We start from the raw sequence: 117,924 nt of genomic DNA, 5'->3' as shown, positions 1-117,924 counted from the left end.
GTCAGCATAGAGCCCAACGCAGGGCTTGAACCCACAAACTTCAAGAGCATGACCTGAACCGAAGTTGGACGCCTAACCGATTGAGTCACCCAGGCACCCCTTGTTTTATTTTCACTAAAAATCACAATTAGTGATTAATAAGTGAAATGTGTGTGTGTGTGTGTGTGTGTGTGTGTGTGTGTGTCTGTGTCTGTGTGAGTGAGGGAGGCGGGGAGGGAGGGTCTATTTGTTCCCTATCAGGTGCTAAGACCCAGACTCTTCCATTTTTTAATAGGAGAAACTTCCATATTCTGCCAGTGGTGACTTTGGCCTATAAAGTTTCATCCTGAGTGTTCCCAGGTCTTGATTTATGCACTTACCAGTGGAAGCCTATCTTTAGGACCACATCTCTATCACCCTCATAGCTTTTGGCCCTTGGCCCTTAGAAAACAAAGAGCATTAGAATGTGTACCCATAAGGAGGCAAGTCTTGGTCTGCACACCAATATATTATTTGGCTTTGGCTGGTCTTTTTATCTCTTTGGGTCTCAGAATCCAGGAGTGAGATTCTGAGACTGAGTGTGCTGGCATGTTGAATGACAGCTCATGGAGAGATCTGGATTAGGCAGTGGTTGATCAGATACTTGGAGATGCTAAAAAAAAAAAAATGTTTTAGGACTTACGGCTTTATCTGGCAGGGTTTCTGGCAGAAACCCTTCTGATTTCCACAAATCTGTAATGCAAGTCTGACCACTGTTTATTCTTAACCTGGTATCTTGGGGGAAATGGCTTTTTTTTTTTTTCTTTTTGAATCAGTGAGCTTGATGGTATTTTTGCAAATACTTTTCATTTCAGATCTAGTCATGAGAACAGTCCCAGAAACTGGGAAACACAATTTTAGAGAACATGATGATAATGAAAAGTAGCCTTTTTTACCCAAGTGATTCCAATTAAAAACTGACTTTGGCTATAGAGACCAGAGGTCTAAGGCCTTCCAAGCCATATTAGATCTGAAGGGTAGGAGCATAGCAGCTCTAGCATTTTGAAACCAGGGTGTTTCAAAAATTTTCTCTGAACATCATTTGGTGACTTCAGTTATTGTTTCCAGCCAGTGTTTAATTTTTTTTTTCTTCAACAGAAGAAGGGAGCCATTGCTTTTGGAATGATTATTATATTAATAAATTCTAGTAACACCAGCTTACATTTGAGAATAAATGCAGGTTTTCCTATGTGAAATGGTCACATTACAGACAAATTAAATTAGCAATTTGTGGATTTAACTGGGCAGAAAGATTCAAAGGAGCACCATTATTAACTTTGCCCTTTTATGTTTATTTTCTTCAGACTGATTAGATACTACATACTTGAAGACTGACAATAATGTTTTAGTTTCTCTTATGAGCCATTCTACTCTTAAAATCTCTTCACTGTGATCAAAGTACAGCTCCCTTCTTTTTGGTAACCTAATATTACTAAATAATAGCTGCTATCTATTGAAACCTCACACTGTCCCATGCCTTAAGCTAAGCACATTTAAGTATTTGAGCTAACTTAATCTTCCCAAGGCCCATGAGAAAGGCATTATTTCTCTAGTTTTTCAGATGAGGAAACTAAAGCCCAAAGAGATTAAGCAACTTTCCCAAATTGTCATAAAACGGGTAAATGACAGAAACAGGATTTGAGTCTAACTTTGACTTCAGGACTGTCCCTTTAGCCTGACAGCTAAAGGGTGCTCATCAAGGCCCAGAGTCAGTTTTCTCTGACTTGCCCGGGGCCAGTGGTTTAGATAATTGCAAAACTAAATCACACATATTGGAGACAGAAAAGAGAAAGGAGAAGAAAAAAAAGAGGAGAAAAAATAAATCAAATAGAGAAAATGAAAGAAAGATGAATGGAGAAAGAAAGTAAGAAAATGGACAGAAAGGAAAGAAAACAGATACAGCATGTGGTAGGCTGTTGGCTTCCTGTCTGCGCCATGATCCTCAATGTGGGGGTGGGCTTCATCCCCAGGAGACATTGGGAAACCTAGGGAGATGTTATTTACTTACTTATTCATTTATTTATTTAACTTAAATTCAAGTTAGTTAACATACAGTGTAGAACTGGTTTCCAGAGTAGAACCAAGTGACTCATTACTTACATATAACACATAGTGCTCATCCCAGGAAGTGCCGTCCTTAATGCCTTTCAGCCATTTAACCTGTCCCTCCAACCACCCCCTCCTCCAGCAACCCTCAGTTTGTTCTCAGTGTTTAAGAGTCTCTTATGGTTTGCCTCCCTCTCTTTTCTTTTTTTCTTATTTTTCCTTCTCTTCCCCTATGTTCATCTGTTTCTTAAATTCCACATATGAGTCAAATCATGTGATATTTGTCTTTCTCTGATGGACTTATTCACTTAACATAATACTCTAGTTCCAGGGGCGCCTGGGTGGCTCACTCGGCTGGGCGTCCAACTTCGGCTCAGGTCACGATCTCGCAGTTTGTGGGTTCGAGGCCCGCCTTGGGCTCTGTGCTGACAGCTCAGGGCCTGGAGCCTGTTTCAAATTCTGTGTCTCCCTCTCTCTCTGACCCACCCCGTTCATGCTCTATCTCTCTCTCTCAAAAATAAATAAACATTAAAAAAAAAAAAAGACTGGGATCATAATACTCTAGTTCCATCTGTGTTGTTGCAAATGACAAGATTTCATTCTTTTTAATCACTGACTACTATTCCATTGTATACGTATACCACATCTTCTTCATGCATTCATCAGTCGATGGACATTTGGGTTCTTTCCATAATTTGGCTATTGTTGACAGAGCTGCTATAAACATTGGGGTGTAGGTGCCCTTCGAATCAGCATTTTTGTATCCTTTGGATAAATACCTAGTAGTGCAATTGCTGAGTCATAAGGCAGTTCTATTTTTAATTTTTGAGGAACCTCCGTACTGTTTTAGAGACATTTTTTAATTGTCACAATGCAGGGTATGGGGTGCCGGTGCTCTAGTGGGTAGAGACCAGGAATGCTGCTAAACATTAAACAATGCATAGGACAGCTTCCAGAACAAAGACCTAGCAAAATGCCAATAGTGCTGAGGTTGAGAAACCCTGCCCTAGAGTTTCACGGTCCAATCATTAAGATGGGACATTTTAATTCTCTAAATGATCTTTAATCATAATCTTCAAACAATCCTGGGGTACACAAAAACATGAGAGAAGCCTTAGTATTGTTAATCTTATTTCCCTGGAAAGAAAGAAAATTCTATAATGTAGTTTTAGAGCAATATATTTTATATCTTTATAATGTTATGTAATATAAATTGCAATTCAGCTAAATTCACTCAACTCTAAGGAAGCAGAACTGGATTGAACAGTGTTCTACGTGTTCTTTGTGAGGACTTTAGAAGCCTAGCATTAGAACTGGGAGGAACATAGGAGCATTATGCCTGGCCCATCATTTTACAGAGGAGGAAGTTAGGGCTCAGAAAGGTGAATCACTTGTCTAAGGTCATAAGTGGCTAGGCTGGGACAAAACCCTAGTCCTTCTACCTTCCAATTCTTAGTTCTTCCCCTCCACCGAATTTGCTCCTGCAATTCATTAACACTCACTGTGGAAATGGCTGAAGCATCTTTCCCTTTAGTTCCCCAGGTCTGTTAGTAAGGAGAATGCAAGGACACGAACACATCCCTAACACACACACATTAACATTTACAGACTCTCATGAAATTTTTGTGATGATTGATAAAACATTTGCTCTTTCTTCTGAGGAATATAATAATAATAATAAAGTCCTGTACTGTTTTTGATTGAACCAGATTACAGTTTTGCAGTGATGGTAGTTTGTTAAGTTTTATAACTCACACTAATTGACAAAAACACTACTAATTCACTGCTGTTCTTCATTTAATGCAGTCTTTAAATGCATGTAACTTCCTTACAGTGTAACTTAACAATGGGAGAATGGAGCTCAAAAATTAAAATCTCGGGGTGCCTGGGTGGCTCAGTCAGTTAAGCGTGTGACTTCAGCTCAGGTCATGATCTCGCAGTTCGTGAGTTTGAGCCCTGCATCAGATTCTGTGCTAAAAGCTCGGAGCCTGGAGCCTGCTTCAGATTCTGTGTCTCCCTGTCTCTCTGCCCCTCCCCAACTTGAGCTCTATCCCTCTCTCTCTCTCAAAAATAAACACACACACAAAAATTAGATTTAATACATGAATGAACTGTGCACTGATATACAGATATTTGTTTGTTGCCTGTTACTTGCCTTCACACTTAGGTAGTGATGATGGCTAATACTTATCAGGTGCTTCTCTGTGCCAGGCAAAGTTCTAAGTGTATGTATTATATGTGTTGTCTCACATCTTGCACTAGCCACTATACAATCTGGAGATGAGAAGACATTGCAGTAGGATTCCCCTGTCCTTTGGGAATATGTATTTAATTAGGGAAGCAATACATATGAGGATGAAACCCACTTATATATGCAAGCGCTTGACCCAGTCTAAAAGGAAAATTGATAGGAGAGAAGGCAAATACTAGTCACAATATGATCTTAATCGGAGAGGATTGCTGGGAAAAGGTGGATGCAAAGCTAAAACCTAAGGGAGGCAGCGGAGAAGAAAAAACAAAAATAGGGACACAGGAGGAATGTGTGAAAGCATAAACCCCCTCCAAACTGCAAGCCCGAGAAACCAAGCTAATGATATTAGAATGTGCATTTGATAGATTGATTTTTTTTGTGGTTATATTTGAAGGTGGAGTTCTAAAGCTAATGAAATGACTCAAGGTGACTTGGATTCAAGCTGACCTCCCTGAACGTAAGACCTGAAGCTTTTGTGTGCAAGGCCAGAGGGAAGCTGGCCAGAGCTAGGAGAGGTTCTGAATAGAGAGGCTCCAGATCTTTGGGGATGCAGACATAAATGGAGTTTTCTTAACAGGATTATGCTATGGAGTCAATCCACACCTCCAAAGTGCATCTAATAATTTGTTTCTTCATCTAGCCAACAATCTCACTCAATGGGAATAAAAAAAAAAAAAAGCCACTATTCAATTATCTAGGGCACCAGAAATGTGCATAGGATGATGGTGTAATTGGCTCAGGGATGTAGTTGAATATTTTTGTTCTGCAGAGTAACCCACTCAAATATTATATACAGTGAATTGATTTAAAAAAAGAGCAGTAATAACACTACCTTTGTTTTAATAACACTACTTAATTAGTTTAAAACAACATTCCAGGGAAATTGTAGCAAAATACTAAAGCCTAGGTATGAAATTTCACTATGTGGTTCATTAAAAATATGTTTAAAACACAATAATGGGAGGGAAGGAGACTACCTGAAGTTGACCTAATATGAGAGGGGTCTGGTTATCATCTCGTTCTGTAGGGAAAACAGCAGGAGTGGCAAAGTTAAGGGACAATCCTGAGCCCATGCTGTGAGTGAGAAGCATCATTTGGGTCATTAGGGAGGAGACCATTCTGTTTTGAAAGTAAATCTGGCTCTATTTTTACTTACTGATTTATGTTTGCTTTTACCTCTTTGATTTTTTTTTCCCAGTGGTTCTCATTTGCCCCATTCCCTAGATCATTACTCATGTAATCTTTAAAAGGAAGTTATTAGAAGCTGTTGACATTCTCTGTCCACAGGATTTGAAGTCAGGAAAAAATTATATTAAAAATCATATTTAAAAAGTTCTGTATAAAAGGACTTTATAATTAAAATCAGACATTGCAGATTAACTCCTGATATAAAATGAAAGAAACAAAATGAATGAAATATGGTGAAGGAAGATAAATAACAAATGCTGATAAAGAAAACATGTTTCTTTTCATTTCCATGTAGCTTGGGTTTCAAGAGGCATGAAACTTCATATGTCTCTGAAAATTTGAATTTTGGCACACTTTGCTATTAGACAATGGGAAAAAGATAGCTTTCCTTCTCTATGCAAATAATAGCAATATTATACTTGGGCACTCGTGGGAAAAAGAGACAGAAACTTCATTTTAACAAATACTTTAAGATCTTTTTAAAATATTTTGATCTGAGTAAGAAGCCTAAACCAACTTCAGGAGTTGGTTCAAAAATAACACACTGAGCAATATTCTGTCTTTCTAATTCTGAAACATTGGACGGGAACTAAATTTTCCCTTCAACTTCCCAGATTCTGAATCTACATATTTATATACAAAGAAATAGTGAGGACGTAATTGGTTGGATACAAAGGGTGGAGGACATTTTGGAAGCTCTGAAACCCATATGTGAACATGAGTGAAAAGACATACTTGGCATTCTTTTTGTAGCACTCACCCTTCTTTTGCAAGTGATGTAGATCTTAAAGCAAAGAAGGTAGTTCAACTCAGTATTTGTGACATAATTTCACATGGTTCATCATGCAATTACAACAGAGACAAGGGAAGCATGGAAAAGAAGTCATTTTGCTTCAATGGTTTTGGCATATTACAAGAAATAAAAGAATGACATTAGATTCAGTTAATGCATTTTTCGAAGGAGTAGCACAGAAATTATGTGTTCTCATTGCATCATATCAGAAAGCAAATGATGTCAATCTGTGCTATGACTGGTGATATTAATGTTGATTGTTTGGCTCAAACGGTGTCTGCTGGGTATCTCTGCTGTAAGTCATTCTTTTTCACTTATGAGGGGGGAACACTGGACAAAACTTAGAGCCATACTACAAAACAATTGCTAATATCATAAAAGAAAGACTGAGGACCTATTCCATAGTAAAAGAGATTAAAGAGATATGACCACTGAATGCAATGTGAGATCTGATACTTTTCTTTTAGTATAAAAGACGTTGTCAGTGTAATTGCCAAAATCTAAATAAGGTGTAGAATTTAAATAGTATTCTATCAGCACTAAGTTCCTGATTTTGAGAACTGTGTTGTGGCTATATAAAACAATGTCTTTGAATTTAGGTAATACACACTAGGACAAAGCATTATGTATGCAATTTATTATCAAATGGATATATATAATACATGGATATCTATCTATCTATCTATCTATCTATCTATCTATCTCTCTAGCACATGAAGTACAGTGTTAATATTTGAAAAATATGAGTAAAGTATACACATTAACACACACTTTATCAATCTATAAGGCAGAAGAAAAGGCCCAGTTTTGGTAGGTGGTCCTTGTTTTGAATTCTTATCTAATCATAGGAAAAATACATAGACATCTTGTTCTTTACTTCAATGATCACTCTCACTATTTTTCACTGTGTTCTATTCCCATTGGTAAAGACTTTTTCAGACTTTCAGATGCAGCTACTTTATAGTCTTGGTGAGCTCAGCTTTTCTAGGAATACACCTAACTGAAAGGCTATCTTTCGCAGGCTCAACTGATCATAGAGTCATATGATTAGTGAACCATTAGCACAGTGTGCTGTGACACCTCAGGAAGGGTGCTCAAAGATAGTCGACTTTCAGCCAAGGAGGGCACATTTAGTCTTTTCGCTCTCCCCCATCCCTCTTGCCTGCAGGGTGGGTAGGATGGCAGTCATCTTGGACCATGAATTGAATTGGGGCTCAGATGGTGGAGGAGAAGGATGGGAGGAGCCTGGTCATTGATGATCAGAATTACCACACCAACTCTGAACTGCTTACCTCTGAATTTCTTTTATATGAGAGAAACAAAATTTTATCTAACATAAGCCATTGATATTTTGGGTTTTCTATCAAATCCTTTACCAACTGATGGACCACATTACTCTGAGATTCTCAAGAAGATAATTTCTTCAGGCACGTACTATATTAAGATATCAAACCTATGTTAATATTTTCTGTAGGCTTTCAAATTTGGAATGCCTTATAGAAAGAGTGTATGCTGAAGACTAAGTTATTGTTCTTTAACTTTAGTGGAGGAAGATTGAGTTAAAACTTTTGCTTCACCTTTTGGATCTGCCCATGTAGGCACAGGTAGAGGACCCAGAGGTGTAGTGATGATGGCTTTCTTCTGGTATGTAGGTGGTACATATGTTTCTCCTCTTATCCCAAGGCTTTAGAACCTCATTAGATCTGGAAAATGAAGACTTCTGATCAATGGGAGAGGCCGACAATGTCAGGACAGGCCTGTTCTTTTTTTTTTTTTTTTCCCAATGTTTATTTATTTTTGAGACATGGAGACAGAGTGCGAGTGGGGGTGGGCAGAGAGAGAGGGAGACACAGAATCTGAAGCAGGCTCCAGGCTCCAAGCTGTCAACACAGAGCCTGATGTGGGGCTCAAACTCATGAACGGTGAGATCATGACCTGAGCTGAAGTTGGACGTTTAACCTTCTGAGCCACCCAGGCACCCCAAAGGTATTAAAAAAAAAGCAATCACTTAGTAGGAAGGAAAGCTGGGAGGCTAAAAGAAGTGAAATAATTAATAGAAAATAAATTGGAAAATAGTTATTAGTACTTGTTTTCTGGATCTTCCTCTTCCATTAGGTAACACATGTTCGAATGCTAGCTCCATGAGTGCAGGGAGATTAGTTTGTTTCATTTGCTGATAGATCCCCAGTGCCTACAAGAGTCTCTGGAACACAGTAGGTCCTCAATAAACATTTATTGATTAACTGAGTGGGGGCCTTTGAGCCTAGACAAAAATTTGGCTCATTATTAAAAAGGACCATGGACATATCTACAAGGAGGTGCTAGAAGAAGTTTAGTCTATTTGACAGTGAGAAGCAAATAGAAAAGGAAGGTGTAATTTATAATAAAGAAAACTAGGCATAAGTATCTATTAAGCACCTATGTCTTTCGTGTTCTTAGCTGATTTAATGAGGCCTCAATAAATAGGTTAGCAAAATTGTTATTTTTTTTGTATTTGTGAAACAAAGCATATTTTTGAAACTCTAAAAGAAATCATTTTATAAAAAGGGAAACTAATAATTTATTTTAAGAAGTGAAGAATTCTATATAAATGTGACTTTATCTCTCTATAAATTTGTATAATCACATGACAGGTTTGCTTGAAGTGCTGTGAACTGATAATGCAGGAATGGGGACCAGATGATTTTACTTATTAACCATCCACAAACATCACACCTATATTAATAACATCCTTACTGATAGATGATGGGAATCCTGGAATTATTTACAAAGGTAGGAATTTAGAGTATTTTTACAAATAGAGATATTGGGGTGCTTGGGAGGCTCAGTCAAACGTCTGGTTCTTGATTTTGGCTCAGGTCATGATCTCATGGTTCCTGAAGACGGAGGCCTGCATGGGGCTCTGTGTTCAGTATGGAGCCTGCTTGGGATTCTTCTCTCCTTCTCTCTCTGCCCCTCCCCACTCATGCTGCTCTCTCTCTCTCTCTCTCTCTCTCTCGCTGTCTCTCTCCCTCTCAAAATAAATGGATAAATTTTTAAAAAATAAAAAAAAAAATAGAGATATCACATGCAGCTGGAATGTCTTGATTAGTATCATGGAAATTAACCTGAAGTTAAATGGAAACCCCTCAAATTTTCCCAACTTAGAGTCGTAAAAGCCTATTTCACCAGAGGGTTTATAAATGAACCATATAATATGTGGCTCACAAGTAAGGTATTAGTAACGACACCTTCCTGAGCAGCAGACACATGAGGAAAGATCTGAAGATTAACGTTTTGATCCTTTGGAGGAACCACATCAAATGGCGGAGGCAACCAAGGAGTGCAAATATTCTGTATCGGAGGAGACATTATGGAATGGTTACTGGAGTAACCAGGGCTGGAGACTTGAGGCCAGGAAACAACAGACATGTCTCCTAATACCACAGAAACTGCAGGGAGCACACCTGTGTTGCCCAAGAGTGCTCTGTGAGTCAGGAATGGCAACTAATATATCTGTACTGTGGGCTCTGGATCTTACATGACTTCTAAATAACCACTTGTGAGAATAAATGGATTCTCACTTGTTCAATGCATTTGGGACATGTAGGGGTTTTTTTGTTTTTTTTTTTTGTTTGTTTGTTTTGAGAGAGAGAGGGCACAAGTGAGCAAAGGGGCAGAGAGAGAGAGAAGTGGAGCCCACCCAGGGCTTGTGTTTTACCTGAAACAGGACTTGTGCTCACCCGATGCAGGGTTTGGGTTCACCCAAGGTGGGGCTTGAGCTCACCTGATGTGGGACTTGAACTCTTGACCTGTGAGGTCATGACCTGAGCCAAAGTCAGATGCTTAACAAATGAGCCACCCAGGGGTCTGGGACATGTAGATTCTTACGATAAATAATTAGTTGGATTAGAGTGAACTTTCCCAGTCTAAGAGAATCATTGGATTGCCCTATTAGTTAAGAGGTGAGTGCTGGAAGTAGAAAAGTGTGATCTTCTGGTTGCATACAGAATTTCAGGTAGGGGAAAGAGATACCATCTCCTGTGTTTAACCGTCTTGGTCACAGACAGGTGAGGGGAAAAGTAGAGCCAGGGATGTCATGGCACATGTGAAGTGAAGGGAATTTGTCTCTCCCTTTCCAATGTTCCATGGGGACTCCATCTTCTCTCAGCTTGTCACATTCTCATGGACCTCCACCACCCTCTCAATTAACCCTCCCATTTCTTGCTCCCCATCTTTTTGTTGGGTTGGATTCTCCGGCAGTGCTTGAGCTACTTGAGGGAGATTGGTGTGCTTTTATATGCTTCTTTCTGTCTTCTGATCCATTTTCTCAGCAGACTGCCCAGAGAGGAGTCCTTGAAACCCCCTAACCCTACAAAGTCCTGAGATGGCCTCATTCTTTGTGATTAACTCACCCCAAACTGCCTAGTGGTTTCCATGGAGATTTTACCAGTGTTGGAAATGAATTATGATATTGAATCTAAATACGTTGTAATAAATGAAGAAATGTGATTAAAACCAACAGTCCTTAGCACACACTCATACACATTCATAAATACTGCTCTGAAAGTCATAGGGGTTTTCTAGCTTACACAGTTCTGATTTTTACCAAGGAAAGAAAAGGCAAAAAGGAGAGAAAGAGAGGGTTAAGGAGAGAGATATTATAGTGGATGGGGGTGGAGGGATGGTGGGAGAAGAGAAGAAAATTAGGAAATCAAAACAGACCCAGTCCTGGGGATGCAGGCATCAGAGGTGAACTTTGCTGCCCTCCCTGTTCTAACCTTAGTTCCCTATTCTAAGATAGTAGTTTTCAAACATGACGGTGCTTTAATGGGGAGCGCACTGTTAATACTCAGGTTCACCCCTAAACGTCATGATTATGTAAATCTGGAGTAGCGCCTAGGGATTTTCTTTTTAACAAAGACTTCAGAACATTCAGATTCAGGCTGTCCTTTGAAAGCTATAGGAGGGTCCGTGTGTGTGTGTGTGTGTGTGTGTGAAAGAGGGAGAGAGAAAGAGAGAGAGAGAGGGAGACAGAGAAAGATTATTTTAAATAAATGTGACCATACTGGAAATTCAGGGCTAACTTATTTTGACAAAATAGAAACGATGTCCAAATCAAAGGAGGGAAGATGTACTGTAATTCTTTTTCTTTTTATTTTTTAAGCTTATTTATTTATTTATTTATTTTGAGAGAGAGATAGCAATCGTGAAGTGAGGATGGGCAGAGAGAGAGAGAGAATCTCAAGCAAGCTCCACACTAACAGTACGGAGCCCAATGTGGGGCTTGAACCCACGAATCTCGAGATCATGACCTGAGCTGCAACCAAGAGTCGGATGCTCAATGGACTGAGCCACCCAGACGCCCCGGTAATTATTTTTCTGTTGACATCTGTGATGTGAGTAGATATAGGGTCTGAGGTTACAAAAACCGCAGGCTAGGCTTCCTCATAAAACTTTCAGAAAGTGGGGCCATTCAGACAACAAGCTATATTAGGAGAAAACAGAGTGATAGAAATAACCCGCCAATCTGACAATGAGGAGTTCTCGCTCCAACTTTGGTGCTGCTTGGGGCAAATTTTCTAAGTTCTCTAGATCATTATTCTTACCTCTAAAGTGAGTCTGGGAAAGAGGGTCTTTTGATTCTTTTCTAGCACTGAATTCTTCAGGAAGACTCTGCAGTGTTCTTACTGAGTGATCCATCACTATTAAAAACTGGCTGTCAGGTTAGTCCATAAGCACCAAGTTGTTAAAAGACAAAATACCAGCAACGATTTTACTCAGCATCTACCTGGTACCAGGATCACTGCATCACCCTTAATGTGTATTCTCCTCATTCTTCCCCAAATCCAGCAACCTAGGTTTCTTTACTATCATTTTATAAATGAGGAAAATGTGACTCAGGGAAAAGAGGTGGCATAATGTAGGTCTTGAAAGCAAGAATTCTAGAACCTTGAGCCCTGGTCTTCAATCCTGACTCCACCACCTATTAACTCAGTGATTTAAGTATGTAAAAGTTACTTAACACTCTCTGTGCCTTAGTTTCCTCATTCGTGAATGGGGATTATAATCTCCCTTCCCTCAGGGGGCTCTTATTCATGGTACATACTATGCAAGTATTTGTTTTAACAGTTATTAAATGTTTTGTTAGAGCTGAGATTCAAACCCACACTTGTCTGAATCTGAAACCCATTCTGGTTTCTTGCCTAGGGATTGGAATAACACGGCCATGCCACTGTCCAAGCCCAAACACAGCCCCAGTGAGTCAAGATGCATGATTCAAAAGTGAATGTCAACAGTAGCTCGCAAGGGAGTGTACAACATGACCCCAAACTAGGACTGATTAAAATTTTAAGCCATTATGTTTCAAATAAACCTTTTCACATACACACAAACACACAGTGTTTGTCACCCTTGGTATGCTTGTAATGTTGGAGTAAAAATTTTAGAGGTGGGTGAATGAAGGCACAAAACCATGCAATTATTTACTGAATGTTCTGTTAAGTGCTCTCTAGGACTTTACATTCCAGTAGGGCTCATAATTAAATAAATAAATGTATTAAAAATTATGATGTTTTGATAAGGTCTTTACCCATTCATTTATTTATTACTTGACACCAATTTTCCTGTGTTCTAAACTAGATCTTTTCCCTTTACAGAGAATCTTCAGTTTATCAGTTATCTGGACATTGTTTAGAATCATCTCCTTCTGCATTCCCTACCCATCAAATGCTTATCATTTTAAGTGTTATCCCAGTTTTATTTTGCTGGTTTGTAGAAGTTTAGTCTAGTTCTGTAAAGAGGCCTAATACAGTTGCAGTATATAGATACTCGGGATTGTCTCTCAAAATATTCTATCTATCTTTCTATAATCTATATCATTTGAAACAATGGCTGGCAGGTGATAAATAATTTGTTGTTATATGAAATAAAGAGAGAGCAGCCATTTCTTCCACCCGCTCTAGCAATCTAGTTGATGGGTAATAACTCCCCTCATCTTCCAGCAGAGGGCAGTAGAATACGCTCTCTAGCTTGTCAAGGCCTTGGGAGCTACTGCCGATATTTTAAAAGGAAGCACTGTGTTCAGATAAATTTGAAGAAAGAGTGAGAATTTTTGCTGAAAACAGATTTATAGGAAAAGTGGGGGTTATAAATCTGAATAAAAAATTATTTCTCATTGTAACTTTCTTCTTCTTTAGGGAATTGGTCATTGGTACGTTGTTCAAAAGCATTCAGCACCACAAAATTCTGTACTTTTCAAGTATTTTTGTTAATTATCTTCTATATTCAAATAATATTTTATCTGTATTATATTTCCTTGTGAAATAGATTATAGGGAATATAAATCTGCCCCTAGAGTTACTAGTTTATTTAATAAGGTAAAGCTGCCTTACAGTGACTAAAATATTTAGTCAGATAAGTTCATTCATTCATTTGTTTATTTATCAGTTTACTTATTAGTTATTTAAGAAACTTTTAAAAATATCTTTAAAAATGTTTTCAGGCAGAGGTCATTTTCTAGAGCCCCACTCTATAGATAGTTTTTTTTTTTTTTTTTCCCCAAACTTTGTTTGTTCATGCCAAACCTATAGATGTGTTAAGATCTGGAGAAAGTTTTCTCCATTTTCGCCTTTTGATCTCACTGCCTGTTTGATCATATTTTCATATTCTGCCACTCACATGTACATATCTCTATCATCCACAAATACTCATACCTCCCTTGTCCTTCCTTCCACTGTGGTTATCACTGGCTGTGCAATTTTCAGTTAGGAAGATAAAGAGTAAAAGCAGTAAGACCATCCAAATGTTCCTGCAGACAATAGCTCCTTGAGGTATCCTGGGGTTGGAGACACTTAGCTGCTTCTTGGACATGATGAAGGTGGCACTGGAATTTGGGGAAAGATAGGGGTGGGGAAAGAGTGGGTCATAAAGAAGAGAAGGAAGGATTTGCTGAGCAAAGTCACACACAGCAGCTTGTGTCCTGGATAAGATTTAAAGGCTATTATCTTCTCAAATATTGTATTAATTCTTTTTTTGTAAAGGACTAAGAGACCGGGTTGTATTCCATCGATGCTTCATTCCAGTGTCAAATTCTCTAAATAGCTTCTCTTACCTGAATGTTTGTCTGAGTGGTCTCATGTAACAATCTTCATCAACTTTTTCTTCTGTCCCAGGCACTATAGGAATAAGATACATTAGGTCTCTGCTCTCTCACAGACTTTACAGTCCAGTAGCGATCATAAGTGAATAGAGAACAGATAAAGAATAAAGAATTATGTGATAACAGATGGTAACTTAGACTTATTGTGGTGACCATTTCATAATGTATATGTGTCAAATCACTATGTTGTACATATGAAACGAATGTAATATTGTATATGAACTTTACTTTTACTTAAAAGTAAAATAAACTGCAAATACCCTTTGGTAAAAAAAAAAAAAAAAAAAAAAAAAAAAAAAAAAGAATGATGCTGCCCCTCCATTTAACCTTTATTTATTTGACTAATGTTTATTGATGACATACTCTGTGTCAGTTACCTCACTTCCATGAAGACAGGAAATCAATCAGTAAACAAATAAACAAAACTTCACATAGTGATAAGTGCTATGAAAAAAGTAAATATAATAATATAATATGGATTGGATGGGAGAAGAGTGTGTTTGATTGGATCTAACTTTGATTTAGAGGGTAGTTTTGGTATTAGTGAAGGATATCACAGAATACTTACCAAAGGATATGATGTGTGAACAAAAGTCCAAAGGATTCACTGGTAGGAGAGGCAAAGGGAACCTGAGGGAAAGGGAAAGAGAGCATTCCAGTGTGTACAAGATCTAGGTACACGATTGCTAAAAAATGGTCAGCATCTTCCCATCTCTGAATGAGTGTGGTGGGTGGTGGGGCTCGAGAGGCTGGAAGGGCAAAACCAATGAAGGGTCTCTATGCCTTGTTAAGATATTTGGACTTGTCACAAGAGTAGTGGGAAACTAATATTCATTTAAATAGAATTGCTTCAAGTTTTGAGAAATATTTTCCAAATATGCTTTGGTACAGGGTGCCATTTTCTACCTTGTGAACTCTTACTTTGGGATTGGCAGAAAGTTTGTTTTTTTGTTTTTTGTTTTTTTTTTTGTAAGAACCCTGTATTAATCCTGTATTAAACATGAGTTTTCCAACAAACACTTTTTTTAAAGTAGGGTTTACCCCACCATGGACCCCAGTGCGGGGCTTGAACTCACAACCCCGAGATCAAGACCTGAGCTGAGATTGAGTCAGATGCTTAATTGACTGAGCCACACAGGTACCCCTCAAAAAACACTTTTAATTTCATTCATCTATTCATCAATATTTAAGTGAATACTTCACATAAGGCACTGTTTTGTGTGATGGGGATACATCAGTGAAGAAAACATTAAATTTCCCCCCATCTGGAGCTTCATTTGTAGGTATAAATTGGAAGAGAATTCCTTAGGGAATAGTTTTGTCAAGAACTGTAAATGGTCTGGGGCGCCTGGGTGGCTCAGTCGGTTAAGCGTCCGACTTCAGCTCAGGTCACGATTTCACGGTCTGTGAGTTCGAGCCCCGCATCGGGCTCTGGGCTGATGGCTCAGAGCCTGGAGCCTGCTTCTGATTCTGTGTCTCCCTCTCTCTCTGTTCCTCCCCCGTTCATGCTCTGTCTCTCTCTGTCTCAAAAATAAATAAACAAAAAAAAAAAAATTAAAAAAAAAAAAAAAGAACTGTAAATGGTCTGAAATTTTACTTTACTTGGAAACTAATAATTTAATCTATGACAGTTTCACAGAAGCTGGCAGAAGACATGGGACTCCTAGGTCAGAGACTAAAGACTTTATTATTTATGGTAATAGCAGTAGCCAGAATATAAGCATGTGGGCCAGTTTCTAGTTCCCACAGGACAATGTGAAGAGGGCCAGTTGATAACTACACATGCAGTGAGTTGTGTTATAAGAGAGGAAACCCAAGTTTATGAAACATAAACCTTTTATAAAGGGCAGTTTAAAAAAAAAAAAGTATGACTATCCTGTCCCCTAGCAGGAGATTGTGGGTTCAGCTCTTGCCTTTTCCAGCAAAGCCGAGGATGGCAGAAAGGATTACTCAAGACTCCAAGAGAGGTGAGAGGGAGGCTAAGGGAAGTCTCCTGGAGCTGTTGTCAAGCTTCCATATTTATTAAGCATATATTCAGGGAAACATTGCTCAATAGGTCAGTGGGCTACACCATTAAGAATGTATAGAAAGTGTGCAGAAAAACAAGGTGTTCCCAAGACTACAAAAGAGCAGATGCAGAAAAGCAGGGTGGAGAACAAGATAAGATATTCCATAGATAACATGGTGGAAGGAATTCATGAACACAGGCAGAGACCCAACCCCTACATACGCATTAACTAGATACTGGCCTGCTGTTTTCAGCAAGGCCAGAAAGCAGTGTTCTGCTTTGCAATATGTTCCCTATAATCTCCTAACCCAGGATATAGCTATTTCATTTCCCACGAGAGATATCATCTCTATTTGCCGAGGCTGTCGGCAAACCTGCTTTTGGTTCCAGAGGGAGACACTATCTCTGTTTTCCAGGCCTGTTCACAATATAAACATCCTTGAGGACCTAGTTCAGATGAAAGCAGTTAGTGCAAAAGACGTGTGGAAATTCAAGGGAACTGTGCAGAATTGTCTCCCAACAGGTTTGTCTTTGTTTTAGTCAACTTAAAGCATGGGTCACAAAATTATCATATGGCCAAAATAAAACTGAAAGTTTAACTGCTTCTTTTATTAGAGACAGTATTACTAGATATATCCTTAGTGAGTCTCTATAGGTGAGCTGCAGAGCTGCCTCATTGCATTAGATCTGTACAGTTTAGTCCTGTCTACAGACATGGTCTCAGAGAAGCTGAGAGGTTTGAGGGTTCTATATACTCCTTTTCATGTCTCTTTTTACTCCTTTTAGCATACTTCAAGGGTGCCTTTTATGTTTATGTTGAATTTGTGTGCTTGTGTAAAATGATAAGAACTAGGTGTGATAAAAGGTACTCAGAAATAAATTTCTCCTCAAAAATTAATTTGTAAAATGGTCAAGGTGGTAGCTCTTAAGAAACTGTCATGAAGGATCTTCTGACCAAATTTTTAATAGACATTTAAGATTGGGGATCCTCTTGATGGATCTTGCCAGTGCCTTTAAGTGATTTTCAGTCTTATGTATAATATTTTAATTATGGCTTATTATTTTTAACTCTAGAAGTCTAGTTAATTTGACATTTAATTTTATAATATTTCCATGGAACATATTTAGTTCTTTATGCAACAAGAATTATGAATTTTTAAAATAAGAAATGCTATACTTGTGAAACATACAGAAACGTCTAAATTTTTGGGTTGCCTGAATCAAAGTATGTTTGAAATACTGTAGGAGACAAGACCAATGGCTTATTTAGGTAGTCATAGGATATTTTAGAAAATATATTTTAGAATATTTTAGAAAAGAGAAATCACACTTGAAAGATACATTTTGTTTAAAACCGCTGCTCAATCCAAAACAACATTTAACTCTACATGCTCTCTTTTTTGGAAAAACAATTGCATGGTAAATCTAGAAGACTTTTACCTCAAGGATTAAATGGGCATACCTTTCCATTTTTTTCTCTCAAAGATGATAGGGTTGGCATTTTATGCTGATGTTATGAATGCTTATATTTCTTGGTATCGGAGAAATACTCATAGTTTTAAAAACTAACACATCATAGGTTGGAGTTCCTCAGGCCAGTCTTAGGATTTAACTGCTTATTTTGTGCATCAATTTTGGTAACAATCTCTTACATGTGACACTATTAAACTTGGCATGAGCCCCATGTTCTTAAAAAACAGCAATGGTTAAGAAATCCTCCCACTCTTTTGTGTTTGTGAACATAGCTTAATGGCAAGAAACACCCTTCTCCAAATGACTTAGGTGCCCCCTAGTTGATCTCTGACAATGCCTGACACACACCCTCCAAATACCCATTCTTTGTGTTATTAATGATTCCTTGAACTGCTTATACCACTGACTAATCTGAACAAAGTACCTGCCTTGACCAAGGTAATCTCCTTCCCCAGGCCCCCAATTCCACCCCCCCCCCCCAACAGCCCTTTGAGAATCAGCTGACCCAAAGGAAAGACATTCCTGGAACAACTGTCCTGTGACTCCACCCACTCTCCCACACCAGACTCTCTCTCCAGCCTGGTTACCATTCATATTGAGAACAAGTCCTTATTGGCTTGACCATTGACGCTCTGCAGACTTTGCAGGTGTAATGTTCTCTCTATTGCAACAGGACCCCCTTTCCTTCTTGCAATGATGCCTTTGAATTAAGATTTCCCTAAACCCAGATTAGTTTGTTTTTTTTTTAACACATGTTTAGTCTCCAATACTGTTCTCCTTTTCACTGCTCTGCAAGGAAATTATGGACCTTGTCTATATGGAAAATTAAGTTCAGTTAAAACATATAGCCCATGTATGGTGATAGATATAACTAGGCTTATCATGGTGATCATTTTACAATATATACAAATATGGAATCATGATGCTGTATACCTGAAACTAATATAATGTTATATGTCAATTATATCTCAAATGGAAATAAAACAAAAACAAAACACAGCTATTATTTCTAGAAATATTTGGAATGTGTCTAAAATGTCAAATTCATTTTTAAATAATTTTTTAAAATGTTTATTTATTTTTGAGAGAGAGAGAGAGAGAGCATGAGTGGGGGGAGGGGCAGAGAGAGAGGGAGACACAGAAACTGAAGCAGGCTCCAGACTCTGAGCTGTCAGCACAGAGCCCAACATGGGACTCGACCCATGGATTGGAGGCTCGAACCCACAGATAGGGAGATCATGACCTGAGCCAAAGCTAGACACTTAACAGACTGATCCACTCAGGCGTGCCCTTCAAGTTCACTTTTCAAGGAATCTACACTGAAGATAAAAGATGATGTAGCTTATGTTTGCAAATCAATTGGTTGTCAGAGCCACTATTAACAAGCCTCCTTCCAGGGAGTTAGAAACCTTGGACACCAAAAGGAGTGGTTCTATGATGATCTTTCGTTGGGTGTCTTCACTGAAGTCTTCAGTGACCCTGAGTTTTGAAGATGAGCATCATCTTGCTCACATGTGTATCTCTGTGCCTGAGGGCTAGGGTGGGTGCTGAGGGCTGGGCAAATACTAGAGTGTCCCCTTGGGATCTTGCCAGTGCTCCCTGTCCATCTGGTCCCATGGGCACACACATGCTTTCCTAATAAAATGTTATTTTATTTTTTAACATTAGTTTCAGGTGTATACAATTTCTATTTTGAGTTTTAGAATATTGCAATTTGTTTGGACTCAATGTGAATTACATTTACATCACAACCAATTCAAAATCCATTTCTACTCCACAGATTTTTCAATTTGGTACAAACATTGCTTTTAGTATGATGATATTCTCAGAAAAAATTGTATTTGTGTTATTATTGAAAAAGTATTTAAAAACATTTATTTCCAAGCTCCCCATATCACCCATCTGCTTTGCAACTAGAAGCAAGCTGGAAGAAAAAAAAAACAAAGAGTGGGATAAGATAAAGGTCTAAAGAGTAGATGTTAAGAAGCATCAAGGACTGAAAACCTCAATTGGTTTCACCACTTTCTAGATTTAAAACCGTCCCTATTGTATTTACGATGAAATACAGGATCTTCAGTGGGGCCACCCAGCCCAGAACATTTCTGCAGCCTCATCTTCACCCCCAATCCTGGCTCATCTGCCACTGGCTTGCTGTATGGCAACCTCACTGATCTCTGGCAGTTTCTATAAACTCCAAGCTCTCTCCCCACTCAGGGGTTTACACATACTGTTCCTCTACCAGAATACTCTTCCCTTCCCCCTTTACTACTCATCCATCAGGCCATCTTCCCATCCATTAGAGAGGTTTTCCCTATCTCTCTTTGTCTAAATTAAATCTCTGCCATTCTGTACGTGTTAATTAACTTTAATAAAAATATAGGTAAATGAATATTTACTGTGAGTCAGGCATATGCTAAGTACTTTACATAATTTATCACCTTTAATTCTCCTTCTAATATTTATTCCACCTTATACAAGATTTAGAAAGGTTATGGAACTCCCAGGGCACACAGCTAGGAGTGGTTGAGCCCATATTCCAACTAAAGCAGTCTGACTCTAGCACCCTCCTCACTCCTAACCCTTTGCAAAATTGCCTCCAAAATAACTTTTTCTTTGCTACCTCTCTGGTAAGCAATTTGCATGCATTTGTTCAGTTAAGCCTCACAATAATCTTGGAAGGTAATACTATTAGTATAAACATCCTCATTTCACAGATAAGAAAAACAAGGCATGGAGAGTAATTTGCCTAAGGTTATACGCAATTTGAAATGGCATATTAGCACAAGTAAAGGACCTTCCTGAAAAGTGGCCAAGCCAAGATCACCACCCAGGCAACTTGATTCCAGGCTCTGCTTTAAACCAGTTTTGTATATGGCCCCCAGTGTTGCTCTCCCACTCTGGTTCCATGGGTGTCAATTTTATTTAGCATCACTTACCCAGTACAATGCTAAGGTCAGAGGAGTGAATCAACATATATTTGTCCTCTGAATGAAAAGATGGTGGTTAATCTTTTCAATCATGGCTGGAAATTTGGTTTGCTTAGATCATCATGTATTTTATCATCAGAAATTATTCTCCAAAAACTTACAAATACATTTTTTATATTGAGCTGTGAAACCGTTTCCTCCCATTGACCGTTGGTTCAAACCTGTGGCAATTCTGGAGCATTTCCAACAGACAAATCATTAGCTCACTCAGAGAAAAGGTCATACATCCTTCATTGGTCCCTCAGTTTTTCAAAAACGATGTCAACACATTTCTAGTATAACAGGTTTTAAAAAAAATTTTTTTTAATGTTTTTATTTATTTTTGAGATAGAGAGAGACAGAGCATGAGCAGGGGAGGGGCAGAGAGAAAGGGAGACACAGAATCCAAAGCAGTCTCCAGGCTCTGAGCTGTCAGCACAGAGCCCAATGCGGGGCTCAAACTCATGGACTGTGAGATCATGACCTGAGTTGAAGTCGGATGCTCAACCGACTGAGCCACCCAGGAGTCCCTCTAGTATAACAGTTTTTAATTGGTAACTATATCAGTTACACATTGCTGGGTAACAAACCACCCCAAAACTTAGTGGATGTTAACAGCAACTCTTTATTATTTTTTTTAGTAAGTCTAAGGGTTGCCTGGGCCATCCTGCTGATCTGGGTGCATCTCCACTGTGCTGGTTGGTCTTGCTCATGCATCTGGTTGAGCAAGTTGGCATGAGCAGGTGATCACCTGGTAGGTTGGCTGGTAACTCACCTCTTTTTCCACAAAGCCCCTTCTTTTCCAGTATCTTAGTCTAGATTTGTCCTCTAGACAGAGGCAGAAATTTAAAAATGGTGCGGGGGAGAAAGAGAGAAAGGGAGAAGGAAAGGGAGAAAGAGAACAAGTGCTTTTTCAAGGCTCTATTTGCATCAAGTTTGTTACTTTCACATTAGTTAAACTAAGCCACATGGCTAAGCCCAGAGTTGGTGCGGGAGGGCACCACCAAAGAGTGTGAGTACAGGGAAGGTGGGAAAATTAGACCATCAGTATATCAGTAAGCAAAATGTGAAATACTATTTACCTAGAAGGACAGTTTTGAAGTCACTGCAATCTGATACCCATTAGAACTTCAGCGGAGAGGAACAGTCTTCTTAAAGTCCTGATAGATATCAGTTAGCTGCTCTAATATAACCTGGATTTAAGTCAGGCCAGTACAGGGCTAAGTAACTGGACAACTATTCTGACCAAAAAGGGTCTTGTTTCTACCAAACTATGTTTTGATATAATGCAATTTGTCTAAGGAACAATCTTTCTCTTGTTGGATCTACTAAAATTGTTGTTAATGATCAAAGCATAGGGGAGGGACTTTTAGCAATGTCTGGAGACATTTTGGTTGTCACAGCTAGGGGAACAGTGCTACTGTCATCAAATGGGAAAAGTCCAGGAATTGCTGCTAAATACTCTATAAAGCATGGGTCATAACCCCACAGCAAAGAATTACCCAGTTAATATATCAAAGGCACCAAGGTTGAGAAACTCCAATCTGCTGAAAGAACGCTGTTCATAGATCTTTTTCCACAGATTCTTTTGAAAACATTTTTTTCCCCTCTAAGTGTCAGAAATAGTTGTGTATCTGCAGAGCAATTGTTTTGGCTTAATGTTAAACACAAACACAGTGAATTGAATAAATAATCAACTTTTCCATTTTTCAATGGCTGTTAGAAAGCTCAGGGTTGGGGCACCTGGGAGTCCCAGTTGGCTAAGCTTCCAGCTCTTGACTTTGGCTCAGGTCATGATCTCATGGTTTGTGTGTCGGAACTCTACACTGGGCTCTGCACTGACAGCACAGAGCCTGCTTGGAATTCTCTCGCTCCTTCTCTCTCTGCCCCTCTCTCACTTGTGTGCTCTATCTCTCTCTCTCTCAAAATAAATAAATAAACTTAAAAAATTAAAAAAAAAAAGAAAGCCCAGAGTTAAATTTGTTATACACCTGTATGTAGCAAACACTCATAATTCTAATTTTATTAGTCTCATTTCTGGCTTTATTTTATCACTTTACCATTTATTTGCCTCTTTATTTCTCAGCCATAGTATTTTATCATTTGTATAAGTTCCTGAAAGCTGTATTGAAGCTTATTTTTGAGGCTCTAGAAGCATAAATAAATAAACACATAAAATAAAATAAAATCTTTATAGTCTGTCATCAATGACTTACTCAAAAATAAATACATAATGAGAATTGCTACTTATAGCCAGTAGAAATAAGCATGAGCTCTCAGATCTAGGACTTGAAAGTAATATGAATCTTGAACAAGACCAATGGAAGCAAAGAACTGAAAAAGATTTAAAGATCCAATGCTGAACTTATTGAACATCTATTATATGGTTAGCATAGTGACTGATATATATTAAGTTCTCAAAAAGTATTTGTTGAATGAATGAAAGAGTTTAATTGGTCTCCATTCTGATAAAAACAAAGAAAGGATTTTATTTTAAAAAATTCTGGGTTCTGGGAATGCAAGCTGGTGCAGCCACTCTGGAAAACAGTATGGAGGTTCCTCAAAAAACTAAAAATAGAACTACCCTACAACCCAGCAATTGCACTACTAGGCATTTATCCAAGGGATACAGGTGTGTTGTTTCGAAGGGACACATGCACTCCCATGTTTATAGCAGCACTATCAACAATAGCCAAAGTATGGAAAGAGCCCAAATGTCCACTGATGGATGAATGGATAAAGAAGATGTGGTATATATATACAATTGAGTATTACTTGGCAACCAAAAAGAATGAAATCTTGCCATATGCAACTACATGGATGGAACTGGAGGGTATTAATGCCAAGTGAAATTAGTCAGAGAAAGACAAAAATCATGACTTCACTCATATGAGGACTTTAAGAGACAAAACAGATGAACATGAGGGAAGGGAAACAAAAAAATTATAAACAGGGAGGGGGACAAAACAGAAGAGACTCATAAATATGGAGAACAAACTGAGGGTTACGGGAGGGGTTGTGGGAGGGGGGATGAGCTAAATGGGTAAGGGGCACTAAGGAATCTACTCCTGAAATCATTGTTGCACTATATGCTAACTACTTTGGATGTAAATTTAAAAAAATAAAAAAATAAAACAAGCTAATAAAAAAAATTCTGGGTTCAAGAAAGTCTTTGTTTACTAAATCTGATTTGCCGCTGACGATTAGAATTTTACCTTGACCAATTTGCAAAGAAATCTGGAAGGTCCAAAGTTAACATTATGTGTTCTAGGAATTATATGTCCACATGTCAATTAAATACATGCTTTCATATAAAGTAAGTTTACACAGACAACAGGGGGGAAACATACACTATATGCTCTGAGTATAGGAGTGCTTTTTCCTCCATCTTCTAAGGAAGTTACAAGCAATCTTCTCCAAATCCCTTTCCATAAAACCATTACAACAGTCTTCTGTCTCAAAGTCATTATAATAGCTTTATAACCTCTAGGATAAAAGACTATAATTTCCTGTGGAATTCTGTCATTCATTAAGAAAACAAAAACTTATCTGCTCTAAAATGGAAGTTAACTAATTAGAGAAAACATTTATGAAGCCAGAAAGGAAATGCAGCCTTTCCATACCCTCTCAACTACCCTCAGAAAAAAAAAAAAAAATCTCTACTGTGTTAGTAAATAGGCTTCAAATAGATAATTAGGATAATTAGGAACAATAAGCATTTATACCCATTTCAGTGCTGTTTGAGGATATAATTTGTGCAAAGAATGCTTTGCTGTAGATGAGACCATAAGTTGTCAGTTTTATTTTCCATTACTCTTTTATTTAAAAGTGTAGTTTTAACAATGTGCTCCTAGGATTTATACACTGGAGACTTGAGTGTGATAATGACTTTCTGTGTTAATGCATGAGATATTTTGTGCCTATCACTTTCTACTCTGAGACTGTGAATCTGAAAACACTCCTAGGGCTTCTGGCATTTTATGATTTGTCACCATTTCTTCCAGAGAGTGTTACATATTTTCTCTTTACAACTTGGGTGAGCACAGAATTTCATATTCATTCATTTGCTCATCATTCATTCCTGCCAGATAGGAATTTGCCAGGAAAGTACTGGGATTGTTGCTGGAAATACAGAGATGGTCAAGATACATGGATTCCTTCTTCAAAACCTAATGATATTTAGTATTAACAATTCCACATATGCAATAATATTAACAGCTAACATAATTTGGGCCCTTACTATATGTCTCAGGCACTATTATTATTGTTTTATATGGAAATTTTAATTTAATTCTTATAACAACCTGATGATGTAAATACTATAATTATCCTTGTTTTACAGTTGTGGGAACTGGGAATCATCTAATAGGAAAGATAATTAAGCAAATTATTAAAAGAAATCTGTAGGGGCACCTGGGTGGCTCAGTCAGTTAAGTGTCCTACTCTTGATCTTAGCTTAGGTCTTGATCTCAGGGTCATAGGTTCAAGCCCCACAGCAGGCCCCACAGTAGGCTCCATGCCCACTTAAAAAAAATCTTTAAGAAGTGACATGCATAGGATAAACGGTGGTAAGGTAGCACAAAGGATAGAAATGCTTTTCTTGATTTAGAGAATCAGAGAAAGACCCTGCAGTAGAAAGAATTCTAATGATGAACTCCCAAGATTTCCCATCTAATCCCGGGACTCTGAATATAATGTAGTGTCACATTCATAATTACATTACAACTTAGGTGATAAAGGAGTTTTGCAGATGTAATTAATGCTACTAATCAGTTGGCTTTAAGTGAATCAAAAGGGAGATCATCCGGATGGACACAATCTAATCATGTGAGCCCTTTAAAAGCAGAAGTTTTCTCCACCTGATAGCTGAAGGGAAAGTCCAATTCAGCACTGATTCAATGCACTGTCACTGGCCTTGAATATGGAGGGGGCCATGTGATAAAAAGCTAACAGTGGAGTCTGGGAACTCTGAGTGACCCTTAGCCAACAGCCAGCAAAGAAAGGGGGACCTTAGTTCTACAATCACAAGGAAATGAATTTTGCCAACCACCTGAATTAGCTCGGAAGTGGATTCTTCCCTAGAAGCCTTAGACAAGAGCCCAGACTGATTGTTATCTCGAGTTCAGCCTAATGAAAGACTAAGCAGAGACCCAGTGGAGCCTGGCTGGGCTTGTGATTTATAGAAATGTGTACTAATAAATGGATGCTAATTTAAGCCACTAAGTTTGTGATAATACATAGCAGTAGAAAACTCATAGTTGCACTGAATTAGTGACTTTTAAGCTGATACCTAAAACATAAGTAGAAGCTGGCTTGGTGGAGGAGGTTAGGTAGAACCTAATGTTCCAAGTTTAGACAACTATACAGTCAGTCGTAGATCATGGATAGTGTCAGGAATTCAAAGAAGCTTGATGTGACTAGACCATGGAATGTGTATGCAGTAGGCAGGAGGAGGGAATGTGATGAAGGAAGCCCAGATACAAGATAAAGCTGGAGGAAGCTGGGGGAGGGAACAAAGGCCAGGTAAGAAGGATATCATAAATCCTCAAGAAGAGTTTGACTTTAAAGGGTAGTGGCAAACCTCAGAGAGTTTTATTTAATATGTGGAAAGCAGAGTTGCTTTTTAGGAAGATTTTTCTAAAGAAGAGCAGTTACATAGGCAGGAAAGCCAGTTAGGAAGCTATTGCAATAATGCAATCATAAGTTGATGGTATCTTGAACTAGGAAAATGGCTGCCTCATACAGTCAATCACTAGTTCCTGAAAAATTAATTTGTTATAATATTATTGTATTAGTTTTTCAGAACCTAGTGATTAGCTGTAGGAAGATGGCAGAGATAGGGAAGCACTTAAGATAACTCACTGGTTTTTGTCTTTAGGCTACTGTATACAGGCATCCTTAACAGAAATGGAAAACTCAGGATGAGGAAGATTACCTGAGATTGAGGAAGGGGATTGGGGTATTGATTAGAAGTCCCTATATATGTATATCTGGAGATGGTGTTTTTCATAAGAAGATACCCATAGAAAGTTGATTACATGGATCTGGAGTGCAGGAGTAGTCTGGGTTGAAGATATGGATTTGCAATTCATCAGCATTGTGTTAAGCTAGGCTAACAAATACTAGCAAATAGACCCTCCTGCCTACCCCACAATTCCAGTGGTTTAACATAATAGAAATTTAGGTTGAAGTAACATGTACTTCTCTTCTACCTGGTCATCCGGGGGTCCAGGTACTTTCCATCTTGTGTTTCTGACATCTCTAAGACAGCAGTTCTTAACTAGGAGTGATTTTGTCTCCCAGGAGACATTTGGTAATGTCTGAAAACAATTTTTTAAAATGTTTATTTATTATTTATTTTTGAGAGAGAGAGAGGAGAGGGGAGAGTGCACAAGTTGGGGAGGGGCAGAGAAAGAGGGAGACATAGAATCTGAAGCAGGCTCCAGGTTCTGCACTGTAATCTCAGAGCCCAACATGGGGCCTGAACTCATAAACTGTGAGATCATGACCTGAGCCAAAACCAAGAGTCGGATACTCAACCGACTGAGCCACCCAGGTGCCCCATGTCTGAAGACAATTTTGATTGTCACAATTAGAACAAATGCTACTGGCATCTACTGTATCGAAGCCAAGGATCTGTTAAACACCCTACAACACACAGGGTAGCCCGCACAATAAGGAATTATCTGGCCCCAAATGCCAGTAATGCCAAGGTTGAGAATCCTTGCCCCAGGGACTCATTATCATCTCATGTAGCTGAGAGAAGAATTTGTAAACTCTGGAAGTATCAAATATGACTTCCACTCCCCCACTGAAAAGAACTTAAGTATATAGCTACAAACAGCAAGAAATGCTGAAAAATATAATCTATGTCGGGGGTTAACAAACTACAGTCCTCAGGATCAAGCTCAATGCCTATTTCTGTAAAGAAAGAGTTCTTGGAACAGTCACGCCCATTTATTTACATATTTCCAATATACTTTCATGCTACAACCCAACAGGAGAGTTGAGTAGTTGCAGCAGAAACCATATGGCCTGCATTACTTAGAATATTTACTATCTGGCCTTTTACATAAAAAGTTTACCAACCCCTCATATACACGTATACCCAGGATAAAGGTGAAATGGACTTTGTTAGATTGTTATTGGTCTTTGCCACAAGTAAAGCCATGATACAAGATGATATTATCCAGGGAGAATGTGTGGGGCAAGAAGATGAAAGATCCCAACATTTATGCACATTATTAGCTGTTATTTGATGCAAGAGCATCCTCATTAGACCTGGAAGACTAAACATAACCGTCACCTTAGTGCCCTTTCCCCAAATACCTCTTGACATGAAAGAAATAATTAAGGAAATACAATGTTAAAGGAAGAATAGCTTTGAAACTTACATCAGACTTTGGCAATGACTTACACATACACCTTTACTTATTTTTATTCTTTTCTGCCTCTCACGGGGATTACTACTTTAAATTTTCCTAAGTGTCTTGTTCTTTTTGAATTCTCTGTGATACAGATGGGAAGTAGCTGAAGTATCGTTTTTAAGTGTAGTAGGTATGAATGTCTGTCTGCCAATTCAGATACATGAGAAATGTCACTTCTTTTTCTGTAATGTGACATAATTTCTATATGCAAGACTTCATTTTAAATGTGGCAGTAATTTGATCTTAGTCCATTTAGGGTCTTCTTGGGTTGCATCTATGTCCCATAGTTGAGGGAGGAGGGCTTATGTAGAACCATGTTGTGTGGGGAAACATGTGGTCTGGATCTTTGCCTATTTTTTTTAAGTCTATTTTGGAGAGAGAGAGGGATAGTGAGAGAGCAGGAGAGAGGCAGAGAGAGTGGGAGACAGAATCCCAAGCAGGCTCTGCACTGTCAGTGCAAAGCCCAATGCGGGGCCAGAGCCCATGAACACTGAGATCATTACCTGAGCCAAAACCAAAGTCGGATGGTTAATCAACAGAGCCGCCAAGGCACCCCTGGATCTTTGTCTATTGATGCTTCATCTACTAGCAACTGCAGAGAAGCCCACTCTTCTGTATTGTGTGATGCTGGGGAGGAAGTCTGCAAGCTGTCTTTCTCACAACCCTTTGCCAGTTGGCTTCTAACTGGACTCTGACAATGGGAGACACTGGTAGAAAATGGGAAACACTGGTAAAAATTTGAAGGAAGGAGGAGGTGAAAAGGATGCTTGCTCCACTTATTTCTAGTTTCTGTCAACCTCCCTTGAGCAGAAGCAGAAGGTTCTGACTCCAGCCTCCAACTTCTTTTGCATTCCCAGAGCTAGCCAAGCTCTACCCCCTCAGAGGTATCACCAGCCTCAGTTTCTTAGGTTCAAGCAGCAACTATGGAGGGAAGGATGTCCCACGAGTTCCCAGATGCAGGTAACCTCACCTCCTTCCTTGTGTTCTGCCATCTATAGGGATGGTCGCTGCCTTTTCAATTACTAATATTTGAGTGGTTCAGTGTCTCATTTTTCACTCTTTCAGCCTTCTAACACCTGTTCAACTTATTCTTTTTAACAAATCCTTTCTTCTTGAAATCCCTAGCGGGTTTCTGTTCTCCTAAATGGACTCTAACTCGTATGCCTAAATTCCCAGCTGGTCTTTGGCATCTCCACTCTCTCCTGCGTGTACTTGTGTCCAACCTGTGAGGACTGTGTGCTTGTCAACTACGCGGGTTGTCACTGGGTGCCCCTAAAAAACCCTTTTGCTGCTGTATCCCTCCGCGGTACAGGAATTGCTGCAGCTTTGTTTTCTGCTGGTACCCATAAATCCTGGTACCTCAGGTGCCATGTTGAAGAGAAACTCCTTGGGAGAAACCCTGCGAGGCTCTGAACCATCTGCCTAAACACATAACACATAGACAGTTCCCGGTTCTGCACTCTGCTGGGACCTCTTCCTTGTTGGGCTTTCCTCTGGGATGGGGACATAGTTGCCTCTGTCTCCAACCTGACCTTCAAGGACATAGCCCATTCTCTGAGAGATCAATGATAGCTGCACTTTCTTTTTTCTCTCTCATTCTTTCCCCAACACAGGGACTATATTCTGTTCTCCAGTGTGTGTGTGTATGTGTGTGTGGGGGGAAGAAAAAGGTCCTGGCTGATACGCTTTTAAACCTCAATTCCTCCTTTAGGGCCTGAGATTTTAAAACTGAAAACTTGTACAGAAGTTCAACTCTTTTGTTGCCTGCATTCCACTGGGTCACATTCCCACCTTGAGGCAGTAGAGACAAAATGTTAGCTGCTCCAAGAGGATGAGGAAGGTAGGAATAACAAGAACTACAAGGTAAATTTGTTAGTTTTCAAAATAGCATCCTGCCCCAAATGTTTTGAAATCACCCAGAACCATAACGTCCCTCTTTTCTTGATCACCTTTCTGTTTCCCTGATCATAACCCCCATCTCCCACCCTCTATGCTCTCCTCTCCAGTTCCCTGGAAGTTACTCTGGTTTGTGTTGGGGCAACTTGTGCACATTTTCACTATGATACCATGTTCTAATGGCTAGAGTCTTCACAGGAGACTGTGAGAAACTTGAAAACAAATGTTCTATTCTACTCTGTATTTTCAGCCTCTAGGACAGAGCCTGGCATATAGAAAGGGTCCAATAAACTGAAGAGAGACTGATATCTAGATTTTAAAAATTGCTTGTCCAAGCTAAGTACTAAAGACACTAGCTAACACTCACACAGCACTAACTATGCCCCTATTTGCTCTTAACAAATTAGATAACATTAATTCTTTGGTTCTGACAGTAATTATGAGAGTAGGTACCTATTAGTAGCCTCGTTTTACAAATGGGGAAATGGAGGCACAGAGAGGTTCAGTAGCAAGTGGAAAAAGCCATGATTTGAACCAGGTAATTTGGTTTTAGAGTCTATACTCTTAGTCACTACACCATGCTACCTCTCACATATTGACTTGGATTTTGTAAGGACACAGCATGCTCCTTGTGTAAAGGATTCTGATACATTTTAAAAATTACATTGCTCTAAAATGCTTCCAATGAGGCATAGAAGGAAGAAAATACAGGAAAATGGGATTATACTATTTTACTTATCATTAACAAGGTTATTTATTGACACATTTATCTTGAAAGCAGCAGGTGACAGAAAGTCAAATTCTTAGCACTGCCACAGTAGGGTCAGGGGGTTCCTGGGTGTGCTAAAGGGTCATACTCTGTCCTAGACATTGAAGAGAATATACCCTCCAAGAAGGAAAAGGAAAAGGGAACTGCAAAGCCAGAAAAAATTATTCCTATTTTCAAAGCATCTGAAAAGAAGAGAGCAGGAGAATGGGCTAGGAACCTTCCAGTGCTGATCTTTCCAGAGGAGAAAAATAGAGTAATTCAGAGTTTCATTTATTTTTCTAGAACCACCAAACTTAAGTCTAATGAGATAGCCATGGAGGTGGCATTTAAATTGGTTATTGAAACAGCCTTAGACATTTCTTTTCATAGGAATTTGTCTTCATCTTTCACAAGTTTAAATATAAAAATTTTACATTTATTATTAATTATGAGTAAGTATGAGAGATTTGGACAATTTTTCTGGGCAATAGTTAATCTGAAAAAATTTTTCATTGCTTTATTACTTAGTATAACACTGAAAATCAAATAGATTTTTGTGAGCTGCCTTCACTATAAACTATGATACCGATTATAATTTCACTTTTGTGAAAATTCTGATACCTAGTTTTCTTTATTGTTCTATATTAAATATATCTACTTGAAACTAATGTGATACAGTGGAAATGTGATCTTATTCAAATAAAAAGAGTTATTTATAAATTACCATGGAAGAAGCAAGCCAGATTGAAGCACTGAGTATTGAGGGAAAATAAAATATAAATTAAAAGTAATAGGTCCTTTGGCCCATTTTGGACAAAGAACACACACACATTCATTTACTCATTTATTTAAAAAGTGTTGAGTACCTATTATATACAAGGCAAAAGTTGGTATGTTAACAATGTCTATTAGAATATGATAATAAATGACTCTAAACATGACCAGTCCATCAATTCATTTATGGCCTAATGGCTGGTTAAGTTAAACAATGGGTGCTGTCCATTTAAGGCTCTTAAGACACCCAGAATCCTGGTAAATAATATGCACTGTAGTTTTTTATAGTTATACTTTTGTTTCCAAGGCTAATAAATAATACCACCCCATTGAAGTGTTAAGAACCCCAGCTAGTCACAACTATGGGTGGAGAAGGTGGTACTGTAAGCCAGATCTAATTTTTCATCTGATTATTGGTGAATATTTGACATGGTATATAACTACATTAAGTATCTAGCAGATATGCATATCAAAATGCCATATTAAATACATATGTAACTGTTAATAATAAAAGGAATAAAAGAGTATTAATGTGGAAATTTCATTAAGGAAATGTTAATAGCCCACATTATCTGTATATAGCCTTCCTACTACTTATTAAACTGAAATATTCATTTCTGTTTCATGTGTATATTTTACAATATGGGAAATTTCATGTAAAATGGAATAATTTATTTTGTGATGAAATTTGGAACTGCAGCAGAATTCCTGCTTTATTCTATTTTATTTCAAAAAACTTTTAATCCATGAGTAATGGCAAAATTTAAAACACGGAACTAGGTAAACACATGAAATCACAACTCATTACTGTTACATTTATTTTAAGCTCTTCTACAGTATAACTATAAAACCCCTTTATTATAGAATGCCTTAGTAGTGTCTTCTGTTAATTGAATTTAGTCTAGAAAATTTAGATTTTCATTGATTATTGTTCTTCTTTTCTGTACAAGATTGAAGATAAAGGTCAAATAACTTTAAGAATTATTATTAGGTAAAAATATCTTGTGTGCTCTACATGAAAAATCTTGAGCAATTTCTTCTCAATTAAAAATAATAGTAATATTCCCCATGGGATTATAATACAACAGAGACTTTTTGAAAGTAATTGAAATGTGTTAAGAAGAGGACAATATTTTCATGCTAACCTTAGTATCAGGAGTCCATATATTATTAAAATAATTTTTTTCATAGACGATGACCTACATCTTTATTTGCCTAGAAGTTTGACACTTGTTAACAATAGAAAGGTCAGTACAGTGTGGTACGAATCAGGTTTCTTGACACGTTCAGGTTTAAATGGACCAAACTTTCATTCAATTAGCCCCTAGCCTTTGCAGCCAGGAACCTCGTTTTCAGTGTCTTAACTAAAGGACAATGAAGGTACAGAACAAGCTATAAAAAAAGGAGGCATCTTAAAAGCAAAAGTCTTCTCTGATCATTCTGGTTTTGTTTTCTTTATTGAACACAGATCCGAATGCTTCTGTGCCTCTAAAGGTTTAGAACACAGCCATCAGGCATGTAGAAGAAGCACAAAGGTAGAAAAAAACGGCTCATATTTTAACCATACAATCATTGGCCACCAGCACTTCAAGGAGCCTCCACTAGTCCCTTGGGCTCCTCTCCTCTCTCTGAGGGGCAAGGATTCCTGGAAACATCACTGTTCTTATTTCCATGCTTTTCCAGGCAACACAATACCACTGCTTCTCCTTCAGGAGCCCAAAAGCAGCAAAGCTACCCTTTCCTTTAGCCATCCTGCCAAGAGCCATTAAGTGCAGTCTACTTCCTTGAACTCTTAGGCTGGGGATGCAAAGAAAATGAATGGAAGAGTTCATCTCTTATCTCTTCAATATTATACTGTGTCTTCTTAGTTATGGAGTGGGGGTAGATCTTAGGGTGGGGTGGGAATGGTCATACATAAAGAGGGCAGAGTTTTCTGGAATTTTGAAATACCACCAAGGCACTGGTAGTTAAGTGGGCTTAACCAAAATATAAGTGGGGTGACCAAAATTTTAGAATTTCTGTCAATTCACAGGACAAAGATTCATGACTGCCCTTTTCAGTTCCCAAAGCATTTATTGATGGATTGATTGCCAGACTGGTCTATTTAATGGAAAGAGGCACTCTTCTGTTATCAGGGAATTAAGTGAAGAAAGACTGGAGCTGTAAGCACTGGTGATGGATTCCAGTTGGTCATGCTTTCTAATCCCTAACTACATAGTTGGATAAGAAAGTGCATCCGTTAGATGTGAAAAAGCATGTGCTGCCTCTCCAGAGTCCAGAAGTGCTTAAAAACTGATGTATATAATCCGGAACAATAAATTACGTGCACAAAAAGTTTATCATAACATAAAATTAAAAAGTGACAATTTCATCACACGGTTACACTGCTGTTTTCCTTTTTTTTCCTTTTTTTCGGGGGGGGTTGTCCTTTTTGTTTCATTTTTCATTTCCATTTTTATTTTTTTTATGGAGGGTTGGGGGAGGGTAGAGATTTGGTCCACTGAAGATTAATCACCCTCAATGATATATATATTAGAAAAAATATCAGCAGCAAGACTCTCTAGAAATAGATTCTGTTTGATGTAGCTAGTCTGTCTTTTCTGTTTTTCCCTCTTTCACGGCAGCCTCTGAAGTTTTCCGCAGGGGGGCTTTCTCCGAGTTGGCATGTCCTTGGCCAGAATCCGCCGCTCCGCCATTTTTGTGGGTAGTGTGTTTTTCCAAGTAGTTCAGCATTTCACTGAGGACTGTTTGGAAAGTGCTTAGGGCTGCACATATTGCTGGAGTCCCAAAGCCATGAGTGATCAAACTGGAAATGAGAAGTGGTAGGGAAAAAGAAATGAACAACTTACAGTATGATACAGAACAACCACTTAACCCAGAACGTTCAATTAAACAGTCATTTATTGTGGTCCTAAATAGTGTCAACCATAAAGAAAGGCAGAACACAAGTCAATGTATTGCTTTTGACCATAAGAAATTCAGGATGCATCTAGAAGATTTGTCATTGATAGACTTGATATACGTTAATGATTAGCAAGTCTAGGTGTTTAATACATGATGTAGCTCTGATTCTCTATCTCATTAAGAAATGAGTGCTTGGGTGGCTCAGTCAGCTAAGCATCTGATTCTTGATTTCATCTCAGGTCATGGTCTCACGGTTTGTGACTTCAGGCCCACAACTGGCTCCACGCTGACAGCATGAAGCCTGCTTGGGATTCTCTCTCTGCTCCTTTCCCACTCTCTCTCTCTCTCTCAAAAGTAAATACATAAAGATTTTTTTAAAAAAAGGAAAAAGTCGGGGCGCCTGGGTGGCTCAGCCGGTTAAGTGTCCGACTTCGGCTCAGGTCATGATCTCATGGTCCGTGAGTTCGAGCCCTGCGTCGGGCTCTGTGCTGACAGCTCAGAGCCTGGAGCCTGCTTCAGATTCTGTGTCTCCCTCTCTCTCTGACCCTCCCCCATTCATGCTCTGTCTCTCTCTGTCTCAAAAATAAATAAAGATTAAAAAAAATTAAAAAAAAAAGGAAAAAGTCTTAAGACTTCATTTATTTAGAAGAATAGTCAGTGCTTAGACAACTATGCACACCAAAATTTGAAATAGAAGACATCATCATAGTTCAAACATCTGCATATCTTTGCTATAATATCTTGCATTGCTGAGTGGGAAAACTGACTTCAGCTCCATTTCTCAATGAGACAGCTAGAAAGGAATCCATATGCTTTAAGGTCTATCAGGGAGTCTGGACAATAAATGGAATTGATTGGAGCAGTAGAAGAATTAATCATGGTTGCATTCACAAAAATAACTGAGTGAAGATATCCATTAATGTCTAAATGTTTGGCTCTGACTACAAACTGCCTCTCTTCTCATGCTTTATTCCGTTTAGAGCTCTTTGTACCACTGGATGAATTTTATTTTCCTCTATAGTGCCATGTTCTCTTGGTTGTAACTGCCCTCTTTATCTATGGAAGAGTATGCAGAATTTAGTTTCACTAGGTTAAATATTAAAGTTAATAGCCAATATTTGAGTTCTAAATCGATGCCAGGCCATGTTCTATGTGCTTCATTCTGTATCACTGTATATAATTCTGGAAACAACACTAAAAATGAGGTATTATTATTTCCATTTTACAGATGAAGTAATGCCCAGAGAAGTTAGGTAATTTGCCTGACAAATCTAACATTCTGTACTGCCTCTGTGCTTATGTTCTTCCCAGGCTGTGGGTATGTGTTACTCTTTTGTTTGTTTGTTTTTGTTTTTGTTGTCGTCGTTTTTTGTTTTTTGGGTTTTTTTTTTTTTTTTTTTTTTTTTTTTTAGAAATCACATTATATTGGCGGTTTTAGCTTAGTTTCTCAAACTTTGAGTTCAAACATCTGCATATCTTTGCTATAGTATCTTGCATTGCCGAGTGGGAAAACTGACTTCAGCTCCATATCTCAATGAGAAAACTGGAAAGGAATCCATATGCTTTAAGATCTATCAGCGAGTCTGATAGATCTTATCAGACTTGTAGTCCTGGAAGATGATCATTCTTCTTACTCACTTGTTCTGTCTAAGATCAAGGTTTTTAAAACTCAAGAACAAAGTGGACAGGCCTATGTAAATGTGGAGAAGAGTTGTCACCATGATGAATAGTTTTTAAGCTGGTCTCCTTTCTTGGCAGATGACCTTTCTTGCTTCTATAATATGCAACTGATCATTAGCAGGATGCGTTGTCACCTTTGTCCTGCACTGAGACCCAAATGTGCCAAGTCTTCACTCGGGCTCTGACTTTAGGCACTTTGTGATCTGGAGGAAGTTTTTTAGCTTTGTAAGATGATAACAGTCTTACTAAAACATCTGCAAGGTTCTTTCCAACCCTAAGCCTCAGTCCACAGGTACTAAAGCTTTGGATGCTCTCCTTTAAACCCAGGATATGGACAGAAGGTTATGGAAATTGGAGCTCAATAGAAGAGCCTAAAATTGATTGTGGAATCTTCAACATGAGAAAAAGTATTTCTTGTGTTGTATACCCAGAACTAATGTAACATGGTATGTTAATTAGACTTTAATAAAAATAAATAAAACTTAAAGAAAAGTAACTGTTTATAATGTTATCTTTCAACATGGAAAAATATGTTATGTAAATTGTGTTCATTCCTTCATTTAACATTACCTGCACATTTAAAAACACACAGGGCAGACTGCATAGGATGATAATAAGTACAAAAGATGGCTTCTGTTCTAGCAGTTTTCAGTGAGGTTTATAAATCCTAATATTTCAAGTAATGCAATGTTGTATTAGAATAGCACACAAAAAAAGTGTGAAATCACAGGATGATTAAAAGAAATTTCTGGAAACATCATGCTATTCTGTTAGCACCAACCACTCCGGAAAAAATAGGTTTATATTTCATTCATAGTGACATACAAAAAAGAGAAGAGGAATAATGTAGAATCTACAGAAAAATAAAAGTAAAAACAGAAAGGATAAGGCGGACTTTCAGTCCTAGACAGAAAACAAACTAAGGTGATCTGTTAGTCAAATCTCCAAAATCTTTTACAACAGAGATCAATTTTTGCCTTTGGAAAATAACATTTTCAGCCACAGGCTTAATATTAAAGTTTTACTTGGTATTTGCATATATTTTCATCAGATTAATCTCAGAGAGCATTTCACAAACAAATATTACTACCTGAGTTAAACAGTTGCCATAACGGTTTGAAGTAGATAGTCAAAATGTAAAAGTTCTAATTCAAATTCATCAAAAAGTTTCTCCTCCCAAACCAGACAAGTGAGAGACAACTAGCACTGCGCTCAATGTGTCATCTTCATGCCACATTTTCAACATTTTTGCTGAAGGTGGCAGACGATACAAACACCACATCAGATTTCATATCATATTTGCATTTCTCAGGCCTCCTTCCTCCACCCTTTGTGATCATGTATTCTAGTTCTTTATTTTGAAAGGCTTATCTCAGGCTCTAAGCTTTTCTATCCCCAAACCTGTGATGGCCATTCCTACTTGGGCACCTTTGTTTGCCCTCCTTCTTCTCCTCAGCCGATCCAAAGTCCACCCACCCATCAAAGCTCCTTGGATGATGTTGAAAACATGTGCCAATTTCCTGGTCCCATGATTAAGAAATAGAAGGTGTGCTCCTGCCAAAGAGTAGACACTCGCCAAAGTTATGAGAGGACTTAAAAAGAATTTTGAGGAGAAAGGAGTAACATACCCTCCAAAATTGTAACACTAGAGCCTGGCAAGACCATGGGATGACAACAGACAGATGAGGGTAAGATCTCAGTCACCAAAGTAAGGAGGAGGACTGAGAGCTATATGGGTGACCTCAGAGCCCAAGTGATAATCAAAGTACACCAGATCTTTCTCTTTTTTTTAAGCTTATTTATTTTGAGAGAGAGAGATAGAGAAAGAGAGAGAGAGAGAGGGCGCGCACAAGCAGGGGAGGGACAGAGAGAGAGGGAGATAGAATCCCACGCAGTCTCTGCACTGAGCCGGATGTGGGACTCAATCCCAAGACTGTGAGATCATGACCTGAGCTGAAATCCAGAGTTGGATGCTTAACCAGATGAGCCACACAGGCGCCTCAAAGTATGCTAGATCTTAATGTAGTGGCAAATAAGTAGTTATCTGTATCTCTAAAACTTTGCGGTTTGAGCTCTTACTATAAATTGGTAATCAAAAGCTATAGTCTAATCTTAAAAAAAAAAAAAATGAAGAGTTGTCAAGATAAAAATAAACCACAAACGAACAACAACAATGAAAACAAACAGGGCTGAGATGCGACACTATCATCAACCCGTACTCTTCCTGACACTGCCCACTGTCAGCACAGTGGCTTCTGGTGACCTCCTGAGGCAGCAGCCCCTGGGAAGAGAAGAGGCTGGGTACCTCAGTGTCCAGAATGATTGACTTAACAGAAGGCTAAAGTTCCCTGATTTCATTTGGGAGTCTCTGAAGCCCAGAGTAATAGGATGTAGTTTAAATTTCTGTTCCAAGACCGAGGAAGAGGAACACTGCAGAAAAGGGCCCAAGGTTTGGAGGGAACACAGTGCTATGTTAGCATATGAAAGATTAAATGGTAAGTAAGATACTTTGCTTTCTTTTCAGAGAGTTTAATCTTTAAAACTGGCAATGGTATAAGGAATGGAGTTGAGACTTTTCTTTTTTTTAAGTATAGGAAACTATTTCAGGATAAAGAAAACACACATGTGTTTTTGAGACACTGGAGTTGTTAGGTAATCTTTGAAAATTCCTGGAAGATTGGAGAGGAAGCATGAAATAGAACAGAGTAACCCGCCTTAATAATCAGAGCAAGGGATGGGGTGCCTTGGTGGCACAGTCAGTTAGCCTATGACTCTTGATCTCGGCTCAGGTCACGGTCTCATGTTCCTGAGTTTGGGCCCTGCATTGGCCATGGCACTGATGGTGTAGAACCCGCTTGGGATTCTGTCTCTCCTTCTCTCTGCCCCTCCCCCATTTGTTCTCTCTCTTTCTCTCTCTCTCTCTCTCAAAATAAATAAACTTAAAAAAAATTTTTTTAAGTAATCAAAGAAGGGAAAAAGAGACAGAGTTCAGAAACTCTAGCATATTTAATTACATTTAACTCATCCTTTAACAAGCTTCTTGTAATGGGACATTTTTAAAATCAGGTACATTGAGGTTAAATTTACGTAGGGGAATATTTATCCTTTTCGAGTATATGGTCTGTTGAATTTTGATGAACTCATACAGTTGTGTAATCACTACAGTTACGCAAAATGTTTTCTCATGTTCCTTTTCAGTCAATATTCCCCTCTTCCCCTCCAGCTCCTGGGAATCAGTGCTTTAATTTCTATCCCTACAGTTTTTCTTTTTTCCCCAACTGTCATATAAACCAAATAATAAAGTCTATAGATGATTATAACTAGCTCTTTTCACTTCGCATAATAATTCTGAGATTCTTCCATGCTGTGTTTATCAATAGATTATTTTTTTATTGTTGATTAAGTAGTCCACTGAATGGGTTTATCACACTTTGTTCACATGATGGGTTCTTAGAATTCTGAAGTATTAATATTTTAAAAAGGAAAGTGACCACAGAAGTGCTGTATGGGTTCAGTGGAGAGCCCAATAAAGTAACTATTTTTTTTTAATATTTTTAAAAATTTTTGAGTAATCTCTACGCCCACTGTGGGGCTTGAACTTACAACCCTGAGATTAAGAGTTGCATGCTCCATTGTCTGAGCCAGCCAGATGCCCCAGTAACTGTATTTTTTTAAAATAAAAGTGTTATTAAAGGACTAACAATGTACTTTACTATAGAATTTTAGCAAAGCATCTGACAAAATCTCCCCAAATAAGGAGAGGGGGCAAGTGAGCTAGATGAGGGCAACTTAGATAGACTCACAGCTGGTTGGATAATGATGCCCAAAGTGCAGACTGAGGGCATTTGTCAACCTTGAAGGGTGTTTCCAGTGGAGTTCTGCAAGACTCTCCCATTCATCACACTCTGCTTGCCATGTTAATTGACAATGTGGTTGACGGCATCATAGATTTAAGTGCTGGCATTAAAATAGAGAGGAAAATTCCTATGTTGGATAATGGAACCAAAATTTTAAAATACCTTAATGTGGTAAAAAGTGTAGGTGGTGGGCCAAAATCAATGGTGTGAAATTTAGGTGAGATTAAAGGAAACATATCCACTTGCAGTATACTGACAGAGAGATCTGCACCAAGAGCAATTCTCAGAGAAAGGCTCCCCAAATCAGTAAGTCTAAACTAAAAAAGCAAAGGTCAGAATTTGAGGTTTAGATCACAGCTAGTCAGGCTTACAAGCTATATTTACCTTCATCTATTCCCTCTCTCTCTCTAACTAGATAGATTCCAGCTCATTGATTTCATTTTCCTATTACTAATTTCACACTGAGGAGCAGGAAGGGTCTGACAACTGACTGTGAGCAATACAATTACCTGCTGAGAAAATCCAGACTGCTATCATTTATGGCACCTGATGTTAGAGAAAATGTAACTTCTATTTAATAGTCATTTTCTTAATTTTATTCATGGTTTTAAAAACTCCTATTCTGCTAGGTCCCCCCAATTAACATTCTCAAGAGCATCTTTCTGCAATATAAACCATCTTTTCAAATTGGCTCAGCTCAGGAAGATAGTAACTATGCTGGATCCAAAAGGTAATGTTCTACTTTGGACTTTCCCCCTGAGCGTTAGGGTATGTTCCCATTTCAGCAATTGGAGGGAGAGCACAGGGTAGAACCACCCTTTCTAAGGAGGGAGTATGTCCGTGTGTGCATGTGTACCTGTGGACTTATACTGCTTTTTGTCTTTTTATAGGGTGTCATCCTAATCTCTTCTTGACCAATGGGCTTGACCTTATGAATACGCTCTACTGATGATAGAATTTAACTTTTTAAGGGAAAATGTACTGCAGCAGTTCAAACTCTGTTCTCTATTAGTAGGGTTAAAAATGAAGAAATTGAGACAGAAATGCAAGAGGTAATAATAACAGATGGGATGGGGTCCCTGGGTGGCTCACTCCGTTAAGGGTCCGACTTTGGCTCAGGTCATGATCTCATGGTACATGAGTTCGAGCCCCACATGGGACTCTGTGCTGACAGCTCAGAGCCTGGAGCCTGCTTTGCTTTCTGTGCCTTCCCCTCTGCCCCTCCCCTGTTCATGCTGTGTCTCTCCCTATCTCTCTCTCTCTCTCAAAAATGAATAAACATTTTTAAAAAATTAAAAAGAAATAACAGATGGGAAAGAAGAGATTGCTATTTGAAAGAGAATAAATTAGAATCCTTTCTTCTTTTTCCCTGTGTGATTTTGCTAATAAGATGTTAAGAACAGTCTATCTTTAACTCAGTGTTTATACTTATAAACTACCTGACATTATTGATGAGAACCTATCAGGAAATTTGCATATAATAGAAATTTCACAAACTTCTCTTCACACCTTATGATCTCTGGGTAAGTGCATTTTTTGCTTCTGGCTAAGGCCTTATATGTTTATCTTGAAAGTCTCCAAAGCTTCAATGCTTACTTGGAATATAAATTAACATAGGATTCTCAATAGATAACTACCTGAGGAACAAGAGCTATTTTACTTTTCTTAATCTAAGTAAATATGGTTTATATTCCACTAGGTTTGTTGTAGGCCAGAGAAATGTTACAAAACTTTTCCCATATTGTTCTAGCTGCCCTTCAGAAATACACTATCATTACTTTAATTGGTTTGTCTAAACTAATTTAAACAAAACAGCAATTTATAAAAACATAGCCTAAAGCAAACTCCTATGGAATCTTCCCCCGAATTCTTCCTATCTTGGCAACAGTTGGACCTAGGATTCAGCACATTCTTTCTAAAAAATAAGCAAATACTGAATTAAAATATATTGAAAGGTTGGGGGGCCTGGCATGCTACCCTTGATGTCTAGGTCTTGAGTTCAAGCCCCACATTGAGTGTGGAGCCTACTTAGTAGAAAAAAAAGTAAAAAACAAAAAAACAAATAAAATGCATTGAAAAGGAAATGGAAGCCTCATCAGTATTTGCCACTGAAGACTAGGTCACTCAGGTGTGTCTGACAACCATGGATGGATTTTTTTTTAGCTTTCTTGTGGGACACAAAAAGATGGATATAATAGATACTGTTATGCTACACACTGGAAGACAGAAAATCAAGAGAAAATCACCCCCATCATCATTCAGGTAATTAGAGTAAAAGCTAATTTCATTTTGTCAAATTCCAACTTTCTACCTGGAAAATGTTTGACAAGCAAACTTCTCTTTGTAAAGGTTGAAACAGTCTGGATTATTATTCTCATTATTTTGTTATGTTGCATCGTTCCAATAGGTGTTTGCTATCATAGATCTTTGATTTCCCAAATTGCATACAAATGCCACTGTCACCAACCTCAGTTTTTGTTTTTTGGCCTCTAGAGGCTGCAGGCAGCAAGGTTTAAAGGGAAGACAAGCCTCCTCTTTCCCTCCCGGATTATTCAGCTACTGCAGGTTTAGGTCCAAATGTAGCCTGAGGCTTAGTCCGTACTCCCCACTACAGTTTTAGGTGACAGTCAGCAAAATGCCTTCTTCTACTCCTGAGAACAGTCGTGAGGCAGATGGCTGGGAACCAGCCCCTGGAGAACACCAGCAAAGGATTGTGGGGCTTTTCTGCAAAACCTTACTTCTTTTCAGGGCTGTGAGGGTAAGGCGCTTCATCTCTCTGAGGTAGCACAAACCCTGAATATAGGCCATGGACAGAGACCTCACCCAGAGGAAAGTAGCTGGGGCTTATCCTCCCAAAACTTGATGGCATCTATCCTTTGTAGCCTAACTGGCTGCAGATATAGAGGAAGAGAGAAACTGTCTGATCGAGCTTATTTTCTACATAGATTATATTGTCCCATGGTCCTAAGTGCTTTTAAAATGGAATTTAATTAAGGAGCATAATTAAGGTATATAGTTCTCTGGTGGTGACAAATTACTGAGATGTACTCATTAGCAAGGCCTTACCAGCACTCACAAGTGTTCTGTGCTTCCTTCAGCTGGTGGTATCCCCAGATGCAGCTACCAAAGTCCACCCAGGGAGCTTCTTAAAAGATACCAAAGTGCGGGTCTGACTCCAAAGATCCTGATTTAATTACTTTGGTATAGGTCCAAAACATTAGTATTTTTTAAATGGTACCTATTCAATTTAAATGCAACCAGGGAGTTGGGTATGTGCCCCTAGTGCCAAGAAGTAACACCTAACTACCATGTCTGCTATCCTTCCCAGAAAAAGAGAATGAAGAACTTAGCATTTCCCCCAAGAACTTCTGTAGAACCTGAGTTTCATGGGATGTGAATAGTTATTCTGAGAAAAAAAGAGTTCCTGTGATCGCGTTTTGGAAACATGGGGCTAAGCATTTCTTCCATTCATAAAGGGTTCTGGGAGCTTTTGATATGCTAATGTGTAACTGGCATACTTCAAGGAGAGTATAATAGGCAGGGTTTCCTGAACCATAAAACACTTGACCATGAGACACTTTCAAGGAGCATCTCATGAGGCTAATGTTCTACAAAACTCACTTTGGAGAAGTGTATTTATGACATCCCTGAATCTCTGCCAGACTGGGTGATGTGTTGCCCATCTACCATCATAAGGTCTCATTCTTCCTGCTCTTCTCAGCCACTTACTCAGGTCCCAAAGGGGATTGAGTCCTTGTGATTCCATTTTACTTCAATCCAGCTCATTAGCAAAGGAGGCTAAGGATATGATCATTGCATGTGCATTAGGAAAGACCCAAGTCAGTCACATTCTAGTCAACTCTTTGAAGGTGAAGATATTTTTGACATCTGCACCCTATTTTTGCATATAAGAATAGAGTTTTTAGGAATAAATTAACCATCTCCTTATATTTCTCCCTACCAGGCAATTTATATTTTCTATTTAGAATAAGGGAATGGAAATGCTAAGCTTAGGGCTCTGTGCTTTCTTAGATGAATTTTATTCAATTGTCAACTTTTTAAAATGAACAATTTTCTGAAACATAAAGAGAAAAAAATGAGATCATATGGTAACACAGAATAGAATAATGATTTAACAGGGAGCAGGAAATGGAGAATAGGGTAAAAGATCATTGGTGTAGAATGAACCTTAGGGATCATCCAACTTAAACGTATTAATTTATAGATGAACATGCAGAGGCCAGACTGGTAAAATGTCACTTCTAAAACCATACTATCAGCTGGAAACAAGACGAGACAGAGTTAGGTCCCTGAAACCCATCCTGAGTGCTTCCCACAATCCTGTGTTGTCTCCCCAGACCCTCCCCAAATCCAGAGCTCAACAAAGATAGAAATTATTGAAATAAAAATGTATCCAACTTCTTTACCAACTATGCACTCCTGAGGCAATAATTCACATGTGTTGTTTTTACAGGGCCATGTTTGCGACTTGCAGTTGCCTCAGGGGGTGCCTGGGTGGCTCAGTTGGTTGAGTGTTGGACTTCAGCTCCCGTCATGATCTTGCAGTTTGTGGGTTCGAGCCTCGCATTGGGCTCTGTGCTGACAGCTGAGAGCCTGGAGCCTGCTTCAGATTCTGTGTCCCCCTCCCCTGCTCATGCTTTGTCACTCTCTCAAGAATAAATAAACATTAAAAAAAAATTTTGAAATAAAAAGGAAACAATTTCTTCTGGTTTCTATTGTTTGAATTACTAGTTTCCTATGTGCTGACCCTAAAAATCCATTAAATTGCCATCAAGTGACCTTCAAGGGATGCTTTTATATGTGTATCTCCTGCGGCATTTGCTTTGGTGCCATGCAGCTTGTGAAGTATGATAAATATTGGCAACTGATTTAACTCTTAAATTTCTTGCCCAATGTTAAGTTAATCTAAGTAATTTAATGTAGGTTCCTACAAGAAGTTCATCATGGTTCCACCTGTTTGCTAAGGAAGTGAAATTTTTTACTTTTTACTCTACATTTTATTTTTACTCTACATTTTTACTAGGAAATTTTTTACTTCAAAGGAGACTATTTTTACTCTTATGTAAATAGAAACTGTCCTTATTTAACTAGTGAATAAAAGGTGACCACCTACAGTTATGTGTTGCTTTCTTTGCACATGGGAATTGTACTCAGTTTCTTGAAGTTTAAGCTAAAGTTTTAAAGTTTAATTTCAACCTTACATAAAGGAGCTTAAGTTTGGGAAATATAGGACTTTTATTCTTCACAATTCAGGCCCATTATTTTGAATATTCTTAATTTTTTTAGTTTTTTAAAATGTTTATTCATTTTTGAGAGAGAGAGAGAGAGTGAGTGCAAGCAGGGGAAGGACAGAGAGAGAGGGAGACACAGAATCTGAAGCAGGCTCCAGGCTGAATACTAAATCAGCACAGAGCCCAAAGTGGGGCTTGAACCCATGAACCGTAAGATCATGACTGGAGCTGAAGGCAGGGGCTTAACTGATTGAGCCACCCATGCATCCTTCATTATTTTGAATACTCTTAAATAAAATGGTCTTGAAAGACCCCTTGAACTGGCAGAACATCCTGAAGAAGGCTTAATAATTTAACTTCTTAAATGCCAATCCTAGTTGTATAATTTCATGGCGTTTTCTCTTTTGAAATTAGACATTTAATTGAAATGCCTTCATTTCTCTTGTGACATGCAAGAATGCTTTCACAAGATTAATAAAATCATCCAATGCTGATTACCTTCCCTAACACTTTTCCATCCCCACCCCCCCCCCCCCCCCCGCCTACAAAATGAGAAAAATAAAAACAAGAAACAAAACATACACACTTTGGGAGTTTCAGTTTCTGGAGAAAACCAAACATGTCATGTTTAAGTAGAGACACACATCCTCTCTTGAGGGTGTTGCGGAGAAGGTAGTCGAGCTGACTGGAATTCATGTCATATGTGGAATACTAAAGCAAAGGGGGATGAACAGCCCAGAAAGAGAAAACTCAGACACCAGAGCTGTCTTTAGAAATTGGGAGGGAAACAGAACTAAACTGACTCTGGAAGGCCCCCAAGGAGTGGGATGTTAGGGAGACAGACGTTGCCTCCATGGAAGGAAGGCATTTCAAATAGAGTTGGTGGAGATAGAAGGGATGTCTAGGAATTAAAAGAGCAGTCTATCATTGAAAGTTTTTAAGCCCGGAATGGGTGACAACCTGACAAGGATGTTGAAGAGAAGATCCAAATGTTGAGGGAGAGTGGGAAATGTAAGGGGCCTTCCAACATTGAGAATCAATGAAGAAAATGTAATCACAAGCAAAATACAGTTATCTGGGACTGCCTATACATTTCTTATTTCCAGGAACTATGGGAGTAGTAGAAAGGTCTATTTCTGAGAAGGTGTGATGTCAATACACTTTTTGACTCAAACAGAAGAATTAAGCACATTGATCATTTCACTTCCCCAGCCCATGGTTCAATTAAAACACCATGGCCCTGGGAATAAGCCAGTGGAGAATACATCCAAGACCTAATAGAGATATTATCATAATCTACATTGATTAACATATTTATTGGGTACATACTATGTGCTAAATACTATGGATAGATAGATGAAAGCCTTTCCTAATCACCCCAGGTAATTACCTCTACTGTGCTTAATCCTTCATTACAAAATTTCTCATATATTGCAAGTCTTTGTAAGTAATTTTCCTCCACATTACAAGTTCCCAAGGAATGGGACAATCTTTAGTTCCAATCTTTGTACCACTGGCCATTACCACAGTAAAATACAAGAAACAATAAAATTTCAGGCAAGGTGGGAAGGAAAATTTCCTCATTTTTCTAATAGGCTTCTCTTTCAGAACTGAGCTTTAAAGATAGTCTAACTTCCTCCCCTTGTTTACGTTGTTAGACACACTTTTACTGGACCTTAGATTCAAGGCAATTATGAGAATGTAAGAGACAAAGAAGGGAAAAGTTGTTAAGATTTCCTAAGATCGCAAAGAGGGGAATTCCTAACATTTCAGAAAATTAGGCATCTGGGTTTCTGTCTGAGCTGAGTGTGTTCTGTCCAGAGGCCCAATGCCACCTTGGTCTAATTGCCACCACTCTTTCTGGGAATTGTATTTGCAGGGTCTTCTGCAGATTTCAATCAATTCTCGTCCCCCTTCCAGTAGATATTATGGTGTCTGCTGTCTTCTCCACACTTTTGATGGTATTCAGTAAACTATAAATAATGAATAAATCTGCCTCCTGTCATTTTGATGGAAACAAGCAGCTTTCCAGGGTATGAATTTGGAGAAGGGTCACTGCTATACAGTTACCCAGATCACACTAATATGTCAACTACCACAGAAAACTGGAAGTAGTTATCTGTGCTTTATAAGGTCAGATCATTCCCTAGTTTTACCTGGACACATTCAATGTGCTGAAAGTAAGCCACAGTTCTCAAGGTACCAAATCAGCCACTCTGCAAGGTGTAATTCAAGTGGTCTGCATTGGGAACAGTATTTTGACCAAGTAAAATAGCACAAGTTGATGTTACTAATTACAGCATTCTCTATGTCTATTCAACCATGCTGTATCCTTACTTCTTTTCCACCCAGAACTCAGCAAAAATAGTAGAAAATCAGACTACCAATGGACTGTTTTCAAAGTTGTGTTATGCTTCCTTTCTAATTCATTTTTCTCTTGAGCTTATACTACTATCAAAATTAAAGTTACTGCTGTCAGTTGGAAATTATGAAGGAGACACATTCTATGTGGACATATTTTTACCCAGATTATTAGAAGAATAATAAATGTAGAATCCTTTTAACACGTTAGTATACAAGATAGAGCTTTATACAATTCTCAGTGTCATTTTAAAAATGAATTAGAATTGTTTCTCTTCCAAAGTTAAAAAAAAAAAGTTAATAGTCTAGAAACATCCTAGGGCTCTGTTTCTTAAAGATGTCTAACTATCAGAAACAACTTCAGAGCTTTGCAAACAACCCAGATGCCCAAGTTCAAGGCTAAACTTGACCTATTAAATTAGATCTTTTAAAATGTGTTTGTGTCCTTGAGATTTTTAAAAAGCTCCAAGAAAGATTTAAGGGCTTACTTAAAAAGCATGAAGTCTTTTTCAAGGTTAGGCAGCAAGCTGACCTTTACTGTCCTGTTAAGCTATTCTACTGAGGTTTCTTTTAATAAATGCATAATAAAAAAATACATACATTTAAATTTGCTCTACATTGGGAGACTTCAACTTGGGTTTTAATTGGAAATGTCAACCACGTATCTTTTATTTAAAAGGACATAGTTTAAGACATGCAAAAAAATGGCCACTTATGTTATACCATGTGTAAAAATTAACTCAAAATGGATCAAACACCTAACTAAACTTAAGACCTACAACTATAAAACTCTTAGAAGAAAACATATGGGGGAAGCTTCATGACTTTGGATTTGGCAAGGATTTCCTGGATATGACAACAAAAGCACATGCAACAAAAGTAAAAACAGGCAAGTTGAACAACACAAAAATTTCTGTGTATTGAAGGACATAATCAGCACAATAAAAAAAGACAACCTACAGAATGAAAAAAAATATTTGCAAATTATATGTCTAAAAGGTGCTAACATTCAGAATATATAAAGAACTTCTACAACTCAACAACACAAAAGCAAATAACCAGAAAAACGGGCAAAAAAACTTGAATAGGCATGTCTCCAAAAATGACACATAAATGGTCAACAAGCTTATGCAAAGATGCTTCACATCATTCATCACTGGAAAAATACAAGTCAAAACCAAAATGAGATATCACCTCATACCCATGAGGATAGCCGCTATCAAAAACAAAAACAAAAATAGTAAATAATAAGTATTGGCATGGATGTCAGGGAATTAGAACCCTTGTACACTGTTGGTGAGAATGTAAAATGGTGCACTCACTGTGAGAAAGAATTAACATATTTATTGGACATACTCTGTGTGCTAAGTACTGTGGATTGAAAGATGAAAGCATTTCCTAATTACCCCAGGTCATTACCCGTGCCCTGCTAATCCTGTATGATAAAGTCTCTCTCATATATTATAAGTCTATGGCAGTTTCTCAAAAAATAAAAAAAAATTAAAAATTACTATATCATATAGTAATTCTACTTCTGGGTTTATATCCCAAAGAATCGAAAGCAAGATCTCAAAGGGACAGTGGCATACCCATATTCATAGCAGTATAATTCACAACAGGCAAGAGGTAGAAGCAACCCAAGTATCCATTAATGAATGAATAGATAAGCAAAGTGTGGCATATACATACAATGGAGTATTATTCAGCCTCAAAAGGAAGGATATTTAACACACGGTACAACACAGATGAACCTTGAGAACATTATACTAAGTGAAATAAGCTAGTCACAAACAGACATACTGTATGATTCCACTTATATGAGGCATCTAGAATGACCAAAATCACAGAGACAGAAAGTAGAATGGTAGTTGCCAGGGACTAGTGGGAGAGGGAAATGGGGAGTTGTTTAATGGTTATAGAGTTTCAGATTTGCAAAATGAAAACGTCCTGGAGATTTGTTGCACAACAATGTGCATATATTTAACATTGCTAAACCATACATTTAGAAATGGTTAAGATGGTAAATTTTACATTAAGTGCTTTTTTAAAAATATTTTTTACTGTTTATTTATTTTTGAGAGAGAGAGAGAGAGCATGAGTGGGAGAGGGTCAGAGAGAGAGAGGGAGACAGAGTCTAAAGCAGGCTCCAGGCTCTGAGCTGTCAGCGCAGAGCCTGATGCAGAGCTTGAACTCACAAACTGGGACATCACGACCTGAGCTGAAGCCAGACGCTTAACTGACTAAGCCACCCAGGTACCCCTATAATTATATGCTTTTTACCACAATAAAAAATATACAATTTAGGAAGTTTGCTATAAAGCGAATTTTAGTTAAGTGATTTCTATCATCCTTCTACCTTCCATTATGAAATCAGAAGATGTCATTAAAATAAGTAATCTGGAATGTAGTAAAGCAAAGTAAATGAAAAATCTAACAAATATTAGAAAGGCATAATAAATAGGAAATCACAGGAGCACCTGGGTGGCTCACCTGGCTAAGTGTCTGACTCTTGATTTTGGCTTAGGTCATGACCTCACCGTTCGTGAGATGGATCGCTATTAGCATAGAGCCTCCTTGAGATTCTCTCTCTCTCTCTCTCTCTCTCTCTCTCTCTCTCTCCCAATAAATACATAAATAGGAAATCACAACTTTATGATAACAAAATACTCAATATATAAATAATAATACCAAAATTTTATATATGATACCATGTGGTATTAAATTGTTTTAAGGTATGGTTGTGTGTTTCAAATTGTTGTGATTGAGAATCTGCAGCCATACATAATCTTAAGAGTTTTGCATTCAAAATATAATGCCTTTTTTGCTGAGGATGGGGAGAGCCATTTTCAATATATTTAGCTCTTCTCTGGCCAACACCAGACTAGCTTGTTACCATATTCTGCATGAGGAAAGATAAGCAAGAGCATGTAAAGCCCACATAGGAAACATTCAGCTCAAGTTTAGAAGTGAAAGTTTTCTCCAAGGAGTTCTGTGGCATTAAGTTGGCAACTAACTAAAGTATCAACAAATTAGCAGATTGTGCCTATGCTGAGCAAACAAATGGTTTGCCCATTTATTTCACACTGTCACTAATATTCAATTTACACATTGATGCTGTATTTTGTTTTGAGCCTGAAAAAGGACAGCTCACTGTCTGATGAAGGCTGTGGCACCTGTAACTGGAAATAACCTGGTAGCTATCATATAAAATCCGAGTTCTCCAAGTTTTAACAGTATGTTCTTCCTTATAGTATATTGGTAACTTAACAAACCTCTTTAAATTGAGAATTGAATTTGTATAAAAATTTTTATTAAGCTCTGAATTGAACTTGTATAAAAATTATACAAATACAAATAAAGTATATTTGTATTTTATACAAATAAAATATATAAAGTATATAAAATTTGTATTTTATACAAATAAAAATATGAAAAATATTGGGGCACCTGGGTGACTCAGTTGGTTAAGTGTTCGACTTTTGATTTCAGCTCAGGTAACCATCTCAGGGTTTGTTGGCTCGAGCCCTGCATCAGGCTCCACACCAACAGTGTGGAGACTGCTTGGGATTCTCTCTCCCCCCACCCCTCTCTCTGCCCCTTCCCCTCTCTCACTCTCTCTCTCAAAATAAATAAATAAACTTAAAAAAAATGAAAAAAAATATATCCGTATGGATATGACAGTGAAGCAAACCATACCTTTTAAGTCTGGATCAGTGGTAAACAGTACATTATTTACTAAATGCTTACTTTATATTCATTATCTTATTTTATCTTATTTTATTTTATTGTTTTTTTTTTAAAGTAAGCTCTATGCCCAACGTGGGGCTTGAACTCATGACCCCAAAATCAAGCGTTGCATGCTCTACCAAGCCTGGTGCCTGTGTCTATAATCATTATCTCACTTTAGCTCACTACCACCATATAATACAGGGTCCTTATTCCATTTAAAGCTAGGGAAATCAAGGCTTGGAAAGAATGCATGTTACCTCAAAACAACCCAGCTCACATGTGTCAGGGTCCAGATTTGAAGATGGTTCTACTCCAAAGCCTTTTTCTCTTAACTTCTGGGCATTGCCATTTCTACCAGTTTTATTACACTCACTTTCACTAATCCAACTAAGTGGTAGGGAAAAAGTCCTGTGAGATATATGTTTGGTACATCTGGTGCATTGTTAGAAGGTAAACCCTAAGTTTATTCTTCAAAGATGTATCTATTACATCTTGAGGAGCCTTGTGGCATTATACAAAATAAAATATTCTATTTAAAAGCCTCTGATGTTGAAGATAAAATTCCAACTCATTTAAATACCCATTATTTTAGGGGCGCCTGGGTGGCGCAGTTGGTTGAGTGACCGACTTTGGCTCAGGTCATGATCTTGCAGTTTGTGAGTTCTAGCCCCGCGTCGGGCTCTGTGCTTACAGCTCAGAGCCTGGAGCCTAATTCAGATTCTATGTCTCCCCCTCTCTCTACCCCTCCCCTGCTCACGCTCTGTGTCTCTCTGTCTCTCAATAATAAATAAACATTAAAAAAAATTTAAAAATAAATAAATAAATACCCATTATTTTATATAATGGAGTATCTTCCTCAACAGCATTATAATCAGTGAGAGGTACTGAAAACATTTTAAAATTTAATGTGTAATAGTCTTTGCTTAGCATTGTTTTTTAAACTAAATGATAATTATTAAAAGAGGATAACATATTTTTTACACTGATGAGAAATATCATGAAAGACATTAGAATTTTAGTCTTAAAACCAGAAATTACCTGAGTAGTTAATATATTCCTTTCCACATTGCATCTAGGGCATAAATTATCTAGAAAAAAAAAATTCTACTATCTTCCAAAGAACCTCAGAAAATAAAATTTGAATATGCTTTCAGTAACACATTCCAGAAGGTTTAAAATACACTTGTGTGGTCTAATTTAAGAACCATTTGCAATTTCTAATTGGGCAGAAATTAACACACGCCTGTAAAATCAGTGTATGATATCCCATTAATTTGTGTCATATCATCTGTCCATTCAACAATGTGCCTCACCAAGATAATGTACTATTTAAATGATTTCAGAATCCTCACTCAAAAGTACCATTATTTGAAATAATAGTGTTCACTTTCAAAGTCACAATTTCCTGAAGATCGCACAGACACTAGATTTTCTGATCTAAAATGCTTCATGCATTAGTTATTTTTATAATTTGACCTTAGATGTTTGCAATTTCAAAAGATTCAGTCTTATATATTCACTATATGAATATATAAGTGATATCTCTAAACGGAACTGTGACATGAATATAAAAATGCCTGGGTTAATAAGGATGGTTTAACAATTTAAAAAGAGTCTGAGGAAATTGGAAAACCAGTCTTACCTGAAATGTGTTAAGTGTCTCTGGATGTCAAGGTCTAGGATTGGAGTGGGTCTGGAGGATCCCAGTGGTGATCTATCTTGGCTCAAGAGGTCTTGGAATTCTTTACAAATTTGTCTAGAATAAAAGATTCAACATTGAAGTTGAACTCAACATGGGGCTTTAATTTCATCCCGTGATATTTTACCAAAGGCTTGTTTTCTCATTTAAAAGAGGAGTAAACTTTCATAAAGCAACCTCCAAAGTTCCATCTATAACACACAGGTAAGGTTCACAATAGCAACTTTGTTTTCAAGCACTACAGGATGATTGTAAAATTTTTGACGTGACTCACAGCCCATGAGCACTGACAAAACCAGTGTTCATTTTTAAGGTGAATATTCATAGATTAACCTCAGCATAAGGAAAAATCTATATGAAAGGATCACACTTAATCATTGCTTTTTATAAAATTAAAATATGATTTTTGGAAGGATATCACATTTATAAATAAGTTTAAATCAAGTTGTATAGGCTTCTTTCAGAGCCATGATTCAAGTAGACTTTGGAAAATCCTGTTTCCCAGCATTTCATTATAATTCAGACTCCTGTGAACCGAATTTATATTTTAATATTTAAAGTATATATTTATTTGCCACAATTCAGCCCACTAGCCTCAAAAAAAAAAAAAAAAATGATTGCTATGTCCCATGTAAGATGGTTCCTTGCAAAAGGTACCCTTAATAGCATTTTCCTGCTACTTTTCTTAACATTAAACAATCGTGATTTCTGGTCACTGGTTTCACTTCTAATTACCACATTCCTGAGTATGTTGACTAACAGTAACGCTTTTGTGAAACATAATAGAAACGCTGTATTTCTAAAGAAGCAAAACATATGAAGAAAACAGTTCTTTTTTAAACAAACAACAAAACACTAGATTAATACAGTAGCTGAAGAATGAAGTAAAGGACAGCCAAGGAACTGTTCAAAAGAACACATCTAAAGTGATGCTACTCCATATTCAAGAGATAATGAGAGAGCGATTAGTCCTTTTCTTCTGGGTTTACAATGGGTAGTCATAAAATCTAACCACTGGCCCTGACTATAATTATCAATGTAGCCAAAGACAAGTACAAAAGAGTCCAATTATTCCAAGTGAATGTCCCTCCATGGACCCAGCCACTAATGCCTCTCCAAAGCATTTGTGTCATTAACAAATAACTACCAAAAAGTGACAAAATGTCTTGTGGCACAAATAATTTATCACCGAGTTAAAACCAGTGGAGTTTTATTATTAGGTGCCTAAAATTTCTTCTGAAGATCATTTGTGATTTTTTTTATGAACAATAATCCTCAGGTTTATTGCCAGCATTATTTTCATATTGTGTTATTTCATAGAATTCGCCTCTTTCATTCTGATCACAGCTGAAAGTAAAAGGGGCCATAAGGAGACGAAAAACAAACAAAAAAACAGAGATAGCCCTTACCTGCTCTAAATCAAACAGGATTCTCTATATCCTCCAGCTAATGTTTTAGTTGAATCTCTGAGATGTAGCATCTAAATGCACGCTTTGAATAACTGCATGTATATACTTTCATTGAGGATACTTGATCTGAACTTCTCCCTTTTTCTGTTCTGAGTTAGACTTAGCTGATTGACTGTCAACTGTATTGCTTATGTTTTAATAGATGAATAGCAGTATTAGACTATTTTATGTTGATCGGTGGCATCAAAAAATGCCATTTGGTGGGGCATCATTATCTGTTATGCTTTGTGTTAGCTTTATTTTTAGGAAATTTCTAACTAAAATTTTAAATACAGACTCATGCTATCATTTCTCAGACTGGCAATAGAAATTACTATGTGGTAGATGATCAGTGTGATCCATTATTACAAAAAAAAAATACTGGAGTTGTTTAAAGACAAGTATTTAATTTTATATCAGATTAAAATATATTTAAAACTAAAATAAAAGTTGAAACATTGCTTTAGTTCTTATAGTTAGGATTTAGGAATTATTTGGATAATTGAATAAATCAATTTATAAGTTGGTAAATAAACTTCCTTACCATATAAACATTATAGCAAGTTACAATAAACCAAAAGTCGATGAAGAAATGAGGAAGAGGCAAAGGGTGGAAAAATTTAACTCATGCTGAGCAATTCAGCTACACCACACAGGAAGCTGTATCTGGAGAAGTTCCAGAATTCTCAACCTCTGGTATTTGATTCTGCTGCTTAACTCACTGACTTAGGACAGCCTCTCGACTTAAAAACAGATGACAATTTTGTAGACTCCCCTTAGGCAATTATGATCATCATCTCATTATGACAGTTATGGGGCTATTATTTTTATGACTAGTTTCATCCTTATTTAAAATTTTATTTATAAAGCTACAATAAGAAATACTTCTCAAAACAAAATGTCACATTATGAATTATGTAACACGATCTTTGGTGAATCATAAATTCTAACTTTGTCACTTACGTCATTGTCCTTAAGGACATAATTTTTAAGCTGATGTCTGAATTTCAAGTTCTGTGTTTCTCCTTTTGACGATTATTGTAACGGTAACAATTAAAACTTGTTAACAATTCTGCTTTACCTTAATGCAGATCAAATGTTAAGCATATTTAGTTATAAATTCAGTGAAGAAGTTTAAATGTGTTTTTCCATATATCAAATGTTTTGTCTGTACATGTTTGAATTAAAAAATTGTCTAATTCAGTTTCTATCCCTCCTATATATAATTGTCTAATTACACCAAAATATTTGGCTAATCAACAAAACATAAGAAATTAAGAGGAATTAGGAGGCTAGCCCCTTAGTCAATGGGCCCTTCATATAATTGTACAGTTGGCAACATAATTAAATAGAACTGAATTTGTTTATTCACAGAGGTAAAAAAGAAACATGTGAGCCAATCCAACAATGCAGATCAGCTATTGGATCTCTCATCCGAAGATTTTGAATTTCATATGAATTTTTGATGCAATTGTCATGGTCTTACGAACAAAGGTGAGCTAACTAGGATGTAATGAATACCCACGTAGTTGACCATTTCAATGTCGAGCATTTTAATTGAAAATATCCAATGAGTTACCTTTGGAAAACAAGAAACTGCTCAGAACACACGTTAGATGTATCTATACATTGCAGGAAAGGCATGTTATTCCTACACACCCCTTAACTCGTCTACTTCTATTGATGACTGCTTTTATTGTGTGTGCTTATATGACTGCATTGTCTCTGATTCTTTAATTCTCATTTCACATTGTCTAATAGGAAGATGGGATGGATATAAACAACCAAAAAGACAAAAAAAAATTATACAGGCTACCTCCTAATTTCTAGATGCTTATGGCCTCTTTACACTTACATAAAATAAGTTATTTGGAATCAGTGAACTCAATTCTTGATATTTAATGGTTTGCAAATGTCCAGCTATGGGCAGAAGGATCAAAGGAAAGTACATGTCCTTGCAATATTGTATGAAACCACAATATCATCAAAAAAGAATTCACTATTCTAAAATAGACATCTCAGCATTACTTTGACAAATATGAAAGTATTTCTCCTAATCCCCGAAAGTGCTTCTAACACTGGACTTCTGTGAAAATGAAATCTCCACATCAGTTTGAATGCACGAACATTTAAACAGAGTTATGGGAATTCTCAAGAAAATAAGAACCTCTATTTCAAACGTTAATGGTGGCATTGCTGCAGGTGGCAAGGGTGGGCAGCTGTGGAAGCATTCCTGGGGGAAGGAGGACAAAAAGAAGGATTTCTCTAGATTAGGGAGTGAAGGTCTTAGAACATGCATGATGAGGGGAGCTTGGGTGGCTCAGCCAGTTAAACGTCTGACTTGGGCTCAGGTCAAGATCTCACGGTTTGTGAGTTCGAGCCCCGCATTGGGCTCTCTGCTGTCAGCACAGAGCCCACTTCAGATCCTCTGTCCCCGTCTGTCTCTGCCCCACCCCCTTCTAAAATAAATAAACATTAGAAAAAAAAAAAGAATATGCATGATGAAACCTCAAGCAACTAATTTTGAGGTAGAAAATATAAAGGTGTTTTTTCTTAGATAATTTGTATTTGGGGATAACTGTCATTCAGAGGTGTCACATGAGTGCACATATTGGCAAAATCAGTGTAATCCTGCCAGCCCGAATGATATTATGCTTTGGGAACACCTGGAGGATACTACGTAAATCCTAGCATTGTATTCTCTTTCAAAAAAATTTTTTTTGAATGTTTATTTATTTTTGATAGAGAGAGAGAGAGACAGAGCATGAGTGGGGGAGGGGCAGAGAGAGAGGGAGACACAGAATGTGAAGTAGGCTCCAGGCTCTGAGCTGTCAGCACAGAGCCTGACGTGGGACTCAAACTCACGAGCTGTGAGATCATGACCTGAGCTGAAGTTGGACGCTCAACTGACTGAGCCACCCAGACGCCCCTAGCATTGTATTCTCTTGATCTGTAACGTGTCTTTATATTTCTCCCAAGACTATATCAAGGATTCAAACTGACTACATGTACTTTCAGTTCCTTCTGGAGAAACTGAAATCTTACTGATGAAGACCCCTTTGGGTCTTCCCTTGGAAGAGGGCAAGAGTAGAAGCAAAACAGAAGTAAATATCCCCCAGGAGATACACCACACAAAATAATCCAGATCCAGCTCGTTCTACCAAGAAGTTTTCAGGAGCTTGCACAGAACAAGGTTTTCCCAAAATCTTAAGTCCACATTTTATAACTGCCTTATAATTTTCTTTCTCTGCTATTCCTTTCCCCTTCATTTCCTTGTTTTACCTTTTTTCTCCTTTGCCAGCACCTTTTGTTTTCCTTCTCTTTGGGGCGAGATGAATCATCTAAGTTACTGTCCTAAACAAATATATCCTAAACCACAAGGCAGCCACAAGCAGCACAAATCCCTAACAAGAGACTCAAGTATCTTGGGCTAGCCTGTTGGGTGGCAGGTGTCCCATTTAAACCCTTAAACTTGTAAAATAATAATAATAATAATAATAATAATAATAATAATAACTGTGTGACATTAGAAGTTGGTAGAAGAAGAAATATTTAGTTTTGGTTTTATGCATTTTGAGCCCATTTAAATTTTAGCCAATGTGATGGGAAGTCATGTTTCATCAGTTTCTAAGAAGCAATGTCTTTAACACTGTCTACCTTATACTATCTCTTCAGAAGTTTTCCCCAAGGGGCACCTGGGTGGCTTAGTCTGTTGATCGTTGGACTCTTGATTTTGGCTCAGGTCATGATCTGACAGTTCTGAGATCAAGCCCTGCACTGGGCTTTGCACTGACAGTGGCGAGCCTGCTTGGGATTGTCTTTCTCCCTCTTTCCCTCTCTGCCCCTCCCCCACATGCACACAAGTACATGCACTTTCTCTCTCAAAATAAATACTAAAAATATATATATAAGTTTTCCCCAAATAGAGACTAATTTAGAAATAATTTAACCCACCTGGGACTATTAGTTCTAAAATCTGATCATAGAGTTAGGAAATTAGATAAAATTATTAATCATCTATTATGTACCAGAACTTAATTTAGTAAAGAAAAGAGCAAAAATTTGCTAATGCCTCAAAGATTATTCTCTAAAAATTTCAATTTACTGTTCTGTTCTGCTGGGCTTTCACACAATAAATGGCATTCTTCCATTCCTTATCAAGGAACATTTTTCAAGTTTGAGGGAATTTGAAGTCATCTTATGCATAAGCTTCCCTTTTCCTACATCATCTCTGTCACTATTTTAATTCACATTTTTGTTGGGCTTCTTACAATTTTCAGAAACTTTCTCATACCTTATACTTTTCCTTTTCAACAGTATCATTATTGTGGGTAGAGCAGTACAGGCATTATTTACCTAATTACACCCAAGAAAAGATGAGAGTACTGATGGTGATCCTTGGTCCCACAGATCTCCCTTTTACCTCTCACACATTTCGGTCCTCTTTTGTCACATTCTCCAAACATTCATAGTGTTTTGAGATCTTCCCCTCTTGTGTACTAAGGCACAGTGAGTGGTTTGGGCTAAATTACATAGCAGCTAATGACATACTTGCCTGGAATCTACATTTCCTAAACCTACTTTTCTCCTAGGAATTCCTGCGTATTCTGGAGACGTCTTCGTCAGTGTCAATGATAGCTCCTAAACAGGGGCAGTTTGTAAGTCTTGCTACCGACACAAGGCCAGGAGTGGGGAATGTCCTTGTATAACTCATCTAGCTACTGAAGTGTGAGACACCCTGTTGTAAAGAGCTGATACTTACTAGACTCATTCAAAGAAAATGAAAAAACGGAGATAAGGCACATAGAGACTTCCCATTCTGCTTACTTGGTCGCTAGGATCATCTTTTTTCTTGCTGTCTGTTCTTTCTGTTCCATATGTTGTCTGGCAAGATGTTCTCCTACAGCTTTGGCTGGAAACTCTGTTTCACAAGTGTAGCCAAAATCCCGAGCCAAGTGCAAAGCTTCCCCTGTTGGCAGAAAATAAAAGTCAGTTTTCCACAAATGTCTAAACTCAGTAAGAGTAACACTTTATATTTTCCTCAAGCCTCATTCCTGGTTGTGGTCTGATGGATCACGGTTTCTATTTATTCTAAACAATCTTAGGGAAAGGACTCTTGGGGGTGGAGTGGGAATGGGGTAGGATGAAGAGAAACTGAGAAACAGAAGCTACTTACCAGGCAGGTGTATGTGAAAAAGTAAGGGGGAAAACCAGAACCACAATCTGGGAGTTTTGACTCCCCTAGGGGTTCTGGCCATTAGACCAGACTGGCTTCTCAGATCCTACATGTCAATGCCCTAAGGAAAAAGCTCCGTGGGCTTGCAATTCTGTTGTTGTTCACCCTCCCATCTATTCTTAGTATATCCGACATATTCAGATATCTTTCCCATGAGATCTATCAAAATATTGGCAAAAGGTCCACGTAACTTTTCAAAGAACCTGAAACACGTTGGAAAGGGGAGATAAATGGATTTTATCAACTTCCTACCATGATGTTGCCAAAGACACTATATTGTGTGATTATACTAACAACATTATTGGGCTTTCCGGCAGGCTTCAGTACCTTTTAGTGTATGCACAATGCTTCTTAAGTACATTGTTAAAAATACAATCCTTTTAAGTATAATAAAATCATAAAGAAATTTTGTTCTTTCACAAAAATCTTAACCTGAGTAAATTTTTGAGAAATGAGGTAAAAATGGCTTATCAGCAAAGTAAGGTTTGGCAATGTATTTCAACCTCGAAAACAATAGTACTTTCAAAGCTCAAGCCAAATTTTACCTGAGCAATAAACTAAAAAAAAAAAAAAAAAGTGAGCTTTCATTGTGCGTATACTGAGCACATATTTTGTTTAAGGTGCAGTGCTATGTAGGAGTAATGAGGGATTTAAAGAGCCATCCCTGTTCCTAGGAGGATGGCAATTGTCCCAATAATAGTAGCAAAAACACCTTAATAGTACTTTATAATTTATATTGCAACCTATATAAACACTATAATCTGCTCATGTTTACTGCCTTTACATTGGTATTATATATAACACAAGCTTCTGTACTGCAAGTACCAAATGAGTGTTACAGATAAAATGTTTTACAGAAGTTCAAAGGAGAAGGTGGTAATTATAGGGAATTAGATCACATTTTGTGAATTACTGATCATGACTTCCATCCCCCCCCCCCCCCCCACTCACACACTGTTTCAAAGCAGTAGCAGGTTTTTAGTTAAGATTTTTATATTCACTCAGTAGGAAACATTCTAAATAGGAAGATGACATAACTAAATGGAAAGGGTCTCTTTACTGATTAGTCTGAATAGTGCTAGTTGGTGAAGGGTGACAGTTTTAGATAAAGTTGCAATGTAAAAGCAATATTTTTAAAGTGCTGGTTACCAGTGGCTTATGACGCTAACTGATTAGGAAAGAAAACGTGTGCATATTTGGCAGAACAATGGCACCAAGTTTTTTTTTTGTTTGTTTTTTTTTGTTTTTTTTGTTTTTTTTAAGGATCTAGTAATGTCATATAGGATGGTCACTTTTGCTAGAAAAATGATAGAAGGGAGATAATTCAAGACCTTTCAAATTTCACGTATAAAGTCTAAAAGCCTGATGAAACAGTGGCAACAGCATGTGACAAAGGATACACTCATGTGAACTTAAGACTTATAAGCATCTAGCCTGGAACACAATGACCCATTCAGTATCATCTTTGTACACACAGCATGTTGAGTTATGTATCCTGATAAGTCTGTACATTGCAATATTATCACAGGAAGAGATATTTAGATACCATTCTCACAGAATGTTATATACAATATATATTTGTGCCCCCCCCCTCCCCACCAGTGCAGTAGTGGGAGAAGTGAAACAGCACAAACAGGAGGGTGGCAGCATGTCGCCTCAATTTTATGCTAAAACCTGATTCTGGCCCATTATATGCAAAGATCTCACCGTGTGGTAGTTTTAAAAACAGTTTGAATGGAACAGCTGCTATTTACATTTACACTGACAGCCAGATCCCTCCTTGCCTTAGTTCTGTTTACTGCTTTCCCTCCCTTGCAATGTAACATTGTTACTGGATGTATAGCGATGCTACATCAAAAGAAATGGCAAGTGAAGACACTCTGATAAGTAGTTAAAATGTGTGTATCATGCCACAAAAGCTTTGTGTGTGAAGGCCCAAGAATGAATGAAAGAATCCATGAATTAACATACACATGATACTCAGTAAGGAGAACAAATCTATAGTTAAATCCTGTACGGGAGGTATTTTAGAGTCAACAAGTTTGAGAAAAATAGAAATTTTAGGATCAAAAAAGCATGTGAATAAGGCTCTCGGGGATCTGACTGATCCGTGAAGATAGAGATCAATGAGCTTCTCTGTCTCTGTGGAGGGACAAAATGCCCACGTGAACAGCAAGCAGGTACAGTAATCTGTGGTGGAACACTGATCCAGGAAGGGCCGGGAATGTGTTTCCTTCTGTTTCCATCTGGCAAATACTGCTGTGTCACCTCCTATCTTTGTAAGATGAGGGAGGACGCCCTAATTCTTTGTTTGCAAAACAGGTTTAAGCCTTTTTAAAAATTTCAATGCATTGTGCCTCTTGACAAACCAGTATCCCCTTCCCCCCATTCGTTTTTATACAACCACCAAAGCAACACCCCAACTTTGGCATGTGTGACCATTTTATGTCATGTCATTTCAAGAATATTTTAGAAGTAGGGCGGATGTTGGGGGATTAGGGTTATTGCTTGTGCAGGAGTATTTTAAGTACAAGCCTTTACGGTCTATAAGCCAAGTAGTGCTTACCCCCCTTCCAAAAGAGTAGAAACCACTAAAAGTATTCAGCTTTTCAAAAACAGCATCAGCAGTGGGTGACTCATACTGAGTAACTCTCAAAAAGCCAACACAGGTCAAATTTCAGAACCTGAGAAGAGCATAAAAAAGGAATTTGCTCCCGGTTTCAGGACATTCATTTTTCACAGTTGAAACCAAAAAGTGAACAACTAGGGGAAAATATTAAGAAAAATTTCAATGTCCATCACTGATGTAGCCTAGAAGTGGCAAGTTAATGGGAAAATGCTTTCTGGATCACTTGTTTTACTGAGTTTCTGGGCTCCCACATTATTTTACAAAAAGAAGCTCTAAATGTATTTTTAAAGAGAAATAAATACACCTGATTTTTAACTTTTATAAGTCAGTAAGGATTTTTCCTTCCTTTAGAATTATTGTTTTTTGGGGAAAATGTACTTTAGACAATTAAAAATCAACATCTAGTACACTTATTTGCACTAAAAGATACTTCTACATTGTTATCACTAGATAATTCTGGTCAACTGTCACTGTAACAATATTGCCTTAAAAACAATTTGTCTAACTTAGTATTGCAATACCTAATGTTATTAAATAAAAGCAACAATTCATATGTGTTAAATTCCAGTCACATAGCTATGATTGCAATTTTATTTATATATATGGAAAACTAGCACATTCAAATCTATCTTTGGGATTATTCCAAGAAGTACCGATTAGAAAGCAAATTTGAGGGGCACCTGGTTGGCTCAGTTGGTAGAGCACACAACTCTTGGTCTCGAGATTGTAAATTCAAGCCCCACACTGGGGGTTGTGATTACTTAAAAATAAATTCTTAAAAGAAAAAAAAGCAAAATTGAGAATATTTTCAAACCTGAATAAGATATTCTACTAAATAGGGGTGACTGGGTGGCTCAGTCGATTAAGCGTCCAACTTCCACTCAGGTCTTGATCTCACGGTTGGTGAGTTCAAGCCCTGCGTCACACTCTGTGCTGACAGCTCAGGGCCTGGAGCCTGCTTCGAATTCTGTGTCTCCCCCTCTGCTGGTCCCTGCTCGTGCTTTGTCTCGTTCTGTCTCTCAAAAATAAATAAACGTTAAAATATTTTTTAAAAATTTAAAAATTTAAAAAAGATATTCTATTAAATAAATTGTCTCATAATATCAAGCTATAGTAAACCCTAGAGCTGAAGGACAAAGTTAATATATTATAGGGTTCCCAAAGTATTCTGAAATGAATGTACTCTATATATGATATGATACGTACACTACATATCATATAATCTACGATATGAATAAAGGTCTTATAATGTGGTAGTTCCCTGGCTTAATGATAATTTTGTTTAAACACCAACACTTTGTTTTTTAAAGTGATAATTTTGTTACCTATTCCACACCTTACACTTAGCACAGCACCTGATTCATAATAAGTACTCAGTAAACATTTGTTAAATGAAAAATCTTTCAAATATCTTATTGGTTAATTATAACAATAGTTTTGTGAGGCACTTCTTTAAAGGAAATAATGAAAAACTAGAGCAAAAGAGAATTTCTAGAAAGAATAAACTGTATAGGAAATCCATAAAAATAGAGCATATCATTATATCAGCAGAGCCATTTTATAAAATAAGTCTACTTACACTTTGCAACACTTGCTGCTCCCATAACCTGGGTTTTTGTTTGGTTTTTTGTTTATTTTTTTAAATGTTTATTTACTTTTTGAGAGAAGGAGAGAGAGAGAGAGAGAGAGAGAGACAAAGAGAAGCGGAGAGGCAGAGAGAGGGAGACAGAAGATCCACAACAGGCTCCATGCTGACAGTAGAGAGCCCTATGTGGGACTGGAATCACGAATCACAAGATCATGACCTGAGCTGAAGTTAGACACTTAACCTACTGAGCCACCCAGGTGCCCCTATTTTTGTTTTTAAGGTATGGGTGTCATCCCATATCAATTAACCTCTAGGTATGTGAATGTTTTAAAGCTCCTAAAGTAATAAATATCAAGTCAACATTAAGAACTACTGTCTTAAGGTGAAGGGAAAGTATTATGTAGGGATGAATGATACATCTTCAGAAAATTCAAGAATTCTGTGGCTTATACGAAAGGAAGGCAATAAATTGCACTAAATAAATACATTTTAAATTGTAAAGACCTCTATCTGGGCTCTTGCATAAAGAGTTCTGCCTTATTTGGCTGATAACAGTATAAACTCTAAACACAAAAACAGAGGGGTGGATTAGTTGGTAGAGCTGGCTAGGTCATTAGAGATGCAACTCTTGATCTCCGGGTGGTGAGTTCAAGTCCTACTTGGGCATGGAGCCTACTTAAAATAAAAATAGAAATAAATTTTTAAAAACCCAAAACATAAAAAAGGAAATGTGGTGGCAGACGTAGAGACAGACAACATTGCTAGGGAAACAAAGTCATCAGTCTACTTAAAAAAAGTCTATTTGTATAGAGAGATTTAGTGTAAGATGAAGCCTGCTTTTCATACTGGTAGGGAAAAGATGGATTTTCAATAAAAGGTGTTGGGACAACTGGGTGGCCATCTGGAAAAAAAACAAATAAAATTGGATCTATACCATACATCTAACAACAAAATAAGGTCCAGATGGATCAACAATTTAAACATAAAAAAACAGGACCGCAAAGTAATTGAACATGAGAGAATTCTTTTATAGTCTTGGGATAAAACATCTTTTAAAATATTACAATTGAAACTAAAAACCATGATATAAAATATATGAGACATATGATTATATTAATATCAAAAAGTCTGTATGGCATAGACCTAAACAAATAAGCAAACCAACAGAAAACTTATAACAGCAAACAGACAAACCAAAGCTAGTGGTGGGGAGGCTTTGCAACTCAGATCAGAGACATACAGCCAGTTTTCTGTTTTATAATGAGTACTTACCAATCAATAAGAAAACAATTTAAAATTACCCCATAAGGACAAAGTAAATGAACAGACAGCAAAGTTCATTAAATTCTTCTAGGAATACTCAACTCAACCCAACCTCCTTCATAACCGAGGTAGCCTTTTTGTTTGTTTGTTTGTTTGTTTGTTTAACCAATAAAATTAGCAAAGATCCAAAGTTGACAACACTCTATTTGGGCTCAAGTTCAGGGAAGTACTGTCATATGCTCCTTATCCCCTTTGCTGATGGGATTATAACTGTATGACCACTATGGAAAACAATCTTCCAATAATATGCTCAAATCACAAATGCTAATATCTTTAGACTTTACAACATCCCTAGCAATTTATGAGTGGATGTACTTGCACATCTGCAAAATTATTTATGTAAATGTGAGGTTATTCATTGTAGCACTATTTATAATAGCTGAAGATTGAAAACATCTATATATTATTTAGCAGGGAACTGGTTAAATAAATTATGAAACACTCAAATAAGGGAATACCATGAGTGTTTAAAAGAATGGAAGCACTTGTAAGCACTGAAAAAAAAAAAAAACACTATTATAAGGCATGGGGAAAAAACCCCAACATGCAGAATAGTGTGTAGAGAATACCATAATTTCTTTTAAAAATTAAAAAGCCCATGCATACATACATATATCCCTGGAATGAAACAGAGAAACCATTTGTTTAACAAAACAATTGCTTTCTTCCAGGAGGGGAACTGAACAGCTAGGGAATAAAGTGAAAAGGAGATATTTTACTCTATAGTCTTCTGTAGCTTTTAAATTTTTTACTATTTGAAGAAATTATCTATTTAAAATTATATTACTTCTAAAGTAAATTTACTCTCTGACTCTGTTCTCAGAGAGACTTTATTCTAAACTCAAATATTTGTTGTAAATTAAAACACAGGCAATATGAAAACTGCCATTGGTATTCTGTAGGATGTAGACATTGATAGGAATAACTACCATCCAGGGGTGCCTGGGTGGCTCAGTCAGTTAGGTGCCTGACTTCAGCTCAGGTCATGATCTCACGGCTCATGGATTCAAGCCCTGCATCAGACTCTGTGCTGACAGCTCGGAGCCTGGAGCCTACTTCAGATTCTGTGTCTTCCTCTCTCTCTGCCCCTACCCTGCTCATGCTCTTGCTCTCTCAAAAATAAACATTAAAAAAATTTTAAAAAGGAATAACTACCATCTGTAATTTTATTTAAATACCTACGAATTTTGTTAAATGGAAATAAAGCAAAAACTGAGTGTTTGAAAAGCACATTAGTCAAGGCATATATATTGGAAGAGAGAATAATGGAAAGAAGAAAATCAAATCACCAGCGAAGTCATGCAAATACATGAGTTTTTTTTTTTAATTTTTTTTTAATGTTTATTTATTTTTGAGACAGAGAGAGAGCATGAATGGGGGAGGGTCAGAGAGAGGGAGACAAAGAATCTGAAGCAGGTTCTAGGCTCTGAGCTGTCAGCACAGAGCCCGACGTGGGGCTCAAACTCACGGACTAGGAGATCATGACCTGAGCCGAAGTCGGACACTTAACCGACTGAGCCACCCAGGCGCCCCGAGACATGAGTTTTTAAGTGAGCCCAAAGTGGACAAGGGCAGGACTGAGCCAAAAAGGCTTGGATACACTTGCTTTTTGCAATGAGTAAAAACAGTAATTTAAGGCCACTCCAAACACATAGGCAGACACAAAGGCATATGGATAGTAGCCTATTTCCTCTGCCCCTACATGAAAAACAACTTTTTTCCCTGAAGGTGAATGAAATCATAAGCTGCAGATCAGGGAAGTAATATTAGGAAGTGTTAGTAAGCAAATAATTTAAAAGCCTATCCCCTAAGATGGGGTCTACTTGCCCATAACATTGTATGCTATAATCTCTGGGTCACTGAGATCAACTATTGAAATTCTGGTAAGTGCTAGTTCTCAGACACAATATCTAATTACCAGTTATCAAAGCAGAGTCTCTCAGAAACTCTTCCATAATTTAGAATAAGAAATTTACAGTTAAGATGATACTTATTAGTCTGAGAAAACAACAACAACAACAACTTTTCCAAGACAGAGCTTAAAATGAGTAACATAGGCTCTCCTAGCATTTACTTTTTTAGCTCATTTCCACTGTCAGTTCTGAAATGCAAAAACTGTGCCCAAGACATTGTCAAAGCCAGAGAGTTTGTGTGCAAAAGGGAACACCAGGGTCTCCTAGTGATCGCACTGTTCCATGTGACTGTCTGACCAAAGTGAGCACCAATTAGAGCTATTATTACAAAGGGACAACTTATTATCCTTTTTATATCACATACAGTTTTAGAAGAAAGCTGGAAACCTTTATCCTGAAAGAGGGACTAAAGTGGGAATGTGAGGTGTGGAATGGCCAGCAGAGGAGTTATTTGGGGATGAAGGTCCTTTCAGACTGATAATCATGCCGTGAGTCCCCAAAGGCTAGCCTTAAGTTCCACATTTCCACAGAAACCCACTGGGGTACCGTGTGAAGGCAATGAGAATATCAGTTTTGTCCTAAATTCCATGAGAAGAGCAACTAATACTAAGCATGCCCTGTGCATATATTATCACTAATACTTGGCAAAAGGATTTGGTGTTTGAATCTTATAAGCCTCAAGCAGTGAACAATACTTCTTCCTAAAATAAAAAGCCATGACTAAACACATCAAGAAAACTTGATATACCTAAACTCACTCACTATACCTCATTTATAGGAAAGAGTTCATTGCTAAATCAGTTCTAGTCTATGCGAGTCTATTTAACCCAACAAAAGACATACAAGACAGATGCGGCAGAGATGAGTGAGGGACTTTATCCTTTCTTTATATATTATAGCATTGCTGCTGAGAAAACTCTGCCCAGCTAGAGGCTACATTTTCCAGTATACCCCACACCCACCTCTGGAATTGAGTGTGGCCGTAGTTCTTAGAATGTGAACAGTAGTAACGTGGGTCACTTCCTGGCCACGTAGGTAAGAAGCTGCTTACTTTTCCATCCTGTCTCTCCTCATGGTGAGCTGAATGAATAGGACTCCTAGGACCTACAGAAGGTCATAGCTACAGAGGGAAGGACTCTGGGCCCGTGAATGAAACTGTGAGAAAAGACCCCTGGTGAGGAACACCCACATCAGACTACAATGAGAAATAAGCTTCTATCATGTGAAGCCACTGAAAATTTAGGTATTAACTGCTGTAACAGCTAGCATTCTCTCGACCATTATAAGTATTATTATCTTTATTTATAAATTAAGAAAATGAAGCTAAGGGCCACCTGTCCCAACTCCTGATTTTGGCCCAAGTCATGATCTCACGGTTCATGAGTTTGAGCCCCATATCGGGCTCTGTGCTGACACTGCAGAGCCTGCATGGGATTCTCTCTCTCCCTCTCTCTCTTGCCCCTCCTATGCTCTCTCTCTCTCTTTCTCAAAAATAAAAAAAAGATACACTTAAAAAAAAAGAAAATGAGGGGCACCTGGGTGGCTCAGTTGGTTGGGTGGCCGACTACGGCTCAGGTCATGATCTCACAGTCTGTGAGTTCAAGCCCTGCATCGGGCTCTGTGCTGACAGCTCAGAGCCTGGAGCCTGCTTCCGATTCTATGTCTCCCTGTCTCTCTGCCCCTTCCCTGCTTGCTCTCTGTCTGTCGCTCCCTCTCAAAAATAATAAACATTAAAAAAATTAAAAAAATAAAAAGAAAATGAAGCTGAGTCAGGTTAAGTAACCAGCTCAAAGTCTGACAAAATTTCAAAGGCGACATTATTGGGGGGCGGGGGAGGTGGTACTAGCCCAAGAGAGAATACATTTTGCAAGTGGGACAACTGTTCACATGAAGTAAGAAGTGCAGGGCAAGGTCTGGAAGTTTACAGTGTTTAAAACTAAAGAAGGAAACAACAGTGACAAAGGATTCAAACTTGAAAACTGAATGGAGATAATATATAACATTTGTAAATAGTCCCCTTTCTTTTCCTGATGTATATTCACATCCTTCTCTGCTCCACTGTTTTTAAATGCAAACACACACACACACACACACACACACACACACACAAACACAGAATTTGACTCCCTGTCACAGCAAACTACAAGCCAAGGTATTTATGTTTAAGGACTCAAACTGTGCTTCCAGAACTCCTGGTGTTGCCTGAGAATGTTATACCAACTTTTGCAAATTCAGCAGAACTGTCCCAGGAAAGCACCCTACCCCAGGGAACAAAACTACCCTGCAGCAACACTCTGTAACCTTGGCCATCTTGGAAAACCTCAAGTGAGGAGGGAGCAATGGGCGGGAACAACTAGATCATTGACTCCTCATGTTTAGCAGCTACCAACTCTGCAAAGATTGTTCTGGAATAAAATACAGAGGAGGCTACTAACAGAAGCTGCTGATTCATAAATAATAAATATATAGTAAGAGTATTAGAATGAGAACAATAATATTGGCCAAATTCTCTGAATCTCCAGAGATAGAATTATTTCCACTATAGAAGAGTCTGGGATTATCCTAGGATCTCCTCAAGAAGATCAGGGTATTGGGTTAAACAACCCTAATCCACTATATTTTCCAGAGAGTAACATCTCTCTGATGTCATAGATACCAAGATGAGACAATTAAAGGGAATAGAATATCAAGTTTATGATAAAGTGGGGTACAAGAAATCATTATCAACCACTAGTTATATATCTAAAACTTATTAGATGAAGACATGTGGATAAAAGTGGGATATGATCTGCTATTACATTCTGGGGACTCTGGATTCAAAAATTCATATCTCACTCTAGGCCAGATATATGTTATATGGACCAAAAAAATCCCCACTCAACATCTGCCCTACCAAAATGTTCACTTTTCAAACAGCTTTGTGAGGTGAAAAGATATCAGTCTCAAGTTCTTCATCTCATTGGTTACTAGTTGCAATGATATTTGTAACAGAAATGTTGTGAATTATACAAATATATTACAAATTTGTATTAAATAGCCCTCTCCTTTAAATTCCTAAAATAATCCCTAAAATAATGACTTTAATATGTTGATTTGAGAACAATGTTAGGAAGGCACTATTAATTGAATGACTCAATTTAAAAGAAATAGAGGGGAAAATTATTATAAAAAAATACAAACAGAATGATTGAAAGCCCAGGACAAGCATGGAAACTTGGAATATCCTGATGAAACTACCATTATGTCAGTGACAGGTGTAGTTTTTGAAAAACAAATGTTCATTTGCTGATTTCAATCCCCATTATAAGGCACCTTGCTCTTCACTGATTGGACCTTTACAAAGGTTATATCATCTCTACATGGAATGCCTACGAGGGTTTCCATATGCTACTTTTTTTTTTTTGGAATTTCTATCAAAATAGAAACAATGGCAAGGCTATATTCAAATCTGTCCCCGGGAAGGGACAGATACAAGTACTATAACATGATAGAAAGTTGACCTTCGTGAAATTTATTACTAAATCTGGCCTATGAGGAATAAAGCCAGTTAAATATTATCTCACTTGTGCTTAAGGGTGTGTTATTGAATGCCAATAATATATTGAACCATCAGGATGCTTGAGAAATAACTATATAAGAGTCTCAATCAACAGTCTTAAGAGACATTTAAGATATTTCAAAATAAAAAGCTTTTGCACAGCAAAAGAAACAATCAAGTATACTAAAAGGCAACCTACAGAATGGGAAAAGATATTTGCAAATGATATATCCAATAAATTGTCAGTATACAAAATACATAAAGAACTTATAAAACTCAACACCCAAAAAAGAAATAATCCAATTAAAAAGTGGGCAGAGAATCTGAATAGACATTTTTCTAAAGACATTCAGATGACTAACAGATACATGAAAAAATGTTCATCATTTAGCATCAGGAAAATGCAAATCAAAAGTACAATGATATATCACCTCACACCTGTCAAAATGGCTAAAATCAACAATTTAAGAAACAACAAGTATTGGAATGTAGAGAAAAAGGAACACTCATGCAGTGTTAGTGGGAATGTAAACTGGTAGAGCTACTGGGGAAAACAGTATGGAGGTTACTCTAAAAACAGAACTGCCCTATGATCCAACAATCATGATACTAGGTATTTACCCTAATTCAAAGGGATATATGCATCCCTATGTTTATAGCAGTATTATTTACAATAGCCAAGATATGGAAACAGTCCAAGCGTCCTTCAATTGATGAGTAGATAAAAAAAGATGTGGTATGTGTATATATATATATATATATATATACATATATATATATATATATATGTATATATATATATATATATATATATTTATATAAAGAAATATTATTCAGCCATAAAAAATGAAAATCTTCCCATTTGCAATGACATGGAAGAAGCTAGAGAGTACAATGCTAAGGGAAATAAGTCAGAGAAAAACAAATACCATATGATTTCACTCCTATGTGGAATTTAGGAAACAAAACAAATGAGCAAAGGGAGAAAAGGAGAGAAAAAACCAAGAAACAGATTCTTAACTATAGAGAACAAACTGATGGTTACTAGAGATGAGGGGTTGGGGGGGATGGGTAAAATAGCTGAAGGGTATTAAAGAGTGCACTTGTCATGATAAGTGCCAAGTATTGTATGGAAGTGTTGATCGCTATGTTGTATACCTGAAACTGATATTGCACTGTATGTTAACTATCTGGAATTAAAATAAAAACTTGAAAAAATAAGCCACTTAAGAGAAACTAAATTACTAGGTATTGTTTTTCAAATATACTGTGGGTTATTGTAGAAAATCTGGAAGATAAAGGGGAGATATCAATAAAAATGGTAAGAAAAATACTATTCCTCCCCACAAGACTAGAGATTTATAAGAAAGCTGATGGACCATTTTTGATGACTAATCTGAAATGTTGCTGGCACTTGCAAAAAATGTTTGATGGAAGGAGTAAAGTATCACCCAAAGACATGGTCAATTCAAAGTCTTACCAACACCAATTGTAGATATGGTGGAGTTTTAATTTACCACTTAAAACTGGAAAATCAAAACAAACCTGAAAGAACTGAATCAGATCCATGTTAGCTCAAAAATAATCAAGGTCCCAAATGTACTGAAGAGAAGCATTCACTATGTAAATGTTCCAGGAGCTTGATAAATCAGAATTGAGGCACTATTATTTTGTATCCTATAGCATCATCTATAGGATTCCCAACACTCTGAGCCTAATGTAGAAAATGGCATCTTGTTGGCTGGAAAGAGTCATCGACTGTCATCACCAACCCAACTAAAATGTGGGAATAAAATATACAGTAGAGTCCTCAACAATGAAACTGCTGCTCTGCTTGTCAGCTCAGGAATAAAAGGAAGCCTATTTTAATTTAGATTGGCATGTCCTTGTTCTTCAACTATTAGGTCCTCTTCATATCCTAAGGCAACTTGTACTTTTTAAAATTTCCTTACTTATTTTTAAATGTTTATTTATTTATTTTGAGAAAGAGAGAGAGAGAGAGAGATAAAAAGAGAGAGAGAGAGAGAGAGAGAGAGAGCATGCATAAGCCAGGGAGGGGCAGTGGGAGAGGGAGAGAGAATCTTAAACAGGCTCCATGCTCACTGTGAAGCCTGATGCAGGGCTCAATCCTACAACCCTGAGGTCATGACCTGAGTAAAAATCAAGAGTTGGGCATGCAACTGACTGAGCCACCAGGCGCCCCTAACTTGTAATTTTTTTAAACTGTGGGTCATGACTCATGATCCAGCATGAGTCCTGAAGTAAATTCAGTAGGTCTATAATCAGCATTTAAAAAGAACACAAAAATAGGGAGTAGAATAAAAATCAGAGAACACATGGTAATGAAACTTCTAATGTGTGTGTGTGTGTGTGTGTGTGTGTGTGTGTGTGTGAAAGAAAGAGAGAGAGAGAGAAAGGGGAAGTGTGCATATGTAGTTTGTGGGTTATAATATGTGAGGGGTTGAGGGATATAAAACGTCCCTTTGTCTCTAAATACCTTTTCCTCAGTTCCATCACAGTGCCTGGAATTCAACAATAAAAGATTTATTTCTCTACAGCACAAAGATTTGGGGTATTTCAAAAGCAGCCAATTAAAGTATCTGGAAAGAATAAAATCTTATGTTTCATCAGCCAAGGCTGATGTGACTCCTCCATGAACACAAACCAAATGAATAGAACACAGTTAGATACTCCTATGGTAGGACAGTATGTTGAAAGAGTAGATGGCAAAACCACAAAGATCATCCTAGGAGTTCACATATTTAACCTGCAATCCTTCTGTTAGTACCGTTGACGATTCCCACACAGAATACTTCAGTGGTTGGCCACCATAAAAAGCAGTAAGAAAAATTGTGACTATACCCTTTTATGTATGGCTCTTCAGTTCAAATTAGCCAGTATATTCACAGACACCACAGGAAAAGGTGTCTTTCATAGGGCCTTTAATTTTCACACCAGTTATAAATTTCATGAGCATTCATAGTCAGTCCTTCAAAGAAGTGGAAAGAATCTAAAGAAACATTTAGACCAATGATCCCTTAAGCCTCATTATACATCAGAATCACTGGGGATGTTTAAAAAATATATACGTACCTAGATCATATCCCCAGAGACTGAGTTCTAATTGGTTTAGGGAAGGGGCCCAGACATTTTTTAATAAACCTCCTGAGTTGATTCTCCTGCAGAATTGAGTTTAAGAACTAATCAAGTCCTACCACCCATATGATTCTTTAAAAAAATTTTTTTAATGTTTATTTATTTTTGAGAGAGAGAGAGACAGAGTGTGAGCTGGGAGGGTCAGAGAGAGAGGGAGACACAGAATCCGAGGCAGGCTCCAGGCTCTGTCAGCACAGAGCCCAACATGGGGCTTGAACTCATGAACCATGAGATCATGACCTGAGCCGAAGTTGGATGCCTGACTGAGCCACCCAGGTGCCCACACTCATATGACTCTTGAATCCACTTCATTATATTCTGAACAAGTGTTTTGTTCTATTACTAAATAGCTATAATTACAATTATCTTCTTACTTAAATTGAGCAGCAATCTGTCTCCCTTTAGAATCAACCCATTAGTCATTTTTTTTCTACTTTGTCCTTTTCCCAGTACCCTCAACCCATATGTGTAGATGACAGGTCAACCTCCTCTATGATATGTCAGTTCTCAGTAACAGCACACCCAAGCAAACACATCACAAAACACAGAACATAGTAACAGTAACACTTACTAAATGTTGGTGACCAATAATATTATTGTTGTTGTTATCATTATCACAATTAGGGAACAAAGCAAAGGTAACTATTAGTAGCAAAATTAGCCAAGCAATTTTGCTAAAACAAATGTCTAGAACATACTGCTTCACAAAATTGTATGGTAAATGGTATGAAATGATGATCTGGAAAGAGGCAAAATGTTTGTTTTTGTGTTTCCCTTACTTTTCACTTCCTACAGTGCCTTATAAAGAAGAAAGTAACAAGTGCAAGAAAAGTGTCACAGGTATGTTCAGGTGAGTCTTGGTAACAAGGCCTCTTTATTCATATTTAAGACAATAGCATTTGACATTCAAAAGCTCTCCCACAAAGTTAAAAATAAGTCTCTAGTAATACCTCTTCTTAAAAGAAGTTTGAATAAGAATATGTAATTTTGTCCTTAAAGAAGAAACAAAAAGGAAAAGGTAAATTGGAAAACAATAACTTCTGGGAATATATTTTTACTTCTGTCTCTATACCACTGGTTAGCCTTAACCCTTCTGTAACTCATTTTATCCACCCATAAAGCCATGGAACTTCGCTGTACTTTAAGAGATGTCTACTAGGATTAATACAATATGCTCTCAGGCTTGGTATCATGTCTCAACTCCTGTGAACCCTCTATAAAGGATTACTATTTATCCTGTAGATCATGTTGCACTGAATTATAATGAGGTAAGCCAGATTTATCTGAGCTCTAAAATAAACAATAATAAAAATGACAATAGCACAGCCCGTTTTTTTGTTGCTGTTACTTAGGAAGTACCAGTGAAATACTTAAATCTTGCATTGTCTTCTGTATTTTTGCCAAGATCAGTAAATTAAACAACATTTTATGAATTACCTAAGCCTTATGTTGTCTAATTTAATCATGTATGTCATGATTAATTGGGAAATTCACCTGTAACTGTTAACTGTCTTGCTTAATACTATAGACAAAACATGAAACAGCATAATCTAACAAACCTGAGTTCCAGAGGATTGCTAACTTCCCATCATTACTTTGCAGAGCTGAAAAATCATACCTTCAACTAAGGAAGTAAGGAGGGTAACATTGGCTGCTTTCCGTCTTCCTGCTGGTAAATTCAGGCCAAGCCTATCCAGTTTCTCTCTCAGGCAGCGACCCCCATTCTTGGATTTTGCTCTGTCCAGAAACAAATAAAAACTAGGTTTTGAAAGTTCACATTCTGAGGGAAATGATGAGGCGATTTGACCAGATGGGGAATTCAACATGAGATAGGAGGTCTACGGACTGAGGGTTGAGGAATATGGTATCAGTACAGCCAGAAAACAATGTCTTACCTTCTCAAAATGCCTCCCAACAGTGAAGCATTGAGGCATTCGGGTGGTGAGAGGCGCCTCTTCACCTCAGCAATGGTCACCTTGTATTTGGAAGTTGAACTGAGAAGGGACAAACGGCCAGGGACAGAGCAAAACAAGTCTGTGGGGTTGACCACACAGGTGCCACCTTGGGGGGGGGGGGAAGTATATCACATATTAGTGACAGTGAGAGGAGATCATTGAAAGACAGTTAATATCAAGCCACTACTTGGGATTTGGGAATACATGGCAACAATTGCTCCCATACATACACCACCAGGATCATCTCAGAAAGCTGCTCTGAAGATGTCCTTTCAAATAACAAGGCTTCATCTTTCAAATATCATACAGTACATGTTTGTGGGGGCACTATTTTTTAATTTTAACAAAAACCAGCATTCTATAGAGTGTTTACTGGCCCACCAGTGCTAACGTTGACATCATACACACCAAGAAACACTTCAATTAATAGAAAAACCCCAAATCCATCAGTGAACCCCACAGAGGGTATGTATTGTTTTTCCATGGCTCTGTGTATGTGTGTGCATAGATGTGCACATACATACAATGGATGGATATATTTTGTCTGTGACTTGTTATATAGACAAAAGTTTGAAAGCTCTTTTCTAAATTATTTGAAAACTTCCTTCTCTTTTCCCTCATCCACCTGCCAACTATAGGTACTTGAGTCACTCAGTTCCCAGGTACCTCCAAAAATAATTTTCCTATTGTCATAAACTTTCAACTCATGTCGGGGGATGATAGGTCACAGCCCTCTACCATATGTCAGCTGTCAGGATTGGCACACACAGTCAAATACAGTGCAAGACTTAGAATATAGTAACAGTCACATTAAATGTTGGTGGCCAATAATATTGTTTTTGTTGTTGTTATCATTATTACTATTAGAGAACAAAGCAAAGATAACTGCTGATGGCAAAATCACCAAAGCAATCTTGCCATGCTGGGGCTCCTGGGGCAGAAGACTTTGTCTCCAAGCTCCAGAAAGACCCTTGAACTTTGCTCTCCTCCAGGACACCAGAGTACATTCCCCAACCTCAGGCACCTGAAGTAGACTTGAGGACCCAAGATGGTCATCGCTGAGGAGAGTTTCCCTCTGCCCAATCCTCCCTTACGGCAAAAATCCTGAGCTAATATCCATATTACTAACACTGTGCTAAATAGCATTGGGGTCCAAGGCTGCCTCCTTGTGCTTTGAGCAATCTGAGGACATAGTTTTTAAGGTTCACTGGCAAATTCAAATTCAAGCTTTGCTTTCCTGAGCATACATTTGATTTCTTCAGCTATGGGAGATCTTAAGACTCATCTCCCCAAAAGTCAAGCTCTATGAGAGAAAAGAGAAAGAAGTAGGTGGAAGAAGACAAACAGGCAGGGGAGCATTATCCAAAATCTTCCTACTTGAAGGGTGTTCCTCAACTGGCATCACTGGCATCTCCTAGGGGCTTGTTAGAAATGCACACTCTCAGGCCCAACTCCAGACCTTCTGAGTCAGAATCTGCATTTTAACAAGATCCCCAGGTGGCTAACGTGCACGTTAAGGCTTGAGAAGACCTGGTCTAGGACTCACCATTTGCCTCCTACATAGGTCCTCACCTCCTTTACTAAGCTGCTCAGGTGAAATGCTGTGTTGCTAGAGTCTCTGGCATTCAGATTTGGGTGTGTTCTCTGAGCACAGTGGCTAAGGAACCTGGGAGGATGTTTAAAAAGGCAAAGGGGTCCTGGACCTGGGTGCAAAGAACAAGTTAACTTTACCCTACTCATAAAGTGTTTCTACCCTTGTACTACCTGGAATTCTTCCTGGTTGTCTTATTGTCATCCAAGCTTCCCCTGAGAGTACTGGGATCAATGTCTTTCTCCTTAAGCATTCTGAGGCTGGTGATCATTCTTAATGACCCCCCCCAAACAGAAGACAGGATATTGAGAATATTAAAGTAGCCAGACCTCTCCAGACTTGGAAATGAGTCCTGTATGCTTGGCTAAATTTCCAACTCTAGTGCCTGGAAGCTGGCCCTTAGTTTGAAATCTGAGACGTCAGTCTTAACTGTCAAATTGAAATCCTTTTCCTGGGGGCACCTGGGTGACTCAGTCAATTAAGCATCCAACTCTTGATTTCTGCTCAGGTCAGGATCTCATGGTTGTGACATTGAGCCCCATGTTGGGCTCCACTCTGATAGCTCGGAAACTGCTTGGGATTCTCTCTCTCTCTCTCTCTCTCTCTCTCTCTCTGCCCCTCCCCATAGCATGCTCTCTCTCTCTCAAAATGCATACATACATATATACACACAAAGTCCTTTTCCTGGCATTAACCTTGTGGTCAACATTGTGGAAATCATGCAAATGCTTGCCTCAGGAGCTCGAAACACAAACTCACCTGTGCTTCCCCACCTTGCATTGTCATAGAGAATTTTATTTTATTTATTTTTTAAATATTTCATTTTTAAGTAGTCTCTACACCCAATGCAGGGCTCGAACTCATAACCCTGAGATAAAGAGTTGATTGCTCTGCTGACTGAGCCAGCCAGCTGTCCCTGTCATAGAGAATTTTTAAAACTAATCATCATCATCATCATTTTCCCCAGATTTGGGGTCCCAAAACTACCATCATCCTTTCATTGATGCTGTCTCCTTTTATATCTATAGATGCAAAATGCATTTTACAAACAAACTCTTAAGTGACTTCTCAAATGTTGAGATGAACAGGATATCAATGAAGCTGGCTTTTAGCATCATACTGTGAGAATCAGGATCCCCAAAAGTTTAGAATTTAGGCCATTATGAGGTCATCCAAAGCAAAAAATATTAAGAAATCATAATATCTACATTCAAAATTCACAGAGCTCTCTCCCCAAAATAGGCCTCCACCCATGGTCATGGAATCATAAGTAAATTTACATTCTTACATAAACTCCCTCCTCTTGTAAAATAGCCAATACACAACTGAGGACACAAGGAATCTCACCCAATAGGTCTCAAGTCAATTATGAGAGAAGAGTGTTTGTGCATGTGTTACTTTCCCAGCCGGTCAAGGGAAAAGAAGGACAAAATTTTAGACCTTTCCTATCTTTACTAGTCTACAGTGGGTTAGAAACCTATTTTAGGGAGATGCAGAGGACTCTAAAAGATTGTTTAAAAAAAAAGTTAAATCAGCCTTTCTCCACTTGGAAAATCACCCCCTTTCAGCAAAATGAACCCCATGCACTGAAAGCCAGCTGCTCCCAGAGAAGTCACTAGATCTGCTATGTGGCCAAGTGCTATCTTCCTGGGCTCTGGGTCTTTCTCTCCTGCATCCAGCCCAGGTTGGGCTTCTGGCTTATGCTCAAATAAGCATTTATTAGGTAAGTTACACAGGCTGCATATTAAGAGTATTCTTTATGCACACACAAACTGCCTGGAGGATTTATTTTGTATTCAGGATTAGCCATCAACTCTAGAGTCTTTTATTTTTTATGTCACAGCATCTTTAAAGGGAATTTCTGTTGCTTTGATAGTTGGCATTGCTGCAGCCTTGGGGAACTCTCTCGTCCTGGCTAAAGATTTGGCAACTTGTAGAGTTTACAGCAGCATGGGGAACCTGCTATCTTTCTTCCCAGTGGTTTATTTGGGGAGGGGGGAGGAAGAAAAGGGTGATAGGTCAACATAACAGATGTTTGCATTTAGAATGAAGAACCAAGGAGGTGGGGTTTCATTCTGGAGATCCAGACTACAGATAGCAATGATGAGATTTCAGAGGAAAGTCATGAGAGTCAACCATACCAAGCCATTTACAGTATTCATCCCCAGTATTACCAGTTGAAGTTCCTCATGGTGCCTGTGTTGCATGTCAGCTCTTATTGAAATGATGTAACATTCATTCTAGATCCAGCACTCCAGTTAGAGGTGTCTCTGGTGCCACAACCAAGGTATTCATGCAGAACTTCTCTAGAGTACATCTCTTTTCCATTCATAGTGCACAGAAGCAATACTTCCATGGAGGGCACTATTTTTAAAATTGAAATTTGGAGATGGGGCTTCCTATTTCCAGTGATGCTCAAACTCAGATCTGTAGCTATAGAAACAGCATAAGAAATCAGGGACTATCTATTTAAGGTCACTTGTCTAGAACATGACTATCATAAAAGGGATAACTTTGCCACAGCTACAGGGAAGTCAGCCAAAGAATTACTGTGCTGGGGACAAAACCAGGCATGAGACACACAGACACAGATTCTTCGGCTGCCAGACCTTGTTAGATCCCATGAGGCAAGAAGAAAAATGGGGTTGGGCTGCGCCATTCCTGGTATGCCTGGAGACCTCTGGCCCCGTGTGTGCAAGCACCGCGTGGGGGGAGTGGAAAAAGTACGGGGCTGCAAGTAAGAAGTTGGCCAACTAGCCACCCATGCAACCTTAGATGAGTAACAACTCTGGGCCTTGATCTGTCCATCTGAAAAATGGGGATGTTCACGCCTGCTCAACTTATTTCCCCAGCTCGTCAGGAGGTGCAACAGGAAATGGATGCACATGTGCTCCACAACCTAAGTAAAGCCCACCCAACTCCACCACTGTGTCGAGCAACTACCGCGTCTCAGGGCGCTACCTGTGCAGCACAAGACCCCCACCCACCTTTTGCCGGGCTATGGGAGAGAAAGGCTGAGGTCTGAATGCGCTTTTTCCCTTCTCATCCAAGGCAATTAGGGCAGAGGAAACAGCCTCGGCAGTCTCCAAGGAACTGTGGCTCTCCTGGAGCCCCCAAAGCTGCCTCTAAGCCACGCGCCCCCTCTGGGTGCCTTCCTCTCTAAGAACAGAGCTGCTGATGGCTAGAGGCCCTGTGCGCTCTCCAGGTGCGATCAATACTTCCTGGCTGGCTTCTGGGCGCGGGGCCCCTGCGCTCAGCCTCTCCAAAGCCGCAGCGCCGCCCCACTCCCTGCCGCTTCGGTGTTGACATAATTAGACCAAATCTTGAGAGCAAAATAAATGTTCTGTTCGCCTTACAGCCAAACAGATGTTTACAATTCAAATGAAAGAAATACAAACGGCAGGGATTTTTTTTCTCCCCTTCTTCATCTCCAGTGATCGCTCGTTTTTTCTGACACATTAAAAATGTGTAAGCGATTATAGGAGTTTCCTGTCCCTGTTTGTTCTGCGGGTGCATTTCTGCGAGGTGCGCGTGGAAGCTGGGTGGGGTAGGATCATTCTCGGCTGCTTCCTCTCTAGCCCCTCGCCCTTCTCAATCCCAAATCCCTGGTGTAATACCCTCCTCGCTCCTCTCCTCCCACAGCAGATATTAATTGTAATCAAACGGCAAAGGGATAGTGGTTTAATTGCAATCAAATAGGCCTCAGATGAGGCATCAGCTGCTAACTGCCCTATTTCAGGGAAGGATATACCCTTGCAGGTATAAATGGATTACCAGGTTTGAAAGCGCTTCTTCCCGTGCAGATTCGAGGCAGAACAAAAGAAAGGGATGTCTGAGCGGGGAGACCTACTGGTTTAATGTGACTGTGTGTGTGTGTGTGTGTGTGTGTGTGTGTGAGAGAGAGAGAGAGAGAGAGAGAGAGAGAGAGAGAGAGAGAGAGAGAGAGACACGGAAAGAGAGAGAGAGAGAGAATTAATCCCCATTTCCCAATGCAGGGAGTGCTCTGGCTTTTGGTGATTTTCAAAGCAATAAAGAAATTAGAGAGAAGACAGTAGGCTATGGAAAAAGATCTCCCCTTGCCAGCAAAAAAAGATTTCCAAGAAACCATGCCTATAGACCCTTTACTATATGAGTTTTAGACTTCATATAAAGGAGACTGGATTTCGACTCTCCAGCGTCTGTATTTGGGGACTAAAGAGGCAGGCAAGGCTCCAGGTGTGTTTCTGGCTCTGTTTTCAAAATGGATGAGCTATAGAGATGAGTTTGGGCAATTCTCATAAAGAGAGATTCTGGGGGTTCTGACAAAAGAGAAGCAAGGCTTTCCACCCCACTCCAATCTTAACGCGTTCTGGGAGCTGCTGAAAGAGCCTTTGGCTCTTCCAAAGTCGAGTTCCAAAGCTCAGGGCTCTCACAAAACTGAAGGAGCAGAAGCAGCTCATCCTCCCAGCCCAGGCAGACTGTAGGCAGCCAGGTGGTGGGGGGGCGGGGGGGCTGTAGAAGGGGACAGCAGGCAGGTTTATCTACCCCATTATTGGCATGCTGGATGATTGATGCTAAACTCCATTTCACAGAAGCATTTTTAAAAAATTAAATCAGATCTGACAATGTTTGTACCACAGCGTAACTGCCTCCTCCTTGGCGTGCCAGTCACCTCTAAGCGATCTGACAAACTCCAGCTCTCTTAAAACGTGCAGAGTTCAGATCATATTAATTCCCCAAAAATGTTTTGATTCAAAGTAGTTTGTATTTTGTGTAGCCACGGGCAATCCAGAAAGCGCTCCTGCCTGCCCGTGGCCTGGTCCGCTCCCTCTCCGCGTGGCCCAGAGGCTATGGCGGTATTTAAGCGTCTGAAATTAGCCTGGGGCTGCAAGGCAGAGTGATCACAAAGCGAAACAAGGGCGCTTCCCCCTCTTCACTTTTTTTCATTTTTTTCTTTCTTCCTTTTTTTTTTTTTTTTTTTTTTTGAGTTTGCCATCCTGATTTCTCAAAAAAGACCAGGGCCAAAATGTCACTTTCCACCCAAATATGGGAAAGCTGGGTCTTCTCATCTCCCCTCCATCCTCTTCTCAAGGCCATAGCCCCCTACCCAATTGAACCCCTAACCCCTCAATTCCAATCTGGATCCACTCATTATTAGCATCATCATCATAGTCGTCGTCATCATCAACATTGTTCTCCTACTATTAAATTCTCAGAGCAAGAAATGAAAGGGACCAGCACCTGACAAAGGGGAGGGGGCGATGAGGGAGCCTCAGAAGATTCTTGGGGAAAAGAAGAGTGGGCTTTCCTTTCTTTTTAATGATTAAAAACACAGACGACTCCTGTAAATAGAAGCCTCATTTCTTCAAGATGCCTTTTGAAACCCAGTATCTGAATATTCAACGAAGGCAAAGCCCCACTCTGTACGTACAACATTAATATGATCTCTGCAGAATTTGCTACTCAGAAATATTAACATATCAAAGCCCAAGCCGGAGGCGAGAGAAGCTATCGATACTCAAGCACAGGGTAAAGTAAAGATTATTGGTTCTGATGGTTGGAGTAGCGGAGCTGCGGGCAAAATCGAGCACACCATTAAGCGAGAGTGAGCGTGCGGGAGCGGCACCTCCGAGGCGGTGGCAAATATTTTATCTAGGTGGTAATTACCTCGTTGGTGCCCCTCTTCCGGGCTTTCTTTGGCTATCCGGCCTTCATTATAGGCAAAAACAATGTAACTACCACTTACTGAAGTGAGTCAGAGAAATGGTATTTTGTTCTTTGCTAATAGAAGTGGCCAAATTTAAAGAACTGAGTGCTCTTCCGTCCTCCAACACACACACACACACACACACACACACACACACACTCACACACACACACACACAGCAAACCAGGACAATCTCTCCCTGGTGAACTCATGTGGGGCACTTAGGGATCTTTCTTCTAGAAGAGCACTTAGGAGTCTTTGGAAATGAAATCTGTTTTGTTCCTCCCACAGTAAATTCTGGAAATTGTCAGAAATGTAAGTTTATCAGAGAACTTAGCAGGGGAGGAAAAATGGCAAAAAGTTGTGCTTTTCAAGAAATCATGTTTCCTGTGGAGAGTCACCTCGAAAGTATGGATTAAAAGAGAAACAGGCATTCCTATCTAAACAAAACCATTACAGAATATGGCAGAGTGCTTGACTTAGTGTCCTCCTGATTTATGATGAACAAAGGTGACTTGAGTTGTTTATATTAAGAATCCAATGCACTACCATGACAACAGAGAGAAGGGGCTTCCTTAACTTTTCTTCAAAAATGGGGAGTCCTGAGATTTAGGGCTGTGTGGGATCCAGCACGATGTACACAACCTTTAGGCAAAACTTCCTTGCTATCCATTTGTAAATTGTCATGAACATTGATTGTTTCAGAGTAACACACGCACACAGACACACACTTGGTCTCCTGGGCTCAAACAATTTAACTGGCTTTTCTCTTAAACATGTGGAAATGGAATAAACTCAGCAGCTAAATTCTGAATTCCTTCGCAGGGGTTGAGGGAGGGAGGACTAGGGTTTAGTCACACAATACAGACAGAAACCCCAAGTTACCTCCCCTTCCTCTTTGGAGCCATGCTATTCTCCTAAAAGATCAATATTTGATTTAAAATAGCAGGCTCCACCTGATTTTCAGGTGATACGGAGTGACACCAAATTCTACAACAACAATAAAACATCACCTAAGGAAGACCATTTATGTGCCTGTAATAGGACCGGACCGCAGTTCTCATTTTATAGTTACCCAAGAGCGTTGACCTTTCTTTGGGGCATGCTGCGGGGGTGTCCCTTAAATCTCTCTCCAAAAATTCAACTAATTACACAGCCACCTCCCTTCCAGCTCCCGCCCTCGATCTCAAATAATTCCCACCCTCTGGCAGCTATTGTAAGATCTGATGCAATTTCCAGGCATTTGAGAAGGTGATCTTGGAACAAGTGCGGAACTGAACGCGTCGACCGCAGTAGCGCCAGCCGGACTCTGGGAGGAGCCGGCTCTGGGCGCTAATTAGTGGCGCTGTCCTTCAGCACCACCGACGTCTCCATGCGCCCTCAGTGTTCAGCCTCACCTTTAGTGTGACCGTCCCAACAGACCCAGATCAGCACACCTCACCTGATTCCTCTTTCATCGTGCATTTTTAATCCCTCCCTTCAACAGTATATGTATTTTATTTCAATTTTTTCTAGTCTGGGCCTATTTCATGTCACTTCAATATGGCTGAATATTAGCCTGGCTGGTAAGCATAATATTGCTCATTTTAAGAACTCCTCATCGAGCAACACTAGTAATTTTTTGAAAAACCTCTATGGGGTGAAACAACAGAGTTGAATGGCTATTTTGCATTTAATGGAAGTTCCAAGTACCCACTATGACAATCGTCAAGTTCCAAAAAAAAAAAAAGCAATCTTTGTTTTCTTTCTTCCTCAATTTAAATGGAATTTCACATTGGACATTGGGTTCTAAAGCCTGCCGTTTAAACATGAAAGAATCCATTGCTTTCTTTGGAAAAGCACTGGAATCTTTCAACAAGCTTTGAAAGAGATGGACAGGGACTGAAGGACATTTATTTGGTGCCATCAGAAGTGACTCAGTCTTTAGCAGTTCAGTTACTAAAGACAACTGTGACCCTGGAGCTGGAATTAGTCCTGGTGAATAGGCCACATCTTATTAATTCGTATGAAGTTGGGATAACAGCTGGTCCCCTTGCCTTGTGTGCTCCTCGGGTTACTCAGCTTGCTGGGAAAATGAGCTTCAGAGGCTCTGGGTACAGTTAAGTGGGGAGGCCAGCAAAATCTGCACTGCCTTGAGGCCCTTAAAATGCCATAGTTCAAAACCTTTTGTCAGAATAGAACATCTGAGATGCAGCCCCCTTCAGTGTCTGAGCCAAAATCAACAGCTCTCAACTCTGGCCTTCCCCCCCCCCCCCCACCTTCCGATTCCATGGGTAACTCTGGATTCAGATGTTTTCCTCAACAGATGGGAACAAGAAAGCTTTATCCGGTACAGTTAACACCACCTCCTCCTCCCACCTCCCTTAAAGAAAGAAATGTTCTGGACACTTAGAAAAATAAGGGCAGCTACAATATTGGTGTTTCATTAGCCTTCCCTGAAGCCTCAACGAATCTAGCCTTTCACAGTATCCTTCAAAGCCTCAAGCTAACACCATCACCTCAATCACCCAGGCGGTGGCTGGCACATTTGGGGCTAAAAGAGACCAGAAATTCTGCTTGAGGATGTGGTGATGGGGAAAGGAGGTGTGACAAGGATTTTTTCCCTTTCTTTTCTTTTTTTCTTTTTTCCCCCTTCTAACTTTGATTCTGTCATTGTTCCATGAGAAACAGCAAATCTCTTCTTTTGTAGGTCTTTTGGGAAGAGGCTAGATCCAAGCCTCAATGGAGGAAGGGACTATGCCTGTGTTGGACAAAAGTAATTGACCAAGAGTAATTGTTTTCTTAATCATCAGACAAGTGTCTGATGGTTACAAGCACCACCAGATCTTCAAAACAAAGTATCAGATGAGAGAAGAATGTTTCATTTTAACATGTCACTTACCTCTTCTTATCACTCCACCTTGACCATTGAGAACAAGCCCACACTGGGCTTCCACGGAGCCCTTAATAAAAGAAAAAGAAATAAAAGCACTCAAATAGATACTAATAGGTGTGAACACATGAGTTAAGTCTTTCAATCTGCCCCATTCCTTGAACCCCCATATCCCAATAACCCTGTAGTAGACATTTAAAAGCAACCATTGAGCTGGAGCAAGTTTGGCAGCACACGTGATTTCAAGGGGGAAAAAAGTGCCAGAAAAACCACAATCTAAAAGTTGTATAAATCTTAAGGTATGCATTTTGCAGCACCATACAATATTGCACTTCAAAGCACCTGAGTGCCTTTCATCTTGGCATAAGGGAATGAGAAGCCCTTTGAGTCCCCATCAAGGCACATAGCATATATACAGACAGTTTCCACGGCACTTTCTGCATGGAGCAAATTACACTGAAAGTGTCAAGTCTGGCACTGTGGGTTTCTTGGGAGCTCAGAGGAGCCATTTCAAGTGCAGGCTTCAAGATATCTGATGTTGGTTCTGCTTTACCACAGAGTAGGAGTATCCTACCCAAAATATGCCTTAGAGAGGAAACACCTTCAGGTTCACTCACTGTAGGTCTTCAGGCTCCTAATGGATTGAGGGATCATTTGAGCTGGGAAGAAGGAAAGGGTTTGCTGATTTTTTATTAAGAAAAATAAAAAATTTCTCTCTCTGTCTTTTTTCTCCTGAGTTGAAATGTGTTAAAGGCTCATTTTCCTTTACAAACAAACGAGGTATTGGACATGAAAGAGGCCTTGAAGGGTGTTAACCTACCCAACAGCCCGTGAAGAGTTAAGTAAATGCGGAGAGAGTCGGTGCATAATAAAAACCCACTTTACAAAACAACCTTTACAGCCCTGGCTCCCTTTCGCTTCCCCATTTTCACCATATTGAGGCAGGCCTGTAAGACCCCCCTTTTCAACCTACTCACGAGCTCTTTCTTATTTTAAATGTTCTGCCTTAAAGTGATTATCAAATCAATATGAAAAAAAAAAACTTGGAGACTGAGCATAAATTAAAGCAGTGATGGGAAAAGGTGTGACAGTTTCCTTTGTTGGCCATAGCAAATCTTTTTAGGGGACTCAAAGATGGAACTGAAGCCACAAGACTGTTTGCATCTGTTAGGCAGACTTAGACCGCCCTCCAAACCATTGGACTTTCACTTAAAATTCTGTGCAGGGAAAAGTATATTTACATTTGTTGCATTTGAAATGAGGCATATGCTGATGAATGTTTTAAAAAGGAAGAAATAAAAGGAGAGAGACGGGTTTCTCCCACACATCCCCTCCCTATTTCTCTTTTTAAAAGTAGCTATTACTTTTTTTCTCTTTCTTTTTCATTCTGCCAACTAAGTCCAGGAGGAGTGGAAGAAAATAACTTGCCAGATTTACAACTTGCTTCATATATATATATATATATATATATATATATATATATGGCATGTATCTACATACATAACAATGATATATGCATATATAGATGTGTCTATAGACATAGATACATAAATATGTCATATATCATACTCCTCAAATTCTTTTAGTATCTTGGAGTATATCCCTCAGTATGAGCAATAAACTGAAAAGAGGAAACCAAGAATATAAAAAAAATATAGAATTAAAAAAAGGTCTTGAAATATCTGAAATGTAGAAGGTAAAGGGCCTTGAAGCTCTCCAAGGGAGTGAACCGCTTTCTCTCCCATTCTCTGGCACACTGTTAAGATGTTTATTTCCTTAGAAGAAACGAATCTTGGTCTCTACACTTAACAAACTTTTCCCCCTCATAAGTAAAACATGTTGTTTGGTCGGATGACATTGCATAAATGACCAGTTGAATGGCACTAAGTCGAAAATTGGATAAACTACGGTGTTCTTTTGCACGGGATTCGCTCTTTGTCTGGTGCTTGCAAATGTTCTAATCCCCTCTTTTGAAAAATGCCCGGCTTTGTGCCTAGCACAGAAAAAAAATTTGTACAGATACAAAAAAATCAGCAGCAGACGCGGCTATTAAAAGGAGTAAATAGGTTTTAGTTGAGCTAAGCATTGAATGGCAGATTTTTTTCCCCTCGAGACATAAGGGGATCCTTGTGAAAAATGTAAAAATGTTCTGAGTGTATAAAATTATTTTGTGTATATAAGTGGAGAAAGTCAAGGTTTATGGAGCCAAATCTCTTTTCTTGTGTGCCGATCTTGCACCTATGGTTCTTTGTTGGGACAGTAAGGGCTTTCACTTTAATTTCAAAATAATCCCTTTGTCGGAGGTAAATGAAGGGAAAAGATTTTCTGTGCGCAACAAGGGATCTCTTACGTCTCCAACTTGTGCTCTTCCCGTATCTTCCCTTTCGTTGTGGAGGCTGTGGAGAAGCTGGCCCCCTTTGTGCGGACTGAAAAAGTAGGGACTCATCTACAGCTCCTCTTTCAGCCAAAAGAAGCTACAAATTCATGTCTTCTAAGTTCTTTTTTAGATATTTGTGGGTTCATTTGCTTGAAATATGGCTGGGGGCATATGTTTGCAAAATTATAAATTCTATTGTTGGCAAAGAATGTGCAAAAATACATTGAGGAAGAAAGTAGGAGACAGATACATCTGATTGATGGCCTCCACAGTATCTGTATTTCTCCCTCCCTCCCTCCCTCTCTTCCTCCCTTCGGTCCTTCTTTCCTCTCTCTTTTTTCCTCTTTCTCTCTTCCCTCCTGTTTCTCCTTTCCTCCCCCCCCCTTTTCCCTTCTCTCTTTTCCTTTATTTCTTCATTTCCTTCTTTTTAAGGAGTTGCATCTTATGTAAAAGTTAATAACCTGGTGAGAAAAATAAAGTTTGTGAATTACCCAACTGGGTGGTGGTTGGGGGTGGGGGGAGGGCTCCTTAGAGAGAATTAGGCTCAAGTCCACAACCTCGTAAACGGCGTTGTGCACATTTTTTTCCTTGGGGTAAAATTTTGAGAGTTGCATTTGCAATTCTTTACTTTCCACAGCAATCTAGTATATTCGGGGAAACTTTTGCTAGAGCTCAACAAAGTCGCCAGAACAAACCAGTTCCCCAATTCTTAATAAGTTCCCCATAAGCTCAGTCTGGGATAAACACCTGGCACAGGCGGGTAGACCCAGCAAAGCGCAGAGACTGAGGGTGCGATTGGTCATCAACTTATCGGGTCTTATCTGAGTCCCGATGGCTCAACCAGCCACCGCGATCTCCTCCATCCCATCCCCTCAGGGACAGAAATGAGGATTCACAACCGACTTCAGTGCAGACCGACCGAAAGTGGGGGCCCGCAGCTAGCCAGACTCCCGGGCGTCCAGGTGAAATGCCTTGATCCAATGAGAGTGACAGAATGGCACACGCCTCCTCTAATTGTTTTGATAACTTTCCATAAGTGGTGTGTGTGTGTGTGTGTGTGTGTGTGTGTGTGTGTGTGTCAGAGAGAGAGAGAGACGGAGTGACAGAAAGAGGAGAGGAGAGGAGAGGAGAGAGGAGAGGAGAGGAGAGGAGAGGAGAGGAGAGGAGAGGAGAGGAGAGGAGAGGAGAGAGGCGAGGAGAGGCCGGGCGAGGCGAGACAGCTTACAGTCAGAGCTTTAACGGAGCGGGAGGGGGAGGGCGAGGAGGGGAGGGCGCAGACAAATTCGCTGCATGCTTATTTACCTGCAAGTCGTCTGCTCCCGCGGCGGCCAGCCCCAGGCTGGGCCCTGGCAGGAGTCTTTGATCTGGATGCATTCCATACTGAGAGCCATGGCTCATGAGGGACAGGTCGTGGCGGCGGTAGGCATCGAGGCAGCCCAGCTCCCGCCTCTGCTCGTCCAGGCAGGACGACTTGAGCGCCCGCGCATTGTGCAGGTTAATAAAGTCGGTGGGCTCCCCGTGGTGGATCTGCTGGTAGTACTGTTGAGAGTGGTGGAGCGAGTTCAGAGAGTAGGCGTCGGGGGTGACGGCCGGGTGGCTGTGCTGAAATTCGTAATGGAAGGACTGGTGGTGGAGCGGGGTATACTGGTGGTTAGTGGAGAAGTAGGGGGACGCAAACTCTGTGCCGGTGGTGGAGTAAGTTAAAGGAGAGGAGGAGGAATAGGCGACAGTGGAATTGGCTACGGACTCCAGACAGCCAAGCTGCATCAAACGGTAGCTGTTTGATCCGTCGTGACGTATCTGGAAGGAAGAGGGGGAAAAGGGAGAGCAGAAAAACTTGAGGTTTGTCATTTTGCAACCGAGGCGCCGCTCTCCCGGAGCCAGGAGCTTTCTCTGGCTCTCCAAGGAGAGCGAGCACGCAGGGCTGGGGCCGAGCCGCAACCCCGGCTCAGCGCCTTTGCCAAAGAGCCTTTGCGAGCAGGCGAACTGGGGGTGGGCGGCCTCGTCCTCACAGTCGAGAGGGCGGAAAAAAATCCCCCACCCTATATAGGTGCGGGTGACACCACACACACACACGCACACACACACACACGCGCGCACACACACAGAGCCCCTGCCTAACTTGCACAGGGAGCTGAGCGTCGGGAGCCAGGTTTGCGACTGACTCCGGGGCCACGGGGAGCAGAACCGGAGTCCACACGCACAGAGCGCGGGCCGGCGCCTGGCCGCCGCAGCCAGATCCCAACACCGACATTCCGCGGCTGTCCATGCTGCGATGTTCCGCCAGAGCTGCTCAAAATCATTATCCATATATTTACAAAATCCAGTCTGTGCAAATCGTTCAACTTGCTCATTTCCTTAACCATTTGGGGCAAGGAATCCGACCCCCCTCTTTCTGCTACACTTTCCTAGAATAAGCCCATTCCAAAAGGGGTGCGTTGTTCCCCACCCCCCTTGTCCACCTACCGCCCCCCCCCACCATCAGTCTCTTTACTTTGCCTTTCTGACTATCCTTTTTCCATCTCTATCTGTTTCTCCTCACCCCCCCTTCTTTATTATTAGGATTATGTTTTCCCCCTCATTATGGCAAATGTTTCTTAACGTGGCAGAGAGTTGCCCTTCCTGGCGACAGATGTCATAACGAACTTTCTCCCCTTTCCTTCCTTAACTTCCCCCGAAAGCCAGATTATAATTAAATGTAACGGTCCAATATAGATTAGAGACAGGGAAAGCTGCCACCACCGCCGCCACCGCCGCAGCCGCTGCCACACACACGCGCGCTCAAAAAAAAAAAAAAAAAAAAAAGTAATAATACCTCGGCATCGTGGACTAGTCCCGGAAAGGTAGTTGACATGTTGGGTTTCTCCGAAAGCTTACGATGCAATTTCCCCCTCCAAAAAAAGAATCGGGAAAAAAATCCAAACTTCTTGTATTTTCCAATTTTTTTTTAAGGAAAAAAAATGTTCTATAGATAGAGATCTAAATTGTAATGGCTTTGCCCGGATCAGATAGCTCCTTGCCTCGTACCAACTTAAAAACCTGTAGGAACAAAATTTTCCCTCTGCACAAAAGCAGCTCCCTGGAACAGATTTTGTACTTGCTGAGTATTTCTTTGGCTGATGTCGTAGGTCCCTTGGTAATATAGAAGTTTTGAAAATTAAGCATCAGCACTGAGAACTGGGAGGACAATAGGCAGAAGAGATTTATCCCAGGAGACAAGGAATAAATATTGTATCTTCGCCTAATAAGGAACTGGAGGTTCTTTCAACATTTTTATCCATTTTTTCCAACCTTTATCATGCTTTTCTATACCGACCGAGGTGGGGACTCATCTCTACAGAGAGCATTTGCACACATTTTATTGGGAAGATAAAGATCTAGCCTCGATATGTGTATATTAGGGATAGAAATATATATTAATTAAAGCTTCCTTTTACATGAGTAAGTGTTCATTCCTATTGGTTCCACTTTCTAGATGCTGAAAGCTGCTTTTTCCAACAAGCACCCAAATCAATTTCACCCAGATTGGGGTGACTGCCTTTGCCCAAGTGGAAACAATACTGCTCTTTCCATATTTACATCGAATTTGGGTTCTTTTTCCTTTTTTGAAAGGCAACACCCTGCGGTAGCTTACACTTTCAGCAGCTTTTAAAATAAATAGGCACGGTGGACAGCCCCAAGTTTTCATCATAAAGAAATGGTGTAACTGGCAATATATTTAAGAAAAATAAGAGAGAATAAAGACGTGTGACAAGATTCTACATTTAGGTAAAACGTTGTCTTTCACTCCCCAACCCAACCCATTTCCCCCCTCTTTTGTGTTTTCCTTCTTCCCTTTCAGAAACAGGGCTGGTTGGGGGTTGAGGGTAGCAGACCATTTAGCAGTGACACCAGGTATTTGAACACTATTACCCCAAAATAACCCTCAAATGTTTCGAAGTTATATTTTACAGAGAGGACAGGAGGCAGTGCACACCTATCTCTGTCTCTCTGGTGGATTTCTTGACTTTCAAACAGTATTTGAGCTTTACTTCGTTCAAAATTCAGTTTCCTCCACCAGGTGTTCTAGCACTTGGAGGGGCTCGTGGTGGCCACATGCCCGCAATACTGAGGCTTTGCAAGGTCCCCTCTCCAACCCTGTCTATCTCATAAGAACTAGCTGGCCCCATAGACTCATCTCAGAGATAGAAGGGGTAATTTAGTCTTAATTGCCATTTCATTTGGTTAGCTTTTATGTGTTTAAGCTGAGAAGGTGTCTTAATAATAAGCCGCAGGCAAACAGGCATGTGGCTTCTTTTTTTTTTTTTTTTTTTTTTTTTTAGGTCGGGGTTTGGGAGGGTTTATTAGGATCTGCTCATGCAGGCTAACTGGGGCTGTCACTCAGCGCTCTTTGCTTTATATAAATGGACAAAGGCACATGACAAGAATTGAAATGCACTGTCTGAAATGGAGATCCGTGATGCTTCAGCCCTGCACAAGGGTCAGCAGCCAACACTTGCTCCCTTTTTCAAGGTGTGCAAGCGTCCCCTCCCCCACCCCCAACTTCTTGAAATTCTATATTTTGGTCTAATGAAGTCAGGAGAATGAGAGCCCAATGAAGATGAAAAGAAAGAATGGTCAACTTGATCTTTAAGTAGGAGCGTGTAAGATGAGTGCCCTTGGCACTGAGGGGCTGAATCCCAAAATGCTTGCAGCGGAATCTTTTGTTTGCCAGGACTGAGTGAGGCCTCTATATTCCACCCACAGACGACATAAATAACAGTCTGTGGGAGTTAGGGCCTGCCCCCACGACCTAATCCCAGGCACCCCCACCTCTGAGAAGGCACAACATCCGCCCCCGCCCCAACGTGTAGAGCCCGAAGGTTATCTTGGGAATTGCCAGACTCGCTTTTCTTGTTGGATGATGTTGGTTTCCCTGTGGGTCCTAACTGAAGTGGAAAAGGATGGCCCCTTTTCAGAAGAGCCGCAAACCCCTCCCCCAACTCCCCTACTGTCAGATACGTCTTCATTCTAGGCGAAGGGACCTTCTTTCCCCGGCTTAGGTCCAGGCAGCAGACGTAAAACCTTCTCCCCTGGGAACAACGAGAAGGCTCGGGACTGGTGACCGCCTGCTCGGCCCTGCTGGTGCCAGCGCGTTTGGCCCATGTGTTTGTCTCCGTCGGGGAGAAGATCCACACGCAGCCCCCGCATCTCTGCTACTTTTGGTAATGAGCTGGCCTCGAGCTGAGTACATCCACAGAATGACCTCTAGTTGTCTCGTCCCTCTAGATACTTCAAGACATCACGGAAGCGCTGGCAATCTTAACTCTCCATTCCACTCCCTATCCCATTCTGTTTTCCCGAGTGACTTCCTGATACTAAGACAAAAGGCATCCAGGGTTCATTTAGTGTTTCTTGAACCCCTGTGGAATTAGAGGATACTAAAGATCACGCAGAATGAGGAAAAAAAAAAAAAAACCACTTGTATTTGTATTTAAAGGAAATTAAGCCGGGAGGGTAAAGTACGTCTCTTAGCTTTAAAGGGTCGACTTTGCCAGGGCCCACATCTGCCTTTGAAATCTCTCCTTCCACCCAATGTCCCAGCTTCCCACACCAGCGTCTGAACTGTAGGGAAACTCCATTTGGCCAACTGCTCCCTCTCGCCTCATCCCAACAACAACAACAAAAAAAGCTGTCTGTCCCTGAAAGAAAAGTTGGGGAAATCATCCGCACCATATGCACATACTGGTCAGCGCTCCCTTCCATCTGCTCTGGGGTTGCTCGGCGCGCCCCTTTTCTAAAGAAACTCATCGAGGCAGGTGTGTGGCTGTGCTTGGTGTGTGTGTGTGTGTGTGTGTGTGTGTGTGGGCGCGCGCGCGCGCGCGGTGGGCGCGCGCGCGCAGGATTTGTTTCTGTCAGACAGTTCCCCCGCCCCCCCCCACCATCTTCCCTTCCCATCCAATTAATAGTCTTGAGCAATTAATAAGTGCCATCTTGCTTGACCCAAAGGCTGGGCTTTTCAGCAAAGCTAATTCCTCTTTCTCTGCTTTGCCCCTTTCAGGGAGAGCGATTGGCCACACATTCTCCAGCGGGCGCGTAATTGAATTAACTGGCCACGGCGAGTTGGAGACATGGTGACAATCGCCTGGGGCTCCCTCCCTCGAGAAACCTGTAGTGAGCATCCCAGCCTGAGCCCAAGGCCCCGCCGGCTTCCGCCCACTTGAGCTAGCTCTTAAAAGCCTTGGAGAAACCCCGCCAGCCCCGCACCCTAGAAGCTGAAGACTCTCCCTTAGCACCCAGCACTTCTGTTCTGCCTTCTGATTCCATGCTCCACACTCCAGGAGGGATTGTTCTACCGCAGTCGCTTTAGGAATCCGCAATCTTTATATCTATCATTACTGTTTTGGTTAGGATCCTGGGCTAGAAAAGAGAGTTTATTAACTGTTTCCTACAATTCAGATGCTGGCATGGGAAACTTAGGTCCCTCCCTGAGCTTCTAGGCTGGTACCATACAAGTCACCCCAGTTTTCATCCAATCCCAAACAACTCTACTGAAAGGATGTGCCACCCACTGTGTGTTTGAAGTTGGTGGACAATTACTAGCAAACAAGTGTCTACCCTAACTTTATTAAACAAGGGTTTCTCCTTTCCCTTCCCCCTCCTCCTCTTCCTTCTTTTTCCTACTTGGGATTTCCTTTGCTCCTCCAAATGGATTTTGTGTGTTTTCCTGTTACCTAAATAGATTTCCCCCACAAAATTGCCTACATAATGCTAAGTGAAATGGAGTAGACTAATTATTTGGATATTTTTAACCAAAATTATTTTCTTGGATATATTCAAACCAACCAGAGTATCTTCCTTCCTCTCTCTTTTTCTCTCTTCCTCCCTTCCTTCCTTCTTTCCCTCCTTCTCTTTAGAAGGTAGAGATGAGATCAAATCTATTAAACTTATGCTTTAACAGAGTAAGTGTGTACATTATCTAATAATGAAATTTAGTATGTTCTGCCACAGTGGAGCATGAAGTTCCATAACCCAGACATGAGTTTGCATAATAGGAGATCATTTTCATGATTACAAAGACCCTGGCTTTGGAAGGGTAATTGTACGGGGAAACAGTGGAGCACTGAAGATGCAATATAGTAGGCAGATGTTTTTTCCACAAAGCAAAACCAGAGGTATGATCTGAATATCAGTACCTCTCTTAACCCTTCCAATCCTCTTTCCTTCCACTCTTTATTTTGGATGCACATAAAGAGCAGAGGAGCCTTTAGAGAGCCCAAAGACAGCCAAGGACTGCAGCATCCTTACTTCCTTCTTAAGTGAGCTCTACACCCAATGTGGGGTTGAACTCAGGGAACTCAGGACCAAGAGTCACATAGTCTACCAACTGAGCCAGCCAGGGGCCCCTGCTGAGTCCTATCCTAGCAGTATCTGGTTCTATCCTCGCTCAAGCACCTTCCACCTCTTCTTGCGTCCCTTGCCCTCTGAATGCCTCCTCCCTGGGTGGATAAGCTTCTAAGCTCAGCCTGGGGACTCTAAGAGCCAACAACAGAGGAAGCTCTCAGGACCCTACGGGGGCAGGTTGGGGGGGCGATCAGGGGGAGAGGAAAAGGTTCAAGTTTCACAATCTCTCAAGATTTTAATGACAATGGAAAGGTCTTATCCAAGGACCACTTTCGGTGTGAATCCTCTAATCTCTCCCATTTACTGCTCCTACCGGAAGGTAGGCGGGTGGGGACAATCCTTCAGGGAGCTAAAAGGCAAATGTCGACCACACAGTATCCTAATCCCTGGTTCATTCATTTTTCCTCATTAGTGATGTAAGATGGAGAGAGAAGAGTGTTCCAAATACCAGGAAAATTCTAGTCAGGAGCCAGGAAACTAAAACTTGGCCTAGCTACAAGGGCCAGGATAGTTCAAGAGGAAAGGTTTGCACAGCATGGACCTTTATAGGGAGGGACTCGAGGTCAGACACCCGCTCCCAGCCAAGAACGAATTGCTTGTCTTTCCTATTTCTATTAGCCTGACGCTGACCCTGAATGTTTTTGGAAAGGTTTCTCCATCCTTTTTCCAGTGATTATGTGATAACATTTCTACTTTCTCTTGGTAGTCTCTCCCCCTACCCCAATTCCACTTTCAACAACAGAAGGGCCACTTTGCGTAAAACGTTACCTAATTCCAAACGAGAAAAAGCAGGCCAGTTTATAAAAGAGCTTTTGGGATATTTAGGGGAAATTAACATTTCTGACAGACTCTCCAGTCATTTCAGTTTAAGGGTTGTCATTGATTTTTTTTTTTAATTCCTTTTTCTTCCTTTCCTTTTTTTTTTTTTTAAACCTCCTCCATCACGACCCTACCCCGCCCTCCGCGCTGTTTGTCAAAAGCCTAACGCGGATCTGTATTCCGCTTTAGCCTTGCAGCCGACAGGCAACACGGATTCCATAATCGTACAGAGAAGATGCATTTGCAAGCAATTAAAAAGCCTTGCGAATGTATTAGTCGAAAATTAAATAGAGGAACTCTCGTCTGAAGTCTTGTCTTTGATAACAGTGAAACTTGGAGCTGAGGCCCTCATCTGCGAGGGCAGACCCCTCGCCCGTGTGTAGCAGCTGCCGAGTTGCACCCAGGCATGGCACGGGCTCGCCCACCCTCTCCCGGGGCACCGATAGAACCAGCCTCGCCAGCCCTGCGGAGTCAGAGGGCGCTCACCCCCCTGCAGCCGCGCGAGCCCGGGAGGGCGCGGTGCTCTCGGGAGGGCGGGGGTGGGGGCTGGCTGGCTGCGCTCTTTGAGGCGGGGAGCCGGCTCACTGGCTCACTGGCTCGCCGGCTCAGGCTTCGCTCTCCCTGGGGAAACTTGCTCCTTTCCGCAAAGAAACCTGTGAGCTAAGGAAGGGCCACGCTCTGTCCTCTCCCGCCTCCTTCAGTGTTAAACCTTGTAGGGCGTAAGGGGTTTCTGAGGCTTGAGGGTCGTGTATGGAGCCCTCCTGTACTAAGCACTTTCACTAGGATTGACTCATTTGGTCCTGAGAACACTCCTCTCCCCACAGCGCAAGTAAGGAGGATTTGTATAGTTATGGCTTTGTTTTTACAGAGCAAAGAATAACAACAAATAACAGCAAGGATTAGCATTTGTTGAGCACTTACTATTGTCAGGCTCCTTACAAGCACTGTATCCTTTGATCCTGAAAACAGCCTTCTGAGGTAGGTATAGCTTGTACTAACAATCGTTTGAGGTAATGGGGGTCTAAGTGCAAGGAGGGAAACTGCCCGACTCTTCTTCCTCCGGCAGGTAGGCAAGCCTCCAAAGTGAGGCTTGAAAAGGTAGGAGTAATGGCCAAGGGGTCCCTAAATCTTCTGGCCTGTGCTGTTCGTACTGAAACTTTTCCACATTTTAAATTCCCTTCTTTGTATCTCTTGTCTCCATTCTTTTCTGGATGCCTGACAGAAATCCCCCACCTGGAGGCCCGGCCCAGGTTTTTTTTTTTTTTTTTTTTTTCAGAGACATGCCATCTTGACGTCTTCCAGTGGAAGTCTTCCGGACTCCGGAGGCCTCAAATCCAGTCTCTCTGAGCCTATCCCTCTCTTCTCTGGTGATGACTGTGTGCCCGGCGTCCAGAGCCTGTTACCTGCCCTGGTCTGTCTGTCGCGGGCCCTACCTCTGGGAGTCGGTGGCTAGCCTGCTGTGAAACTGCTGAACGCGGCCAGAGCCAGGCCACAGGCGACCGGAGGTTTCCACCAGTCTACTGCAGCACCTGCTCCCAGTGGGTCCGGTGGCGTCCACCTGTCTGTGGATCCAGCCCTAGATTCCAGGACCCCCTTGTAACCTCTGCAATCACAGGGTCTGGGCTTCAATCCCTATTCTACCGTAGCCAGTTATTTCATTTTTGACCTGTAAAACGGGAAAAAGACTATGAACTCTTAGCTTATCAGGATGTTGTGAGGCTCAAGGGAGTATATATATTCCTTGGCTGCAGGGAAGTTCTTAAGAAATGTTGGGTATTATTATTTGAAAGGATGGAGGTTGCTAAGGAGGTTAAGTGAAGAAAGACATTATTAGCAGGGCACGCTTGCTTCCCTAGAGTTGGTTTTTGTAGCCCTGGACAGATGGCACCAAAGAAAATCCAGCTGGGGGGAGCTGTAGGAGGTCATTAGGTCCTATCCTTTGCTGAACCAGACAGCTAAGCAAGTGACAAGGCCAGGGCTGGAGCTGGAACTCTGAAAGTTGCATCCACTCAGTCCAAAGCCTCTCACTCAGGATCCAGGGAAGGGACAGCTCAGTCCTCCTCCCCCACACCTCAATTCCTTTCCCTTTATGGCTAATTACTTCCAGTATTTGCTCCTGGCTTAATTAACATTGTGGTCTTTTAAATTTTAGAGTTTCATTTTTTCTTCTTCTCTCCCTTTCTTCCCTTCCCTCCCTCCTTCCTTCTCCCTCTCCATACCCTTCCCCTTCTCTTTCTCTCCTCATCCTTCTTGTTCTCCTGGCCTTCCACTCCCTCATGGGATTGTGCTCTGGTCTAGCTCGCTTCCTTCCAATGTCCACAGGTTTCTGTCTCTCTTTTGCTTCCATATCTTGGGCATCTTCTCAGTGACATGGGGGCTGTGAGAGTGTGTGCTTCTCCATTTTAATACTTCAAGTTCTTGTCACCCTAGTGCATATCTCATCACCTACCTTCTAACTGACCCCTGTTGATGTGTCTGGTTGCTGACCCTAAGCCCCTGCCTCTTCTCCCTGTTAGTAGCCTTGAGGAGCTTTGAGGCAATCAAGGCCTCCTGTTCCTTTTTTTTTTTTTTTTTTTTTTTTTTTTTTTACTAAAAGAGCTTTGTCTTCCTCTTCTGTCAATTACCCCAGCAAGCCTCTCAGAGGTCCCGTTTATTTTTCCATTGACCTTTTCTTCCTTATGTACTGGAACAATGCCTTATTATTTTATTTATCTTAATCTCTGGTGCAATCGCCCTTTATTCTTCAACTTGGCTGTGCTAGTGTTTGCCTTTACACTTTCTTGACTTCATTATGTAATCTTGCCGAATCTCCACGCTCTGTGCATGCTGTTTAGACCTCACGTCTGTCTTTTACTTACCCTTGAATAGTTTTGTTTTGAAACTCCTGGTCCATCCATATTTACCTTATTCCTTTGTTTCCTACTATCTGCTGCCTGGAATGTTCAGGGACATTGTCCAGAAATTTGTAACAGTTCTGCTTTATTACATATCTTACCTAACAGGACAGTCCATTACAATTTTTTTTCCTACTTTGGCCTGTCATTTTTGGTGGCCTGAGGTAATGCCCCTTCTGCCCAAGTCAGTTCTGGTTATAGGCATCATATGGGCATTAGACACAATTGCTAGGATGAACTGATCTCTTTTGATTTCCCTTTGAACAGTGGAGGATGGTGAAGGATGTGTAAATTCTGCCACTGACTGGCTCTGTGACTTCAGGCAAGTCACTTAACCACTCTGCTGTCTTTCACAGCCAGGTTGTATTAAATGGGGATAAATATATATGAATCAACTTTGTAATTGTTAGTGTGCTTTACAATGATTAGGTAAGATTTGCAAATCACCTTCTTGCTTGTAGAACAACCCTTCTCATGGGTTTGTATCAACCCTAATAGTGATAAAGTGTATTGCTTCTCTTCCATGACCCATCCTTTCCAACATTAAATTCTGCTTTCTCTGTCTTCAATGTAAACATTTCTACTGATTTCCATGTCAGAGCACTATCTTTTGAATTTTAGATTCAGAAGGGACAACTTTGTGTATTCTCCATTCTGGTATCATGAACAGCCTTGAGGGAATCTATAAGCATACTCCTGAATTCATTCCCTCTGTCTTCCAATGTTCTCTCCAAAGGATGGAAGTAGAAATCCCAGAAACACCGTATCACCACTACTGCCCTTTGGTAATCCTCTATTAATATTTTTTCCTGCTCTCAATCACTCACTCCCTTTCTCTCTCTCTGTCTTCAGATAAAGCACTTTACTGAAGAAATTACTGCAGAAGGGAAGACAACCACTCTAATGATTCTTGGAATCTTGTCCCCTTAGGCATATCCTGCCACTCTGGCTGGGAATGAGTCATGTCTTGGAATGTCCATTTTAGGAAGTTCGGTGAAATGGGGACGGTATAGGTTAATGTAAATCTTCAGATGTAAAAATAACACCTCTCAAGCCCTCCTTTTTGGAAAATTAGAGACCAAATCTAGCATTGAGACTTCTCTCTAGTATAAGACACTGGAAACACATATAGACTGTGATGTATGAAATATGTACTACATATTAGAAATACCTGTAATGAATGCAGACATTCTGATAAATAATACAGTGTAAGGTTCTTTGTATGATTGAACACTATCTACTTCTCATATATTTATGTGCCAGCAGTTAAAGAGAACAGGTTTCTTTCCCTAGTTAAACACGTTGAAACAGCATTAGGTCTTTTTAGGAGTGTGTTCCAACCTGAATGCTAAGATTTAGATGGTGACAAAACTAAGCACATGTAGATGCTGTTCTCTGGCACATCCAGTTTTGACTTAGAAAAGGAAGCTCTTTCAGTAATTATCTAGACTCTGGCAAGGGAGGAGGAGGAGGAGTAATGCAGAATGTTAAAGAGACCTCATTCTAATGTACTTTTCATTTACAAGGTCAAGTGTGTCTCAGGTATAGTCGACAGCAAAGTTCAAAATCCTTGAGATGCAGAAATTGTATACCTTGGCAATGGGTTTATTTACCATTGTTGTATAGATTGTGGTGGCCAAAATAACCCAAGAGCATTATTTTAAAAGGTCTGGGATTTTAAGTTGTTCATTCTAACATTTTTTCTCCCTTTTCAAAATCAGCAATCCAAAGATCACTCCAAAATCTGTGATTTTCCATAGTACACGGAACTTACTCATATTTCCACAGAAAAATAAGACTACTGGCCTATTAAAAAATAAGTGTAGAAAGTTCATCTTGTCCCTTCCCAAGATGGTATATCTAGCATGAGACAGAGGCTATTTTATGTTTCTTGCTAGGTTGGAAAGAATGCCACTTGTGTGGCTTTGAATGACAGAGTTAAAGTTCTTATGACACCATAATATTTATTCTCAGAAATGATTCACTGATTGGAAACAAGAAATGTTAAATGATAGGGGTGTCTGGGTGACTCAGTTGGTTAAATGTCTGACTCTTGATTTCGGCTCAGGTCATGATCTCACAGTTCATGGGATTGAGTCTGAGTTGGGGTCTGCACTGACTGTGGAGCCTGCTTGGGATTCTCTTTCCTTCTCTCTCTGCCCCTCACCCCTCATTCATTCTCTCTCTCTCTCTCTCTCTCTCTCTCTCTCAAAATAAATAAATAAACTTAAACAAAAAGAGAGAAATGTTAAAGGATGGACGGAAGGATCATCTTAACACCTAATTACAGAACTCTTTACCATGAAGTCAGTATGTTACATTATAGGGAGAGGACATAATGAAAAGAGTGACCAAAAAAAAAAAAAATCCAGAGTTCCTTTTAGCTGTGAAACTTTCATTTTTTTTTTTATTCTACTGAGAAATGCCCCTAGTCAGTGTGTCTCTAGCAAATAGACACAATCAATTTCAAGTTGTCTGTAACTGTACGGTGCTATGCCTAGGTACATGTGGCTATTGAGTACCATTTTGGACTGAATTGTTCCCTCCAAAATTCGTATATTAAAGTCATAATCCCCAATGTGACTATATTTGGAGATGGGGCCTTTAAGGAGGTAATTAAGGTTGTATGAGGTCATAAGAGTGGGGCCCTAATCCAATATGACTCATGTCCTTCTAATAAAAGGAAGAGAAACCAGGAATGTGTACCCACAGAGGAAAGACCATGTGAGGACACAGCAAGAAGGTGGCCATCTGCAAGCCAAGAAGAGAGGCTTCTGGAGAAACCAAACTTGCTGACCCCTTGATCTTGGACTCTAGCCTCCAGAACTCTAAGAAAACAAATTTCTGTTGTTTAAACCTCCCAGTCTGTGACATTTTGTTACGGCAGCCCTAGAAGACTAATCCAAACACTTTGAGAAAAAGTTATACTAAACTAAACCACCCCCCTAACCCCCAAATAGTTTCTGACATCCAGGAGTTGAGCTAGCATTATCCACTAGGCCATGGTGTTGCTATAGGCTGGCCTAACTCATGGTCAGGTCTTGGTGTTCTGTTGAACACAAGCCATCTCACAGAACATCAACATTACATAGGGCCACTCTGTGACCATGGTAGATGAAGATGGAAACAAGACTACTCTGTAATCATATGTGAACATAGACAAGACATGAACATTTGATCACACCTGAAAACACCCAATATACTCCTTTCTTGGCTAATGTGAGTTACTGCTGCTTCTTTACTAATTACAGCTTTGCCTTTAGTCTTCCCTCAATGTAAAATGTTTATCGAGAAACCTAATCACAAAGTTTTCCCCTCTTTCTGAGAACACTCAATCCGGTGTGAACCTCTGCTTCTCGCACCATTCCTGAAATCACCTAACCAAAGTTAAAATCCTATAATAAATTTTTTCTAATGCACTTTGTAGAAAGTTTCCATGACTTCCCATGGTGTTCATACAAGTTATAAACCCATTTTCTTCAACTACAAGTGTGTGTTTGGTGATTTTTGGCTAAAAGGCATTAGCAATTTGAAATCAAGCTAGTCCAAATTGAGATGTGCTATAAGTATAAAACACACACTTGATTTTCATACACTTATTTGAAAAAGAAAAGTTAAATATCTCATAATTTTTTTATTGACTGCAATGATAATATTTTGATATATTGATAAATATATTATTAAAAGGAAATTTACTTGTTCCTTTTTTCTTTTTAAAATATGGAAAACTTAAAATGACTTATGTAACCTGCATTTTATTTCTGTTGAACAGCAATTGTTTATAATGTCCCATAAAAAGTGAATCATTGGCAATTCTGAGCAAGAGAAGCTTACTATTTATTTTTCTTTACAGGATTTATTAGTCAGATTAGAACATGCTGCACCTTGGTAACAAATAGCTCCCAAATCTCTGTGGCTTAACACAACAGAAGTTTATTATGCTCAAATGTACACTTCATTGTGGATTTGGACACCCCACCAAGGCTGCTATCCTCCATATGGAGGCTCAGGCATCTAGTGAGATCTTTATCTGTGCATTATCACAAGGTGGAGGTTGCAGAGGGTTCTGGAAGTTCTGGCACAGGTAAACAAGTTCTTTGTTCCAGAAGCACATTGGCCAGATCTAGTTGTGTGGCTGTGACTAACTACAGGCCAAGGAAAGAGTATAATCTTCCTATACACTCAGAAGAAGGAGAGAACTACAGATAAGGAGCAATAGTTCTATCTCCCAGATGAGGAGAAATGTAAATAGAAATGCATGTTCTATGTCTTAGTTTAACAAAAATGTGTGATATATTTGATATATGCCTAATGTATTTTATTTTGACTCATATTTCTATGAAAACATCTTAATGCCTCAAGGTACTTAATGCGATGTGTGGTTACCAATAGCTCACAATTCCTTACATCTTTTTCTCACACTCTGATGAACTTTAAAACACAGTTCAAATTTTGTTTGAAAGCAGTATGCAATTGGAATAAATGGAAGAAATTTTCAAGATCAGCAATATTTTTAAGTTGGTTAATCAGGCTCTATGTCCATCTATATCTATTTCCATCTTTCTATAGATACCTATGCATACTTGTATATACATGCACATTCACATATATATATACATATACATATATATATGTGTGTGTATATATATATATACACATATACATATGTGTGTGTGTATATATATACATATACATATGTGTGTGTGTGTATATATATATATATATATATATATATATATATATACACATATACATATATATACACATACACACAGGCCTGTATTACTTCATTTAACAAGGTTTCATAATATTCAAAACAAATGTGATCCTGGAGATTTCATTAGTTAGAATCCTCCCATCTGCAGAAGGGATTCCTAAAATGCAGGCGAACTTGCCTTTATCTTCAAAGGTTTCCTCCTAGCATCAGAAAAGTTGTTTGTAGTAAGCCCAGGGGAGGGAGGAGGGTCTGACAAGCTTTCTCCTCCCCTTTTGTGGCTGAACTGAGAAGCCTTCTAGTATAACTAATTTTACCAATATAGATCAGTAGGTTAATTTCTGAAGGAGGCAAGCCTATGGCTGTGTGGGGTATAAGAAAGAAAGAGGTGGGGGGAGTCAGCACTTGATTTCCTCTCCCGCCCTCTTTCTCTCCTCTCTCTCCAGGGTCTGCCACTGCCCTTATAGACTTCTAGCCCCCAGCGCACAGCCTAAGAGAAAGGAGCTGTCCGTTCAGTACCAGGACCACGTGCAACCTGCCCGCCAAAACACAAAGAACTGAAATATTAATTAAAAAAAGCCAATCTGCTCAATCCTCCGCCCGCAGGCAGGCTCTAACGGAAAACCGCATATGCTTTCCCTTTCTCCTTAATAAATCTTCATGTGGGCATTAAAATACCTAAAAGGATTAGTCATTAAATGCTTGTACATTTGGCTTAATTCGCAAGAAACTGTATGTCACAGGGTTACATCAGAACTGCAGTTTAATCTAATTTGCAGTATTTGCGTAAATGCTCTATTTCTTCTGCTGATTGTTACAGAGGATAATATTAATATCCCAAGTGTCCAGAGGGAGAAGGTTAACACACCAGTACGGAAATGAGCTGGATGCTGACTGATGTACAAAAATATCAAAGCTTCTTTTAAGGTAAAACACAAAAAAAGAATAAATGGGAGTGTGGCTTTTCCTCCTCAAGCTGCATTTATTATTATTATTTATTATTTGATCCTTGGGTAATAAGGAAAATGCGTTTTTTGAAAAGGATTTTTGCACTTCAGTTGGGTATGCTGTCCTACATATTGCATTCAAAAGCTGTGTATATGGAGACAGTGAAACAACTCTTCAAAGGATTTAATTGCAGAATCATTCTTACTTTCTTCTCAGACATTGCTCTTGTAGCAACAACATCCAGTCCAGTTATATGAACCATCCCTTTCCCCACCCTCCTCCAAACATTTCTCCTTTCACTGAACTACTTACTGGACGATGCATTGTTGTCTGTATTATGCATCAACATCTGGCCCTGATAATTTATCTTTTGGTGTTTCTACTTATTTTTGTACATAAAATAATTCTAATTTTACTGGACAGTAAGTCCCCAGGCAAAAGGGATCAAAACCCTAACATCTATCTAGAAAAATAATTTTATTCATTAAGTACATGTTTATTGATTACTCTGAGCACTCTGCTGGTTTTCACTGAAATAATTTTTCAATATTTCATTGAAATAATTTTTTTATTACATATTTGGGACACATCTCAAATTAATGAAAGGAGCCCTTAATTTGGGTTAGTTCTTGCTTTCTTTTGCCAGAATGCTCATGCCAGAATACAATACAAGCTAATATATTTATTAAAATGCATTTAAAAATCAAAGCTCACATTAATTTTAGTAGAATTAGTTGTTAATAATATAAGGTATTTGGGGCACCTAGATGGCTTAGTCAGTTAAGCATCCAACTTTGACTCAGGTCATGATCTCACAGTTCACGGGTTCAAGCCCCGTGTCAGGCTCTGTGCTGATAGCTTAGAGCTTGGATTGATAGCTCACGCTTCAGATTCTGTGTCTCCCTCTATCTCTCTGCCCCTCCTCAGCTAATGCTTTGTCTCTCTCTCTAAAAACATTAAAAAATTTAAAAAAGATATTTGAATATGAATATCAAATATGAAGTCAACATTTGATTGCCCCAACTTTATCTATTGGTGAAAAGCAGCCTCAGACGGGTAGAGTCCATTTCAATTTAGGTTTTTCTCTGTCCATGATGTAGTGTATGACATAGACATTTGATTAGCAGGAAATACTCTATTGGTATATTGTACAGGTGGTGAAAAAAAAGGAGATTAATGGACAAGTTGAGGCATTCCTTGGAATAGAAGAAGTTTTTTAGGGGATTCAAAATAACAGTATTTATAATTGAGCCAATATACATTATTATACATGATGAGTGAATGTCTGTCCATGGTGGTAAAAGGAGCACTTGTTTTATCTATTCCTGGTCCAGTCACTTATTTTCATACCCATAGCAAATCTCTTGGTCTCTAATCCTCATCTCTTATGTTAAGCAGTTATATCAGGCATCTTTAAGACTTCTTCATGCTCTGACTGAATATCTTCAACTTTTGAAGTTTTTATTCCATGTCCTATTGTGACATTTGTTTTTAAGTAAAAGGTGTCTTCTTTTTTTTTTTTTAATGTTTTTATTTATTTTTGAGAGAGAGACAGAATGACAGAGCATGAGCAGGGGAGGAGCAGAGATAGAGGGAGACACAGAATCCAAAGCAGGCTTCAGGCTCTGAGCTGTTAGCAAAGAGCCCAACTTTGGGCTCATGAAGTCTTGACCTGAGCCAAAGTCCTGGCTAAGCCACCCATGTGCCCATTTAAAGGTGTCTTCTTTGGGGCACCTGGATGGCTTAGTCAGAGAAATGTGTGACTCTTGATCTCGTGGTTGTGAGTTTGAGCTCCATGTTGGGTGTAGAGATTACATAAAAATAAAATCTTAAAAAAAATTGTCATCTTTGAGTCGCTTTTTAGTTTGTTTCAAATACAAATAAATAATATGGAAAATATGATCAACAATCAGAGCTGAAATCATCAGATTACTTCAGCTTTTACTTATTTTCTCAATTTATGGTTTATCTGTTATTTTTACTCCTATCTCCTTTATCTTGTATTATTACTGAATAATTAATTCTTTGTTAAAACATGAATGATTATCATTGCTTTCTTAATAGTTAATAAGGGTCATGATGATTTATTTATCATCAAAATTTTGTTTTTATTTGAAGAAACTGATTATACAAAATTAAACTGATTCTGATACTAAATTCTTGTATTTTGCCCTCTGTTACATGTAAGTTTAACATGTTAACTTTCAATAATTTAATTATATTAAAAATTCATTAGCAAATACCTATCTTATTTATACCTAATACTTCATTAGATAGTGAGGGAGGCATTAAAAAGTGTATAAAGCATAACTTTCAGTATTTGGGGAACTTACAATCTAGTTGAGGAAATAATATTCCCATATTTAAAAAGTTAATTAAGAATACAAAATCAATTATATGAATGGCAAAATGTAACAAATATGATATCATAAAGTGGGCATTGTGGTTTAGGTTTGTTTTCTGGGACTTGGTGGAGAGGGAAATTCTAACACAACATAGTCATAGCCTTAACATTGATATATGGCATTAAAAATCAAAGCCTATAGGGGTCCCTGGGTGGCTCTGTAGGTTAAATGTCTGACTTAAGCTCAGGTCATGATTTCACAGTTCATGAGTTCAGGCCTGGCATCAGGCTCTGTGCTCACAGCTTGGAGCCTGGAGCTTGCTTCAGATTCTGTGTTTTCCCCTCTCTCCTCCTTCCCTACTCATGCTCTGTTTCTCTCTGTCTCTTGGAAATAAATAAATGTTAAAAAACATCAAAGTTGTAGAATCATAATAATTTATTCACATTTTCAAGCTGTAACTCTTGTTTGACAGATAATTTTTTTCTCCCACTTTTATATTAAAACATGAGTATCATTTCTTTTTTAATTAATTAATTTTTAAATTTATATCCAAGTTAGTTAGCATATAGTGCAACAATTTCGGGAGTAGATTCTTCGATGCCCTTTACCCATTTAGCCCATCCCCCCTCCCACAACCCCTCCAGCAACCCTGTTTGTTCTCTATATTTAAGAGTCTCTTATGTTTTATTCCCCCCCCCGTTTTTATATTATTTTTGCTTCCCTTCCCTTATGTTCATCTGTTTTGTTTCTTGAATTCCTCATATGAGTGAAGTCATATGATATTTGTCTTTCTCTGATGGACTAATTTTGCTTAGCATAATACCCTCCAGTTCCATCCACATAGTTGCAAATGACAAGATTTCATTCTTTTTGATTGCTGAGTAATACTCCATTGTATATATTAAAACATGGGTATCATTTCTGTTTTGTTCTTTACATTAAGCCTTGTTCTTTCCAGGAAAATCTTATGTTTTATTTGCTCTAAGAAGGGAAATGATACTCACATTCAAAGCATAAACCCCAACTTCCAAGGGATTGCTTGGATAATAACTGGATAAGAGAATTACATTAGGGCAGAAGTATGGGTCATAATCGTATCACACCAAAAGTTAGAGCCAAGTTCGGTGAATTTTGTTTGTATAAGGTCATTTTCAGGCCAGCTCTACAATTAGGTTTCCTTAAATAAGGATGATATTCTTGTCACTGAACAATAAATTGAGTTTTTTTAAGACAATACTCTAGCAAATAGAGTACCATAGAGCCAGAAATTAGACTTGATGTGGAATGAATTGAGATAAATAACTCCTAATTAAAATAATGACAATTCAAATATGTGAACCATAAAATTGATTGTATGAGCTTTTAGGCTAAGGATATTGCTTTTTAACAAGTGCATCATTTCTAATGCACTGATAATTCTAGGGAGGGAAGTTTTGTAGAAACATCTACAAGACTCTTTAATATCATCTGTCATCTACAAAAATACATAGCATTTACATCTAATTTGTATTTTTAACAATTATTTTGAGAAAGTTCTTGCTATGACAAACACTTTTTTGCTAATATATTCTGTCTGTTACATTTGATACACATTTACAAACTCTGAAAAGAGAATTTAGGGTAACGGATGCCATAATAATTTAAAAATATGTACTATGTGCTATATAATGGCTTTGTTTAAATAATGTTTAAACTGTAGTTTTAAATTTCAAAATATGGGGTATGTTCAGTGTAGACCCAGAATATGTATATAAAAACTTAGGACCTAAGTCCAAAATATAAATATACATCATATGGAGTTTTTAAAACTTGTCTGCAAAATCTTTTGCACTTTTTCCATCAAGAAGTGTGTGTGTGTGTGTGTGTGCGTGTGTGTGCATGTGGGCGTGTGTGTATTGCTTTTCCTTGGATCTAAGCTGACTTTAGCTATTGTTTTTAGCTAACAGAATGCTGTGGAGGTGATAATGCATGACTTATAAAACTAGAAAGGCTTCCGCCTGTGGGCTTGGATTCTTGCTGTGGAACTCTTTGTTTTCTTATTCAGCCTAAGAATTCCTGTAGTATTCTTAAAAAATGTTAAAGTGAGGAAGAAGCAATAAGTGATGTTAGAGTTTTGTAATATTCTCCAGACAAAATTTTATAGTTCAAGGTGTCATTTCTTGTTTCTTCCTGTTTTTGCATGTTTGTGTGTCCGTCTTTTTTGATGCTCTCCACTAGATATATTAAAGTCCTTATACCGTTCTCAGTCTAGGTGAAGATGAACAAAATGCCTTAAAGCTAGTTGGTCTAACAGCTTACTGAAGTGGTGACTGCCATAGTGTCTGACTCTAACCTGCTTTCCTTGGGAAATAAATAGACCTACTTTGCCTTACTCAGTCCCCACAGAAATGTAGTTCTTAATAATGTTTGGTTTGGCATATAATATATTCTGGATACTGTGCTAACTACTTTATATATATTGTCTTTTTATTCATCACCAAAATTCTGTGAAGTATTCATTATTGTTGCCCATGAGGAAATTGGCTTAAAAGATTAAGTCACTTTCCCAAGATGACTTGTATTGTAAGGACAGCAGCCAGGATTTAAACATAATTATCTTCCTCCAGAGTCTGAGATTATTTCATTTCCTCAGAATCTTGTTAAGTAACACACACACACACACACACACACACACACACACACACACAGCCATTGGTAGAGCCATTAAGAAAAACAGCGTAGAGGTTCCTCAGAGGAATAAAAATAGAACTACCACTAGATCTAGTAATTCCATTTCTGGGTGTATAGCCAAAGGAATTAAAATCACTACCTTCAAGGGGATATATGTAGTTTTATGTTTATTATAGCATTATTCACAATAGCAAGATATGGAAACAACCTAATGGCTGTCAATGGGTGAATAAAGAATGTGGGGCGTGTGTGTGTGTGTATAAAGTATATATCATGCAATTTTACTGTATATATTCCATTATTGTATGAATTATAATTCTATATGAATATTATATGTATATAATGGAATATTATTCAGTCTTTAAAAAGAAGGAAATCTTGTCATTTGTGAAAATGTGGATAAACCTGAGGACATTATGTTAAGAAGATAAGCCAGACATGGGGAGACAGATACTGCATTATCTCACTTGTATGTGGAATCTGGAAAAAAAAATTGGAAGAAGAAGAAGAGGAAGAAGATAAAGAACATGAAGAAGGAGGAGGAGGAGGAGGAGAAGGAGAAGGAAGAGGAAGAGAAGAAGAACTCATAGTTTCAGAAAGTAGAATGATGGTTACCAAGCCTGGGGGGAGCAGGTCATGGGGAGTTATGATTTAATGGGTACAAAGTTTTAGTTTTGCAAGACGAAAAGTATTTCGGAGATGGATGATGGTGAAGGTTGCACAACAATATGAATGCAATTAATACCATTGAGCTGTAAACGAAAATGGTTAAGATACTAAATCTTGCTATGTGTATTTTAACACAATAAAAAAATGGAAAACAATTAAAGAAAATTGTGCATTTACTATGTTCTTGCTTAACCATTCCTATTGTAGTCATCACTCAGCTTCAACAGAAGAGAGAAAAACACTATCCCAAGTGTAAAAGAACAAGATGGCAAAAATCTTTGTCTTGAATGGCCACACTAAACAGACCTGTCCCACTGGTGTGAGCCACTTTTTATCTGGACTATTACGTGTGAGAGAAATGAACTGCTCTCATCAAAGCCATTGTATTTTTATATTTATTTGGTACCACAGTTTAGCCTATAAAACAATTCAGTCTTCTAAGGTTAGTTTTATTACTCAGAAGTTAAATTATCATTCTGAGATTACACAGATCTATTTGCCTGTGTTCAAATTCCATGCTTGTTCTACTGCAGCGCACTAGTTCCATACACAATGGGAGGAGTCCTAGGAGCTACAGTGAAATAGATTTTTGGGAGCTCACTGAACATTAGACAAATATAGTCTAAATGTGGAAGCTGTTTGGGGGCTTTCTTTGCACACTGAGTCCAGATCTATCCAACTATTCTGAGAAATTTGTGTGTGATAGGCATTTTGCTAATCATTGGAATTAAAAGATGAGTAAGATCCAGCCTCTGTCTTTGGACTGCCATGTCAGTCAGTATTATGACAGGAAAGATGATGCCAAGATGATGCAAATAATGAGACTTTTATGAAACAACTATTTATAAAGATGTGACTTAGGTTAAAGGAATGAAGGATATTGAGTTACCCAAGGAAAAACAATTGTAGGAGGCCACAGTAGATGTAAAAGAAGGAGACCACTGCTAGGACTAAAGGAGAAGATCAAAGAAATACTGTTATTAGAGACTGGCGAGAGCTGAGTCAGACCTAAAGGGGTTCTGAACAGGAGCTGAGACACAACTTCTGCAGAAGACACTGTGCCATTGTTGTCACCCATTGACCAATCCAAAGGGAAAAAGTGGTCACAGAGTCCAAATGATACAGATTACAGGGTAAGCATACTGGGGTGCAGAGAAGAGCATAGTACGGTGGAGAATAATCTTTTTATTCCCAGAGGAAGCTAATTGAGAAAAACTAGATTGTTTTATAATCTACTCTAGGAGGTGGGAATGGGTCAGTGACCATATATGTTGATAGACAGAATATAATTTTAGGCATGCATTTTAAGTCTTTAACTTTACCTAAAATCTACCCTGATTACTGAATAGAACAGATAGGTAACCTTCCATGGCCTATTGGGCTCAGTCAATCATGGTGGAAGAAACATGTCAAGGGAGAGCTTTCCACTACCTATTTAGTTTAATGTTAGATGACCAACTACTACTATTTTATTAAGGTAATCACAACTAAGTGATTGTATGCCATGGTTCTTTCAAAGATTGCCAAACACCACAGGTAGCATATTTCACATCTTGATATCTTTCCTGAAAAGCCCCAGTTTTCCATGCTGTAAATAGGTAAGAATCCTTGTAACAATCAACCCAAACTGATTTTGGCTCATTATACAGAAAGGGAAGTGATTAAGAAGACGTTGAGTGGCTCACTGAATTGCCAGAAGACTGGATAAATTGACTTAGAGAACAGACAAGGTAAAGGAGCCAAGAAGTGTGAACCTCAGGCATAAATCATAGCTTAGAACCCATTCTGCTGAGGGCAAGACTACCTCTGCTTGTTGAACACGAGAGGCCATCCTGAACCATTGTTACTACCTCCAGCATGCATCCTCCACCATTCCTGAATTTTGTTCTATTAGAAGCTCTGGGAATCAAACCTGGAAGAGCTGTGTCTGATTGGCTAATCCTAGTTCACGTGTCCCGCTTAGCTATAACAGAGGCCAAAAAAGCAAGTATGTAGATTTTTCATCCCTTTGTCCCCCAAGAGATAGATTCTTCCTACCAAGATCTACAAAATAAAGAATTCTTAAAATATAGAAAGAGGATTAAAATACTGGGAGCAATACATATTAATTTCACGTGGGTATCCATTTGTATCTATATCTTGTACATAATAAAGCCTAGGATATACATATTACATATACATATATAATGATAAAATGACCAGATGATTCAAAAAAACTCTATCTTCGGGGAAAAGACACTGACAATTACTGACTGATGTCCTTCCCACTCTAAATGTAATATTGACCTTCAATTATAAGTTATTTAAAAGACAAAAAGGTAACCCTGGTGTAGAGTAAATGAAATCATTTACCACTTACATGAGTGCGTACATCTAAGCAAAGAGAGAAATATAAATCAAGCATCTCAAGTCTTAGAAGGTCGCCACATGGTTAATAAAGCTTTCCATAAATTTCATCTTAAATCTGCAAGTTGAGTAAACAACTGTATTTACTTTTAGACCAAACACATTATATAGTCCCTACTGTTTACATTTCAGCAGCTATGCCTCTTACAAGGACCTAATGCAACAGCAAAATTTAATTTGTTTTCCAACTCAAAATAATTTATAAAGATGTAGCTTTTCCTATGTTATCTTACAGGTTTAGGACTAAACCAGGACTTGGACTTCATTTCAATGTTCATTTTCCTTTTGATCTGCTTGAGGAGTAATTACTAATACTGTTTTTCACTATCTGAAGAAGGAAAACTTGAGTTACATCCCTCACTCCTTGCAGTTTTGGCTATGATCATAACCATAAGAAAATCTGGTGTATTTTGAATAGGGGAGACAATGCTAGGATTTTTAAATTTCATTTTGAGCTGACACTGAAATATATGGAGAGCAGCTTAGATGTGGACATAACATGTCAGAAAATTTTCATGTTTAATTTTCATGTAGAGTAACAAGGATTTTTGCTTTTGAATTCAGGAGTGATTTGCTGATTGGAGACACAATATGCTTCAAACATATGTTATTCAAGATTGGAACAATTTTCAGAGTCCAGTCTTAAATTATTTCTGAGAATGTCCTGTGGAAGGAAAATGAATTAGAAAGGATCTGATAAGGGAAATTCATTTGCATACCACGTACAACAGAGAACCTGTTGAATGACATTTAAAAGAGGATTAAAGCTGATTTCTTACAAGCTCTAGGATAATCAGATTTCTAAGCTAAAGCAGAATTAGGACTTCTAATTCATTTACAAAGTAACTGATGTCATTGACCAGAGGCTTCACGATGCATTTGCTTCTGGACATATGATCCCTCCATCCTTTTATCTCTTTCAGGACTTTGCTTTTTTCCAAAATTTTTTAATGAGGGGGGGTTTTGTGTTGCTGTTTTGTGTTGCTGCTGTTATTAATATGCAAACTCTAAAATGGTATTTTATAGTCAAGACAAATTAGGCCATGCCATAGTTCCTCAGGCTCAATTACATTTACTTGAACAGCAGAGACACTTCCTTTAATAAATATTAATTTAAAGACATCAGCGCATTGTTGAACAGAAAATATTCTTTAAGTGAATAACAATATGACCATTTTCATGTTGTCAGTGCAGTGTGCACCTTTGAGATCAGCCCACTCTCCTTTTGGAAGCTCTAGATACTGAGACCTGTATACTGGATCTCCTTGGGAATAGCCTGATGTTCTCATATTTTCCTTCTCTGTATGTCAAATTTAACTCTGTTCATTGTACAGTGAAAAACAGATTTTGAGTATGATTTCTATGTAGGAGAGGCAATGAGAATCTTTCCCCATACTATTCTTTAAGTTGAGATATAGCATTGCATTAGTTTAAGTGTACAATGTGTTGGTTTGATACATTTATATATTGCAGTGTGATTGCCATGCTAGCATTAGCTAATACCTCTATAAAGTCACATGATTATCATTGCTTTTTTGTGATGAGAAAAGTTAAGATCAAGTATCTTGGCAACTTTGAAGTTTATAATATAGTATTGTTGACTATAATAACTGCTGTGCATTAGATCTCCAGAACTTATTTATCTACTAGTTGAAAGTTTGCACCTTTAAGGGTTGTACTTCACAACCTGAGTTGTGCCACACCCCACCCTATGGTAACCACCATTCTATTCCATTTTTACAGATTTAGCTTGTTTAGATTCCACGTATAGGTCATTTATAGCATGTGTCTTTGCCGGACTCATCTTACTTAGTCTAATGCCCTCAAGATCCATTCATGCTGCTACGAATAGCTGGATTTCCTCCCCACACTCCTCTTTCTTTTAAAATCCTTCTCACCTTCGATGTCAGCTGGTGTGATAGGATTATTTTTCAACAGATATTTACTTTCTTCTCCTCTTACTGAGAGAATATGCTTGACTATCCCATTTAATGTCATCTTTGGTCATGCGAGTTGCTTTGGCCCATGGAATGTTATAAAAGTCTAAAACATGCTACCATAATTTTGCTTCGCTCCTGGACTTCTGCCATTTCCATGAGAATATGTCCTGGTGGCTACTGTCCCTCAGCTTGACCCCAGAATCAGGCTCATGGAACAGGTTTGACCTAGCCCTTGCCCTAGAGCCAAGTTTGGCTGAGTCTGGCTGAGATCAGCAAATCTTCACCTCCTGTGAATAAGAAAAACAAGTACTTGTTGATATAATCCATCAAGAATATGAGGTTATTATGCAGCATTATTGTGGCAGTAGCTGATTAGACAGTGGGTAAAGTCATTGATCAAGACAAGGAAAAAGAATTCCCAGTGTATAATTGAATCATTAAGAATACACTTGGTCTATCACTTTATTATTCTGAGAGTAAATTGCTTATTTTGCATTATTTTGAATGATACTTAAAATGACTTGAGTATTTGCTATACATCCTGAACTGTGCTAAATGCTGTACATGGAATATCTCATTTAACTTTCACTAGAACTCTGAGAGATGGGCCAGGTTATTACTATTTTAGAGCTATGGAAACAACTGCAGTAATTTTACTGTAATCCCTCAGCTGGCAAGTGATGGATCTAGGATTCAAGCATAGAATAGGCAAGTGGACTCAAAGGACATACTCTTGACATTGACATGATAAAGAAACACTTCTTGGAGTGAGACAAACAGCCCATTGTGCCCAGTCCTGACACATTGACAGGAAGGCAAAATAGTATTTTGTGTGAGAGTATCACAGCCTTTATTTACTTTTACTTAAAAAAAAACAAACCTCAGAAATATATAACTAGATTTCCTTTATCTAGTTCTATGTTTATTATTTTGATCTCTTTTCAATGTATATGTCTATACCTCTAGTTTATGCAACTACTTGATGTAATCTGTATCATAAATTTACTACTCATGAAGGCGAGTAAAAATATCACCTTCAAATTTCATGGTTTAGTTCCTGGCTGTGAAATTTTCATCTTTGGTGAAAATCTAATCGATCTTATTCATAGCTTTTCTACAAGTTAAAAACGTTTGTACCTTCTCAAACTTTATTTTTCTAAGATTCTCCCATCTGTGTAGTTAGTTAGTTAGTTAGTTCTTTCTTTCTTTCACGGAGTAGTCCTTATTTTCCACCAGAGTTAAGTAGTACTTTCACTTGTGTTTCCGGTTACCCTTCTGGAAGATTTCCAGGATTTTTCTGAACCTTGATGACTTGGCCTTATCATCTTCAGGGATGTGCTTTCTTTAGAGGGACTTCAGCTGAGCTTATGAACTATTCAGCAGCACTTAGGCCACATTTCACCAATACTTTATTTTTCCTAAAATAAGTTTTCTGTCAAATTACAGTGAGTCAATTTTGTGGTTATCTCTCTGGTAAGAATGCTCAGATTACAGCAAGATTTTGTTGGCTTGATAATGCAAATACGGAGGGGGCATCCATTCATATTATAGCTACTTTTGAAACATCCCTGACAAATGCCATGTAACAGGAGGATTGTAAGCATGACTTTGCCAAAGTGTATGTTTGGTGGTTGTGGTGGTGGTGAGTTGTAGAATAAAAATGAACAGTGTGCTTGTCTATGATCTTCTTTTAGCTATGACAAACACAAGAGGGCACACATAAATATCAAGGCAGTAGTCATGTTTACTCATGCCAATCAAAAACAATTATAGAAGATTGGGGTGCCTGGGGGACTCGGTCAGGTGAGTGTCCGACTCCGACTCAGGTTATGATCTTGAAAATTCGTGAGTTCGATCAAGCCTTGCATCAGGCTTGCTTCTGTCAGCACAGAGCCTGCTTCAGATCCTCTATCCCCACCCCCCCCACCCCCGCTTTTCCTCTGCTTGTGTTCTCACTCTCTTGTAAAACAAAACAAAACAAAACAACAACAACAACAACAAAAATACCAACATGAAAAACAATTATATACAATCTAAAGCAGAGCAAAATCTAACATATAGGTTGGGATGGGGGATGGGATTTGGTTGAGGACAGGATCAGTTAATTATGGTCTATCTGACTTCTCATTGCTTCAGTGGGAATGTGTTGGATAGTTGGCATAGTGATACAGTAGGCCTTCCAAAATGTATGAGTAGAAAGTAACAATATATACACACAGACACATGCATAGCACATATACCTACCTGGCCCATGATCCCTGTCAACTGGACTATGAATTATTACTTGGAACCAAGTTTTCACAAGCCTGTGATTTGGGTGGGGCCCAAATATTTAAGACCAATCATATGATAGCATCATCACTCTAGATAGATTTTATTTTCACTCCATTTTTGGCTTCTCACAAGGGCAAACAGACAGACTAATAAATCTGAAAAAATCCATTTTCATCCATCTGAATGGTAAGTGTGACTTTTACATTTAATATTTTATATTCTTTTTTTTAAATTTTTTTTAATGTTTATTTATTTTTGAGACAGAGAGAGACAGAGCATGAATGGGGGAGGGTCAGAGAGAGAGGGAGACACAAAATCCGAAACAGGCTCCAGGCTCTGA

General features: G+C 39.0%; 1 protein-coding gene across 1 annotated transcript; it reads right to left on the bottom strand.

Moving 5' to 3' along the window:
- Positions 1-34,314: 34,314 nt before the first annotated feature.
- Positions 34,315-91,376, bottom strand: TFAP2D (transcription factor AP-2 delta). The gene is made up of 8 exons (XM_042937318.1): positions 91,338-91,376; positions 89,825-90,322; positions 86,155-86,215; positions 75,937-76,102; positions 75,660-75,778; positions 59,486-59,627; positions 53,154-53,267; positions 34,315-34,534 (listed from the first exon to the last, which is right to left on the bottom strand). Exons 1-8 carry the CDS (start codon positions 91,374-91,376, stop codon positions 34,315-34,317), a joined length of 1,359 nt encoding a protein of 452 aa, XP_042793252.1.
- Positions 91,377-117,924: the final 26,548 nt, after the last annotated feature.

The sequence above is a fragment of the Panthera leo genome, chromosome B2 (assembly GCF_018350215.1).
Source record: "Panthera leo isolate Ple1 chromosome B2, P.leo_Ple1_pat1.1, whole genome shotgun sequence".
Classification (NCBI taxonomy): Eukaryota; Metazoa; Chordata; class Mammalia; order Carnivora; family Felidae; genus Panthera; species Panthera leo.
This window is presented reverse-complemented; position numbering and strand designations above follow the sequence as displayed.

Bases quoted from the DNA above. Each gene is read 5' to 3' on its own strand.
- TFAP2D (XM_042937318.1), bottom strand. From the start codon at position 91,376: ATGTCAACTACCTTTCCGGGACTAGTCCACGATGCCGAG. The intron at 90,323-91,337 runs GTATTATTACTT...TCTTCCTTCCAG, and splicing joins GACTAGTCCACGATGCCGAG to ATACGTCACGACGGATCAAA. The intron at 34,535-53,153 runs GTAAGACTGGTT...TCTCATTTCCAG, and splicing joins AGACACTTAACACATTTCAG to TTTGATCACTCATGGCTTTG.